General features: G+C 50.7%; 8 protein-coding genes and 2 pseudogenes across 15 annotated transcripts; 6 read left to right on the plus strand and 4 right to left on the minus strand.

Moving 5' to 3' along the window:
• Positions 1-5269: 5269 nt before the first annotated feature.
• CADM4 (cell adhesion molecule 4) lies at positions 5270-22248 on the plus strand. Its single transcript, XM_064381218.1, has 9 exons — positions 5270-5396; positions 16686-16832; positions 17119-17271; positions 17514-17648; positions 18155-18319; positions 18441-18531; positions 19190-19362; positions 20235-20363; positions 21175-22248. Exons 1-9 carry the CDS (start codon positions 5333-5335, stop codon positions 21282-21284), a joined length of 1167 nt encoding a protein of 388 aa, XP_064237288.1. The 5' UTR covers positions 5270-5332; the 3' UTR covers positions 21285-22248.
• Positions 22249-24745: 2497 nt separating this feature from the next.
• Positions 24746-36724, plus strand: ZNF428 (zinc finger protein 428). Of its 2 annotated transcripts, none has more exons than XM_064381219.1 (3): positions 24746-24823; positions 29033-29237; positions 35836-36724. In XM_064381219.1, exons 2-3 carry the CDS (start codon positions 29162-29164, stop codon positions 36333-36335), a joined length of 576 nt encoding a protein of 191 aa, XP_064237289.1. In that variant the 5' UTR covers positions 24746-24823; positions 29033-29161; the 3' UTR covers positions 36336-36724. The 2 variants fall into 2 exon arrangements, with proteins under 2 accessions (XP_064237289.1, XP_064237290.1); XM_064381220.1 differs by lacking the exon at positions 24746-24823 and adding an exon at positions 24926-25271.
• On the minus strand, positions 28772-31640 carry SRRM5 (serine/arginine repetitive matrix 5). Its single transcript, XM_064381223.1, is given in 2 exon segments — positions 28772-29564; positions 29768-31640. Coding segments are annotated over 2 exon segments (2241 nt in total). The 3' UTR covers positions 28772-29196.
• Positions 36725-36827: 103 nt separating the features above from the next.
• On the plus strand, positions 36828-52367 carry IRGQ (immunity related GTPase Q). The gene is given in 7 exon segments (XM_012437976.3): positions 36828-37679; positions 37857-45132; positions 45526-47174; positions 47681-47741; positions 48585-49116; positions 51025-51352; positions 51354-52367. Coding segments are annotated over 5 exon segments (2025 nt in total). The 5' UTR covers positions 36828-37679; positions 37857-45132; positions 45526-47084.
• ZNF576 (zinc finger protein 576) lies at positions 42704-47480 on the minus strand. Of its 4 annotated transcripts, none has more exons than XM_012437981.3 (3): positions 47311-47480; positions 46748-46847; positions 42704-44881 (listed from the first exon to the last, which is right to left on the minus strand). In XM_012437981.3, exons 2-3 carry the CDS (start codon positions 46830-46832, stop codon positions 44454-44456), a joined length of 513 nt encoding a protein of 170 aa, XP_012293404.1. In that variant the 5' UTR covers positions 46833-46847; positions 47311-47480; the 3' UTR covers positions 42704-44453. The 4 variants fall into 4 exon arrangements, with proteins under 4 accessions (XP_012293404.1, XP_012293402.1, XP_012293401.1 ...); XM_012437979.3 differs by having other exon boundaries at positions 46748-46844; positions 47189-47336; XM_012437978.2 differs by having other exon boundaries at positions 47189-47336.
• A 43-nt stretch (positions 52368-52410) lies between the features above and the next one.
• Positions 52411-59394, plus strand: LOC135276741 (large ribosomal subunit protein eL37-like; annotated as a pseudogene).
• Positions 59395-59774: 380 nt separating this feature from the next.
• LOC105707152 (phosducin-like protein 3) lies at positions 59775-61316 on the plus strand (annotated as a pseudogene).
• Positions 61317-65403: 4087 nt separating this feature from the next.
• On the minus strand, positions 65404-70896 carry PINLYP (phospholipase A2 inhibitor and LY6/PLAUR domain containing). Of its 4 annotated transcripts, XM_064381226.1 has the most exons (6): positions 70847-70896; positions 70356-70502; positions 68870-68986; positions 66167-66319; positions 65817-65957; positions 65404-65652 (listed from the first exon to the last, which is right to left on the minus strand). In XM_064381226.1, exons 2-6 carry the CDS (start codon positions 70423-70425, stop codon positions 65495-65497), a joined length of 639 nt encoding a protein of 212 aa, XP_064237296.1. In that variant the 5' UTR covers positions 70426-70502; positions 70847-70896; the 3' UTR covers positions 65404-65494. The 4 variants fall into 4 exon arrangements, with proteins under 4 accessions (XP_064237296.1, XP_012293396.1, XP_012293397.1 ...); XM_012437973.2 differs by lacking the exons at positions 68870-68986; positions 70356-70502; positions 70847-70896 and adding an exon at positions 67496-67618; XM_012437974.3 differs by lacking the exons at positions 68870-68986; positions 70356-70502; positions 70847-70896 and adding an exon at positions 67235-67272.
• Positions 70897-72029: 1133 nt separating this feature from the next.
• XRCC1 (X-ray repair cross complementing 1) lies at positions 72030-105590 on the plus strand. Its single transcript, XM_012437966.3, has 17 exons — positions 72030-72168; positions 72578-72670; positions 87052-87162; positions 93733-93891; positions 94850-94924; positions 95021-95132; positions 95437-95546; positions 95619-95730; positions 95994-96252; positions 96591-96707; positions 101479-101572; positions 101729-101861; positions 102491-102545; positions 102640-102779; positions 104619-104709; positions 105166-105241; positions 105346-105590. The coding sequence occupies exons 1-17, from the start codon at positions 72118-72120 to the stop codon at positions 105457-105459; spliced, it is 1902 nt and encodes a 633-aa protein (XP_012293389.1). The 5' UTR covers positions 72030-72117; the 3' UTR covers positions 105460-105590.
• LOC105713243 (high mobility group protein B3-like) lies at positions 89900-91344 on the minus strand. The gene has a single exon (XM_064381225.1). It carries the CDS (start codon positions 91232-91234, stop codon positions 90638-90640), a length of 597 nt encoding a protein of 198 aa, XP_064237295.1. The 5' UTR covers positions 91235-91344; the 3' UTR covers positions 89900-90637.
• Positions 105591-110425: the final 4835 nt, after the last annotated feature.

The raw sequence follows: 110425 nt of genomic DNA on the forward strand, positions 1-110425 counted from the left end.
CTACTAAAAATGCAAAAATTAGCCGGGCATGGTGGCAGGTGCCTGTAATCTCAGCTACTTGAGAGGCTGAGGCAGGAGAATTGCTGGAACCTGGCAGTCGGAGGTTGCAGTGAGCCGAGATCACACCATTGCACTCCAGCCTGGGCCAACAGTGAGAGTCTCAAAAAAAAAAAAAAAAAAGTCAAGAGAAGAACCCTTCTTTCCCCTTCCTTTGCTTCTGAGGGCTGCTGGCAATCTTTGCCATTCCTTGGCTTGTAGCTGCCTCACTCGAATCCCTACCTCTGTCTTCTCATGCCCATCTTCCCTGGGACTGTGGCTATGTCTCCAAATCTCTCTCCTTATAACCCCATATCAATCACTGGATTGAGAGCCCACCCTAACTCAGCATGGACACATTTAGTCATTAATTTAACTACATCTGCAAAGACTTTCTTTCTGGCTGGGCGCAAAGGCTCACGCCTACAATTCCAGCACTTTGGGAGGCTGAGGCAGACGGACTGCTTGAGGGTGGCAGTTGAAGACCTCCTCGGCAACATGGCAAAACTCCATCTCTACAAAAACTGCAAAAGTTAGCCAGGTATGGTGGCACTTGCCTGTAGTCCCAGTGACTCGGGAGACTGAGGTAGGAGTATTGCTTGAGCCTAGGAGGCAGAGGTTTCAGTGAGCTGAGATTGTGCCACTGCACTCCAGCCTGAGTGACAGAGTACGACCCTGTCTCAAAAAAAAAAAAAAAAAAAAGACTTTATTTCCAAATAAAGTCACATGCAAAGATACCAGGGGTTAGAAGTTAATCAGATTTGGGTAAGGTGAGGTGGCTCACTCCTGTAATCCCAGCACTTTGGGAGGCTGAGGTGGGCAGATCACTTGAGATGAGGAGTTTGAGACCAGCCTGGCCAACATGGTGAAACTCCGTCTCTACTGAAAATACAAAAGTTAGCCAGGCATGGAGGTAGGCACCTGTAATCCCAGCTATTTGGGAGGCTGAGGCAGGAGAATCTTCTTGAACCAGAAGGTGAAGGGTGCGGTGAGCAGAGATCGTGCCTCTGCACTCCAGCCTGGGTGACAGAGCAAGACTGTCTCAAACAAACAAGAAAGCTAATTATATCTGCAAAGACTTTATTTCCAAATAAGGTCACATGTACAGATACCAGGGGTTAGAACTTCAACATATATTTCAGTTGGGGGATACCATTCAAAACCCACAACACCAACCACCAGCCTCAGATATATGGGCCTTGGTGCCCCTCGCCTCCACCTCCAGCTGTTCCAGCTAGTTCATTTTTGGCCTCAGTTCATCATGAAGCAGATACACACCAATCCTGCTCCAATTCCTGACTCACGGAATCATAAAATTAAAAGGTCGTGGTTTCACACCACTACATTCTGGGGTGTTTTGTTATTCATTGATGGTTAAACGGAACAGTAATTTTTGTTTGTTTTTAGCTAACTTTTCCCATTATAATTGTCGTGGAGGGCAAGGCCTTTTATTTACTTGATACTGTATTCCTAGTGCCTGGAATATGATAGGTGATGAAGAGAGAAAGGAGAGAAGGGACTGGGTGCAATGGCTCATGCCTGTAATCCCAGCACTTTGGGATGCCAAGACAGGAAAATTGGCTGGGCCCAGAAGTTCAAGACCAGCCTGAGGAACATAGCGAGAGACTCTGTATCTACATTAAAAAAAAAAAAAAAAAAAAAAAAAAGGCCAAGTGTGGTGGCTCACACCTGTAATCCCAGCACTTTGGGAGGCCGAGGTGGGTGGATCATGAGGTCAAGAGATGGAGATCATCCTGGCTGACACGGTGAAATGCCATCTGTACTAAAAAAAAATACAAAAATTAGCCAGGCATGCTGGCAGGTGCCTGTAGTCCCAGCTACTCAGGAGGCTGAGGCAGGAGAATCGCTTGCACCTGGAAGCAGAGGTTGCAGTAAGCTGAGATCGTGCCATTGCACTCCAGCCTGGCAACAGAGCAAGACTCTGTTTTAAAAAATAAATACGTAAATAATAATTTAAAGAAAAAGAAAAGAAAAAAGGGAAGGAAGGAAAGACTGCATCTTTTATGATGACTTACAACAAAAGTTGGGCTGGAAGTATATCTCCCATGATGCCCTACAGCAGAGATGAGGCTAAACTGACATTTTCTGAAATGCTCTGTATTATAATTGAGGATAACTTCACCTTTCCCATGATTCCCTACAACATATTGAGGCTAGGACCGCATTGCCTATGAAACCCTATGGCAGAGATTGAAAGTTGGGGTTATATATCCCATGGAGCCCTACAGTGGGGATCAGAGGATAGAAATACTTATTCCATGATGCCCTCCAGCAGATATTGAGGCTAGGGACAAATTTCTCATGTCCTATAGCATAGCTTGTGACCAGGACCTCATTATTAATAGCTCTGAAGTTTTTGTTCAGGAATCTTTGGTTGCAAGAAATAAAATCTGTTTGTGCTGACTTAAGCAAAAACGATGTTATTGAAAGTTTAGAAACCAGGCAAGAGCTAGGTCTCCGAGTCTCACCAGGGACAGGAAACAATTGAAAATCTGTGTGAAATAAAGGTTGTCTCTCTCTTGCAGAATCTTAATCACCCCAAATGTGAATCTGGCCCCAGGGGTATCTGCCAGCCATCTTGCTACAGGAAGGGAGCTGTGCATCCTTAGGACAGAGACTGGCAGACTTTGCCAAAGCCAGCCATACAGGGACCTTTTGTTATGTGTGAACCAGTTCTCTTTCTCTCAAACTAGTTGGGTTGGACTTGCTGTCACTTGCACTAAATCCCTAATGAACAGTGTACCCTGGAGTAGGATAAGGACAGGACCACTATTCTATTTATTATTATTATGTTTTAGACTGAGTCTTTCTCTGTCACTCAGGCTGGAGTCAGTGGCATGATCTCAGCTCACTGCAACCTCTGCCTCTCAGGTTCAAGGGATTCTCGTGCCTCAGCCTTCCGAGTAGCTGGGATTACAGGCACGTGTCACCACACCTGACTAACTTTTTTTTTTTTTTTTTTTAGTAGAGACGGAGTTTCACCGTGTTGGCCAGGCCGGTCTCGAACTCCTGACCTCAAGTGATCGGCCCGCCTGGGCCTCCCAAAGTGCTGGGATTACAGGTGTGAGCCAACGCACCAGTCAGGACAACTACTCTCATGATCTCGTGCATCTCTTAAACCTGGGAGGCAGAGGTTGCAGTGAGTCGAGACCGTGCTACTGCACTCCAGCCTGGGCAACAGAGCGAGGCTCAATCTCAGGGAAAAAAAAAAAAAAAGATGGAATGGTGGGACTTAAGGATGACAAGTGAGAACCAAACCATTATCTCCCAAGGTTCCCCTTCAGCTGGAGCTGGAGACATCTGTCAGAGCCCCAAGCAAGGGGGCCTATTGGCTCCTGTGGGAAAAGACAACTACCCCTTGAACCAGTTAACCCTTGAACCAGTATCCCAAATGCAGGTCAAACACTCCTCTCTCATCTAGCAAAAGTCACAGAATGTGAGCCCTGGAAGGGAGATTAGAGATTATCCTTTCCCCAGTCTACAGAAGCTGGGAAGCTGAGAACTGAAAAAGAAAGAAATTGCTCAGGGCTATGGTCCTGGAGACACAGGGGCAGTTAGAAGCTTGGGCTCTGGGGACAGAGAGGACACTAGGAGCCATGGTCCTGAGGACACAGAATTTGATGGGAACTTTGGTCCTAAGGACTGAAAGAATACTGGGACCTGGGTACTGGGGACAGAAAGGGTGTGTAGAGCTGAAGTCCCTTGTGGGCCTGGATGTAGAATTTTTTAGTAGGAATAAAAAACAAGGATTTTCGGCCAGGCGTGGTGGCTCATGCCTGTAATCCCAGCACTTTGGGAGACCCAGGAAGGTGGATCACCTGAGTTCAGGAGTTCAAGACCAGCTTGGCCAGCATGGCAAAACCTCACCTCTACTAAGTATAAAAATTAGCCAGGCGTGGTGGTGGGCACCTGTAATCCCAGCTACTCGGGAGGCTGAGGCAGGAGAATCGCTTGAATCCGGGAGGCAGAGGTTGCAGTGAGTCGATACTGTGCCACTGCATTCCAGCTTGGGCAAAAAAGCGAGGCTCAGTCTCAGGAAAAAGAAGAAGAAGAAGAAAAAGGAGGAGGAGGAGGAGAAGGATTTTTCATAATCGGCACTTCTGGACCTCAGTTTACCTGACTGTCAAATGGGCATGAGAGAGGTCGAGGTCTTCTTTTCATGGTTTCGAACTCTTCCTGGGTCCCATAGGTAATGACCCCGCACCAGGTCTACAGGGTGTCATAGAAGTGGGCTCAGGGAAACCCACTCCCAGGAGGGAAAAGCATTCTAAATCTGGAGGGCTGAGTCAGCCTCAAAGATGGGGAGAGAGGAAGGGCAGAGGCAAATACACACAGAGAGAGGGAGAGAGGCTGGGGCAGGAAGACAGCAGGGAGGAGAGGGGATGCCAGGGCCTGGAAGGCGATCACAGGAGCCTCTCCCTCCTGGGACCCAGGATTCAGGCTTCCTTCCTGTTCACTTTCAGGGGGCCCCTCCCGGGGAACGACGCGGAAACTCGGGGTTTTCAGGTCAGGACAGGAGAGAGGGAGGGAGGGAACTTACCCCACCCCACGGGAACTTACCCCACCCCACTCCCGAGCCCCAGCCTCGCCCTGCCCTGGGAGATCCTTGGCTTGCCCCGACCTCCGGACCCTCCGGATCTCCCGCTGCAGCCTCCCCTGTCCCGGCGACTCAGCTCACAGCCTCTCGCTAGACTCCAGACACCCACCTGCCCGCAGCACGCCTCTCACACTCACCTTTCCCACGTCGCGCACCCTCCCTTGCGCTCCCCGCTCACGCAGGCCACGCTCTCCCTTCGCACACACCGAACCCCGCGACGCCCACACCCGCACCCTCGCACAGCCTCCAGCGACACCCAGGCACCCTCCCCTCCGCGCAGCACGCACCCTGAACGCCAGCAACTCTGCACCCTCGCGCGCAGCACCTGGGCCTGCACGCAGCACCCTCACCCAACACCCCCCGCTTCCCGCGCTCACGCAGATCCCCCACCGGCTCCCACGACGCCGCCGCCCTCCCGCGCACCCCTTCCCGCCCTCCTCTCCCGTCTCCTCTCCGGCGCTCGCACCCCGCACCGTCCCCCCACCGGACCCTCCCCCCGATTGTCTCCGGGCCCCTCCTCGGTCTCCCCCTCCCCTCCCCGTCCCCGGCCCCGCCCCGGCCTCGGCGCCCCGCCCCCGGGCGGGCAGGGGGCGGGGCGCGGGGGGCGGGGCGGGCGGCGCGGGCGGTGCAGGTGCCGGGCCGGGAGCGAGCGGCGGCGGCGGCGGCGGCGGCGGCACCATGGGCCGGGCCCGGCGCTTCCAGTGGCCGCTGCTGCTGCTGTGGGCGGCCGCGGCGGGGCCAGGTAGGGTCGGGGGCCGGGGTCGGCCGGCCGGGCTGGGGAGGGGGGCGCGCAGCGGTGACAGCCCGGCCGCCTCGGGGCCGCAGAGGCCGAACAATGCGCGCGGGGCCCGGCCGGGCCCCCTCCCCGGGACAAAGCGCAGCGCGGGCCGGGAGCCGGGAGCGACGAGCGGGGGAGGGGGCGCGGGCCCCGGCCGCCGTGCCGCAGCACCCCCCCACCCGCGCAGGCCGGATCCCGGCGGGGACAAAGGGCCCGAGACCCCCCCACACACACAAGTCCGTCTTCCCCAGGCCGGTCCCGCTGTCCTTCTGTCCGGTCTCCGCGTCACTCTGTCCGCCTATCTCTGAATCCCCTGTCTGGCTCCTCGTCCCCCTACCCTTGTCCTCTGTCCCTCAGTCTCAAAGTCCTGTCCCTCCTTCTGTCTGTCTCCCTCTCTCCTTGCCTCCGTGTTCCTCATCTCTTCTGTCTTTGTCCCCTACCTCTGTCCCCTGGTCTCTGTCCCCTTTTCCTGGGTCACTCTGTCCCCTCCATCATCTTCTCTATTCTCTTTCCCCCGGATTTCTGTCCTCCCTCTCTGCCCCTATTCTAGGTCCCTGTCTCTGTCTTGCTGTCACCCTTGTTTTTCTGTCCCTTTTTCTGTGTCCCCTATCTGCCCCATCCCCTTGTCTTTCCCCTTTCTGTCACTCGTTTCTCTAGGCTTTCTGTCACCTGTCTCTTCCCCCCCACCACCCCCACCCCCCGTCTCTGTCCCACTGTCTCCATCCCTACCTCTCTGCTTTGCCTCCTCTCTACCCTTACAGCCTCCATCCCGGGATCTCCTATTTCCATCCTTCCATCCTCCCTCTCTCTGTCCCTCTGTGCCCCTGGAGGAATTCAGTCGGGCAGGGCGTCCTAAAGAGCCCTGGGGGGCAACATCTGTGTGCATGTGTGCAGGGAAGTGAGAATGGGGACCTTGACGTATAGGCACACACGTGGATTCAGCGAATGCCTCTCCAAACCCTCCTCACCCATTCACACACCCAGGCTTGACTCACAGAGAAGCCCCTGTCCGGGACATCCAGGGAGCCATCCACATACCCTCATCACACACTGTGAGAAGCTGGAGACCCCCAAGCTCAGGTGACCCTGGGACTGGGGACAAGGTCAGGAAATGTCACCCACACACTACTCTCACACTGTGTGAGTCTCGAACCTGCCATAGGTCACCCCTCCCTGGTGGATAAAGCCACTCTTGGAAGGAACAGAGGAATGGAAGGTGGCTGGGCAGAAGCAGGAGGGCTGGGTATTCTGCAGAGACTGGGGAGAGGAGTTGTACCCAGGTGGCACGGGGCTGGCGGCCTGGGTTTAAATCTTGGCTCTTGCCATTTGCCATCTCAGCCAATGGTAAACACCTTCCTCTCTCCAGGCTTCTGTTTCTCTTTCTGTAAAGTGAGGATGTTGAACTCAGTGACCTGAAAGGGAACGCCAACTCAGACCTTGAAGGGGTTTCTGGCGAGTTGAGTGCGGTTACACCTTCCCCACTCCTGAGTTTGAGGCAGAGCCTCCCTCACCTCAGCCAGGGCGAGGGGCAAAGCTGTCCTCTCACTGTCTGCCTTTCTTTCTTCTCTAGTCTTCTGTGACTGCTTTAGAACTGCATCATCACCTTTCTTTGCACCAGGCACACCACATTTCCCAGATGAGAACTTTGGTGCCTTAGTGTCATTTCCTTCCATTTTAATTTATCTTTATTTTTTAGGCTAAACACCAGGTTCATAGCATCCTGGAACTAATGAATCCAGTAAACAAAGAACATGAGGGTACTTTAGAATGCTGGCATCGATCGGATTCTAGAATCCAGAAGGCTTTAGAATCTTGACGCCTTTAAAGTTCTAGACTGTGATGGTGTTAGCATGCTGGCATCTTGACATCTTTAAAGTTGTGAAATCTGGATGTCTTGGACTTCCTGGATCTTGACATCTACGACATTTCGAATCTTGACAGCTTAGAATCATCAGACTTTGAATTCTCAGAATCAGAATATAGCTCAAGGTACTACCCGCCCCGTGCAAAAGCCTTTCTCTGGTGCTTCTGGGAGTTAGGTCTACAGCCCTGTCCCTTGTTTGATTTCCAAGTCACTGCTTCCTGGCACCCTAATCCTCTCAGTAAACTTTCTCTAAAGTAAATGGTATGTAGCTTTTACAAGTGGAGAGTGAGCTTGGTGTCATGGAAAGAGCTCCTGGCTGGGAGCTAAGGAACTTGCGTCTAAGCCTTACCCAGGGCCTTTTAGTATAATTTTGCATCAGTCCCTGTCCCTCTCTGGACCCTATTGTCCCCTTCTGTAAAGCATGGAGTAGGAGGCTGTAGCACGTGGTCTTGGAGGGCCCTGCCTGCTTTCCTTTTCATTGGATATTTCTGAGTGGCCAGGGTCACCACCTTTTAGGGGTATCAGTTGTTCCCACATTTCTCTCAGTCACTCTCCTTCCTCTCTCATCTTGCCCAGCCAGCAGGAATCAGGGGAGATGGGTGCATTTGTGCCATTTTAAAAACATGTTCTCTCTCTCCTGGTTCGTTCATCTTCTGAGCATACTAGAAGAAGAGGTTGAGATGCATGCCACAAGAAGAAGGATCCAGGGTGGGCAGAGGAGAGGAAGTGAGAGGAAGGGACGGGTTGCCTGCCCAGGGACGCACCCAGGCAGAAACGGGACCCGCAGCCAGAAATTGGGTAGAACAGAAAGGAGCAAAGGAAACAGATATCCAGTACAAAGAAAGAATAGAGAGGCTGTTAGGAGTTAAGGGGCCTTGTGGAGGGGGCAGTTGTTGATCCCCAAATAATGTTTCCCTCCCAGGGTGACTCACTTGTCCCTGCTAAAATTCTGACCAGCTACTCTGAGAATAGGGGGATCCTCCCCCCATTGTGAGTCACCCCAAGTAACAGGTTTTGGAGGTTTCTATCACTGACCCCCTACCCACCCACCCACTCATGAGCCAGGCGCCTGTGTCCCCAGAGGCTGGGGGTGGGGGTCAGGTTCTGCAATGGATTCCAAGACCTTAGACACAGCAGGGCTGGGGCCTAAGGGTGCGTTAATGTCGTGTGAGCCTGGCCTGTCCCCATCTTGGAGAACACAAAGGCAGCTTTCTCTCTCTGGGAGGGGTGTAGGGGGGGTGGCCTGGAGACAGTCAGACCCGCCAGCATCCAATGACCCGTGGCACCAGGACCCAAGCACCCACTGGTTTCCGCCTGTGCCGACCCCAGGCCTGTAGGGAGCAGGCACTCAGGCTCCTCTGTGGGCACCCAGTGGGGCAAGGGGCAGGCGCTGAGCCTGGGCTCTGCTGGGAAGGGGTGAATAGAGGGCACTGAGGGTGGAGGTTCAGACAGTGGGAGCTCAGTGCAGGCCTGCACCCTTCCCGGAGCTGGAATTCCTCCTGTACCCCACACCCAGGGAGGACCTCTGGAAGACTCCCCACCCCCTGGCTGGGCCTGAGGCCTGGAATCCAGGGAGTCCCGAATATCCCAGGAATGTGGGGGCCACAGGGGGGACTTTGTGTGTGAGGCTGCTGACTCACCCCTACGCCCCCACCTGATGCCTAGGTCCCCAGTTGGGAGGGGGACAGAGGGCTGAGGAAAGGCAGGGCTGTGGACTTAGACTCAAAAGTTTTCAGGAGAGGAGGGGCTGGATCTGATGCAGGAGGGGCTGGGGGCCTGGACTTCTAGATCTGATGGAGGAGGGAGCTGGGGTCTTAGACTCCTGGGACTGAGGGACAAGGGGGTTGGGGTCTTAGGGAGGAGGGGGCTGGGGTCTTAGAGTCCTGGGTCTGAGGGAGGAGGGGGCTGGGGTCTTAGAGTCCTGGGTCTGAGAGAGGAGGGGGCTTGAGTCTTAGAGTCCTGGATCTGAGGAAGGAGGGGGCTTGGGTCTTAGAGTCCTGGGTCTGATGGAGGAGGGGGCTGGGGTCTTAGAGTCCTGGGTCTGAGGGAGGAGGGGGCTTGGGTCTTAGAGTCCTGTTTCTCAGGGAGGAGGGGGCGGGAGTCTTAAACTCCGGATCTGAGGGAGGAGGGGGCTGGGGTCTTAGAGTCCTGGGTCTGAGGGAGGAGGGGGTTTAAGGGAGGAGAAGGCTGAGCGCTGGAACTCCTGTGTCCGGAAGGAAAAGGGGACTGGAGTCCACACTCCTAGGTCTTGAGGGAGGAAGGGATGGGGATACAGACTCCTGGGTCCTGAGGGAGGAATGGGCTGGGGGGGTCCACTCCAGGTTTCTGGGGGAGGAGGGGCTGGGACCCTGATGCCTAGGTCCTGCGAATACAGGCGCCTTCACAAGGCTGAGCTGGGGAAGAATTGACGCTTTGTGCGAGGATGTTCGGACTCCGCCATTGATGGGGGGCTGAGGGGGGTTCAGTCAGGACACAGGGATGTACCACCTCCCTAGGGGAGGGAGGGGGAAGAAGGCAGGATGCCAGGAGCCCCCTGGGGAGCGGATACAGAAGGGGTGTCGGTGACCTTCCCGGAACTGTGACCTTGAGACTCCCTTGGGTATTCGCTGACTCAGGACCCAGGAAGCGCTCCCCCCACCCTGCTTAGTCTCCGTGGAAACATCCACCAGCTGTGTACTCTGGACCCCTGGCTCCTGGGTCCTGAAGGAGGAGGGGGCTCGAGGCCCAGACTCCTGTGTCTAAGCTGGTAGAGGGCTGGGGGCTCTGACTCATAGGTTTGAAGGAAGGGGCTGCTGGCACCCAGACTCCTGGGTCCTGATAGAGAAAAAGGCTAGGGGTCTGGATTTCTGGAACCTGGGAGAGGAGATGGTTGGGAGCTGAATTCCTGGGTGTAAGGGGGAAAGAAGCCGGGGTCCCAGACTCCTGGAACCTGATGGAGGAGGGGCTGGGAGCCTAGACTCCTAGGTCCTGGGAGAGGAGGTATCTGGGGGCTGGATTCCTGGGTCTTACGCATTACCTGCTCCGCCACTCTTTCTTAAACCCTCCCCTGTCCCTTTTTCCAAGCACCATCCCCATGACGACTCCTGGCTGTCAACACAGTTTAAAGGGCCAGTGCCCCAGTCCCCAAAGCTCAGCCCCTCTCTGACCAGAAAGTCCCGCCCCCACCACCCCCAACCCCCCAAACAAAAGCTGCTGAGACATTAATATTCCAGGCACAGACACTGTTGGTTACTGACTCCTCGGGAGGGGGAGGGAGTAAGACAAAAGCCCCCCACCCTTACCCCATGTGCACCCTCAAGCAGAGAGCAGGGGATAGATTTGGTAGGGGCAGATCCAGAGGAACCAGATGGCTCCCAGGAGATGGTGAGTTTTGCCACTGACTTGTCTGGGACCTGCTAAGCCTCATTCTCCACATCTGTAAAATGGGGGGCTAGTACGGAAGCAGCCTTGAGGTCCAGGATCTATGGATGGGCTTCGAGATGTTTTTAAAAGCACCAGAATGTGCATGCCAGTTTTCACATGCATGGGCATGTTTCCCAAGGTTGTCCTAAAATAGCCTTGCAGAGAGGGCTCCCTGAGCCTCAGGCACGGGGCTCATCCTTACCGGGCAGGCACTGGTGTTGGAAACGGGTTTATCGTCGGGAAAAATCCACACAGAGACAAGGGATTACTCAGCAAGGCTGGTTTTACTTCCTGCAGGAAGGGTGCACCTCACCTTCCATGAGAGCACACCTGAACAGGGGAGACAGGGACATTTGTAACTTTCATACCCTGATGCAGTCGCCCTACTGCTGTGTCCAGTTTCCATTGGCCAGAACGGGACCTCACATTCTATGCTTGACCCGATTGGCTAAAAACTGGGAAATTTTCTAAAGAGGTAAAGGCAGAGGTGAACAAAGAAAAAGAGGAAGTAACTTGAGGAATGCTTAGAGAAGCGATAACATTTCCAAATAAGAAAGGGGAATAAGCGTTGACCTAAGAGTTGCCTGGGCTTGTCCAGCCGTGTCAGGGCAAATATCTGGGTTAAGGTGTGAGAACTAAGAACACGGGATGCACTTATTTCTTTATTATGACTAACAGCTACTTTAAGATTATTAGCAAAAGCTTTAAAGTAAATTAACCTTTGAAGAAACTGTTATTTATTCGTAATGAACTAAGGAAAGCTTTGAAGAGGAACCTTTTATTTATTCTCATTTCCTACAACTGGCATCATTCCCGTTTGGAGATGGGGCAACTGAGGCTCAGAAAGGCAAGGTCACTTGCCCCCCACACAGATGGCAAGTGGTTGAGCTGGTATCAACCGAGGTGTTTAAGATGAGGAGATTGACGTCACAAAGTGGTTGCGAGGCTGAAATGAGTTTCTGTCTGGGCTGGGTGCAGTTGCTCATGCCTATAATTCTAGCACTTTGGGAGGCCAAGGCAGGAGGATTGCTTAAGCCCAGGAGTTCAAGACCAATCTAGGCAAGGTATTGTATCTCTACAAAAAAAAAAAAATGTTTTTTAATTATCTGGACATGGTAGCGCACCCCTGTAGTCTCAGCTATTTGGGAGCCTGAAGTGGAAGGATCATTTAACCCCAAGTGTTCAAGGTTGCAGTGAGCTATAATTGTGGCACTGCACTCTAGCCTGGGTGACAGAGTGAGACCCTATCTCGAAAAAAGAAAAGGAAGGAAGAAGAAGAAAGAAAGGCAGGCAGGCTGGGCACAGTGGCTCACGCCTGTAATCCCAGCACTTTGGGAGGCCAAGGCAGGTGGATCACAAGGTCAGGAGTTCAAGACCAGCCTGGCCAATATGGTGAAACCCTGTCTCTATTAAAAATACAAAAATTAGCCAGGCGTGGTGGTGGGCGCCTGTAGTCCCAGCTATTCGGGAGGCTGAGGCAGGAGAGTCATTTGAATCTGGAAGGTGGAGGTTGCAGTGAGCCGAGACTGAGCCAGTATACTCCATCCTGAGTGAAAGAGCGAAATTCCATCTCAAAAATAAAAATAAAAAAGAAAGATAAACAGATATCCCATCTGACGCATGTAATTCATGCAGCAAGTTCCCTAGACATTTATCGGGTACCAAGCACTCTTCTAGGTACTAGGGGTGCAGCAATAAACACAAAGGATTATATCCCTGCCTTCCTAGAGTATATATTCCAGTCATGGGCAAACAGACAGTAAACAAATAAGCAAATTAATCTGATAATTCCAGTGAAATCTTTGTAGAAGAAGTAAAACAATAGTGAGGAAATAGAACATGTTCTGGGCCAGGCGCAGTGGCTCACGCCTGTAATCCCAGCACTTTAGGAAACTGAGGCAGGAGGATCCCTTGAGCCCAGGAGTTGGAGACCAGCTTGGGCAACATGGAGAATCTCTGTCTTGACAAAAACCACAAAAATTAGCCAGGTGTGGTGGGAGGAGTCTATAATCTCAGTTACTTGGGAGGCTGAGGTGGGAGGATGGCTTGAGCCCAGGAGTTCAAGGCTGCAGTTAGCCATGATCGTGCCACTGCACTTCAGCCTGAGCAACAGAGCAATACTCTCTCTCCCCCGCCCTGTTTTTTTTTTTGAGACAGAGTCTCACTGTCACCCAGGATGGAGTGCAGTGGCTAAATCTCAGCTCACTGCAACTTCCGCCTCCCAGGTTCAAGCAATTCTCCTGCCTCAGCCTCCCAAGAAGCCAGGGCTACAGGCACGCACCACCACACCTGGCTAATTTTTGTATTTTTAGTAGATACAGTGTTTCACCACGTTGGCCAGGCTGGTCTCGAATTCCTGACTCCAGGTGATCTGCCTGCCTTGACCTCCCAAAGTGCTGGATTACAGGTATGAACCACCACACCAGGCTGACTTTGTCTCTTAAAAGACAAGAAAGTGATCTAAAAGAGAAGGATGAGCAGTGAGGGAAGGCCTCTCTGAGAAGGTACTGATATGATTTGAGACCCAAATGGGAACAGGAGTCAGCCCTGGGAAGATGGGGGTCGGGAGGTTGGGAGAAGAACATTCCAAGTAGAAGGAAGAAAAGGGTGAAGTCTCAGAGGTGTGAACCAGTTCAGCATGTTTGAGGGACAGCAGGGCTAGTGAGCCCAGAGTGAAGTGAGGTCAGAGAGGGGCTAGGCCACGTAGCACCTTGAAGTCCCTGGGAAGGGGTCTCTATTTTATTCTGCGTGTTATGGGCAGCCCTCAGAGGGTTTTAAGGAGAGAGGTGAATTGATCTGATTTACCTCTTTGAAAAATCCATCCGGCCATTGGGTGGAGAACAGCCCTGGAGGGGGCAGACAGGGATGCAGGGAGACCCACGAGTAGGCTCTTGCAGAGTCCGGGTGAGGGATGATGCTGGATGAAGGTGAGGGTAGGAGGGGCAGACAAAGGTGATGAGGTCTGGGATCTGTCTTGGAGGTAGGATGGACAGATACTGCTAATGGAATGGATACTGCGATGAGGGGAAGGGAGATAACTTGAATGATTTCTAGGTTTTTGACCTGAGCAACCAGGTGATGGTGGTGACATTTAGTGAGATTGAGAGAATTTGGGGAGGAAAATATCTGGGGCAAGGATTGGACACATTAAGCTTGATATTCCAGGAGGTGCTAGATAAACCTCAAATAGTGGCTTAAATACTCAAAGTGCTGTAGTTTGAGCTACTCAGGAAGCTGAGGTAGGAGGACTTCTTGAGCCTAGGAGTTTGAGTCCAGCCTAGGCAACATAGTGAGACCTCATCTCTAAAATACATTTTAAAAATAAACACCCAAAGTGTTATACTCAAACATAAAAGAAGTCCAGAGGTAGAAGTCCAGGGCTGTTACAGCAGCTCCACATCGTCGCCAGAGACTCAGGCACCTTCCAGCTCTTGGTTCCACCATCCCCACTGCCCTTGTCCTCATGGTTCAATATGGCTACCTAAATTCCATGCATCATACTTCTAGTTCTGGGCAGCACAGAGGTGACTGGGTAGAAAAAGGGTTTGTCCTCCTGTTTTAGGAAGTCCTCCCAAAATTGTCATGCAACATTTTGGCTTATATACCACTGGACAACATTTTATCAGATGGCTTTACCTTGCTGCAAAGGAGACAGAAATGTCTCTTTCTGCTGCACATAGTGCAACCATAAAATGCAGTCAGTGTCCTTTCCTATTACTGAGGAGAAAGGGGAAAATGAGTGTCCGAAGAGGAAGCCAGAAGTCTCTGTCTCCATCCCCCAGAAATAATCTTTTCTACCCCTCAACCCTCTTACAGAGAACATCACACTGTTGATTACAGTGATTGGTTTCTACCTTCCCATAAATCTTAAAGGGCCGGGACCTCATCTAACTCATCTCTGAGAACTCAGCCCCGGAAAACCTGTGCGATACTTGGGAAATACTCATGAATGAATGCAACCTTGCACCTGAATGGAAAAGACATGGATAGTTATCCACCACTGAAAGACAAATAGCCAGATCTAATCATGGCATTTTCCTGCTTCGACAGCTTCACTGGCCTTTAGGATAAAGGCCAATCTCCTAGGTTGGCATTTGAGGCCCATCACAAGCCTATCTCACAACCCCCTGCCAATGATGGACACTTATTCCAGGCAGCCAGGAGTGTATATATGGGTGCAGGATACAGAATCAGAGATTTGGATGCAGAGCTTGGCACTGCCACTCTTGGCTGTGACCTTGGGCAAGTCATTTCATCTCTGTGGGCTAATTTCCTCACCTATAAAATGGGGATGGGGAAAAAATGGGGATTACTAATAGGGCAGGCTGCCAGGTGCAGTGGCTCGTGCCTGTAAACCCAGCATTTTGGGAGGTTAACGCAGGCAGTTTACTTGAGTTCACGAGTTCGAGACCAGCCTGGGCAACATGGTGAAATTCCGTCTCTAAAAAAATACAAAAATTAGCCAGGTGTGGTGGTGCGCACCTGTAGTTCCAGCTACAGGGATTGTGAAGATTAAATGTACGTTATACGGGTAAATATCCTTAGCACAGGGACTAGCACTGCAAATGCCTAATAAATGGTAGCTATGGGGTTATTGTTATCTTGAAGAAAACACATGATGATAGTGATGCTGATGATTGGTCTTGGCTTTCACCTTTTCTAAGCTCTTTCCTCTGCTGGTGCTAGAAACACCCCCTTTCTAATTCCCCACCTTGTTTTTCTGATGGATTAATCAGGGTAGGTTATCTGCTGCAACAGACACCCCTGAAATCAATGGCTTAACAAAAAAAGTATATTTCTTGCTCATGTCACAGTTCTGTACAGGCAGGTCATGGAGGACAGTTAGTTAGAGACCCGGGTTCCTTCCGGCTTGGGATCCTGCCCTCCTCTAGGCTCCTTGGAGTCCTCTCTATTCAGCCAGTGTGAAGGATTATGAGGGAGATGTGTCAGGCTGCAAGAGGTGCCTCTCCTCTGCCTACATCTCATTGGCCAGAATTGGTCACATGGCCCCCACCTAACCACAAAGGATGCTGGAAAGTATAGCCTAGTTATGTATTATATCAGTTAACTTTAGCAGTAGAACAGATCACCTACAACTTAGGGGCTTAAAACAACCATACTTTATTTGTTCATGATTCTGGGGTTCAGCAATTTGGACTGGACCGGGTGAGCAGATCTTATCTTGGTCTCAGCTGGGATCACTTGTGTAGCTGCAGTCATCTGGTGGGGCAGCTGGGGCTGGATGATCCAGGATGGCCTCACTCACACAGCTGGTGGTTGGTGCTGGCTGCTGGCTGGGCTTCTCTTTCACTGTGATCTCTCATCTGCAAAGACACTAGTCTGGGCATTGTCATGCAACAGTCTTAAGGCAGGAGTGGAAGCTGCAAGGCCTCTTCAGGCCTAGGCTCAATATCACTTATAGCAAATTCTGTTGATCAAAGCAACTCACAAGGCTTACCTAGACTAGTCGGGGACAGAGTGCTTTCTCAACAGTAGGAAAGGCAAAATTAACTTGCAAAGGGCATGTCCAGGAACAGGAAGAAAATTACAGCCATCTTTGCAAACAGGCTACAATATGTGCCCAGGTGTGAAAGATGAGGCTTGGTGAACACACAGCAGTCTCCCACACCTTGTGAACTCCTGCTTACTCTTTAAGATCTAGATCCAAGGGAGCTTTATTGCAGAGCCCTCTCTGGCTACCTGTCTCTCTAGGCAGTTGTATAATAGTCTCCCCTTGCTCTGGGCTCCTAGAGTGCCCTGTGCTGCCCTCATTAGAGCATATTCTACTAAATCTTGACTGCAGCTCTTTTAGAGCAGGGAGTGGGTTTCCTCCCTGTCCTGGACTCTGGCCTGCAGGAAATGTTCGGTGTAATGAAATGAATGAGGGGAAAGAGAGGGATTGGAGGTTTGGATGGGGGAGAGGGAGACAGAAGAGATTGAATTGCAGCTCTCAATGAGTCTTCTATCCCATCTCTCTAATGGTCCAGGGGCAGGACAGGAAGTACAGACGGAGAATGTGACAGTGGCTGAGGGTGGGGTGGCTGAGATCACCTGCCGTCTGCACCAGTATGATGGGTCCATAGTTGTCATCCAGAACCCAGCCCGGCAGACCCTCTTCTTCAATGGCACCCGTGGTGAGTGCTGGGGCCCAGACTTCCTATCCTGAAAGAGGACACACCTGAGAGTTGGTCTCCTGGGTCTCGGGGAAGAAAAGGCTGGGGGCTCTGGACTCCTGGTTCTGCAGGCAGGAGGACTTGAATAGCGCTGGGTCCTCAAGGGAGTAAATAGTTGGACACCTCAAACTCATAGGTATGGCTGCAGAAAAGAGGCAAAGGGCTGAACTCTAAGCTCCTGTTGGATGGGTGGGACTTGTGAGGCCAGGACTCCCGAAATTCACACCTTCCCCCTCACTCTCCCTAGCGTTGAAGGATGAGCGTTTCCAGCTTGAGGAGTTCTCCCCACGCCGGGTGCGAATCCGGCTCTCAGATGCCCGCCTGGAGGACGAGGGGGGCTATTTCTGCCAGCTCTACACGGAAGACACCCACCACCAGATTGCCACGCTCACTGTACTAGGTAACGCCCTCCCCCTTGTTGGACGCATCCTCTCCTTCTTTCTTCTCTGTTTCTCTCTTCTCCTGAGACTTTCTGACCATGGCTATTTTTAACATCCTGGATGGGCATCTGGCTCCTGACCCCCTTTGAGCCCTGCCACCTGGGACCCTGGTTCCCTTTGGTCCCTGGGAACCGGCAGCTTGATAGTTTTGAACCCGGGTTCATGCTTCTTTAACCCCTTACTTCCCTTTTCCCTGTGGCAGTGGCCCCAGAGAATCCCGTGGTGGAGGTCCGGGAGCAGGCGGTAGAGGGCGGTGAGGTGGAGCTCAGCTGCCTGGTTCCACGGTCCCGCCCAGCTGCCACCCTGCGCTGGTACAGGGACCGCAAGGAGCTGAAAGGTAGGTACCCTGGGCCGAGTGCTGAGGCGGGTTGGGGAGGAGGTGGGACTTGAGAGGTTGTTTATATGTGGGCAGGGCTCGGAGAGGAGCCACAGGTTTTCACAGACACTGGACATTCAATAGGTAGCGGTCGATGCTAAGCATGGTGTCTCACGCCTGTAATCCTAGCACTTTGGGAGGCCGAGATGGGAGGATTGCTTGAGGTCAGAAGTTCAATCTGGCCAACATTGCAAGACCCCATCTCTAAGTATATATATAAATTTGTTTTTATATATAGAGAGAGCAATTAAATGGATTGATAGACGAGAAAGCATGATCGTGAAAGAGGGAAGAGCTTTGGGAGGAGGCACGTGGGCTTGGTTTGGGGAGGGGCATAGCTTGGAGGATAAGAGACGTGGCCTCTGTGCAAGGGGTGGAGCTTGGCAAATAGCCTGCGTAGGGGTTGGCTCGGGTGGGTGGATGGAGCCAGAATCGTAGCCTGACAGTGTCTGGGTGGGGCGTGGCAGGAGTGAGCAGCGGCCAGGAAAATGGCAAGGTCTGGAGCGTGGCAAGCACAGTGCGGTTTCGTGTGGACCGTAAGGACGACGGTGGTATCATCATCTGTGAGGCGCAGAACCAGGCGCTGCCCTCCGGACACAGCAAGCAGACGCAGTACGTGCTGGACGTGCAGTGTAAGTGCCCGGTGGGCCGGGACCCAAGGGATCCCAACGCCAGCCACCCACACCCGGCAGGGTCTCCGTTGTCCCGCGTGATGGCTCGGAAACTACTCTCCCTTCTTACTTTTGCCCACAGACTCCCCAACGGCCCGGATCCATGCCTCCCAAGCTGTGGTGAGGGAGGGAGACACGCTGGTGTTGACATGTGCTGTCACGGGGAACCCGAGGTGAGCTCTGGGGCCTGAGCCTCCTGCATCCTCAGGAGGAGAAAGCTGGGGATCTGGAAGAACAGGGACTGGGGACCTGGACTCCTGCGTCCTGAGGAGGAGACAAATGAGGACCTGGACAAACAAGGAGCTGGGACCTGGACTCCTGGGTCCTGAGGAGGAGAGAGATGGGGACGAATAGGGAGCTAGGACTTGGACTCCTGGATCCCGAGGGAGGAAGAATCTGGAGGCTTGGACTTCCCAATACTGAAGCTGTACAGCCTCGAACTCCCGGATGCTGAGGATGGAATAGTGTGGGAGGGTTAGAATTCCTTTTTCTTTTCTTTTCTTTTTTTTAAATTGTAGTGACAGGGTCTCCCTAAGTTGCCCAGGCTGGTCTGGAACTGCTGGCGTCAAGCGACCCTCCCGCCTCAGCCTCCTAAAATGCTGTGATTGCAGTCATGAGCCACCATGATCAGCCTGGGCTAGAATTCCTGAGACCGTAGTGACGGTGGAAGTGGGCCCAGGACTGTTGGTTTTCCCGAAAGGAGAGAGAGCAGGAAGCCTCTTATTTGGAGGTCCCTGCGGGGTGAGAGTTACATGTCTAGATTCCTGACAAGTCAGACTTGGGTGCTGGCACCTGAGTTCCTAACTTTCACTATACTTTATCCCCACCCAGGCCAAACCAGATCCGCTGGAACCGCGGGAATGAGTCTTTGCCGGAGAGGGCGGAGGCCGTGGGAGAGACGCTCACGCTGCCGGGCCTGGTATCCGCGGATAACGGCACCTACACTTGCGAGGCGTCCAATAAGCACGGCCATGCGAGGGCGCTCTATGTACTCGTGGTCTACGGTGAGGGCAGGCTGCGGCCGACTTGCGGGCAGGGCTCAGGGCGCCAGGCGGTGGGGGCGGGGCGCCAGGGGTGGAGCTTGGGCAAAGACGCCGCGTAACTCAGGGGGTCCGTAGCCAACAGAGTTCTTGTCGTTTTGGGACAGACTGGCCAGCGGGGCACAAATTCGGGTTGGCTGCATTCTACTGCAGATAACCGAACCTGTCTGCGCCTTAGTTTACCCGTCAGTAAAGTGGAAATAAACAATAGCATCTACGTCACAAGGCTGTTGTGAAGGTTATATGAGCTAAATATGTAAAGTGGTTGGAATGGCCTCTAGCACACAGCTGTTCTGTGTTTAGCTCTATGACGATGGGGCAGAAATTTTGGAAGTAGTTGGGCCCAGCACTTTAAATACTTGGAGCGCCTTAGACAAGGTGGGAAGGGACTTGGACCTGTTTCTTGGACTCTGTTTCTTAGTGGAGGAAGAAACTTGAGTCAAAAGAAAAGGGATGGCTGGGTGCGTCGCTCACGCCTGTAATCCTAGCATTTTGGGAGGCTTAGGTCAGAGGATCGCTTGATCCCAGGAGTTTGAGACCAGCCTGGGCCTCATAGCGAGACTTCTCCCACCCTCACCCCCAACCCGTCTCTGCAGAAGAAAACAAGAAAAAGAAAAGGAAGATGCAACATGACTCAGGGAAGGGGTCGGGCAGTGTACAAACCAACAAGCATCTGGAAAGGGAAGGGACTACAAGGTGGCAATAATTTTTGAGGGGCGTGGCACATAAAAGGGCACGGTTAGACGTGTGCAGCATGGCTTAAAAGCTTGGCAGGGATGGGGCCAGACTGGGACCGTCCTCTGATGACCTGGTCCTGCACCCTGTCCCTCTGGCAGATCCTGGTGCGGTGGTAGAGGCTCAGACGTCGGTTCCCTATGCCATTGTGGGCGGCATCCTGGCACTGCTGGTGTTTCTGATCATATGTGTGCTAGTGGGCATGGTCTGGTGCTCGGTACGGCAAAAGGGTGAGTGGGGCGGGGCCTGGACTCAGCGGTTGGTTGGTTGTGGGGATCTGATAGAGGCGGGGTGATGAGGGGGCGGAACCTAGGCTCTGGATTCCAAATCCCGCTGCACCTGCGGCCGAGATTACAAAGTGGGAGGGGCTTTCGGCACATGACTCGAAAAAGATTAGAATTTAGAAGCTGAATTCAGAGCATCGATTTGTGGCTGGACAACGCGGTGGTTCACACCTGTAATTCCAGTACTTTGGGAGGCCAAGACGGGTGGAGCACTTGAGGCCAAGAGTTCGAGACCAGCCTGGGCACCATGGCGAAACCCCTTTTCTACTAAAAGTTCAAAAAATTAGGAAAAAAAGAGCATGGATTTGAGTAAAACAATTTATCTTCCTAATTGTGAATTCGCTGGGAGCAGGGCAAGGGAATACCTCCAAGAGAAGGGATAATGGGGCTGGGCGCGGTGGCTCACGCCTGTAATCTCAGCACTTTGGGAGGCCAAGGTGGGCGGATCACCTGAGGTCAGGAGTTCAAGACCAGCCTGGCCAACATGGTGAAACTCAGTCTAAAAAAAATAAAAGAGAGAGAGAGAGAAGGGATAATCGTGGCACTTTCTGTGAGCTTTTGGAGTCCTCCTAATTCTGCTTTTACCCCTTTCTTTGCCACTGTTTACCTCTTTCTCTGCCTCTCCCTGTGTGTTCTGTTTCTCCCTCTTCTTTTGTCTGGCATCTGTCTTGTCTGTCTCCCGCTTCCCCTATATTTCTGTCCAATTCCTGGATCCACAAATATGTCCCCCCTGCCCTGGGGTCTGTCACCTCCTCAGGTTCCTATTTGACCCACGAAGCCAGTGGCTTGGATGAACAGGGAGAAGCAAGAGAAGCCTTCCTCAACGGCAGCGATGGACACAAGAGGAAAGAGGAATTCTTCATCTGACCCTATCCCCACCCCGGGCCTAGGCCTGGGCCTGGGCTGGGGTCCCCTCCACTGCCAGCTGCAAGGAACCAGCAAAGACATTTACCAGAGTCTGGGATGGTGGGCTTCTCCCCCCACCACTAACACCTCAGACACTTGGGCAGGGATGGGGGTGTTGGATGCCTGGATCTCTATAAGGGCCAGAAGTGAGAGCCCAGAGGTCTGGGTCCCCCAGGGGACAAGGGCCAAAGGTCCAGATCCCCCAAGTCCAGGGAGGGCAGTAGGGATTGGGTTGGGAAAAGATAACTGGGGGAAGGCCAGGGCCCCTAGGCTACAAAACCAGGTCTTGTGGGGAGGGGGTCAGTTTCTGGGAAGGGTGGGGTGGGCAGGGAAGGGGAACACAGATTTCTTTGGGGGTCCTAGACCCCATGCCAGCCATTGTAAGAGTTCCACAGAGCTCTGGGCACCTCTTTGCAAAGCCATGTTTGCACGGTGGGGGAATGGGTGGGGGGAGGGCATGGAAACAGGGATTCTGTGTCTTTGTGTCATAATTTTGATGGGGGCAGTGAGGGAGACAACCCCAACCCTTTTCTCCAATCCCCCTTCTCCAGGTTCCTGGAGAAGACTCCCCTTCTCTCTACCTTCTCCCCCAACGTCTGTCCCATCCATATTTGTCTCTCTGTCCACCCACTCCTGGGGGGGCCTTCCCCATCTCTCCTCCAGGCCCCCCGGGGAGGGGGAAAGGAGTTTGGGGAGGATACATGGTCTCTATGGTTTTATATATAATATATTAAAAAATCAAAAATCTGTATGAAAATATCAGATTGCACCCCCCCTCCCCATTCCTGGCTTTTGCCCCCTTTTTCTTGTTAAAAAAACAAAAACAAACAAAAAACCACACACACATTTTGTACGGGGCAGGGAGGGAAATGGGGAGGGGGTTTGGCAATCTCACTAACCACCATTAAACTGAGGAGAGAACAAGTGCTTGGGGTGGCCGTGTGTCTGTCCTGCTGTCAAGGGTCGTAGCGTTGGGAGGGGAACTAAAGGAGAGGGGAGAGGGGAGTGTGATGGTTGCTAGTGGACAGTATCGGCCAGGAGAAGGTCCTGACCTCATTGAGGGCACCTTGACCTCCCAAGAAACCTGGGTTTGGCCACTTATTCAGCTAAATAGTCAGGGAGTCTTATCTCTTTGATAGCTACTGAGCTACCCCATCCCATGGCCCAGACCCTTACCATGGCTTCCCCCTACCCCAGACATGAGGCATGGGAACTTTCAATTAAAGTCAAGCTCTCAAAACCTTCGCCTAGCTCCCCATCACCTCTAGACCAAGTCAAAGCTCTTTAGTCTGGCATCCCAGGCCTCTCATTCATTCATGTACATTTTAGATGTATTATTCTAACTTTAGATTAAAAAATAACCTCTTATAATGTTCCAAGTGCTGCTCAAAGTTCTAGGTCCATGGTGAATAAAACAGACAAATATTAGGTGTTAAAGACAGCTCTGCACTAGTCTGAAATCTGATCCTGCTCTAAGCACTGAGAACCCAAAGTGAAAAAGGGCGACTCCATTCTTACCCTCATGAAGCTTACATGAGGAAAACACTCAAAGCAAGGAAGCAAAGATAGTTCAGATTGTGATAAGAACTATTAATATAAATGCAGAGTATGGGGATATGGTGTGCCACTGTCATTGTGGAAAACTTCAAACCCACAGGAGTAGACAGGACAATAAAGTCCCATGTCTCTTTTTTTTTTTTTTTTTGAGACAGAGTCTCGATGGGTGGCCCAGGCTGGAGTGCAGTGGCTCAATCTCGGCTCACTGCAACCTCTCCCTCCAGGGTTCAAGTGATACTTGTGCGTCAGCTTCCTGAGCAGCAAGCATTGCAGGCGCCCGAAACCACCCCTGGCTAATTTTTGTACCTTTAACAGAGGTGGTGTTTCACCATATTGCCCAGGCTGGTCTCAACCTCCTGACCTCATGTGATCTGCCTGCCTCAGCCTCCCATTATCCATAACCCTAGTCAAATGTGGAAGTGCTATTACAGAGAGATCAGGAAAAGCCTCTGAGATTGACATCTGTGCCAAGATATGAACGGTGAGCACAAGAGTGGGTATTTAGAGCTCAGAGGGAAAACCATTTTCAGGCGGAGGGAGTGGCAAGAGCAAAGGCCTGAGATGGTAAAGAGAGTTTGGGGTAAAGTGGAGCAGGAGAGGAGTGGAAGGAGGAGGAAGTGGGTGGGGTCAGAAAGATTAGCTGGCCAGACCAGGTGCATAGCCCCGAGGAGATGATACAGATTTTGGATTTTTTTCTTAATGGGATCCCTTTGGGGAGTTTTAAGCTGGAATGTGACAGTCACTTCCAGGAAGACTGGAATGTCACAGTTGAACTCTAACATGTCTATAGGAGCATTTCCCCTCTCCAGCTCTGTTCTAGGCATACTAAGATGCTCTCGCTTCCTCAGTCAAACCTGCCACCACCCAGGCTGGATTGCAGTGTGCAGTGGCTCAATCTCGGCTCACTGCAACCTCTGCCTCTGGGGTTCAAGTGGTCCTCGTGCCTCAGCCTCCGAGTAGCAGGGATTACAGGCGCCTACCACCATCCCTGGCTACTTTTTGTACTTTCTTTTCTTTCTTTTTTTGGCCTCTGGGCCTTGGCTCTTGCTGTTGTTCACTCTGCCAGAACGATTGCCATTCTAGTTGGTTCCTACCGCCTGGAAGCCAGCCTTTCAAGAACCATAGGCCGGGGCAGGTGCCTCTTAGGCTCCTAAGTCCTCCGTCTTCCTCACTCCAGGTCTGACCTTCTGCGTAGTAGTTATCTAATTAGGTGTATATCTCCTTCCACTGGGGCACCTTGAATACAGGCGCAAGGTGTGTCTCCTTCACTGCAGAAACCAAAGAGCCCGACAGCACATGGCCTGACACCTAGGAGATCAATAAACATTTGTCCTGGTTGGGAGGGGTCCTGGCCCTCGTGCCCTCTCTCAGTATGCAAACTGATCCCCAACGAAGACAAGACTACCCACTTCACGTTAGTCCGCAGTCCCTGCGCGCATGCGCTTTGCTCTGTTGCCCCTGCCATATGCTAATCACTGCGCTCTGGAGTAAGGCCCCTCCGGGGAATATGCAAATCACTCCTTCCAGTGCGGGAGGCCTTTCATTGTCCCGCACTAGGATTATGCAAATAAGCAGGCCTCGGGCCCAGGATCCAGTCCGAACTAGCACCCTCCACCCCCAGCGCATCCCATATTTTATAAGGCGCGTTCCCGCCCCGCACACGCACGCGCCAACCCTTCAGCTTCTTGTTCCTTCGGGCCGCGGACTGTACCAAGTAAACCCAGGCAGTGAGGGGCAAAGCACAGCGCCCCCCGCGCGGGTCTCGTCGACGGCCCGACGCACACAGCCCCTCTTCCAACAGCGTTACAGGACTAGTCCAACTCGCCGCGCAAGCGCCCTAGGCTCTTCACGCGCTCTCCTACCCTACTTGCGGCGCAGGCGCAGGCGCAGAGGCTGGGCGTGCAGCCGCCGCCGCAGAGCCGGAGCGGGGGCCGCCGGCGCCGGTGAGTGTCCGGGGCAGGGGTGCGCGGGGCATGCCGGGAAGCGGGCGCTACGGCCCCGCTGCATGATGGGAGCGACAACTCCCGTCACCGGGGAGCCGGCGGCGGTCTGGGACCGTCGTGACCCGAGGGCAAGACCCAGGCTTCCTTTTCTCCCTTAGCGCGGCTGTGCCGTCCTGGGGCATCCTGGGAGAACCGAGCGCTCCGCCTTGAAGCTCTGTGGGAGTCGGTCCGCTAGTCGTTGTAGGCCTGGTGCATCCTGGGAAGAAGTGTCCCAGATCCTTGTGGGGAACCGGTTTCTTTTATCCCACACCTGCCGCTGACCGTCCTGGAGGCTTGGAGCGTTTCCACATGGGGAGTCTGGGAAGGTGGTCGCTATAGGCCCAAGGCATATCGGGAAGAACTGCCACAGGAATTGTGGGAACTGGCCCTTATTGTCCCGTAGTGGAAGGTTTGGCCCTGATCTCATTGCCCAGCATTGGAACGGGTGCCTATTGTTTTTACGCGGGGCATCTTGGGAATTGGCTGCTACAGGCTCAGGGCATTGTGGGGTCTCCAGCACTGTTTGCCTTTCAGTTTGGCTGCCCTAGGCGTGGTAGGAGTGGGACTTGTGAACCAAGGGATGGCCCTCCCTGACATGTGGAATAATCTGGAAGAGGTCTTGTGTGAGATGGGCTTGGAAAAGTGTAGGCTAATGGACACTGACTCCTGGTAACTTCATGGGACGACTTGATTGCCGCAGGCGTATGGTTGCCATATAAAATATACAATGCCTAGTTAAATTTGAATTTCAGATAAACAATTATATCCAAAAGATACAGCCTTTTAGAAAAGTACGTCCCAAGTATCACATGGAACATAGCTATGGCCCGATATCGGCTCGCTCACTGTAACCTCCACCTCCCGGGTTCAAGCAGTTCTCCCGCCTCAGCTTCCCAAGTAGCTGGGACTACGGGCGCGCGCCACCACACTCGGCTAATTTTTTTTTTTTTTTTTTTTTTTTTTTTTTAGTAGAGATGGGGTTTCATTATGTTGGCCAGGCTGGTCTCGATCTTCTGACCTCATGATCCACCCACCTTGGCCTCCCGAAGTGCTGGACTTGCGTGTGCCATCGCGCCCGGCCATGGAAGCCCCTTTGTTATAGAGAAGGAAACAGGCTAGAGAAGTTTAGTTATTTGCTTGGTGCTACACAGCTAGAGACACTAGCTTGCCATTTTATACAGACCTAAGGATGATAGTCACAAACCCGTGCAGCCATACCAGTTGTTTAAATATTAAAATACTTCCAGATTGGTTGGTGTATCACTGTTATACAAATACTCCCTGTCCCTAATTGCCACTTTGGAGGTTTGCTGTGGTATTATATGTATAAATATATTGGTTTTCATCCACAGTTCCTGGCTCAACTCCCATAGCTTTTGTTACAGTCTCTTGTTATAATGTTGTGTACCTTAGGCCTCAGGGGCAGGTCTCAAGAAACAGAATCTCTCTGACCTCCTCCTGCCCTCCTCTTCCTGCCCCAGGGCAGGACTCTTATCTTCCCCACCTTCCTGACTGTGGGTCCTAAGAGCTTTTCAGAGAAGGCCGTGCACAATGCTGCTGTCTTAAAGCCTCCTTAAAAATCCAAGAGGAGGGCCAGGTGCTGTGGCTCACGCCTGTAATGCTAGCACTTTGGGAGACCAAGGCAGGCGGATCATGAGGTAAACAGATGAGACCATCTGGCCAAAATGGGTAAAACCCGGTCTCTACTAAAAACACAAAAATTCACTGTGGTGGCACACGCCTGTACTCCCAGCTACTCGGGAGGCTGAGGCAAGAGAATCGCTTGAACCCAGGAAGTGGAGGTTGCAGTGAGCCGAGATCATGCCACTGCACTCCAGCCTGGCGACAGAGCGAGATGAGATTCCGTCTCAAAAAAAAAAACCAAAACCCAAGAGGACTGGGTTTGGAGAGCTTCTGCGTAGCTGACCACATGGAGGTTCCTGCAGGGTGGCACCCTAGGGACAGCGGGGAGCTCCCTGCCCCTTCTATTATACCTTGCCCTACATGTCTCTTGATCTTTGTTCTTTGTAATACTCTCTAATAAGCCAGTATATCTAAGTAAGCATTTCCTTGAGTTCTCTGAGCAGCTCCAGCAAGTTGTTTGTTTGTTTGTTTGTTTGTTTGTTTGTTTGTTTGTAAGAGGGGTCATCCAGGCTTGAATGCAGTGGTATGGTCCCAGCTCACTGCAGCCTTGGCCTCCCAGGCTCAAGTGATCCTTCCACCTCACCCTCCCAAGTAACTGGGACTATAAACACATACTACCACACCCAGTTAATTTTTTATAATTTTTTTTTTTTTTTTTTTGTAGAAACAGGGTTTGCCATGTTGCCCAGGCTGGTCTTGAACCCCTGAACTCAGGTGATCCTCCTGCCTCAGCCTCCCAAGGTGCTGGAATTACAGGCAGAAGTGACCTGGCACGAGCTAACATTTTTATTTATTTATTTATTTTAAATGCCAGGTGTGGTGGCTCACGCCTGTAATCACAGCACTTTGGAAGCTGAAGCAGGCAGATCCCTTGAGCTCTGGGCAACATGGTGAAATGTTGTCTCGACCAAAATTACAAAAATTAGCTGGGCTTGGGGACAGGTACCTGTAATCCCAGCTACTCGGGAGGCTGAGGCAGGAGGATGCAGTGAGCTGAGATCATGCCGATCACACCACTGCACTCCAGCATGGACGACAGAATGAGACTGTCTTAAAAAAAGAAAGAAAGAAAGAAAGAAAAGAAACTCATGTTGTTATTGTTGTTGTTGTTTGAGACAGGGCCTCACTCTGTCACCCAGGCTGGTGTGTAGTGGCACAGTCTCGGCTGACTGCAACCTCCACTGCCCCTCCACCCCCAGCCGGCTCACGCAGTCCTCCCACCTCAGCCTCCTGGAGTAGCTGGGACTACAGGTGCGCACTACCCGGCCCGGCTATTTCTTTGTATTGTTAGTAGAGACCATATTGCCCGGGCTGGTCTCGAACTCCTGAGCTCAAGCAATACACTTGCCTCAGCCTCCTAAAATGCTAGGATTACAGGTGTGAGCCACCAAGCCCAGCTCCAGCTAATATTTTTAAACATTTTTCATAGAGACAGGGTCTCACTTTGTTGCCCAGGCTGGTATTGAACTGGTTTCAAGCGATCCTACCTCAGGTGCTTGGATTACAGGTGTGAGCCACCACATTGGGTCTGTTCCAGCAAATTTTGAACCAAGAGGGTCATGGAACTCCAACTTGAAGCCAGTTGGTTAGATGTTCTGGAGGCCTGGACTTGTGACTGGTATCTGGGGTTGAGGGGCAGCGTTGGGGACTGAGCCCTCAATCTGTGGCATCTGACACTCCAGGATAGCATTGGAATTGAATTGGAGGGGACACCTAGCTGGTGTCTGCTGTGTAGTGTGTGGGGAAAAAGCCCCACACATTTGGTCACAGAATTCTTCTGTGTTGGTGATTATCGTGGTGGTAGTATTAGAGTAGAGGAAAAACACAGTTTGAGAGTTTTCCCAAAACACTCCCCCAAACCCAGACCTCCCCATGGCCCAGCAGCTAAAGGATTAATGCCTGTCATCTGGCCCTGCTCCACTCTCAGTTCTGATTGGTGCCCACACCAGTCCCCACTGTTGAATATTTGGTGTGTCACCTCTCCCTACCCCACTGAGTAAGAACCAGAAGGCAGCCTTGTTGCCCACATGGTAAAATTAAGACCTAAAGAGTGGAGCTGGGTGTGGTGGCTCATGGCCTGTAATCCCAGCACTTTGGAAGGCTGAGGCTTGTGGATCACTTGAGGTGAGGAGTTCAAGACCAGCCTGGCCAACATGGTGAAACCCCATCTCTACTAAAAATACAAAATTAGCCAGACGCGGGGGCACAAGCCTGTAGTTCCAGCTACTCAGGAAGCTGAGGTAGGAGAATTGCTTGAGCCTGGGAGGTAGAAGTTGCAGTGAGCTGAGATCGCGCCACTGTACTCCAGCCTGGGTGACAGAGCAGGACTCCATCTCAAAAAAAAAAAAAAAAAATACTTAGAGTGGGGCAGGGCTTGCAGTCAAGGCCCTGTAGACAGTCAGGGACAGAGCTGGGGTACTCTGTGCCCCACCCCAGCAATGAGCACACAGTTGGGCTTGGGGTGGGGATGAGTGCTATGTAAAAATTTATTGAATCATCACCGGCCTTTCCTTTCCTCCTATCCAGCATCCCTCTCTACCTGTCAACATCCTGTGTTAGAGAACTTGTGGCCAGAGGTGTGGTGTGGAGAGCTGGCTGGGGAGGGACGCTGCTCAGCTGCTGCTCTGCTCCTCTCTCCTGTCCTCTACCCCGGCCATGACAGAGACCCGTGAGCCAGCTGAGACTGGGGGCTATGCCAGCTTGGAAGAAGATGATGAAGACCTTTCCCCAGGTAAGGTGACCTTATAGGTGGTGGCGTTGGCTTGACTGTCATCCTAGCTTAGGATTTGGCCTCCACTGGGAAGTGCTGATGGGGAGTGGCAGCTTGTCTTGCTAGGGGTTCTATTCTGACTGGGACTCCTTGTCCTGCTAGGGGATCTCTTCCAGTCCAGACTTCCCGGGACTGTAGATTGACTGGGATCTCTCTCCTTGCTGGAGGTTCTAGATTGGCTATGATTTTCTTCTTTGCTAGGGGTTCTAGATCGGCTGTGAGCTTTCTCCTTGTTGTAGGCTCGTCTGTAATTACTCTTCTTATTGGGGCTTCTAGATCGGCTGCTCTCTCTCCTTGCTGGGGCTTCCAGATTGGCTGTGATCTTTCTCCTCACTGTGGCTTCTATGTCGGCAGCGATCTCTCTCCTTGCTGGGGCTTCTAGAACATCTGCGATCTCTCTCTTTGCTGGGGCTTCCAGATTGGCCGCACTCTCTCCTTGCTGGGGCTTCTAGATTGTCTGTGCTCTCTCTCCTTGCTGGGGCTTCTGGAACGTCTGTGCTCTCTCTCCTTGCTGGGGCTTCTAGAACGTCTGCGCTCTCTCTCCTTGCTGGGGCTTCTAGATTGTCTGTGCTCTCTCTCCTTGCTGGGGCTTCTAGAATGTCTGTGATCTCTCTCCTTGCTGGGGCTTCTAGATTGTCTGTGCTCTCTCTCCTTGCTGGGGCTTCTAGATTGTCTGTGCTCTCTCTCCTTGCTGGGGCTTCTAGAACATCTGTGATCTCTCTCCTTGCTGGGGCTTCTAGATCGTCTGCACTCTCTCTCCTTGCTGGGGCTTCTAGATTGTCTGTGTTCTCTCTCCTTGCTGGGGCTTCTAGAACGTCTATGATCTCTCTCTTTGCTGGGGCTTCCAGAACGTCTGTGTTCTCTCTCCTTGCTAGGGCTTCCAGATCAGCCACACTTCCTCTCCTTGCTGGGGCTTCTAGATTGTCCATGCTCTCTCTCCTTGCTGGGGCTTCTAAATTGTCTGTGCTCTCTTTCCTTGCTGGGGCTTCCATAACAGCTGAGATCTTTCTCCTTGCTGGGACTTTGAGATTGGCTGTGGTCTCTCTCCTTGTTGGGGCTTCCAGATTGACTGTGATCCTTCTTCTCTCTGGGACTTCTAGATCGGCTGCAATCTCTCTGCTTGTTGGGACTTCCAGATTGATTGCGATCTCCGTCCTTACCAGGGCTGCTAGATCCTCTGCGGTCTCTCTCTTTGCTGGAGCTTCTAGACGGGCTATGACTTCTTTCCTCGCTGAGGGTTCTAGACCAGTTGTGACTTCTTCGTCTTCTGGGGGTTCTAGACTGGTTTTGACTTTTCCCCTTGCTGTGGGTTCTAGACTGGCTATGTCCTCCCTTCTGGCTCAGAATTCCCTTCCGGGTGCGACTTCTTGCCCTGCTATGATTTCTCTTCCAACTGTGACTTCTCACCCTGCTGTAGGTCCTCTTCTGACTGCGACTTCTTGACCTTCTGGGGCTTCTAGATTGGCTGTGACTTCGGGGCCTGCAGGGGGTGCTGGCCTGGTTATCATTCTTGACCCTGCTAAACACTTTATTCAGGCTGTAACTCTTTTCCCTGCTGCGGGTGATCATCTGACTGTAGCTCTTCGCCTTCCTTGATGACGACGGACATGGGCTCTCACTCTTCTTCTTGGAGGGAATTCCAGTTGGGCTGTGACTCTTGGCTCTACTGGGAGTTACAGCCAGCTTGGAACTCTTCCCCCTACCTGAGCTTCCTGGTGGGCTGTAACTCTTCTCCTTGCTCATATTTCTAGGTTGGCTGTCACTCCTTTCCCTGTTGCTGGTTCTAGGCCAGCCGTAACTCTTCCCCTGCCTCTGTTTTTGCTGGGAAGTGGGAGTTCTCACCCTGCTAGCCATGCCTGGTCTGGCACCATGAGTTCTTCTGGCAGGAGTGCTGGCCCTGCTGGGTGATCTCCTGGAGCTGCGGCTTCCCCTTCTGCCGGGTGTCCTACCCCGGCTATGCGTGCCCCTCCGCCGATGGCATCTTACGCCGCTGGCCTTGCTGTTTTTGCTGGTCCTGGTGTCCGTGCTCACCCTGCTGGGTGTTCTTGCCTTGCTGCGGACTCGGGACCTGCTGCTGGACCAGTTAGAAAGGACTCTTTTTGTACTGGTTGATTTGGTGGACTGGGAACTGCTTGGGCTCATGACCGATGTCACTGGCTTGGTGGGCACTGAGGATCTGTTGGGCGTTGCTGATTTGGTGGTCTTCAGGGAGGCAGGAGGCGTGGGATCTGCAGTGGGTATGGAGGATCCAGTGCGTGCCAGGGGCATGTTGGGCTTTGAAGATCTCTTAGGTGAAGACATGGTGGACATGAAAGGGCTTGTGGTCCTGGAAGTCACGGTAGGCATGAAACACCTGGTAGCCATGGACGATGACCTGATTGCCCGTCACAGGCCAACTGTGTGATGTCACAGTGGGCATTGAAGACCCTGGAGGGTGAGTGGTATGAAGTCAGAGGTGGGAGGAGAGAGGACGGGGTCCCAGCCTGAGGCTAGAGATGCTTCCTCTGGTTTGCAGCCATTCAGCAAATGTCTTTTGAGGCTGACTCACGCTCAGCATTGCTGGGGACACAGAGATGGGACAGACCTAGGTCCTGCCTTCAAGGAGCCCACAGTCAACAGGTGGGGACAGGGTTGCTGCCCAGGTGGTCAGGGTGTGATAGAGAGCAATGCAGTGGCCAGTGAGCCCATACGAGAGAGATATCGATGGCCTGGGGAGTCAGCGAGGCCTTCACAGAGGAAGTGACATGAGCTGGGTTTGAAAAGTTGCAGGAGTTTTGCCAGTAGAGAAGGAAAGGGTTAGCCCGAGCATGGTGGTTCACACCTGTAATCCCAGCACTTTGGGAGGCGGACGCAGGCAGATCACCTGAGGTCAGGAGTTCAAGACCAACCTGGCCAACATGGTAAAACCCTATCTCTATCAAAACTATAAAAATTAGCCAGATGTGGTGGTGCATGCCTGTAATCCCAGCTACTTGGGAGGCTGAGGTGGGAGGATCACTCGAATCCTGGAGGTGGAGGTTGCAGTGAGCCAAGATCATACCACTGCACGCCAAGCCTGGGTGACAGCAAGACTCTGTCTCAAAAAAAAATGAAAGGGTCACCTAGGCAGGTGAGGAGCAGAGGCTAAGGCCTTGGGGAGGGAGATCAGGGTCTTAGGGCCACTGTCATCCACTGACCCGCATGTCCTCTGCTGGGGACCCCAAGATCATACCTGCCCTTGAGGAGTTCCCAGTCTGATAAGGGAGACACCTTGGGGCCCAGCTGACTACAGTTAGCTTCTAGGACAGTGACAGGGGAAAGTAGAGGGAGACCTGGCTGGAGGCTGAGGCATCAGGGTGGTGGCTTCCTAGAGGACGGAGTTTGTGCTAGGTCTTGAAGGATGAGTAGGGGGTCACCACGTGGACAGTGGGGAACAGTCCACGCCAAGGCCTCAGGAAACGATTCTTAAATGGCAGGAACTAGTAGGGGAGAACTGCAGGGATGACTGTTCAGAAGGAGACAGTTATAACGCGTTCCGGGCTGGTGACGCTCGGGACCCAGCAGGAGGGTGGTAGAAAAAGTGACTAGCTGCCTGGAATGAGGAGGCCTGGGACAGCCTCACCAAAGAGGAAGGCCTCCCACTGGGTTCTAAAGGATGGTGGGAAAAACTAGGTCAGGACATTCCCACCAGAGGGAACAGTGTGTGTGAGGCCTCCAAAGAGGTTTGTCAAATTCCACCCAGAGATACCCATGCCACAAATAGGTCCTAAGTACTTTCTTTGCACAAAGCAAGTGTTCTAGATGCTGGGGCCACAGCAGTGAACCAAACCAAGTCCCTGCTTTCTGGAACAGGCAGTAAACAGACACACAAGTAAATGTTGTATGCAGTGAGTCAGAAGATGGAGAAAAATTGGCCGGGTGCGGTGGCTCACACCTGTAATCCCAGCAGTTTGAAAGGCTGAGATGGGTGGATCACATGAGGTCAGGAGTTTGAGACCGGCCTGACCAACGTGGTGAAACCCCGTCTTTACTAGAAATACAAAAATTAGAGGCCGGGCGTGGAGGCTCACACCTGTAACCCCAGCACTTTGGGAGGCTGAGACGAGCGGATCACGAGGTGAAGAGATCGAGACCATCCTGGCCACCATGGTGAAACCCCGTCTCAACTAAAAATAGAAGAATTGGCTGGGTGTGGTGGTGCGTGCGTGTAATCCCAGCTACTTGGGAGGCTGAGGCAGGAGAATCGCTTGAACCCAGGAGGTGGAGGTTGCAGTGAGCTGAGATTGCATCACTGCACTCTAGCCTGGGTGACAGAGCAAGACTCTGTCTCAAAAAATAAAAAAAAGAAAAGAAAGAAAGAAATACAAATATTTCCTGGGCATGGTGGTGCACGCCTATAATCCCAGCTACTTGGGAGGCTAAGGCAAAACTGCCTGAACCCAGGAGGCAGAGTTTTCAGTGAGCTGAGATCATGCCACTGCACTCCAGCCTGGGTGACTGAGCGAGACTCCGTCTCAAAAGATGGAAAACAATCAAGCACAGTAAGGGGCATAGGGAGTGCTGGGGAGTGGTTTCTGTGGCCAGGGTGTCACTGAGAAGGTGACACTTGAGCAGAGACATGGACCGGAGAGTGACATCAGCAGAAAGGGCGGCAAAGGCCCTGAGGCAGGTGCGGGTCTGGGGTGTCAGGGAAGGTGAGAAGCCTTGTGGCCACTGTGATGACAGGAGCAAGGGCGGAGCACAGACTGCAATAGCAGGATCCTCTGGGCTCTGGGAGAAACTGAGGAATGGGGCTGGGATGGATACAAGGCAAGGCTTTTGGCAGGCTCCTGCCACAGAGGCCGAAGAATCTGGTACTTCCCACACTGGTCACAGGACCCCGTCCCCAACCATTACTCTGTGTGTGGGCCCCTATAACGGCAGCTGATGTCGCCCTCTTCTGTACATCAACTTTAAATTTTTCCCCTTTGCTTTTTTTTGGAGACAGTCTTGCTCTGTCACCAGGCTGGAATGCAGTGGCTCGATACTGGCTCACTGCAACCTCTGCCACCTGGGTTCAAGCAATTCTCCTGTCTCAGCCTCCCGAGTAGCTGAGACTACAGGCACCTGCCACCACACCTGGCTAATTTTTGTGTTTTTAGTAAAGATGGGGTTTCACCACATTGCCCAGGGTGGTCATGACTCCTGAGCTCAGGCGATCCGCCCGCCTCAGCCTCCTAAAGTGCTGGGATTACAGGCCCTTTTCTTTAAACCTAAACTTGTCCTAGGCATGTCCTTGGTAACTGTGAAACATAACAGTTACCTATAAATAAATATTTTAACTCACCTAACTCTCTCTCTCTATATATATATATCTCCATGGCCACATATATAAAAGTACATCTGGGTGTGCGTGTGTTTTAATTTGCAGAAATACCTTTTCAAATGTTTGTCTCCCTAAAATGATCTAGCAGTGTCTGCCATGGCCCAGGTTCAGCTTTTCCTGCCAGAGCTGTAACCGCAGGCGAGTCAGCTAGCCTCCCTGTGCCTCAGTTTCCACATTCATCAATTGGGGACAGTAACAGTACCACCCCCAGAGGGTTGTTGAGGGTTTAGCGAGTTAATGTTTAAGAATCGGGCGCCTACAACAGCAAGGATGCTTTTGTTACTGCCGGTTTTTCACTCCTCCTGCTTTGTCCTTCCTAAATGCCCCCATCCCACTTCCTTATGGAGGTTTTTATCTCTTTTTCAAACAATACAAAAATTTTTTTTTCTTTTTTATACCCCCTGCCCCAAGACGGAGTCTTGCTTTGTCACCCAGACTGGAATGCAGTGGTGCGATCTTGGCTCACTGCAACCCCCACCTCCTGGGTTAAAGCAATTCTCCTGCCTCAGCCTCCCGAGTAGCTGGCGTTACAGATGCCCACCACCACACCTGGCTAATTTTTGTATTTTTATTAGAGACAAGGTTTCACCATGTTGGCCAGGCTGGTGTCGAACTCTTGACCTCGTGATCTGCCTTACCTCGGCCTCCCAAAGTGCTGGGATTACAGGCATGAGCCACCGTACCCGGCCAAAAAAATTCTTTTTTAAGAGGTGAGGTCTCACTATGTCATCCAGGCTGGAGTGCACTGGCGCAATCATGGCTCAATGCAACCTCGAACTCCTGGGCTAAAGTGATTGTCCCGCCTCAGCCTCCCAAGAAGCTGGTACTACAGGAAGTGTGTCACCAGGCCTGGCTGATTTTTAAATTTTTGTAGAGACGGAGTCTTGCTGTATTGCCCAGGCTGGTCTCAAACTCCTGGCCTCAAGCAATCTTCCCAACTTGGCCACCCAAAAGTGCTGGGATTACAGGCGTGAGCCACTGCGCCCAGTCCCGTCCCATGCAGTTCTTACAAGACATTCATTTGCTTGACACAAAGATAAGGGAATCTACTGGGTGCCAGCCTTGTTCTATGCCATCTGTGGGGAAGGGAAAGGTAGTGCCCAAGCTACCCTTGCCATACTGTGGCAAGTCTGAATATGGGAGTTCAGGGAGGAGACAGCTGGGTCTAGCCCTCTTTCCTCTGATGCCCTGTTTCTCCCTATCTGTCCCCTCCAGGCCCTGAGCATTCCTCTGATTCAGAATATACTCTCTCAGAGCCGGACTCTGAAGAGGAAGAAGATGAGGAGGAGGAGGAAGAGGAGACCACTGACGATCCCGAATATGATCCTGGCTACAAGGTGAAGCAGCGCCTTGGCGGGGGCCGTGGTGGCCCATCCCGCCGGGCCCCCCGTGCAGCCCAGCCCCCGGGCCCCCCGGCCCAGCCCTGCCAGCTCTGTGGCCGCTCACCCCTTGGGGAGGCCCCACCGGGAACCCCACCTTGCCGGCTCTGCTGCCCTGCTACAGCCCCCCAGGAGGCACCAGCCCCTGAAGGCAGGGCCCTCGGGGAGGAAGAGGAGGAACCACCTCGGGCTGGGGAGGGCCGACCAGCTGGGCGGGAGGAGGAGGAGGAAGAGGAGGAGGAGGGAACCTACCACTGTACGGAATGCGAGGATTCCTTCGATAACCTGGGGGAGCTGCACGGGCACTTCATGCTGCATGCCCGGGGTGAGGTGTAGGCAGAGCCCCCACGCAGGGAGCTTGGCAGAAGGGGTGGGGTGGGAGGAGGGGGCTGAGGAAATTGGGGTTGTGACAGTGGTCCTGGGAGATGGGGTACTGCTGGTCTGTGTTGTCTTAGAAGTAGATGTGTGATGGCCAGAATAAAAGCCAAAATTCTGTGTGTGTTGGTTCAGTATGTGTGTGTTGGTTCGAGGGATGTGTGTGTGTGTGTGTGTGTGTGTGTGTGTGTGTGTGTTCATGTTCCCCCTGGGCTCCTTCTCAGGGAACCTCAGGGTCTTTTGGGAAAGATAACATTTACTACGTGCTTATATTCAATGAGGTTTCCATGTATTTACTCACAGACCCCATAATGTAAAGGCTGTAACAATAGAATTTTGTTTCTCACTCATGTAATAGTGCTGGGTGAGTCATTTGGGGACCCAGGCCATCCCTTAAGCCTGTTGTCTCCCCCATGGTCCAGACTGGGTGGCCATGTCCTGGGTCCTGCTGGCAGAAAAGGACAGGGAGCCTGGTGAGGTGCACGTGTTGTCTTACGAGCCCTGGCCTGCCAGGGGCACACACTGCTTCCATTGATACGCCTTTGCTGAGAAATTAGATACGTGGCCACAGCTAACTGCAAAAAAAAAAACCTGGGAGAAGCAGTGTAGCCAAGCGCCCAGAAAGCAGAAAACGGTTCATGGAGGACAGCGAGGGCTTTCTGCCACATCGCCTAGGAACTTCCACAAAGAGGACTTTAATTATAATCACAGCTACGCTTCCTCAGCGCTTCCTGGGTGTCTGGTGCCAGTCCAAGGGCTTTATATATATTGACTCATAGAAATGGTGCATCTAGGAACTTATAAAAATAGAACCTTAATGATAATTACAGCTGCCATTTTCCCAGCACTTATAGAGTGCTGCACTTAATTTGCATGAGATTATCAGCTTCTCAGAATAACCCTGTGAGATAGGGATTGTGATCCATTAATTCATTTAACAAATATTTTTGAGTACCTGCTGTGTGCTAAGCATTGGGAATGCACCAGTGAATAAAGCAAAAATCCTTGTCCTCATGGAGCTTACAGGGGAGTGGGGAGAGGCTGCTGGTAAAGACAGACATAAACAAGTAGATACAGCATATGCTGGGTGCTGATAAATGCTGTGAGAACAGTAAAGAACTGAAAGGAGGCCTGGCGTGGCGGCTCACTCCTGAAATCCTAGCACTGAGGTGGGCGGATCGCTCGAGCCCAGGAGTTCCAGACCAGCCTGGGCAGCATGCCAAAACTCCATCTCTACAAAATACAAAAAATTAGCTGGGCTTATGATGGTGCATGGCTGTAGTCCCAGCTACTAGGGAGGCTTAGGTGGGAGGACTGCTTGAGCCTGAGAAGTTAAGGCTGCAGTGGGCCATGATCCTGCCACTGCACTCCAGCCTGGGCAACCGTGAGACCCTGTCTCAAAAAAAAAAAAAAAAAAAAGGACTGAAGGGAGGCCAGGCACAGTGGCTCATGCCTGTAATTCCAGCACTTGGGGAGGCTGAGGTGGGAAGATTCTTGAGGCCAGGAGTTGAAGACCAGCCTGGGCAACATGGTGAGACCCCATCTATAAAAAAAAATTAAATTAGCTGGGTGTGGTGGTGCATGTCTGTGGTCCCAGCTATTCCGGAAGCTGAGGGAGGAGGATTGCTTGAGCCTTGGAGGCTGAGGCTGCAGTGAGCTGTGATTGTGCCACTGTACTCAATGCAGTCCAGCCTGGATGATGGCAAGAATTTGTCCCAACAAAAAATTTTTTAAAAGCACTGAAGGGAGATCTGTTCTGGAAGGTGGTTGCAATTTTAGAGTGTAGGTCCTTCCTGGAAAGGTGACAGATCTGAAGTGGGTGGAGAGCCACGTACATCAATGGGGAAGAGCACTCCAGGCTGGAGGAGGCAGGAGCCTGTCAAGGAGGCCAGAGCTGTGGGGATGAGGTCAAAGGGTAGCAGAGGACCAGCTCCTTACAGCCTTGCCAAAACTTGGGCTTGGGCTTGGGCTGTGAGATGGGAAGTACTAATTCATAATTCACAGAAGCTTGGCACCAACGCTGCTTGGAAAATAGAAGCCTAATTATAATAATAGCTATCATTTACTGAGCATTTACTGGGCAACCAGCACTGTTCTAAGGCGCTTTACATGTGTTAACTCATAGAAGCTTGGAAACTAAGAACCTTCAAGAACAGAACCTGAATGACCGTAATGGCCATCATTAAGTCAGTGCTCATGGTGGACCAGGCCCTGGGCTCAGTGCTTTATGTGGACAGTCACATCAGATCCTTACAAGTTAGGGACTGTTTTTGACTCATTCTCCCAACAGTGATTTATTGAGCACCTATGAGATGGCAGGCACTGCTCTGGGAGCTGGGAATACAGCAGTGAACGCGATGAACAAAAACTCCCTGCCTTCGTGGAGGTTATAATGGGGAAGACAGTAATCATGTATTTAATATACAAAATATATGGAATGTAAGATAGTCATAAGTGCTATGGAGAAAAAGGAACAGGGTAGGAAGCTTGTGTGTGTTTGAAGGTTGCAATTTTAAGTAGGGTGTTCAGGGAAGGCTTCACTGAAGTGACATAGAGAAGAGACCTAGAGAGGGGCAGGAGTGAGCCTTGTGGCTGTCTGTGGGGACAGTAAGTGCAATGGCCTGAGGTGGGAGTCCACTTGGGGTGTTTCGGAAGAGGACACGGGGCCACTAGGCTGGAACTGAGAAAGGCAGGGGAAGACAGGTAGAAGATGAGGTCAGAGAGCACCAGAGAACCAGCCCATAGGGGCCATATACTGACTTTGGCATTCTCTCCAAGTCTGAGTCCTCTTAATAATTGGAGTGCTCATAATAATCCTTAGAGGCTACTTTTATGACTCTTTTATAACTGCTATGACAGGCCAGGCACAGTAACTCAATGCCTGTAATCCCAGCACTTTGGGAGGCCAAGGCACGGGGATTGCCTGAGGTCAGGAGTTCAAGACCAGCCTGGCCAACATGGCAAAACCCCATCTCTACCAAAAATACAAAAATTTAGCCAGGTGTGGTGGCGTGTACCTGTTGTCCCAGCTACTTGGGAGGTGAATCACTCGTACCTGGGAGGCAGATTTTTGCAGTGAGCCAAGATCACACCACTGTACTCCATCCTGGGCGGTACAGCGAGACTCTGTCCCAAAAAAAAACCCAGCTACAACAGAGGCACAGAGAGGTTGACTTACCTGCTAGAGGCCACACAGCCAGTAAGCAGCAGAGCCCTGGTTTTTACCCAGACAAATGGATGCAGGCCCATCCACTCTTAGCTGCTAAGTCACACATTAGAAATAACAGTCTGGCACCCACAGCCACCATTACATTACATTACAGAGTGTATCTGGTCTCTACAAAGCTATTGAGTTTTTTAAACACTGGTTACCGTTGTTGAAAAATGGGTAATTTCACATTTAAAAAATGGAAGTTTCTGGACTTTTGAAAATTGTGAGATCTGTTTCGCTGAACCCCCATCCCATTGGGGCAGTAGTTTGTTGGAGCTGAGTAGGAGTCACTTTCTGTAGGGGAGGCATTCACTCTCATGTGCCCAGCTGCCACTGTCTCACATCTGTACACCCCACACCCTGCCTGCTTGGCCCAGAAAAGCATTTGCTTTTTTTTTTTTTTTTTAATGTTGTTTGTTTTTAGATGCAGTCTCGCTCTGTTGCCCAGACTTTAGTGCAGTGGTGTGATCTCGGCTCACTGCAGCCTCTGCCTCCCGAGTTGAAACAATTCTTGTGCCTCAGCCTCCTGAGTAGCTGAGACCGTGGTGCGTGCCACCACCCCTGCTAAATTTTGTGTTTTTTGGTAGAGATGGCTTTCACTATGTTGGCCAGGCTGGTCTTGAACTCCTGATGTCAAATGATCCTCCTGCCTCAGCCTCCCAAAGGGCTGGTATTACAGGTGTGAACCACCGTGCTTGGCCAGCATTTGCATCTTTGGCACCCATTACAGGATTTCAGACCAAAGCATTTTTCAAAACCCACACTTCTCATCCCAGAATCTCCAAACCTGACATTGATCCACTCTGAACTGAGACTTTCCTAACCACTATAGCTTCATGTCATAGAACCTCAGAATCATCAGCAGAAATTCCGGGCTCATTAAAACAACACAGTGCATTTGTGCAGCTGTAACAAAATACCTGAGACTGGATAATTCATAAAGAACAAAGGTTTAATTCTCATGGTACTGGAGACTGGGAAGTCCCAGGTCAGGGAACCAGCAGATTTGGTGTCTGATCTAATTTGGCCTGGAGTTTGAGATCACTGGAGGCCCAGAGTTTGTTTGAGATCAGCTTCTGCTTCCAAGTTGGTGCCTTCTTGCTGCGGCCTTACATAGTGGAAGGTGACAAAAAGGGATGAACGCTGTGTCCTCAGATGGTAGGAGAGATGGAAGGGGAGAAGGCCTACCTACTTCCCTCGGGTCCTTTTGTAAGGGCACTTATCTTGTTCATGAGGGCAGAGCGCTCATGACTTAACCGTCTCCTAGGTTCCCAACATATGAATATTGGGGGGACACATACATTCAACCACAGCACAAAGATAAGCATGATCATGGGTTTTATTTCCTGGAGCAGCACCCCATCCCATCTTCTGCCATAAGACAGGATTTCTAAGGACAGGTATAGAGAATTTCCATCCATTGGCAAATATTCCTAAGGATCACGAGAGACACTAGGAATCAGGAGTTGGGTCATTCAGCCAGCACCCTTCAGGATTTGGAACCAGGCCAGGCATTCCCCAAAGAGGATTTAATACAGGCAGTAGTTACACAGGTGTTAGGAGGCTGAAAGTCAGCCGGGCACGGTGGCTCACACCTGTAATCCCAGCACTTTGGGAGACCAAGGTGGGCAGATTGTTTGAGCCCAGGAGTTCAAGACCAGCCTGGACATGGCAAAACCCCATCTCTACAAAAAAATTAGCCAGGCATGGTGGTGCACACCTGCAGTCACAGCTACAGGGCGGGAAGCAGAGGTGGGAGGATCATCTGAGCCTGAGGAGGTCAAGGCTGCAGAGAGCCTTGATCTTGCCACTGCACTCCATGCTGGGTGACACAGTGAGACCCTGTCTCAAAAAAAAAAAAAAAAAGGGAGGCCAGGTGCGGTACAAACCCAGCACTTTGGGAGACCCAGGGTGGATCCCTGGAGTCCTGGAGTTTGAGACCAGCCTGAGCAACATAGTGAAACCCTGTCTCTACTAAAAATATAAAAATTAGCTGGTTATAGTGGCGCACACCTGTAATTCCAGCTACTCAGGAGGCTGGGGTTGCAGAATTGCTTGAGCCCAGGAGATGGAGGCTTCATTGAGCCAAGATCAAGCCACTGCACTCCAGCCTGGGAGACAGAGCGAGACTCAAAGAAAAAAGTTTAAAAGTAAGAGCGCACAGTTTACTGACATGATGGCATAGGTGGTGCAGGTCGGGCTGCAGGAGTCATGCTGACCCACTTTGAGATCTCCATTTGTTATTCAAGTGGTTATATCTTATGTCTGGGGTTTAGTCTGCAGATAAAGATGTGGAAGTCATCAGTGATGCTATTTAGAGAATCTGTGATGTCTGGAGAGAACAGGAAGCCCGGGTGTACTTGGGCAGGTTGCTATCTCGGGAGAGCATGTGGGATTAGATCCTTAGCTTTGGGTTTAGGGGAACCACTGTGGGGGTAGTGTGAAACTTCTGAGCATTCACCAGGAGCCAGAGGAAGTATCTGGCTTTTCATGAAGTTGGTATTTTGAAAAAAAGTGATGGTCTACTAACTCCAACCAGTCTCCCCATAAATGACCGCAGCAAAGAGATCCAGGGTAGCCCTGCCCCAAAACGCACACACACCCTCTACCTACCTACCTACCTACCTAGTAAGGTGGTGTTTCCCAGGATGGAAATTCCTGCTTTTCCAGACTCAGAGTAGGTTGAATGTCTTATTACTTAGACCGGGGTAGGCAAACTTCTGTAAAGGGCTAGATGGTAACTATTTTAAGTTTTGTAGGCCATAAGGATCTCTGTTGCAACTACTCATATCTGCTGTTCTTGGCAAAAGCAGTCATCAACAATACATAAGTAGTGAGTATAAAACTGTGTTCCAATGAATTTTTTTTGAGACTGAGTCTCACTTGTCGCCCAGGCTGGTGTGCAGTGGCATGACCTCGGCTCACTGCAACCTCTGATTCCCGGGTTCAAGCAATTCTCCTGCCTCAGCCTCCCGAGTAGCTGGGACCACAGGCATGCGCCACCATGCCTGGCTACAATAAAATTTTATTTGCAAAACCAGGCAGCAGGCTAGAGTTGGCAATAGTTTGCAGACCCCCTGTCTTGTTGCATGTGACAGAGAACCAAAATAATGGTGGCTTAAATAAGATAGAAGTTTATTTCTTAGATAGCAATATGAAAGTGGGCTGGTATGGTAGTTTTCCATGAAATTGACCAGAGACCCAGGCTCCTGCTATCTTGTTGCTCTGCCATCCCACATGTTGCTCTTGTCCTTATGTTCCGAGATGGCTGGATACCATGTCTGTATTAGTTAGGAAGGTGGAAAAAAGGTATGTTCCTTTCTTTTTTCTTTTTTAAATGGAGTCTTGCTGTGTCACCCAGGCTGAAGTTCAGTGACACAATCTTGGGTCACTGCAACCTCTGTCTCCCATGTTCAAGCAATTCTCCTGCCTCAGCCTCCCAAGTAGCTGGGATTACAGACCTGTGCCACCACGACTGGCTAATTTTTGTAGTTTAGTAAAGACGGGGTTCGGACTCTTGACCTCAGGTGATCCACCCGCCTTGGCCTCCAAAAGTGTTAGGATTACAGGCATAAGCCACCGCACCTGGCCACCCTTCTTAAGCTTGAGCATTCTACCCAGGAATTTAGCAAGAACTCAGTCACATGGCCACATCTAGCTGCAAAGGAATCTGGGAAATGTAGTCTTTCAGCTACCGTGTGCCTAGCTAAAAACTGATAGTGATCAGTCTACCACATCCACCTCACCTGTGGGCTTTAAAAACATCCCTTCACATAAACAGAGTCACGAGTGTTATATTCAGGGCATTGACCATTGTCTGCAGGTGCAGGGCAGGTAACTAAAGGGGTAATACTGGCCTGGTGGGACTCATCTCCAGTTGAGGGTGACACCCACTGCTTGCTCCAGCCTATTGTAGCTTCTGCCCTGCCCCTGCTGACAATGTCAGCCTGGGTTGGGCCTTTCAAGAGAGCTGAAAATAGGATCTTAATGAGAAATCTCCCAGTGTTGGCCAAATAAAACCTGAAACAGAAGGCATCTCTGTTTGATTCCAAATCAGTTTCCCCACAAGGCGAGGCCAACTCTGCCCTGAGTTCTCCCACCTGCCCACACCCTTATGTTCTCTGGAAATTCCCACTCAAAAGCCAGAACTCCCGGTTTAGACATTTTAATATGGATGTTTTGTTTTTAGATACTATTCCCGTTAGCTTATTCATACCATTTCACCTACACATATGAAAAAATATTTCATGACTAGAATGATATCCAAAATTATTTAAACAAGGCATAAATTATCGGGGGACCAGTGCCATCCAGTGCCATGGCCCCTCTGAATGAGGAGGGCTGGCAGGGGGTGGGAAGAGACTCAAGGACTCAAATTTCCACCCCCACTCAACTGGGGTCCAGCTCCCAACTTTGCTGCCCCCTCACCAAAGGCCCAAGTTGCCCCACATCTAGAACTCATCCAGTGGCACTACAGGCCAGCAACACCTTACCTTCCCTGCCCTCATTCAGGCAAAGGTCCAGGGCAGTTTGCTCCCACAGCCCATGGTATCCATCTGGGAAGAATGAAGGGTGATGGCACAATCACAGCTAAGCGTTTAACTGGGAGTTAGGGAGACGCAAATCATTTCTCTCCCGTACTCTCTTCCTGTTATTGTCTGATTTCACCGTCTCCTGAAGGCCCTGTGTCCTCCAAAGACTGAAGCTCTAAATGAGAATCTTCTGAGTCCTCTTTATTAAGAGCAATCTGCCCTCCCAGGGGAGGGAAGCAAATCCCTTAGGGCCCCCAGAGTTCCTGCACCCCATATCATGGGTGGGTGTCATGGGCCACAACGCCACCTGTCACCATGGAGAGGCTTAAGCTGCACTCAGAGCTCCCCCCGGGCATGCCGAATGTAGTGTTGATGCAGCCCTGCTTCCTGAGCAAAGTCCTGACCACACTCTGTGCAGGCGAAGGTGCCAGGAGGGGCTCGGGCCTCATGCATCTGGCGGTGCCGCCTCAGAGAAGCAGCCTGCCCAAAGGTCTTGCCACAGTCAGGACAAGGGAAGGTGGGTTGGGCAGTAATGGTTGCAACCGGTTGGGTGGGCTTGGCGGCTGGACCGTGGCTGCGCTGGTGGGTGATCAGGGCTTTGGAAGAGGGGAAGGAGCGGGCGCAGGTGAAACAGATGAAGAGGACCCCCTGCAGCTTCTGGGCCACGAAATCCGCTGGGTGTTCCCGCTTCATGTGACGCTCCTGGAACTTGGAATCTGCGAAGGTGATGAGGCAGCGGGTGCACTTCGGGGCCCCCAGGTGGCCTGAGGGATGTGGGAAGAGGTCAGGGGAGGCCAGCGGGAGTCTCCAGGACCTCTCCTGAGCCCCAGAATCACACCAGCAATTAACATTGAGTGTGTTATGTGCTAGGTTCTGTGCTAATGCTGGACAACACACAGGAGAACTGTTCTTGGACCCATTTTATGGATGAACAAACTGAGATTCAAAGAGATTAGGAGGCTGATGTGGGTGGATTACCTGAGCTCAGGAGTTCAAGACCAGCCTCGGCAACAGGGTAAAACCCTGTCTCTACTAAAATACAAAAAATTAGCTGGGCATGGCGGTGTTCACCTGTAGTCTCAGCTACTCAGGAGGCTGAGGCAGGAGAATTGCTTGAACTTAGGAGGCAGATGCTGCAGTCAGCTGACATCATGCCACTGCACTCCAGCCTAAGCGACAGAGTGAGACTCAATCTCCCCTCTGCCTCCCAAAAAAAGAGGTTAGGCAAGCTGCCCATAGTCATGAGGCTAGGAAAGAAAATGGTGGAGCCCAGAGTCAGCCGGCCCAATAGAGGGATATGGTGATTACAGCCCAACATTTGGAGCCAGACTGCTCCACCACTTCCTAGACACAATTATACCAGTTTCCTTATCTGGAAAATGCGCTAATAACAGTATCTACTCCATAGGACCACTGGAAGGAATAACTGAATTGCTATATAGTCGTTTGCAGTGGTGACTAATGATACAGACAAATGCAGCTCGACATCCAGGATCGGCCGTGGTACTCACAGCTAGACTTTGGTGTTCTGTTGAACATAAATAATTTCACAGAACATCAAGGACAGCCAAGGCCACGCTGTGACAAGAATGAATCAAGACAAGACTACATCATCATAACATCTGAACACAGACAAAATATGAATGCTGTCCAAGCAGACAAATGACCAAACTTCCTCCTATCTGGACTAATGAGAATGTCTGCTGCTGCTTTATCAGTCAGAACTTGAGGCTCACCTTCTTCCTTCCTCCTTATGCATAAGATTTATTAAAATAGCCAATCATAGAATTGTCCCTGCTTCCTGGTGGCATCCAATCCAGAGCCAAACAACACTTTTGCTGGAACCTTTTCCAAAACCACCACCCACAAGCCCAAATCCTATGTCGTTTTTAACACTTATGAGTCACCCCATAGTTCTCCCATGGTGTGTGTTCTTCATTGCACTGAGCAATAAACCCAACGTGTTCAACTGCTGGTGTGTTCCTGGTAGTCTCTGGCTCAAGGACATTGAGACTACAGCTCTTGTTAGAAATACCTTTCTCTGCCTCAGTTCCTGGTTTAAAGGGCCTATTAGAAGGACTGAATGAGATAATGAATGTTAAAATCATTCATAAGAATAAATGCACGTAGCACATAATAAAACATTGAGCAGGAGGTATTGCTATTACATATCAAACTGGCTACCATCATTAACACCCAGGTGTCCCCTTTGCTGCAGTTAATCCCATAACCACCCTGTGAGGTGGGTAGTGCCAGCCTCTTTTGACAGACAGGGAAACCAAGGCCCAAGTTACACTGAAAGTCTAGGGCAGAGTCAGAACTAGGATCTTGGGGCTTCTCTCCCAGTAAAACTATTCTTAGCCACATCTCTAACTCAAGCCTCTCCAGGAAGCCACCTTATCCCTCTGAATGCATAAGCATCGCAATCTTGCTTATGCGGCCAGAGGAGGGTAAGTACTCTGGCCACAAAAGCAGGTTTGAGGAGAGGCACTTCCTTCTAGAGCAGCTTAGGGGCCATTACAGCACCTTCTCGACAGGCGAAACTCTGGCGCCTTGGACACAAGTGCCAGAGATCTTAGCGTCAGCTCCTGCACCCACCCTCCTCTAGCCAGCCAGCCATGTGTACTCACAGATGTTGCCTCCTGGGCTCTGGGGACTTCTGTCCTTGGGTGAATCCTGCTGCTCCATGTTCTCTGCAGGGTTCGGGTCCTCCATGGTGCTGGGACCCTTCTAGTCAAGAGAGGAGTGTGCATGAGTGAAGCTGTTCATCTGTTACCAGCAGAGGGCACCCTAAGTCTATGACCTTTGACATCGCCAGAGGCTCTCCTTGCTTGCCTTTGACCCTCACGACATACTCTCTCCTTGAACTAATTGGTGGAGTTCTTGTTAAGAGAAGCTTCAAATCTCCCAAAAGACTGGACTTCCTGGGTTTGGGACTCCCCGAGAGTCTTCTCACTGGTGTGACCTATGACCTGCTGCATCAAACTCACTGAACTCAGCGTGGGAGCCTTTATCTTTGACACCAGCGTCATCCCGGTCTCAAGTGTCTTGGGGCAGGTAGTGATACCCACCCTTTATCCCAGTTCTTCCCGGGAAACATCCTCTGACATCCTGTGATTTTTGTTCCGCCCAGAGCCCCCGCCTCCCACGCGCGCTTGCAGCTACTATCCCGCTACCCTCAAGCGCTGCCTACAGGTTCCTGCTCCCAGGCCTGTTTTCCTCCGTACAGCAGAGGGCTGCCTTTCGCTGCGCCTGTCAGTCTCTCGCCACAGCGCCGCCACCCAGAGAGAAGTGGGATAGGGCCCACTCAGTCTCAGGGTCCTCCGTGGTTTCCGCACCCTTTCGCCACGTGAGTCTCTCGGAGCCGAGAGCCCGGATTTGCCATCCGGCAGTAGTACAGTCGCCCCAGCCCGGTGCTGAACATAACGGAAGGGGTCCTTCTCTGCACTAGGGCGCGTTATGATGACGTTACAGCCCCCTGTGCCGTATATACCTAAGCTTTTTGCGCCTGAATGAGTATGCGCTCGTGGCGCGCAGGCGCGTTGACTCCCTCATTGTTCTAGGTCCTGAGGCCGCGGAAGAGGGGCGTGCGCACTTTGGCCGTTCTGCGCAGGCGCTGCGAAGGTCTGGTTCTCTGCATTCTCGCTTCCAAGACACACCCCCTTTGTTGAGGGAGTGACGTCAGGTTAAAGCCACTGGGACGCGTCCCGGCATCTCTAAATCACGGCGTTCTGGCCTCTTCGGCCTCCGTCCGCCGCGGCCCAGGGACGAGCTTCTCAGCGACTGACCCACCTCCACCGACTGCACTCTCCCGTGGGTCGGCTCTGCTCGGTTGGTGATTTGGAAGGCGGAGGGGGGAGGATAAAACCAACAGGGTGTCCGAGGGAGGAGGGACTGGAAGCCAGATTTCTGAGGTTTTATTTATTTATTTTTGAGAGAGGGCCTTGCTTTGTCGCCCGGGCTGGAGTGCGGTGGTGCGATCATGGCCCACTGCAACCTCCAAGTCCTGAGCTCAAGCGAACCCCCCACCGTAGCCTTCCAAGTAGCTGGGACTACAGGCGCGCGCCACCACTCCCGGCTAAATTTTATTTTTTACAGGGACAGGGACTCTACCAGCGAGTCCCACATGTTACTCAGGCTGGTCTCGAATTCCTGGCCTCAAGCGATCCTCCCGCCTCGGCCTCCCAAAGCACTGGGATTACAGGCATGAGCCACCGCGCCTGATTTTTGAGTTTTTGAAGCAGAAAGGGAAACGTTTCCATCTAGAAAGAGGGTGGACAGACAGGACACCTGGGATCCCGGGGGAATAGCATCTGGGCTCTGGATTTTTTAGGTCCTGGAGAGTGACGCTCAAGAATCGAAGGGGACAGAGTGGAGGATTGAGTCCAGGGTTCCAGGTGGAGCGGCTAGGAAAGAAAAAGGCCAGGTGTTCCCTGACCCGGGTCTTCTCCACCCGTTGCTTTCCAGCCATGCCTCCGCCGCAGGGTGACGTGACCGCCTTATTCCTCGGGCCTCCGGGCTTGGGAAAGTCTGCGCTGATCGCAGCGCTGTGCGACAAGGATGTGGAGACACTCGAGGCCCCCGAGGGACGGACGGACTCCGGGGTCCCCAGCCTGAAAGCTGCGGGCCCAGGCCTTTTTCTGGGTGAGCTGAGCTGCCCACCCGCAGCGCCGGGGCCCTGGGCGGCGGAAGCCAACGTGCTGGTACTGGTGCTGCCCGGACCCGAGGGGAACGGCGAACCCTTGGCCCCAGCCCTGGGAGAGGCAGCGCGGGCCGCCCTGGCCGGAGGGACGCCGCTACTGGCTGTGCGGAACCTCCGTCCTGGGGATTCACAGAATGCCACCCAGGCCCGTGATCAGACTGCAGCTCTGCTGAACAGCGCTGGGTTAGGAGCTGCGGATCTGTTCGTGCTACCGGCGAACTGCGGCAGCTCTAACGGCTGTGAGGAGCTAGAGCGCCTCCGGGTGGCACTGCAGAGCCAGGCAGAAGCGCTGAGGAGGTGAGTGTCGGCTTTCTGGCTGGGTCCCTTAGTTGAGACCCTATGCACCTAGGCCCTTTTTGAGGTCCGTGAGATCCCTCCCCCAGTGAGTTTGAGGCAAAGCTTAACTCTATTATTGTTCTTTTTTTTTCAGAGACAGGATCTCGCTATGTTGGCTAGGTTGAATTTGAACTCCTGGCCTTAAGCGATACTCCCGCCTTAGCCTCCCAAAGTGCTAGGATTACAGTCGCGAGCCACCATACCCAGCCTTTTTTTGAGACAGGCTGGAGTGCAGTGGCACAATCCTAGCTCACTGAGGGCCTCCACCTCCTGGGCTCAAATGACTCTTCTGCCTCAGCCTCCTGAGTAGCCAGTACTACAGGCTGCAAAATAAGATCTCACTGCTTCCCCAGGCTGGTCTTGAACTCCTGGCCTCAAGCCATGCTCCCACCCAGGCTTCCCAAAGCCCTAGGATTAGAAGGGAAGGGCTTAACACTTTATCTGTTGGGGCTCTGAGGCGCATTTTTCCAGGCCCTGGCCCAACCAAGGTGATCTGCCCGCCTTGACCTCCCAAAGTGCTGGAGTTACAGGTATGAGACACTGTGCCCAGCCCCCTGGAAGATTTTACCTGAAAACTCTAATCTTTGAGCCGTCTCCACCATCAGCTTGGTTTTCAAGCGACCTCGGTTGCCCTAAAGCCATACCTGCAATGAGTGTTATTATTAAATATTTTATTTATTTATTTATTTATTTGAGATAGAATCTTACACTGTTTCCCGGGCTGGAGTGCAAAGATGCGATCTCAGCTCATTGCAACCTCTGCCTCTCGGGTTCCAGCGATTCTTCTGCCTCAGCCTCTCATGTAGCTAGGATTGCAGGCGCCGTCACCACGCCCGGTTATTTTTATTTTCTCCTTTTTTTTTTGGATATTTTTAGTAGAGACAGGGTTTCACTATGTTGGCCAGCCTGGTCTCAAACTCCTGACCTCACGATCCGCCCGTCTTGGCCTCCCAAAGTGCTGGGATTACAGGCGTGAGCCACGGCGCCTGGCCATTGAACATTATTATTTGGGGGCATCCTCATCCACCTCCTTTCTCCAGCTTCCTCTCGTTTCTGTGCCCACTTGCTGGCTACCTCCTGAATTGGCTCTCCCACCTGCCAGCCTCCTCATTTTCAGACTTTAAAATGAGATTCAGGCTGGGCGTGGTGGCTCATGACTGTAATCCAAGCTCTTTGGAGGCCAAGGCGGGCGGATCACCTGAGGTCAGGAGTTCAAGACCAGCCTGACCAACATGGTGAAACCCCGTCTTAAAATAAATAAATAAATAAATAAAATAAAATGAGATTCAGAGAGAGGCAGTTCCTTGTTCCAGTACACACTCATCTTTTTTCCTTAGCCTCACCTGCTTGGGTGACTACCTTAGCCACTCCCCCCCTTAGTAAGAACTAGTAGATAAGATTTCACCCTTCATTTACCCTCCTTAGGCCCAACCTCTGAAAAGAGTGCCTTTGGGGACTTTGTATCAAATAGTGCTGAGACAGACACATTTGCGATTCTTTGTTCCAGGCCCCACCCTCTTTGAGCTTTGTCCCGCCCAGCACAGCTGACCCTTGGAAAAGCCCCACCCCCAAATACTGTATTCCATAGAAGTCTTAGCCCAATCCCCATTTTAGGCTAGGGTGGGAAATCTGACCTTAAGCCCACCCATCCGATCATCAAGACTCCATTATTGCTTTAAGCCCCTCCCATATCATCATGGCCCCTCCCCATCTGGTTTCTATTTGCTGTGCAATCAGTTAGGCCCCTCCCTTTCCCACCGCTACCCCACTCTCAGATTATTCGGAAAGCTCTGCCATTGTCATCATAGCCCAGTCCTTGTCACCCAGCCTCTCTTCTACCGTTGACCCTGTCCCTTCTTGTCTCCGCAGGCTCCTGCCACCGGCCCAGGATGGTTTCGAGGTGCTAGGTGCAGCAGAGCTGGAGGCTGTGCGCGAGGCCTTTGAGACCGGTGGCCTGGAGGCTGCTCTGTCGTGGGTACGCTCAGGCCTGGAGCGCCTGGGCAGTGCACGGCTAGACCTGGCCGTGGTCGGCAAGGCTGACGTGGGCCTTGTGCTGGACACGCTGCTTGGATTGGATCCTGGCGACCCAGGTGCTGCTCCTGCTTCGGTGCCTATGGGACCCACTCCCTTCCCGGCCCCAGAGCGCCCGAATGTGGTGCTCTGGACTGTGCCTCTGGACCCCACGGGCACTGCCACCCCCCCCCGCTGACACCTCCCACCTTTCGCACTACGACGCCCTCATCCTCGTCACCCCTGGGGCCCCCACTGAGAAGGACTGGGCCCAGGTCCAGGCCTTGGTGCTACCAGATGCGCCTCTCGTCTGCGTGCGCACAGACGGCGAGGGTGAGGATCCGGAGTGTGTGGGAGAAGGCAAGATGGAGAAACCCAGCAGCGAGAGCTTAAAGAACGCAGGCGGAGGGGGATTGGAGAATGCACTCAGTAAGGGAAGGGAGAAATATAGCGCTGGATTGCAGAAAGCAGGCAGTGGGGAAGGTTCTGGGAAAGCTGGCAGCGAGGGTTTGCAGCAGGTTGTCGGCATGAAGAAATCGGGCGGTGGGGACTCAGAGCGGGCCGCCGCGTTAAGCCCAGAGGACGAGACTTGGGAGGTGCTGGAGGAGGCACCGCCGCCAGTGTTCCCCCTACGGCCTGGCGGACTGCCAGGGCTGTGCGAATGGCTGCGGCGAGCGCTTCCCCCAGCCCAGGCAGGGGCGCTGCTGCTGGCGCTGCCACCAGCGTCTCCCAGCGCCGCCCGAACCAAAGCTGCGGCACTACGGGCCGGGGCGTGGAGGCCAGCTCTGCTGGCTAGCCTGGCGGCGGCGGCAGCACCACTCCCAGGACTGGGCTGGGCATGCGACGTAGCGCTTTTGCGGGGTCAGCTGGCCGAATGGCGACGGGGCCTGGGTCTGGAACCCGCGGCGCTGGCTCGACGGGAGCGCGCCCTGGGCCTGGCTCCTGGGGAGCTGGCAGCACGTGCTCATTTCCCAGGCCCGGTGACGCGCGCTGAGGTGGAAGCAAGGCTGGGCGCGTGGGCAGGTGAGGGCACTGCTGGGGGCGCAGCACTGGGCGCGCTCTCCTTCCTGTGGCCTGCTGGTGGCGCAGCGGCGACAGGTGGCCTGGGCTACCGCGCGGCTCATGGCGTCCTGCTGCAGGCGCTCGATGAGATGCGGGCTGATGCCGAGGCCGTGCTGGCACGCCCTGAGTCTGCACAGTGAGGGGTGGGATGGGGGCCGGGCTCCCCCAAGTTTCACCTCAAGGGGAGGGGGCTTGGGAATCCAGATTCTGGCAGGGGATATTTGGGCTTAATTCTGGGTGCTTGAGGGGGATGTGGACTCTGACTTCTAGCTGGGATATGTGACTTCTCGTCACCTGGATTCAGAGAGTCTGGGGGACAGGAATCCTGATTTCTTTGGGAACCATGAAGCATGACATCCAGACCCTTCAGTCCTGAAGGGAGTTGGTGGCCGGAACTCTGGAAGGGACTATGCCTTTGTCTCCTAGGGAGTAGAAACTGGAGTTATTGGGTGTTTAGTCCTCCGGTGGAGGAGGGTAGAAGTCCTGTTTCGTAATTGGTGGAGAGGTGTCCATGCCTGGGACCTGAACTCCAGTATAGGGGTGGGAGACCTGAGCGCCCCAGGGAGCTGGAACTCATGGGCTTCAGAGCCTCAGGGAAATAGGGTCTACATTTCTCTTGGAGAAAAAGCCTGCACGCAGGTCCCCAAGGAGCAGTGGGTTTTGAATCTTTATGGGGTTGAGGAGGCCTCTGAGGTCTCGGCCTCCTGGGTTCCAAGATGGCTGGGGACCTTGGTTCCTAATTCTTGGGTCGGGGGAGGTCTGCATCTGGAGGAGGGATTGAGGGCTTCTGGGAGAAAGCTGGAGACCTCTTGATCACTCCTGGGGAGTCGATGGGCTTCCACTAACTGCCCTCCAAAAGTGTTTGTAGATGGTGGGCCCACAAAAATGAGGTGAGGTGGGTAAGAGGTCTGGGCATGGTGGGCTCTGAGAGTAGCTGGGGACCAGGAATGAGGCCTTCTGGGTGTAGAAGGGCAGGAAAGCATACCTCAGAGATAGAGCGCCTGCAAACCTTGTGTTGGGATCCCGGCAACTGCCTCTGTGAGTATGACTGGGAAGGGATATAACTGCCTTCACTTTCTAGGTGCTGAGCGATTCAGGTGATCTCTGGGGAGTCTGTTCCTCTGTCTCTTTTCTTTAGGGGTTTCTATCTGTTTTCGGCCTCAGTTTCTCCTGTCATTTAGCCATAACCCTTTCTGGCCTTGGTGTTTTGTGCACCTTCTTTTTTGGAAAAGCAGCTGTACTGCTGCACTGGTCCAGACACTTCTGTGTGGCTACCTCGGGTATCTCCAGGAGGCTCTGCTTTATGGTGTACATAGAGGGTGCTGCATTGAGCCAGGGGCCCACCAAATGGGTGGGCAGGCATTCGAGACCATGGGAATATGCCAGGAGTGAGTGAAGCAAAGGCAGAAACCACAGTGCCTGGAATGTTCTAGGCTGCTAGCTACATGTAGGGGGAAAGCTGCAGGTTACAGAATTCTTCAGAGTCAGAAACAGAAAAGGAGGATCTGAAAATCCAAACGAAGTCCAGAGAGGGCAGGCTTGAGGCCCAACAGCACACAGTGAGGCCCTGCAGGTCTGGCCCTTGCCTGTTCTCATTACCTGACCCTTCTCACTCCCATCCAGCCTGATAGGCTGTCCTTTTTTTTTTTTTTTGAGATGGAGTTTTGCTCTGTTGCCCAGGCTGAAGTGCAGGGACATCATCTCCGCTCACTTCAAGCTCAGTCTCCTGAGTAGCTGAGATGACAGGCATGGCCCCCACACCTGGGTAATTTTGTTGTTGTTGTTGTTGTTGTTTGAGACGGAGTTTCGCTTTTGTTACCCAGGCTGGAATGCAATGGCGCGATCTCGGCTCACCGCAACCTCCGTCTCCTGGGTTCAAGCAATTCTCCTGCCTCAGCCTCCCGAGTAGCTGGGACTACAGGCGTGCGCCACCATGCCCAGCTAATTTTTGCATTTTTTAGTAGAGACGGGGTTTCACCTTGTTGACCCGGATGGTCTCGATCTCTTGACATGATCCACCCGTCTCGGCCTCCCAAAGTGCTGGGATTATAGGCGTGGGCCACCGCGCCCGGACAATTTTTGTTTTTTTAGTAGAGATGGGGTTTCACCATGTTGGCCAGGCTGGTCTTGAACTCTTGACCTCAGGTGATCCACCTGCCTTGGACTCCCAAAGTGCTGGGATTACAGGCATGTGCCATCATGCCCACCTGATTTTCTTTGTGATGCCTGAGTGGCCACCTTGAGTCCTGCCTGGGAACCCTTGCCCCTGCTGTTCTCTTTCACAACTTCCTGTTCTACTCTCAAACCTACCTTCCTGTGACTGGCTCAGTCAGATCTCAGCTCAAATATTCCCTCAAAGAGAACTTCCCCTCCCTGAACACCCTATCTGAAGTAGCTCACATCCCCCATTATTCATTCCGGCCAGTTGAATTTCCTTGTAGCAATTATTACTGTGAAAAATGATCTTATTTATTTACCTGTTTATTGGCGTTTGACCCATTGCCTGTCCTGTTCTCTGTTGTTCCCCCAGCATCTAGAATAGCTGCCTGACACAATAGGTGCTTGGTAACTATTTATTATTATTATTATGTTAGAGACAGGGTCTTGCTCTGTTGTCCAGGCTGGAATACAGTGGCATGACCGAGATTCACTGCTACCTCCAACTCCTGGGCTCAAATGATCCTCACACCTCTGCCTACGGAGTAGCTGGGACTATAGGTACACTCCACCAAACGTTTTGTAGAGACAGGTTTTTGTTTGTAGCCCACGCTAGTGTTGAACTCCTGGCCTCAAGCGATCCTTGCACCTTGATGGGATTACAGGTATGAGCCACCACACACCCAGCCTAAATGTTTATCTCATTGATCAGTGGCAGAACTAGGATTGGAATTTAGATTGTTGATCTCTTGCCACAAGATAGGAAAATGAGCAAGATGGGGAGAAACAAGCATTTAATAGGAGAGAACGCGCTTGTCCAAGGTCAGGGGACCTAGGAAGCAAGCATGGCTTTGCCGCTGTCACTGTGTGTGACTCGGACAGTGCCTTCTTTTCCCATCTGTGAAATGAAAGAGCTAGAGAAGAACCTTAAATAGTTTTGAGATCCTGTCTCCCTTAAAAGCTGAAGACAAGGGTAACTGATCCTAGGGCAGATACCTGAGGGATGGTACCACCGTCTCCAGCTTGGACTCCCACCACTGACACTGCCCATCAAAGTTGAGCTATCCACCATGGGGAAGAGCGCTTGGTTCTATACTGAATGGCCCCAGGCATTTTCATGAAAGCTCTTTCGGCTTTAGGGGAAGAATATTCATCCATATCTGTAATATCTAGTACACTCCTTTATAGCCCTCATATCAGGGTCTAAGCCCTGGCAATCAGGCATGTCACCCATGTGATGGAATGGGAGGGCTGCAGGGCAGCACTGTCCAGCAGAAACAAAATTCAAGCCTCATATGTCATTTTAAGGTTTTTTTGTGTGTGACAGTCTTGCTCTGTCACCCAGGCTGGAGTGCCGTGGCATGATCTCAGCTCACTGCGATCTCCTGGGTTCAAGCGATCCTGCCTAAGCTTCCTGAGTAGCTGGGACTACAGGCATGCACCATCACACCTGGCTAATTTGTGTATTTTTAGTAGAGATGGGGTTTCACCATGTTAGCCAAGCTGGTCCCAAACTCCTGATCTCAAGTTGTCCACCCACCTCAGCCTCCCAAAGTGCTAAAATTACAGGCAAGTTTTCTAATAGCCACATTAGAAAATTAAAAGGAAACAGGTTAGGCCGGGCGTGGTGGCTCACGCCTGTAATCCCAGCACTTTGGGAGGCCGAGGCGGGTGGATCACGAGGTCAAGAGATCAAGACCATCCTGGTCAACATGGTGAAACCCCGTCTCTGCTAAAAATACAAAAAATTAGCTGGGCATGGTGGCGCGTGCCTGTAATCCCAGCTACTCAGGAGGCTGAGGTAGGAGAATTGCCTGAACCCAGGAGGCAGAGGTTGCGGTGAGCCAAGATCATGCCATTGCACTCCAGCCTGGGTAACAAGAGCGAAACTCCGTCTCAAAAAAAAAAAAAAAAAAAGGAAACAGGTTAAATTTATTTTAATATGTTTTACTTAACCCAATATATCCAAAATAGCATTTTAGCATGTCATCGATATTTTTTAAATGAGTTATTTTACATTGTTTTATGCTGTCTTCAAAACCTGGTGTATATTTTAGACTTACACTACATCTCAATTACCATGATACATTTTCATCTGAAATGCTTGACCTGTGTTTCGAATTCTTAAAATTCATATTTGGAGAAGTAGATTTACATATCCCAGTTCCGATTATATAATAGTTTTCCAAAAACTGAAGTGGGTGTCAATTTTTTTAAAGTAGAGATGGGGTCTCATTAAGTTGACCAAGATGGTTTTGGTTTTGGTTTTGTTTTTTCAGGCAGAGTCTCACTTTGTCACCCAGGCTGGAGTGCAGTGGCATGACCTTGGCTCACTGCAATCTCCACCTCCCAGGTTCAAGTCATTCTCTTGCATCAACCTCCTGAGTTGCTGGGACTACAGGTGTGTGCCACCACGCCCGGCTAATTTTTGTTTATTTTTAGTAGAGACAGGGTTTCACCATGTTGGCCAGGCTGGTCTCGAACTCCTGACCTCAGGTGATCCACCCACCTCGGCCTCCCAAAGTGCTAGGGTTACACGTATGAGCCATCACGCTGCCACCAAGTTGGTTTTGAACCCTTGGCCTCAAGTGATCCTCCCACCTCAGCCTTCCAAAGTGTTAGGATTACAGGCATGGTCCACCGTACCTGGCCTCAGCTGTTCAATTAAAAGTAAATAAAACTTAAGATTCTGTGTCTCATTGGCAATAGAACAACATTTCAAATACTAGTAGCCATGTGTGATCAGTGGCTACAGTATTGGACAGTGCAGATACAACTTCCATCAGCTGGAAATGCTATCAGCCTAGTTCTCGGGGCAGGTAGTCCTTCAACTGACTTGAGCATGTCACTCCACAAAGGGCCTCTACCTCGTGTGGTTATGGTGAGAATCAAGCGTATGTATGTACATACATGCAGACCACATGTGCACACACTCATAACATAGTGCACCCTTTCCTGAGAAGCCTGACACACTGGGAGCTCAAACTTGAGTGCCACCCAGCCCTGGGCATCACCAAGATGACTCTAGTCTGGGCGCCTTTTGTCTCATCCCATGCCTTTGCTCAGAATGTGCCCTTCCTTTTTCTGCCACTTTGACACCGTCTCTGATTTGGTCCTGTCTGACATCACTGCTATATGCTTTGCTGCTCTAAATTTCCTCTGCCCTCATGCCAGCAGGAGTCATGCCAGAGATCATATCTGAGAAAGCAAGACAATTTTGTGTGTGTGTGTGTGTGTGTGTGTGTGTGTCTGTGCCCATAGAGGAGTGCTGGTTGTGTTGATACAGTTAGTTGTATATTGATTGCGTTTATATAGTTGTATATATTGACACCCTTGAGTGTTAGGGCTCTTTGTGAGGGTGTTCGCCTTTTAAATCATGACTTTCAATGGGATTGAATTTTAGTCTTTGTGAAGACATAAGGTTGTTGATAGGCATCTGTCTCTGGGAGCATCCAAGCAGAAAAGACTAAGACTCTCGTGTAGACAGATCACTGGCTGCCGTCAAAGTGTGTCTGTATGGCACCACAGGCTGGTCAAAGGCAGAAATTCAAGGAAATTGATGAATTTTGGAATTGCCCTCAGAAGCAGAACAGGCACGGAAAACCTGGGTGAGTGGGCGAGACAGCCTCATCACCACAGCAGAGTTCCATACATTCCTGGATAATGGTGGAGGGGTTTGTGTCCACTGCAGTGGGGAACCATGAAGGGCACATCAAAGATACGGTTGGCCTGTGGTGCCCTTTGGAGGAATGAATAAAAATGAATGGAAATCCTATTGTGTGTCTGTTCTTCTGGAGTTTGAGGGAAAAAAAAGATCCTTGAGATTTTGACTGGGCTGGAAACCTAGACTCTGGGTCTGGGGATTGGAGGGATGGTGGGGAATCTGCCGGGAAAGACTGGGCTGTGATCAAGAGACTTCATCAGTATCTGAGTTTTGCCACCCTGGAAGGAGCGCAGGCAGACTTCCTGTTTAAACATTGGGAGCTTGTGATGGTAAAGCACCTTAGCTCTGGAGCCAGCTGGACCCATTAATGTCCCCAGTTGGTCCAGCCTTTCTGTAGCCATGCACTTGAATTGTTGCTCTCCTTCTAACTCTAGACTTGACTGTGATTTGCTTTGACCACTAGAACAACAGCAAACGTGATGCAAGCAGCGGCTTGAAAAGTGCTTTGCACACTGGACTTCCTCTCTTGCTGCCCTTGGGGCCCCTCCCACCACTGCCACATCCAAACCCCAGGCTGGCCCAGCACAGTGGCTTATGCCCATAATCCCAGCACTTAGGGAGGCAAAGGTAGAAGGATTACATGAGCCCAGGAGATCGAGACCAGCCTGGGCAGCATGGCAAGACCCCATCTCTACAAAATATCAACAACAGCTTTTCTGGTCCCGGTCGCAGAAGCAGGATGACGAAGGGAACGTCATCGTTTGGGAAGCGTCGCAATAAGACGCACAAGTTGTGCCGCCACTGTGGCTCTAAGGCCTACCACCTTCAGAAGTCGACCTGCGGCAAATGTGGCTACCCCGCCAAGCGCAAGAGAAAGTATAACTGGAGTGCCAAGGCTAAAAGACGAAATGCCACCGGGACTGGTTGAATGAGGCAGCTAAAAATTGTATACCGCAGATTCAGGCATGGATTCCGTGAAGGAACAACACCTAAACCCAAGAGGGCAGCTGTTGCAGCATCCAGTTCATCTTAAGAATTTCAGCGATTAGTCACACAATAAATGTTCTGGTTTAAAAAAAAAAAATCAACAACAAAATTAGCCAGATTGGTGGTGTGCACCCGTGGTCCCAGCTACATGGGGGAGGCTGAGGCAAGAGGATTGAGTCCAGGAAGTCAAGGCTAAAGTGAACTCTGATGGCTCCACTGCACTCACACTCCAGCCTGGGAGACAGAGTAAGACAATGTCCTGGCCGGGCATGGTGGCTCATGCCTGTAATCCAAGCACTTTGGAGGCGAAGGTGGGCAGATCACCTGAGGTCAGGACTTCAAGACCAGCCTGACCAACATGGTGAAACCCCGTCTTAAAAAAAAAAAAAAAAAGCCAGTCCCGGTGGCTTATATCTGTAATCCCGGCACTTTGGGAGGCCAAGGTGGGTGGATCACCTGAGGTTGGGAGTTCGAGACCAGCCTGACCAACATGGAGAAACCCTGTCTTTATTCTAAAAAAAAGAAAGAGGGCCGGGCGCAGTGGTTCACGCCTGTAATCCCAGCACTTTGGGAGGCTGAGGCGGGTAGATCACGAGGTCAAGAGATTGAGACCATCCTGGTCAACAAGGTGAAACCCCGTCTCTACTAAAAATACAAAAAATTAGCTGGGCATGGTGGTGCGTGCCTGTAATCCCAGCTACTCAGGAGGCTGAGGCAGGAGAATTGCCTGAACACAGGAGGCGGAGGTTGCGGTGAGCCAAGATTGCGCCATTGCACTTCAGCCTGGGTAACAAGAGCGAAACTCTGTCTCAAAAAAAAAGAGGATGGAAGAGGGGGGACAGAAGGAAGGGACGAAGGGAAGGAGGAAGGGAGGGAGGGAAGGAAGGAAGGAAGGAAGGACCGACCTGAGCTAAAGAGACACATGGCCCAGTCATCCTTGATCCCCGAAATAGGCAGCTGAGACTAAAAGAATTGCCCAGCTGATCCCAGATGAAATTGCAACCCAGAGAAACATGAACTAAACAGGTGATTGTTCTAAACCACTAAATTTTGTAGTGGTTTTTTATGTAGCAAAAGCAACTAATTTATTCTCTCGGTATGTGATGTGGTCTCTCTCTCCCCAGCAACATAACCTAATGATTAAAATCTTAAACTCGGTGGCACAACTGGCTCGAGCGACTGGAAACAAGATGCAGGACCCCAACACAGACGCTGAGTGGAATGACATCTTACACAAAAAGGGCATCTTGCCCCCCAAGGAAAGTCTGAAAGGATTAGAAGAGGAGCAGCACATCGTCCAGCAGTCAGTGGTGACAACATATGAAGACATGACTTTGGAAGAGCTGAAGGATCATGAAGACAAGTTTAATGAGGAGGATGAACGTGCTGTTGAAATGTACAGATGGCGGAGACTGGCTGAGTGGAAAGCAACTAAACTGAATAATAAATTTGGAGAAGTTCTGGAGATCTCAGGGAAGGATTATGTTCAAGAAGTAACCAAAGCCGGTGAGGGCTTGTGGGTCATGTTGCACCTTTACAAACAAGGAATTACCCTCTGTGCCCTGATAAATCAGCACCTCAGTGGACTTGCCAGCAAGTTTCCTGATGTCAAGTTTATCAAAGCCATTTCAACAACCTGCATACCCAATTATCCTGATAGGAATCTGCCCACGATATTTGTTTACCTGGAAGGTGATATCAAGGCTCAGTTTATCGGTCCTCTGGTGTTTGGTGGCATGAACCTGACGAGATGAGTTGGAGTGGAAACTGTCTGAATCTGGAGCAATTAAGACGGACTTGGAGGAAAACCCTAAGAAGCAGATTGAAGATGTGTTGCTGTCTTCAGTGCGGCGCTCTGTCCCCATGTGGAGGGACAGCGATTCCAACGGGGACTGAGGCTGCAGCTGCTATCACATACCGAACTTTCTGTGACAAATTGTCTGAATTTTTTTAAAAAGGAAAAAGCAAGAATGAATCCTTCTGATTTTTAGTTTTGTATAAATTATGTTTTAAATCTTTACATTTTGGAAATAATCATTGCTGGAAATTCTGTTAAACATTTTACAACTTTTTAAATTATAGTATTTCCTCTAAAAAAAATTAAAACTAGCTCTTGGTATGGTTAAAAAAAAAATCTTAAACTCTGCTACTTTTTAGCTGTGTGACCTCCAGTGAGACAGCCCTCGGAGCCTCCAATGTCTCCTGAAAACAGGGATGCATATAATAGTGCCTATTACATAGAGTTGTGAAAATAAAATGCAAAACAGCTTCTAAGGGGTCATGGAGGTCATTTGTGCTATTAATGAAACGTCCAGCTCTCTGTCTTCTGACCTTGGTGCAGGATCTCACTTCCTGGTCCCCATGTGGTTGGGTGGGCCACATGACTAGCTCCATCCAGTGACTTGTATTAAAAGTCACTTCTGGGTCACAGCATATGATTATCCAGGGTAGACTTCCTGTGGCACAGAAATTGGCCAAGTTCAAGTTGGTGGATTCTTTCTCTTTCTTTTTTCTTTCTTTCCTTTCTTTTCCTTCCTTCCTTCCTTCCTTTTTCTTTCTTTCTTTCTCTCTCTCTCTTTCTTTCTTTCTTCTTTCAACAGGGTCTCACTCTGTCATAAAACAGGGTCTTATTCTGTCACCCAGGCTGGAGTGCACTGGCAAGATCTCAGCTCACTGTAACCTCTGCCTCCTGGACTCAAGTGATCCTCCTGCCTCCGCCTCCCAAACAGCTGGAACTACAGGCCTGCATCACCACACCAGGCTAATTTGTTTGTATTTTTATAGAGACAGGGTTTCTCCATGTTGCCCAGACTGTTCTTAAACTCCTGGGCTGAGATGATCCTTCTGCCTCGGCCTCCCAAAGTCCTGGGATGACAGGCGTGAGCCATCGTACTCTGCCAGTGGCTACTTTATGATTGTGATGAGCTGAACACCCTCTAGATAGTGCTAGGGTGAAGGAAAATTTAACCTTTTGTGAATGGGCAGTCATTCAGCAAATATCCACTCTTCTCCCTGCCACTGGAGGGGGAGTATATTTCCCTGCTCCATTGATGGGTTTGACCATATGATTTACTTAATGGAATTTTAGCAGGCCTAACCTTAACAAGAGCCTTAAATGCACTTGGCTTTTGTGCTCCCGTGATGTGCCTGCCATGAGAGCATTTGCCAGGGAGCTGCTGATCCCAGAAAATTGTGGAATCCCACGGAAGAGAGATCCGAATCCTCCCAAACGAGAGCCAAAGCAGCCATCCCACAAACCCTTAGAAGAATGCTTGTTGGTATAAATCTCAGTTTTCAGGCTGAGGTGGGTGGATTGCTTGAGCCCAGGAGTTTGAGACCAGCCTGGGCAACATGGGGAAACCCTGTCTCTAAAAAAGAAATTAATACAAAAATAGCTGATTGGTCTCTGTTGTTCTACGTCCTTTTCCGTGGGAGTCCCCGATGACTTTGTCACAGCCTCCATTGCCTTGTGACCTTCAGGTCCTGGGAGACACACAGCTAAGATGCCAGGACATCCTGGAAGCTGGGAAATGGTGGGTTGGTTACTCTCAGACCAAGATTCAGCAGACATGTGAGGCTGTGACTGCACTGAAAGGCACCTACTGCAGACCAAATCGTGGCGCTCTTTTTTTTTTTTTTTTTGATACAAAGTCTCACTCTGTTGCCCAAGCTGGAGTGCAGTGGCTCGATCTCAGTTCACTGCAACCTCCACATCCTGGGGTCAAGTGATTCTCCTGCCTCAGCCTCCCCAGTAGCTGGTACTACAGGCACCATGCCCGGCTAATTTTTTTGTATTTTTTAGTAGAGATGGGATTTCACTATAGTTGGCCAGGCTGGTCTTGAACTCCTGACCTCATGATCCACCCGCCTCGGCCTCCCAAAGTGCTGGGATTACAGCATGAGCCACCATGCCCGGCCCAAAATTGTGGCTGTCTTGCAAAAATTCTGTCAAGCATGAGATTGTGACTCACGTACTTAGACCCAACATACAGGAGAGGTTGACGCTCATACCTGAAACTTGGACATGTATGGAATTTCTAATCTCATTCCTGAACTTTCCTGCAGGTGTGATTGTGACATACGCCTATGTCCAGCACCTGAGTGATGTCAGTTTCCTGCCTGGTCCCAGCCCAAAGGTGATGTGACTCATCTTCAGCCTGCGCCCCGCCAAAAAAGGATTGTGATGTATCACTGGACCCAGCACCTAGATGATGTAACTCTCACCTTTTGCTGGACCTTGCATATTTTGGGTGGATTGGCGAGTCTCAGGTCAAGATTCAGCACACCTGTGAGGCTGTGATTTTACTGAGGAGACACGGTCTGCAGGAGATTGAGGCTGTTATGCATGGATTCATCTACATTGAGATTGTGACTTGTGTCCTTAGACCCAACATCCAAATGATATTGATTCTCATACCTAGAATGAAGACATGTGAAGAAAAAAAAATAGCCAGGCATGGTGGCACACGCCTGTAGTCCCACCTGTAGTCCCAGCTACTAGGAAGGCTGAGCAGGGAGGATTGATTGAGTCCATGAGGTTGAGGCTGCAGTGAACTGTGATGGTGCCACTGCATTCTAGGTTGGGAGACAGAGTAAGACTCTGTCTCAAACAAACAAACAAAAAAAAGGGGCCAGGCACGGTGGCTCATGCCTGTAATCCCAGCACTTTGGGAGGCTGAGGCAGGCAGATCACGAGGTCAGGAGATCAAGACCATCCTGGCTAACAAAGTGAAAACCCATCTCTATTAAAAAGACAAAAAATTAGCCTGGCATGGTGGTATACACCTGTAATCCCAGCTACTTGGGAGGCTGAGGTAGGAGAATCACTTGAACCCAGGAGGCGGAGATTGCAGTGAGCTGAGATTGTGCCACTGCACTCCAGCCTGGGTGACAGAGTGAGACTCCCTCTCAAAAAAAAAAAGTCTTAGTTTTAGGATGATTTGTTACACAGCATTATTACAGTGTTATTATTATTTTTTTTTAAAGATGGGGTTTCACCATGATGGCCAGGCTGGTCTTGAACTCCTGACCTCAGGTGATCCACCCACCTCAGCCTCCCAAAGTGCTAGGATTACAGGCGTGAGCCACTGTACCCGGCCAGTGTTTGTTGTTTTAAACCACTGAGATGACCATGGACTTGTTTTGTTACTGTAACATCATCTAGTTTGTCTTAGTTGATGCCAGTGTTTAGCACCTGTCAACTAATGGCCACTCAGTAAGTGGCAGCTATTATGATGATTACTGTTTACTCGGGCACACATTGTCTTTAGAATCCACATGGTCTTAAAGGTGCTAGGCACTGCACTAAGTGCTTTTTTTTTTTTTTTTTGAGATGAAGTTTCCTTCTTGTTGCCCAGACTGGAGTGCAATGGCGCGATCTCGGCTCACCGCAACCTCTGCTTCCTGGTTTCAAGCGATTCTCCTGCCTCAGCCTCCCGAGTAGCTGGGATTACAGGCATGTTCCACCACATCCGGCTGATTTTATATTTTTAGTAGAGATGGGCTTTCTCCATGTTGGTCAGGCTGGTCTCAAACTTCCAACCTCAGGTGATGTGCCTGCCTTGGCCTCCCAAAGTGCTGGGATTACAGGCATGAGCCACCACGCCCGGCCTGCACTAAGTGCTTTTTAAGTTGGCTTTCATTTGACTCTTTCAACAACCTTAGGAGTTTATAACTATTAATCTCTATGTTTTGCAGACATGAACACTGAGGCAAAAAAGGAAGAGGTTAATTGAAAGAGATGATCATGGACTCTGAAGTATATCAGACTTGTGTTCAAATCAAGGTTCTGACCCTCTCTAGTTGTTTGACCCAAGGCAAGTGACACCCACAATCTATGCCTCAGTTTGTTCATCTGTAGAGTGGGGGTAATACTATCAACCTCATAGAGTTGTTTTGATCATGAAATGAGGTATAGGATGGAAAACACAGCATAGGGAATTGGCAAGGATTAATCCCTTCATAAAAGGCAGGACTGCCAAGCACGGTGGCTCACACCTGTCATCCCAGCACTTTGGGAGGCCAAGGATGGCACATTGCCCAACGTGGGCAATATGGTGAAACCCTGTTGCTATAAAGAATTAGCCAGGTGTGGTAGTGTATGCCTGTAGTCCCAACTACTAGAGAGGGTGAGGTGGGAGAATCACCTGAGCCTGGGAGGTCGAGGCTGCAGTGAGCCATGGTTGTGCCACTGCACTCCAGGCTGGGCGACAGAGTAAGACCCTGCCTCAAAAAAAAAAAAAAAAAAGAAAAGAAAAGGCAGGGCCTTCTTTCTCTTCCTCAAAAGAAGGGGGTTTGAAAAGAGTACTGAGACCCCCTACTTCCTCATTCTGTCTCCTCAACAGATACCACATCACAAGGACTCAGGCTTGGTCTATGAACTTCTTTAATTTATAGACACATAGGGAGCTACAGGTTCAGGACAAATGGGGACTTCACGCCACTTATATCTTCCTCGGTTCAGTGAGCTCTCCAGCCCTCTGGCATGGGGGCCCGACTGCACTCTGTTCGGCTGAGGATGAGGATGTGGGAGGCTGTGGGCACTTCAGCACCTGGATTGGCGTAGCACATACTCTGTGTAGCACAACCCCGCATGGCAAATCTGGGTTTGAAGATACCTGAAAGGGAGATTTCAGATTGGAATCGGGGACCTCAGCCTCTTCTTCCTCATAATCCCTGAACACATCCTCACCCACTTCTCTGGAACCCTTTCCTCCCATGGAACCTAAAAGTTGGGGCCTCTAGTTCTGTTTCCTCCTCCAGAGATCCAGGCACCCCTCACCAGCCTGCACGTGTCCAGATAAGGAGGCGCAGTAGTTTTCCTTGCCAGCACAGCGGGTCATGGGTCCCATGCATTTGTCCTTGAAGACCGAAGTGCAGGCGGGGCACATCAGGCCATTCTCAGTACGATTGGTCAAAGGAACTGAGGATGAGGATGAGGCGTCAGGTGAACAGGATGTTTAAGCCCTTCCCCCAACCTCCCAGCAACCCCAGGGTTGCTAATGGACTCTGCATTTTACAGGTTAGGGAACAGGCTCAGAGCCAACAAGTGGCTACAGCAAGGGTTAGCGGAGAGCCAGAGCACACCCCACACGCCACGGGCTCCTGGGGCAGGGCTGGGCTGGCGCTTACCCGACAAAAAGCCACTGTTGCAGTTGTCGCTCTGGCAGCAGAAGGAGTTGGTTGCCAAGTAGTCCTGGGGGCCCATGGTGGTGGATACGATGCCGGAGTAGCAGTCCTGGGACCTGGTGCAACCCTTGTAGGTGTGCACCCACTCCTTGCCCTCTGCAGGATGGGGGACAGGTGGGGAGGGAGCTGGTTGACCACTCCCTGGTCTCACTGCCTCAAGGTCCCACCTAACCCTAGGCTTCTCCAACCCCGCAACTTCCTGGGGAGGTCTCTTTTTTTTCTTTGTTTCTTTTTTTGAGACGGAGTCTAACTCTGTTGCCCAGGCTGGAATGCAGTGGCGCGATCTTAGCTCACTGCAACCTCCGCCTCCCGGATTCAAGCGATTATTCTGCCTCAGCCTCCAGAGTAGCTGGGATCACAGGTGCCCGCCACCACACCCGGCTAATTTTTATGTGTTTTTAGTAGAGACAGGGTTTCACCATGTTGGCCAAACTGGTCTCGAACTCCTGACCTCAGGCGATCGGCGCCCACTCGACCTCCCAAAGTGTTGGGATTACAGGCGTGAGCCACCGCTACCGCCCAGCCAGTGGTCTCTTTCAAGCCAGCTAGAGGCAATCTGTCTGGTGCATGGCCTGGGGTGGTTTCTTAGATCGTCCTTCCTCCCGCTGCCATAGCCCCTGGTCGGCGTTTGGTGGTCTCTTCCAGCTCTCCATTGCCAACCTCAGCCTTTCTGACATGGTGCCTTCCACCCCACCCCACCCACGGCCATCCCTCTCTCCCTGTCCTGCCAGGATTGCTCTATTTCAGGCCGCCTATGGCCACCCCCATGCCTGCGTGAAATGGTCTCTTCCAGCCTGCACAACTCCCCGCCCACCCCGGAGGTCTCTTCCAACGAACCCCAGTCCCGGCGACACTCAGCCTTCTCTCTCAGATCCTGCCATGGTCACTCCTCAGACCTCCCATCGAGGGTCTCTTGCAGTCCCTCTTGGCTATTTTCAGGTCTTGTTTAAGGTGGGTTCTTCCTGTCTCCCCGGCCTTCCCCCTCTCCACCATGTGGTGGTCTCTTCCTACCCAATTCACAGGTTCCCCCTTGACCCCATCGAGGGGTCCCCCAGCTCTCTCTCTTCCCTTCCCCAGGGTGCGTTTCCTCTTCTGTGTCGGGGTAGGGGGGCCTCTTCAAGCCTTTCAGGTCCTTGCCTAACCCATCAACGCTGGCTGGGGGATCTTTTATTCTGCTTTCCTTTCTAACCCACTTTCTCAGCCCCTCCCGACCAGTGGTTTCTTCCTGCACCCAAAGTCGCCCTTCATCTGCCACAGCCTTCATTCCCTCACCAGGTCCCATCATCTCTCCTCCTGTGACTAAAGGTCTTTTTCAGCTTTGCATAAACATCCCTGTCCCCCAGTAGTCTCGTCCACTGCTCCCTTTCTCCTCCATCCTTTTTCAGGTCTGGGGTGGTCTCTTTCATTTAACTCATGTCCATCTTCTCTCTTCCATTTTATTTTCTGAGACAGGATTTCCCTCTGTCGCCCAGGCTGGAATGCAGTGACGTGCACTTAGCTTACTGCAGCCTCTATCTCCAAGCTCAAGTGATCCTCCTGCCTCAGCCTCCCAAGTGTCTGGGACTACAAGCATGTGCCACCATGTCCGACTAATTTTTTTTTTTTTTCTGTAGAGATGGGGTCTCTTTTTGTTGTTCAGGCTGATCTTAAACTCCTGGGTTCAAGCGATCCTCCCACCTCAGCCTCCCACAGTGCTGGGATTACAGGTGTGAACCACTGCACCCAGCCTCCCTTTCATTTTACTCATCCACATCTCCCCTTCCCTGTCTGCTTCTCCTCTTTAAAATGATTTGCTTAGCAGAGCGCGGTGGCTCATGCCTGTAATCCCAGCACTTTAGGAGGCCGAGGTGGGAGGATCACTTGAGGTCAGGAGTTTGAGACCAGCCTGGCCAACATGGCGAAACTCCGTCTCTACTAAAAAATACAAAAATCAGCCAGGCATGGTGGCACACACCTATAATTCCAGCTACTCCAGAGGCTGAGGCAGGAGAACCGCTTGAACCCGGGAGGCGGAGGTTGCAATGAGCAGAGATCGTGCCACTGCACTCCATCCTGGGTGACAGAGTGAGACTCAGTCTCAACAAATAATAATAATAAAAAAAGATGATTTTCTCCATACTTCTGGGTTATTGTTCCTCTCCTGTTTGGATGGTCCCTTTTCTGTCTCTCTCACTGCTCCAACAGTCCAGCATCGTCTCTCCTTCCTCGGTCAGGAATGATCTATTCTCCATTACACTTACATTCTCCCACCCCAGCCCAGCCTTTTCCTTCTCTACCCACTCCCCACCATTTCCACCTCCTGCCTTTTAGATTCTTCCCTTCTCAATATTTCTCTGTTCCTTCCCATGTCTTTCCTTACCCCTCTTCTGCCTAAGAAAGTCTGTGAACTCTCAACCCTCCCCCATTTTCCTTCTCTTTAGAACAGTCTCATTTTCAGAATCCCGTGACAATAATGATTTCTATCACACCATTTATTTCTCTTCTCTCCATCTCATGATGGTCTTTCCCTCTTTCCTGCTCTCCACTGATTTCTTCCCATGCTCCCCCATCCTGAGAACCATGATAATCCCCCCTCTGTGTGGTAGTATCTTCCACCCTGAAGGTACACTCCACCTCCCCACCACGTCCCAGGTCCTGGCCTCTTACTTGAAGTAGCCTTCCCCACCAGGATCATGCATGAGTTCTGGTCTCTCCTGCAGGTCTTTATTTTGCCGTGGCAGCTGCTCCCGGTTGCCTTACAGACTTCACAGCGTAGTGGGTACCCTGCAGTGTAGACAGAGGGCGAGGCTGTAGTCATGGGTGGTGTGGTCTTCAGACCATGACTTTAACTTTGGACTTTTGTGTCCTGAGAATGGAGGGACCAGCGGCTCCCTGGTCTTTCTTGGGCGGGGTGTTGACCGCTGCCCCAGGAACTGTCCAGTGTCTAACGAGGAAGCAGTGGTGATGCCAGCAAAGCTACTTCCAGGGGTGGGAAGCAGCTCCACCATGAAGTCTGTCTGCCTAATTACATGGCTGGGGATTTTGGATGCCAGGGTCCTCTGAGAAAGTTCAGGGGCAGGAGGGGTCATGGCGGAGGTTTCCATGGACTTCTGTGAAACTTCAGGTCCAGCTGATTCTTGAATGTGGGATTCTCCTCCTTGAAGGTACCACGTAGGTCTCGTAGACAGTGGGAGCTCAGGCAGGGGGCCCTGAGGCGGGGGTCTGCATCCTATGTCAAGGAGGGAGAGTGAGGACCAGGAGGATAGAGGACATGAACTCCTTGGTCCTGAGAGAGGGGACAACTCGGGGCCCAGATACCTGGGTCCTGGGGAAAGTGAGGCTTATCTGGACTCCCATGTGGAGGGGAGGAGAGGGCTGGGGCCTGAACTCCTTAGTCTAAGGAGAAAGAAAATCTCTCTCCTTCTGTTTAAAAAAATTCTATTCTTTCTGATCCAGTCTAGTGCCAAAAAAAAAAAAAAAAAAAGGAAATTCTATTCCATTCTATTCTATCCTATTCACTTATTTATTTATTTATTTTTTTGAGATGGAGTTTTGCTCTGTCGCCCAGGCTGGAGTGTGCAGTGGTGTGATCTCAGCTCACTGCAACCTTCGCCTCCCAGGTTCAAGCAATCCTCCCACATCAGCCTCCCGAGTAGCTAGGATTACAGGCACCCGCCACCACCCTCGGCTAACTTTTTTTGTATTTTTAGTAAAGACGAGGTTTCATCATGTTGGCCAGGCTGGTCTCAAACTCCTGACCTCAAGTGATCCTCCTGCCTCGGCCTCTTAAAGTGCTGGGGTTACAGGCATGAATCACCACACCTGACCTTCTCCCTCTTTTTTAAAAATTATATTTTAATGATTTCCCTTTCCAGCCATGCTCTCATCTGATTTCCTAGAATTGAGAGGTCTTATCTGGGACTCTTCCTGGAGGGTGGATTCAGAGCCCACCAAGCCCCTCTCTCAGGGAGCCAATCACAGGAGCCTTTCTTCTCTGGCACCCCCAGGCTTTCTCTTCCTTTACCTTTGGCCTCTTCCATGAATCTGAATTTCCAAAATTCCTCCCCGTTCACCTAGAGGACTTGCTGAAGGCTCTCTCGTAGTCTTCTCTTTCCTGAGGTCCCAGAAAGAGTCTAGGTCCCTTGTCACTTACCAAGACCCAGGAGGGTGCAGAGCAGCACGAAGGCCAGCAGAAAGGTTCCTGGTCTCCTGGAGGGCCTCATGGTGTGTGTACCAGCAGTACTCAGTCCCTAGCTTTTATAGGAAGCTGAGGAGGGGCGGGTCCAGACCCACATTCACCCTGCGGGGAGAAATAGTTGAGGTCAGAACCCAGGGCAGTCCTCTGTGGCCTCCGGATTGGGAAGGTGGAACCAGAATCCAAAAGTGACCTGGGCATCTTGTGCCCAGCCCCCACCTCCATGGAGACCCCACGAGTCTGGGCTTCCAGCTCCCTCTTCCATTAGAACCCAGAATGTCACTTCCCTGTTTTCCACCTTCCCACCGCCCATTTTTGTTTGTTTGCTTGCTTGAAGACCAAGACGGAGTTGGGCCACTTGATTCCCAGCGGCTGCAAGAACTGGGATTCCCTCTTCTCTCTCTTCCCCTCTCCTCCCAAGGAAGCACCCAGTGTGGGTAGGGCCCTACCTTGGGGCATGCAGCATGTCCAGGCTGGTCCTTCGGGTGCCAGGTGCTTTGTCTCCCTTCCCTTCTCTGCATGTGCTTGGCTCACGCTCCCTGTATGTTTAGGCTGTCTCCAGCTGCGACCTCACCCAAGTCTGCACCCTTGGGTCTCCAAGGGACCGAACGAACAGAGGGATGCCTGTCAGCAGCCATAGGCGGGCATAGTGAAAGACAAATGCTCACAGGCCACATATTGGGAAACTGAGGCTTTTGTGGAAGCATTCTAGGGTAGGAGTGCGCGCACGCGTGTGTGTGTGTATGTATGTGGTTTGGGCATATGCTTTGTGTTATATTTAGGACTCTGAATCCTTCTTTTTGGCCTCAGGCATAAGGCTGAGAGAGATCTGAGAATTTTTTCGTGTGTGTGTGCGTGTGTGTGGCAGGGGGACAGAGAGAAGAGTGCAGCCGCCTGAGCTGTTGGAGAAGATCCTGTTGCGTAGGATTCAGGTTCCCTACGAAACTACGAAAATTCACTCAGATTTGCTGTCCTAGCCTAGCGCGGTGGCTCACGCCTGTAGTTCCAGCACTTGGGGAGGCCAAGGCAGGCGGATCGCTTGAGCTCAGGAGTTCGAGACCAGTCTGGGCATCATGGTAAGACCCGCCGCCCCCTCACCCCTCCCCCGTCTCCACAGAATGTGGTGGTGCGTGCCTGTAATCCCAGTTTAGGAGGCTGAAGTGGGAGGATCTCTTGAGCCCAGGAGACAGAGGTTGCAGGGACCCGAGATCCTGCTACTGCACTCCATCCTGGGTGAGAGATCAAGACCCTGTCTCAACACAAAATAAAAAATAAAAATAATAATAATAATAATAATACAGCAAAAAGATTTGCTTTCTAGGCTCCAGTATGAGCGGTGACTGCATCGTCCAATGAGAATCGCGAATTTCTTCTAGACACCAATCCCAGAGGTCGCTTCTGTTGCTAGGCGCCCAGAAAGCAGGGTGTGGACGTCATCGGGAGGCGGGGCTAGAGCGGGGGTGTGTGGCAGAGGGAGGCGGGGCTGCAGGAAACGCTCGTTGCTAAGGAACGCAGTGCACTTCCCGCTCCGGAGAGGCGCGACTGAGCTTGCGCACTGTCGACGCCAGCGCCGGCGCGCCGGGGTTTGAAAGGCCCGAGTCTCGCGCGCTTGCGCACTTCAGCCCGCGCAGGGTGCACCCCACCACCTCCCACTTTCCTTGCTCTTCGGACCCCGGACCGTACGTCATCCCTCTGGCCAAGTGAAGCCCACGAAGTTGACATGCCGGAGATCCGCCTCCGCCATGTCGTGTCCTGCAGCAGCCAGGACTCGGTGAGGGACCGGCGTGGGGGGAGGTTGGGAGACGTGAGGGAATTAATGAGGATAACTCCTTAAAGAACTTTTGGGGTCCTTCTTGGAAGTCTAAGGAGAGTCAGTGGGGGGATTTCCAGGAGGCTAAAAGTGTGTTGTGGAGAGATGTTGAATCAGGGACATTCTGGCCTCTAGGGAACTTCCGGAGAGAAAAGGAGGAATAGGGAAGCTTTCTTGGAGAGCCCGTAGGTGAACTTCCACGGGAAAGTGTTGTAGGGGAAACTCCAGGCAGAGTGTGGGGGGATTAACGGGGAAGCTTAAATCCGGAGGATCCTAGAGGCCTCGGGAGGACTCAAAGGAATCATCTGAGAGCTGGAGGCCTAGCTGTCATCTCTGTGCCCTAATTCTCCTCTCCCATTCTTGTTTCCAGACCCACTGTGCAGAAAATCTTCTCAAGGCAGACACTTACCGAAAATGGCGGGCAGCCAAGGCAGGCGAGAAGACCATCTCTGTGGTCCTACAGGTGATCCTGCCACCCCACCTCCTCCTCACTAGGAATCTGGAGTCCGGGGGGATCCAGATTCTGCTCCTGAGCCAACTGGCAATGGGTTGAGTCACTTTCTTTGCTGAGCCTCAGCCTCCTTACCTGGAAAATACGCAGCATAATCCCTGTGCCCCTCAGCAGAGAGGAAATGAGACCCAAGGATTAGGTCCAGGATGACCACAGGAATCAGTGTGTGGTCTGGGCAGGTGGCTTCTACTTTCTGGGTCCCAGTTTCCTTAGCTGGAACAAAATGAATTATTGCAACGTACCCTGCCTCCTGCAGCCAGTGGGTTCAGGACTGGAAGGTGTCCAGGAAGGTCATCTAAGCCAATCAACTACACTTCAAAGAAGGGGAAACTAGCCAGGTATGGTGGCTCATGCCTGTAATCCCAGCACTTCTGGAGGCTGAGGTGAGAGGATTACTTGAGCTCAGGAGTTCCAGACCACCCTGGGCAACATATCACGACCCTGTCTCTACTTTTATTAAAATAAATAATTGTTTTTTTAAAGAATAATAGGCCAGGTGTGGTGGGTGGTTCACACCTGTAATCCCAGCACTTTGGGAGGCTGAAGCTGGAGGATCTCATGAGCCCAGGAGTTTGAGACCAGCATGAGCAATATATTGAGATGTTGTCTCTACAAAAATTTTATAAATTAGCCAAGCATGAGGATGTACACCTGTAATCCAAGCTACTGGGGAGTCTGAGGTGAGAGGATTGCTTGAGCCCAAGAGATGGAGGCTACAGTGAGCTGAGATTGCACCACTGCACTCTAGCCTGGGCAATGGAGGGAGACCCCAAAAAATAAAAAATAAAAGAATAATGATGAGAGCTAACATTATTCAACATTACCTGCCAGTCACTGCTCTACACACCTCACTTCTGGATTAGCTCACTGAATCCTCATAAAAAAACCCCATGAGACAGGGTCTGTTATTATCCCCAGTTTAACAGATGAGGAAACTGAGGCCCAAAGAAGTTATACAACTTGTCTGACAGTCAATCTTTTATTTGTTTATTGAGACATAGTCTCACGCTGTCGCGCAGCTATAGTGCAGTGGCAGAATCTTGGCTTGGCTCACTGTAACCTCCACCTCCTGGGCTCAAGCGATTCTCTTGCCTCAGCCTCTTGAGTAGCTGGGACTACAGGTGTATACCCATGCCTCGGTAGTCTTTTTATATTTTTTTTAGAGATGGCGTTTCCACCGTGTTTCCAGGCTGGTCTCAAACTCCTGGGCTCAAGCGATCCTCCTGCTTCAGCCTCCCAAAGTGCTGGGATGATGTATTTGCCATCGTTCCTGGCTCAGTGGGTGCTTTATGACTATGAGGAGCAGAACACTCTGTGGATAGTGCTAGCGTGAAGGAGGAAAAATTAACCTTTTGTGAATGGGCAGTCATTCAGCATATATCCACTCCTCTCCCTCCCACTGGTCAGGGAGTATATTTCCCTGCTCCATTGATGGGTTTGACCATACGATTTACTTAATGGAATTTGAGCACACCTAACTTCAGCAAGGGCCTTAAATGCACTTGGCTTTTGTGCTCCCATGATCTGCCATGAAAACATTTGCCAGGTTGTTGCTGATCCCAGAAAACTGTGGAGTACCATGAAAGAGACCTGAATCCTCCCAAACTGCAGCCAAAGCAGCCATCCCACAAACCCTTAGAAGAATTCTTGTTGGTATAAGTTTCAGTTTTCATGTTGGGAGACCAAGGTGGGTGGATCACTTGAACCCAGGAGTTTGAGACCAGCCTAGGTAACATGGGGAAACCCTGTCTCTACAAAAACATACAAAAAATAGCTGGGTGTGGTGGCACATGCCTGTAGTCCCAGCTACTAGGGAGGCTGAGTGGGGAGGATCGATTGAGCCCATGACGTCTATGCTGCATTGAGCTGTGGTGGTTTCACTTCACTGCAGCCTGGGAGACAGAGTAAGACTGTCTCAAAAACAAAAACAAAAAACCCCAAAAAGCAAACAAACAAACAAAAAAGGTCTCAGTTTTAGGATAATGTTCTACACAGCATTATTACAGTGTTAGTTAATACGACTTTGTTGTTTTAAACCACTGAGATTAGGGACTTCTTTGTTACTGTAACATCATCTAATCCGTCCCAATTGATGTCAGTGTTAACACCTGTCAACTAGTGGCCTTCACTTCCCAGGTTCAAGTGATTCTCCTGGCTTAGCCTTCTGAGTAGCTGGAATTTACAGGCATGTGCCACCATGCCTGGCTAATTTTTGTATTTTTAGTAGAGACCGGGTTTTGTCATGTTGGCCAGGCTGGTCTCAAACTCCTGACCTCAAGTAGATCCACCCTCCTTGGCCTCCCAGAATGTTAAGATTATACAGGCATGAGCTGCTGCACCCAACCTGTCTTTTAAACTGTGATAGATACAAGTTGCTGACAGTTTTAGTCTTGGGACCTAGATTCAAGCCTCCAGCTCTCCCTCTTTTTACTCGGTGACCTCAAGCAAATTGTTTCGTTTCTCTAAACGTGTTTTCTCATGTGTCCATTGGGAATAATGACATCCAATCCTGGAGTTGTGAAAATGTGGTGACATAATGTCTGCACAAGTGCTCTGTCAACATGTGGGTGTTTGTGTAGAGGGAGGGATTCATGTTTTTATTACTTACTGGTTGATGATTCTGCTGGGCTCTCTTAGGATCAGGTGAGTCTAGGGAAATCACACTTCATTCTGTTACCGCAGTTGCTGTGGGAGCAGAGTGACTGGAGGCAGAAGAGACAGAACCTGGCAGGTGATGGAGCCAGAGGGGTGAGAAACAGAATTCCCTGGCCTAGGAGAGATCAAGGGAGTATTGCAGCTGTCACCAACATGGTAGACCCTAGAGGGGGCAGCTTGGGAAGGTGATGTGTTTCAGTTGGGATGTCTAGGTTTTATGTGACTTTGGGACATTCAGCGGGTGGCATCCAGGAGGCAATTAGTGATCAGATGTGGAGCTGGAGACAGAATGTGTGGAAGTTGTCTGTGCAGGGAAAAAACCTATAGACTCGGGAGTAGATGATGGATTTATTTGTTCATTCATTCATTTATTTAGTCAATTATTTATTAAGTGCTTTCTGTAGGCCAAGCTCTGTTTTAATACTGCAGTACACAGCAGAAGACAAAAAATACTCAGTCTCAGTGGAGCGCAGTAGCTCATGCCTATAATCCCAGCACTTTGGGAGGTCAAGGTGAAAGATCATTGAGCCTGTAGTTCGAGACCAGCCTAGGCAACGCAGCAAAACCTCATCTCTACTAAAAATACAAAAATTTGCCAAGTGTGGTGGCCCATGCCTGTGGTCCCAGCTACTCCGGAGGCTGAGGCAGGAGGAGCACTTGAGCCTGGAAGATCGAGGCTATAGTGAGCTATGATCACACAACTGCACTCCAGCCTGGGCAATAGAGTGAGAAGCTGTCTCTCTTTTTTTTTTTTTTTTTTTTTTGAGATAGAGTCTTGCTCTGCTGCCCAGGCTAGAGTGAAGTGGCATGATCTCGGCTCACTGCAACCTCCACCTCCTGGGTTCAAGCAATTATCCTGCCTCAGCCTCCCAAGTAGCTGGGACTATAGGTGCGTGCCACCATGCCTGGCTGATTTTTTTCTTTTTTTGTATTTTTAGTAGAAACGGGGTTTCACTGTGTTAGCCAGAATGGTCTTGATGTCTTGACCTCATGATCTGCCGCCTCGGCCTCCCAAAGTGCTGGGATTATAGGCGTGAGCCACTGCACCTGGCCAATGCTCTCTTAAAAAAGAACAAAAAAACAAATCCAGTCTTGTGGAGCTTTCATGTTAGTAGGGAAAGACTGATAAATTAGTCAGTAAAACATGTCAGATGATGCGTGCTATGGAGGAACTTAATGAAGGGGAATGAGAGTGTCCCAGCTGGAGCTGGAGCAGTGGCAAGGATTTTTATTTTAAATAGTAGGGTTGGGGAAGGCCTCCCTGAAAAGGTGACATTTGAGCAACATGAGCTATGTATGTATCTGGGAAAAGACTGAAGTCGGCTTGTGACAGCAGGGAGACCATTGTGGCTGGGGTGGAGTCAGCCAGGAGGACAGAGGTGGGAGATGAGGTGAAGGGTGGGAATGGCAGCCCCTAAAAAAACACTTAAGACCTGGGAAGCCATTGTTAAGGACTTGAGCTTTTACTCCAGGTGAGACAGGAGCCACCGGAGGGCTCCGAGCAGAGGAGGGACAGGATCTGCCTTAGGTCTTCACAGGATGCTGCTGGCTCCATGTTGACAATAAACTGCAGGGGCCACAAACAGGAGCGGAAGACCAGCATTGCAGCAGTTGTTTTGTTAACTTATTCCACGTCAGAGACCCTTGGAACATCTGATTGCATCTGGCAATGACTAATATGCGGGGTTACTCCGAATTCACCAAATGCTAATTTTGGTTCTTTTGACGTAACTGATAAGGCAGAAATTTCTGGCCACCAAGCCAGCAGGCTTATCTTTGGGTTGTTTCGTTTTGTTTTGAGACAGGGTCTCACTCTTGCCCAGGCTGGAGTGCAGTTGTGAAGTCATGGCTCACTGCAGCCTCAACCTCCTGGGCTCAGGTAATCCTCTCACCTCACCCTCCCAAATAGCTGGGACTACAGGCATGTGCCACCAGGCCCAGCTAATTTTTAATTTTTTTTTATAGAGATGGGATCTCACTATGTAGCCCAGGCTGGTCTTGAACTCCTGGACTCAAGCAGTCCACCCACCTTGAGCTCCCAAAGTGCTGGCATTAAAGACATGAGCCACTGCACCTGGCCACATCTGTTCTTCTTCTACCCTGCATTTTCTTCTCTAATCATTGTTACGCAACAGCTGGATATTACCACATGGGGCTCAGCCATCGGCTCGTGACAGCCCCACACACCTGATTGTTTGCAGTAGCCACAGAAGGCTCTTTTGCCAGCTCATCACCTGCTCCCAGTGGGAAATGCCAACCTCTTTGTTAACTACTCCTGGGCTGGAGGGGATGGCTTGGACCAGATCCAGATATAACTCCTGTGTGTCACTGGAGGTGTGTCATTTTTAGAAGAAATGTTCAACAGCAGTAGGGCCTATGATCATTTTTGATTTTCATGGGTTTTCTAATCACTCAGTTTGCCACTGTGGTGTTTTAAGTGTGTTTTTACTGTTTTTTGATGTGTCACATACATAGAGTGAAGGTGTAAGTAAGTGTACAGTTCAGTGACTGTTCACAAACTGCAGCTGCCCTCTGCACTCCACACCCAGATGAAGCACAGAAGATGCCTAGTCCCAGAAGTTCCCTCAAGTTGCTTCCTGTCAGTGCCCCTGCAAGGGTGACCCGTCCTGATTGTTAACAGCATGGGTTCATTTTGCCTGATTTTGAATTGCATATAAAATGGATTCGTGTGGTATAAACTTTTTTGTCTGGCTTCTCTTGTTATATTTGTTCATTTGTTCATTTCATCTATGTCATTGAGTGTAGCTGTAGATGGTTTATTGCCTTTTTTTTTTTTTTTCCGAGATGGAGTTTCACTCTTGTTGCCCAGGCTGGCGTGCAGTGTGCAATCTCGGCTCACTGCCACTTCCACTTCCTAGGTTAAGGCGATTCTCCTGCCTCAACCTCCCAAGTAGCGGTGAACAGGTGCCCACCACTACACCTGGCTAATTTTTTGTATTTAGTAGAGACTGGTATTCATCATGTTGGTTAGGCTGGTCTTGAACTCTTGACCTCAGGTGATCCACCTACCTTGGCCTCCCAAAGTGCTGGGATTACGGGCATGAGCCACTGTGCCCGACTCCTGTTGTCATTTTTTTTTTTTTTAGGCAGAGTCTCTGTTACCCAGGCTGGAGTGCAATGGCATGATCTCAGCTCACTGCAGACTCAACCTACTGGGCTCGTGATCCTCCTGCCTCAGCTCCCTGAGTAGCTGGGACTGCAGGCATGTGCCACTTCACCAGGCTAAATTTTGTATTTTTTTTGCAGGGATGGGTCTCACTGTGTTGTCTAGGCTGCTCTTGAACTCCTGGGCTCAAGCAATCCTCCCGCTTGAGCTTCTTAAATCGCTGGGATTACAGACAAATCACTGTACCTGGCCTATTGTCTTTTCTGTATAGTATTCTGTTGTGTTGAGAAAACTATTGCAGTTTTAGTGATTTATATTTGATTTTTTTTAAGAGATGGAGTCTCACTATCTTGCCAAGGCTGGTCCTTTTTTTTTTTTTTTTTTCTTTGAGTTGGAGTCTTGCTCTGTCTCCAGGCTGGAATGCAGTGGTGTGATCTCGGCTCACTGCAACCTCCAACTCCCAGGTTCAAATGATTCTCCTGCCTCAGGCTTCCGAATAGCTGGGACTACAGGCACGCACCAGCTAATTTTTGTATTTTTAGTAGAGACAGGGTTTTGCCATGTTAGCCAGGATGGTCTCAATCTCCTGACCTCGTGATCCGCCCATCTCGGCCTCCCAAAGTACTGGGATTACAGGCGTGAGCCACCGCACCCAGCCGGCTGGTCTTGAACTCTTGATCTCAAGTGATCCCCCAACTTGGCTTCATGAGTAGCTAGGCCTGTAGGTGCACACTACCACGCCCAACTAATTTTTTTTTAAGCTTTTTAGGGACAGCTTCCTGAGTGGCTGGGATTACATGGATTACAGACAGAGCCAGTAGACTTGGGCATTTGTGGTTTTATTATCTTTGCTTTTCGAGTGGGTATTATACGCATATAGTGCGAAATTCAAAAGGTAAAAAAGGGTATACACCAAACAGAAAATCTCCCCTCACACTTTCCATCCCTCCCTGCTTCCTCCCCAACTCCTGCTCCCTCATTCTTCTCTCCTGATGCAACTGCCATTAGCAGTTTTTATGGGTGGTCTTCCTGGGTCATTCTGTAGACATACAAGCATATATACCTACCCCCTTCATGCCTTTTAAAAAAATTCATAGTATATACACTGTTCTCTTGTGGGTTTTTTTTTTTCCCCAAATAATTGTATTTTGGAGATCCACACTGCATAAAGTTCTACCTTTATTCATTCATTCATTCATTCATTCGAGATGGAGTCTCGCTCTGTCACCAGCTGGAGTGCAGTGGCACGATCTTGGCTCATTGCAACCTCCAGCTTCCTGGCTGAAGTGCTGCTCTGTCTCAGCCTCTTGAGTAGCTGGGATTACAGGCATGTGCCACCACGCCCAGCTAGTTTTTATATTTTTAGTATAGACGGGGTTTCACCATGTTGGCCAGGATGGTCTTGATTTCCTGACCTCGTGATCCGCCTGCCTCGGCCTCCCAAAGTGCTGGGATTACAGGCATAAGCCACCAAGCCTGGCCTATTTACTTAGTTTTTTAAGACAGAATCTTGCTCTGTTGCCCAAGCTGGAGTGTAGTGGTGCGATCTCTGCTCGCTGCAACCTCCACCTCCTGGCTTCAAGTGATTCTCCTGCCTCAGCCTCCCTAGTAGCTGGGATTACATGCACATGCCACCAGACTTGGCTAATTTTTGTGTTTTTAGTAGAGATGAGTTTCACTATGTTAGCCAGGCTGGTCTTGAACTCCTAACCTCAAGTGATCCTCCTGCCTCAGCCTCCCAAAGTGTTGGGATTACAGGCATGAGCCACCGTGCGTGGCCTACCTTATTCTTTTAAATGATGCATACAATTTCATTTCATGGATATGGAACAATTTTTTAACAACATATCTCTCAGGAACTTAGCCCTCCTGTGCCCTGTTTGTTTCAAGAACAGTTCATACAATGAACTATGTCTCCCTGAGAAAGGTGCATGCCCACGAACCCAGGCCACAGATGATAGTCATCTTGTGCCCTTATTCTCACAGCTGATACATACTGAGCACTCATCTCTTGTTTTGAGATAAAATTTACTGTTTTAGCCATTTAAAGTGCATATTTCAGCTAGGTGTGGTGTCTCATGCCTGTAATCTCAGCACTTTGGGAGGCCGAGGCAGGTGGGTTGCTTGAGGTCAGGGGTTTGAGACTAGCCTGGCCAACACAGTGAAACCCCATCTCTACGAAAAATACAAAAATCAGCAGGATGTGGTGATGCGTGCCTGTAGTCCCAGCTATTCGGAGGCTGAGGCAAGAGAATTGCTTGAACCAGAAGGCAGAGGTTGCAGTGAGCTGAGATTGCACTGTTGCACTTCAGCCTGGACAACACAGTGAGACTCCATCTAAAAAAATAATAATAAACAAATAAAGTGCACATTTCAGTGTTTTTTTTTCATATTGACAGTGTTCTTCAACCATCTCCATTCTCTAATTCCGAATATTTTTTTGTTTTCTTTTTTTTTTTGAGACGGAGTTTCGCTCTTGCTACCCAGGCTGGAGTGCAGTGGCGCGATCTCGGCTCACCGCAACCTCCGCCTCCTGGGTTCAGGCAATTCTCCTGCCTCAGCCTCCTGAGTAGCTGGGATTACAGGCACGCTCCACCATGCCCAGCTAATTTTTTATATTAGTAGAGACGGGGTTTCACCATGTTGACCAGGATGGTCTCGATCTCTTGACCTCGTGATCCACCTGCCTCGGCCTCCCAAAGTGCTGGGATTACAGGCTTGAGCCACCGCGCCTGGCCTTCAGAATATTTTTATCACTTAATTAAGAAACCACGTAACTATTAAGCAGTCACTTCTTATTTTCTCCCCAAAGTTGCCCTTGGCAACCGCTGATCTACTTTCTGCTTCTCTGGATTTGCTTATTCTGAACTTATAAATGTATGTGGTCTTTTACACTTAACCCTGTTACACTTTGCATAATGTTTTTGAGGTTCATCTATGTTGTAGCATATATCACAACTTCATTTTTTTAATAGCTGAATGATATTCCATAAATACACTGTACAATGTTTATCCATTCATCAATTGATGGACATTTATTGGGTTGGGTTGTTTCCATGTATATATAAACTTTTTTTTTTTTTTTGAGACTGAGTTTTCTCTGTTGCTCAGGCTGGAGTGCAGTGGTGCAATCTCAGCTCACAGCAACCTCTGCCTCTCAGGTTTAAGTGATTCTCGTGCGTCAGCCTCCCGAGTAGCTGAGATTATAGGCACGTGCCACCATGCCCGGCTAATTTTTGTGTTTTTAGTAGAGATGGGGTTTTGCCATGTTGCCTAGGTTAGTCTCGAACTCCTGGGCTCAAGGAATTCACCTGATTTGGCCTCCCAAAGTGTTGGAATTACAGGCGTAAGCCACCACCCGCAGCCTCCATGTATAAGCATTTTTATCAGAATTTTTTTTAGTTTCCTTTTTTTTTTTTTTTTTGAGATGGAGTCTTGCTCTGTCACCCAGGCTGGAGTACAATGGTGCGATCTCCGCTTGCTGCAACCTCTGCCTCCCGAGTTTTAGTGATTCTTCTGCCTCAGCCTCCTGAGTAGCTGGGATTATAGGTGCACGCCACCACGCCTGGCTAATTTTTGTATTTTTCCTAGAGACAGGGTTTCACCATATTGGCCAGGCTGGTCTGGAACTCCTGGCCTCAAGTGATCTACCTGCCTTGGCCTCCCAAAGTGCTGAGATTACAGGTATGAACCACCGTGCTGGGCCTGTTGTTTTTTTCTTGAGACAGAATCTTGCTCTGTTGCCTAGGCTGGTGTGCAGTGGCTGATTTTATCTCACGTCACCCTCTGCCTCCCAGGTTCAAGTCATTCTTATGCCTCAGCATCTTGAGTAGCTGGAACTATAGAGGCACGTGCCACCACATCCAGCTAATTTTTTGTGTTTTGGGTAGAGTCAGGGTTTTGCTATGTTAACCAGGCTGGTCTCAAACTCCTGGCCTCAAGTGATTCACCCACCTCTGCTGCCTCCCACAGTGCTGGGATTGCAGGCAGGAGCCACTGCTGGCCAGGATCCCCCCCTGCCCCAACAGAGTGTTGCTCTGTCACCCAGGCTGGAGTGCAGTGGTGCAATCTTGACTCACTGCAACCTCCATCTCCTGGGTTCAAGCAATTCTCCTGCCTCAGCCTCCCGAATAGCTAGGATTACAGGCACCTGCCACCACACCCAGCTAATTTTTGTGTTTTTAGTAGAGATGGGGTTTCATCACATTGGCCAGGCTAGTCTTGAACTCTTGACCTCGTGATCCACCCACCTTGGCTCCCAAAGTGCTGAGATTACAGGCATGAGCCACTGTGCCCAGCGGATTAAAAAAAAATATGTGAATAAGAAATGTCAGGGAGTGCCTGTGTGTGTTTAAAGTAGAAATAGTTATATATGCAGTAGGAATCGTTCATTTAAAATACAAGCATCTCCATCCTACCAGATTTAGGAACCATGCTTGATATTGTGGGAGAGGTAAAGATGTTGTGTTTGACTCAGGGATGGAAGGAGAGGAATTGAAAACAGTGTTGGAATTGGACAGTGCTTTGCGGTCAGGCAGTTGGGTCTGAAGTACTCTGCTAGTTATTAGCTTGTGTGCCACGTAAGCTGTTGATTTAACCTGTCTGAGCCTCAGTTTCCCCATCTGTGAAACTAAAGTAGTAACAGAACCTTCCATTTAAAGTGGTTTTAAGGCTTCAGTGATGCCTGGCCCATGCTTAGCTAAGTGTGGTGGACAGAACAGTGGCCCTCAAAAGATGTTCACGTCCTCATCCCCACAACCTAGACATAACTCACTTTAATGGCCAAAGGAGCTTTGTGGGTTTGATTAAATTAAGGATCTTGAGATGAGGAGAGTTCCCTGAATTACCTGGTGGGCCTCATGTAACCCCCGGAGAGCTTAGAAGGGAAAGAGGGAGGTAAGAGAGCTGGAACCAGAGCTGTGAAGATGCAAGCAGAGCCTGGAGTGATGCCAGCACTTTCAGCAGCTTTGAAGACGAGGAAGGGGCTGTGAGCCAAAGAAGGCAGGTGGCCTCGAGAAGCTGAAGAGGCAAGGAGACACATTCTCCTCTAGTGCTCCTGGAAGGAGGGAAGACAGCCCTGCCGCACCTAGATTTTAGCCCTGTAAGAACCAGTTTCAGACTTTTGACCTCCAGGTCTGTAAGATAATAAATTTGCGTTGTTTTTAGCCACAAAGTTTATGCTAATTTGTGCAACAGTAACAGGAAACTCATACCCAAGCACCTGGCACATGGTGAGAATCTGAAAATGTTCGCCATGATGATCCCCTTGTGACAGATGGGACACCCAGGCAAGCAGCAGAGAAGGGCCTCAACAGAGCCACTTGGTAAGGGAGGCCAGAGCCAGAGTTACTGCTTAGTAACTCTGAGTAGTAACTTCTGCAAATGGTCGTTGTCTTCTGCATCTGTCTGTCCATCCATCAGGAATGCACTAGAGGCCTGTGGTGTTAATGATATTCGCAGCTGACATTTATATAGTGTTTGCTCTGTGCCAGGCAGTATTCCAGGTGCTTGATATGTTATTTCTCATTCTTGGTATGGATTTGAACGTTCTCAACAACTTTATGAGATAGATATTGTTACTGTCCCCATTTCACAGGTTCGGATACTGAGGCACAAGGGGTGAAATGAAACCATTTGCTCCAGGATCACACAGCAGGAAATCAGCAGAGTTGGGAAGGACCAGACACTGTTCTTGGCCTTGGGGATGCAGTAGGCAACAACTAAGACACTGTCCTTTCTCTCGTGGAGCCTAAAAGTCTAGTGGGAGAGACAGGTGCTAGACAAATAAAAACAAAAAAGATGTAACTGTGTAATGCCCGGCGGTAACCATGAAGGAAAGTAAAGCCAGGGTAGGAGACAGAGAGTGGCGCCGACTCCGGGTGAGGGAGGCTGCTTATGGTCTCAGGTGACATCTGAGTGGGCACCTGAATCACAGACGGCAAACTTTGACCCAGCTATGGGTATGTTGGAGGGAAAAGTGATCCAGGCAGAGGGACTGGCAGGTACGGAGGCTATGAGGTGGGAAGGAGCAGACTGTTCTTGGCACAGAAGGGAGGCCGGTGTGAATGGTGGAGAGTGACCAAGCCTGACCAGAGGCTACGCAGTCAGACTGGGACTTCTTTTTTTTTGAGACAGAGTCTCGCTCTCTTGCCCAGGTTGGAATGCAGTGGCATGATCTCGGCTCACTGCAACCTCCGCTTCCTGGGTTCAAGTGATTCTGCCTCAGCCTCCCCAGTAGCTAGGATTACAGGCACTCACCACCATACCTGGCTAATTTTAATTTTTGTATTTTAGTAGAGATGGGTTTTCACCATGTTGGCCAGGCAAGTGATCCAACTCCTGACCTCAAGTGATCCACCTGTCTCAGCCTCCCAAAGTGCTGGGATTACAGGTATGAGCCATCACGCCCAGCCCAGACTGGGACTTCTCATGAGCCCAGGCAGCACCGTACACTGCCCAGGGCCCAGGGCTGAGAGTGGCAGTGGAGGCAGGGGAGTCTGCTGCCAGCCTTAGGCAGGCCCTTCCTCCCGCACCACCTTCCTCCTCCAGCACGTCAGTGGCGTGATGGGGGAGCACGCGTGGACTGTTGCCAGCCTGCCTGGGTTCCGGTCCGGCTTTGCCACCCACCAGCTGTGAAGTTACATAACCGCTTCCTGCCTCCGTTTGCTCATGTGTAAGATGGAGATAATTATAGCAGCTGCCTGGCAGAGCCGTTGCAGGAGAGTAGATACATGTATTATTAGCAGGAGTCTGGCGTACCAGGAGCACTGAGCGCACTCAGATGTTGGCCGCAATTGTGGTTGTAGTTGTTAATTCTGTGTCATCTCAACTTCCTCCAGAGGGAGGGTGTTTTTTTTTTGGAGACAAGGTCTCATCACTGTCGCCCAGAGTGCAGTGATGCGAACACGACTCACTATAGCCTTGACCTCCCCAGGCTCAAGTGATCCTCCCGCCTCAGCCTCCTGAGTAGCTGGGACCACAGGTTTATGCCACCATGCCTAGCTAATTTTTGTATTTTTTGTAGAGACAAGTTTTGGCTATGTTGCCCAGGCTGGTCTTGAACTCCCGGCCTCAAGCAATCCTCCACCTCAGCCTCCCAAAGGGCTGGGAATACAGACGTGAGCCACTGCGCCTGGCCAAGGAAGGAAACCACCTTCCCTTTTTGCCTGTGGGGAAACTGCCTCACAGAGATGTTGACTACGTCACCCAGGGTTGTGGAGTTTGGAAATGGCATTGCTGTATTTGAGCCCAGGCCCACCTTACCCCAAGTCCAGGCTCCGTCATCCCATGCAGTGGTGTTCCTGTTGAGAGCAGTGTGCAGGCGATGTCTAGATGAGCTGACAGGGAGGCAGCAGAGAAGATTGGAGCATCTGTCATCACCAGGGGTGGGAGAGGGCACTGTAGGGTGGTGGAAGGTACTTTGTTGTTTTTTTTTTTTTTTGAGACAGAGTCTTGCTCTGTCACCCAGACTGAAGTGCAGTGGCACGATGTCTGCTCACTGCAACCTCTGCCTCCCAGGTTCGAGAGATTCTCGTGCCTCAGCCTCCTGAATTGCTGGGACTACAGGCATGTGTCACCATGCCCAGCTAATTTTTATATTTTTAGAAGAGAAGGGGTTTCACCATGTTGGCCAGGCTGGCCTCAAGCGATCCACCGCCTCGGCCTCCCAGAGTGCTGGGATTACAGGCATGAGCCACTACACCTGGCCTAGGTACCTCTGAGAGTTGTAATAATGCATCATCCTAGCATCCTAATAAAGGAGTCCCAAATCGGAAGGCAGGACACTTGCCTCAACCATTCCTAACTACCTCCCACCCCCGCACAGCTTTCTGTACCGTCATCTGTCAGACGGGAATGGCACATCCTTGGAGATCTACAGATAGCTCTTTTCTTTCAACAAATAGTTGTCAAGCACTGACTAATAATACCTCCTGACTGACAGCAGTTAATTGCCTACTCCTCGCCATGCCCTGTGGCCATTATTTATGTGCATGATCCTAGATGTGGTGATCATTCCCATTTTATAGATGAGAAAACTGAAACTCCAGAAGGTTAGCTGGCATGGTCATACAGCTAGTGTGCAGCAGAGCTGGGATTCAAACCCAGGAACCAGTAGTGAGCAAGACTGGACAAAGTCCCTGCCCTCAGGGAGCTTTCATGGAGTCCTGTGCGATTGTGGGTAGGGGGTGACATGTGCTGTTTGTCTGCATTATGATTTGAATAAAGTTACAACTCTGGCAAGTGCTTACCAAGAAGAGCTCCATGGTGGCATGTGATAGGCTGACCTGGTGGAGTCTGGAGAGGTCGGGGAAGCAAGTATTTATGGGGTGGGGGTGTATGCATTCATTCAGTGACTATTTTGTGAGTTCTTGCTCCATGCCATACTCTGTGCTGCGTCGAGGGGACACATGGCACCACTCAGCCCTGGTGTTCCCCATCACAGAGTTGACATTACAGAGACACGGGGATCCAGAGGAGATTCATCTGGAGGTCCCACAGTGAGCCCAGGGGCAAAGCAGGCACTGACAGTGGCCTTTCTCTCTGTCCACAGTTGGAGAAGGAGGAGCAGATACACAGTGTGGACATCGGGAATGATGGCTCGGCTTTCGTGGAGGTGCTGGTGGGCAGCTCGGCTGGAGGTGCTGGGGAGCAAGACTATGAGGTAAGTCAGCAGGGCTGTGAGATGGATCCTGTACCGACCTCTGCCCCTCATCCCTGCATCGCCCTTTCCCCCAGGGCCTGGGGCTGGGAAGACATGGGGCAGATGGGAGTCATACCTGATTGCTGCCCTCTGGAGGATCACTCAATGTGCAGAGGAGACAGAAGGCAGACACGGGGTGGTAAACTGCACATCAGGGAAGAGAGCAAGTTTGCATCCTGGTTTAAAATGACACAAATGTATTATCTGACTGTTCTGGAGATTGGAAGTCTAAAATCACTCTCACTGGGCTAAAATCTAGGTGTAGACAGAACTGTGTTCCTTCTGGAGCTCTAAGGGAGAATCCATTTTCTTGCCTATTTGAGCTTCTGGAGTCCACCTGCCCTCCTCAACTTGTGACCCTTTCTTCATCAAAGCCAGCGCCCCTGTCACTCTAACGTCTGCTTCCATTTCCATCATCACTTCTCCAACTATCTCTTGCCTTCTTCTTGTTTTCTATTTCTTTTGTTTTTTTTTTTTTTTTTTTGAGACAACGTTTCATTTCTGTTGCCCAGGCTAGTGCAATGGCATGATCTCAGCTCACTGCAACTTCCACCTCCGAGGTTCAAGGGCTACTCCTACCTCAGCCTCCCAGGTAGCCAGGGCTACAGGCATGCACCACCAGTCCTGGCTAATTTTTATGGTTTTTGTACAGACAGGGTTTCATCGTGTTGTCCAGGCTGATCTTAAACTTTTTGTGAAACAGGGGATAAGGTTCATCTTTTCTGTATCTTTTTTTATGTTTGTTGACAATGCTTATTTATTTACTTATTTTGAGACAGGGTCTCACTCTGTTGCCCAGGCTGGAGTGCAGTGGCATGATCTTGGCTCACTGCAACCTGCGCTTTCTGGACTCAAGGGATTCTCCAGCCTCAGTCTCCTGAGCAGCTGGGACTATAGGCATAAGCCACCATGCCTGGCTAAGTTTTTTAAAAAAATTTTATAGAAATGGGGTTTTACCACGTTGCCTGGCTGGTCTTGAACTCCTGCGCTTAAAGTGATCCTCCTATCTTGGCCTTCCAAAGTACTGGAATTATAGGCCTGAGCCACTGTGCCTGGCTAAAAATACTTTTAAAAAAAGACTTCCCTTTTCTCATTGAATCATTTTGACTCTTTGTTGAGAATTAATTGACCATATGTATGGGTTTATTTCTGTACTCTCTTCTCTGTTCCATTGATATGTGTATTTTTCTTTATGCCAATACCAAACTGTCTTTTTTAATCATATATTTTATTTTATTTTATTTTTTGAGATGGGGATCTCACTCTGTTGCCCAGGTTGGAGTACAGTGGCGTGATCTTGGCTCACTGCAACCTCTGCCTCCTGGGTTCAAGTGATCCTCCTGCCTCAGCCCCCGAAGTAGCTGGTGTGAGCCACCATGCCTGGCTAATTTTTAAATATTTTTTGTAGAAACAGGGTTTCACTATGTTGCCTAGACTGGTCTTGAACTCTTGAGGTCAAGCGATCCACCTGCCTCGGCCTCCCGAAGTGGTAGGATTACACGTGTGAGCCACTGCGTGCACCTGGCCTACTCTTTTTTTTCTTTTTTTTGAAACAAGGTCTCACTTTGTCACCTGGGTTAGAGTGCAGTGGCATGATCTCTCAGCTTACGGCAGCCTTGACCTCGGGGTTCAAGCAATCCTCCTGCCTCACCCCACCCCTCAAGTAGCTGAGACTACAGGCTTGCACCATCATGCCCAGCTGATTTTTGTATTTTTGTAGAGATGGGGTTTTGCCATGTGGCCCAGGCTGGTCTCAAACTCCTGAGCTCAAGCAATCCACCTGCCTCGACTTCCATATACTCTTCATTCATATTCCCCAAAGTTAACAAATATGTACATAGTTTTTTTTTCTGAACTGAGAGTAAATTGTGTGCATGATGCCCCTTTATCCCTGAATACTCTGGTATTTCCTAAAAGCAGAGACATTTCTTACTTGACTGCAGTGCAATTACAAAATTAGGAAATTAACATTGATACAATGCTATATCATCCAATCTCAGACTTTCTTCACATTTCTTTCATTGTTCCAATAATGTTATTTACAGCAAAAGAAAATTCAGGATCATGCATTGCATTGATTTGTCACATCTCCTTGGTTTCCTTTTATTAAAGAGTTCCTGTGATGGTCAGGCATGGTGGCTCACACCTATAATCCCAGAACTTTGGGAAGCCGCGGTGGGAGGATCACTTGAGCCCAAGAGTTAGAGACCAGCCTAGGCAACATACTGAGACCATGTCTCTACTAAAAAATAAAAAGAAGGTCTGGCGTGGTGGCTCATGCCTGTAACCCTAGCACTTTGGGAGGCCAAGGCGGGTGGATCACTTGACCTCGGGAGTTTGAGACCAGTCTGGGCAACAATGGCAAAACCTTGTCACAGAAAGAAAGAAAGAAAAAAGGGAAATTAAAAAAAAAAGAAAAAAGAAAAGAGAAATACAACAAAACCACAGCTCATATGAAGAAAAAAAAAGGTTCATGTGACTTTGGGTTTTGTGCCTTTGATGTTTTTGAAGAGTAGAGGTCAGTGATTTTGTCAGATGTCACTTATTGTACAAAATATCTGATGTTTCTTTGTGATTAATTTTCGTTGCACACTTTGGGCAGAATACCCGAGAAGTGATGTGCAATATACAATTGATTTTGTATATTTTCTTATCTTTTGACCTTCACTTACTAAACCTTGTAGTTTGTCTGGATCTCTTGGGATTTTATGCATAGATAATCACATCATCTGTGAAGAAAGATAGTTTTCTTTTTTCTTTTCCTCACCTTGTCACGCTGACTGGTACAGTGTTGAACAGAAGTGGTGAAAGTGGACATCCTTGCCTTGGTCCTGATCTTAGGGGGAAGCTGTTGAGTTTTTCACCATTAAATATGACGTTAGCTGTAGGTTGCTTGTTTTTTATAGATGTCCTTTTTCAGGTTGAGAAAGTTCTTTTCTATTTCTGGTTTGCTGAGAGCTTTGCTTTTTTTTTTTTTTTTTCATGAATGTGTGTTGAATCTTATCAAGTGCTTTTTCTGCTCTACAAGGTACATTTTAACAAATGAAGTTTCTGACCTGGTGCTGTGGCTCATGCCTGTAATCCCAGTGCTTTGGGAGGCCAAAGTGGGAGGATCACTTGAAGCCAGTAGTTTGAGACCAGTCTGGGCATCAAGGCAAGACCCTGTCTGTACAAAAAATACAAAAATTAGCCGGGCATGGTGGTGCATACTAGTAATCCCAGCTACTCAGAAAGCTGAGGTAGGAGGGTCCCTTGACCCCTGGAGGTGGAGGCTGCAGTGAGCTATGATCATGCCACTGCACTTCAGCCTGATGACAAACTGAGACTGTCTCAAAAAAAAAAAAAAAAAGTTATGTGTTCTTTTTGGCAAATGGATTTAGATCAAAATTCTACTTTATTATTTATTTATTTATTTTTTGACAGATAAACAGTTTTTTTATTCATCCTCCTCCTCCTCCTCCTCCTCTTCCTCCTCATCTTCTTCATCTTCCTCTTCCACTTTTTTCCGGGCAACTTTAGCGGGACCCTTTGCACCATCAAACTTTCCTTTCGACTTATAGTCAGCAACATCCTTCTCATACTTCTCCTCCAGCTTCGCCGCCTTAGTGATGTAAGGCTGCTTTTCGCTGTCATTTAGGTTATTCCACATCTCACCCAGCTTTTTTGCCACATGTCCAATAGAGATGCCAGGGTTTGTGGATTTGATCTTGGGGCGGAATTCTGAGCAGAACAGGAAGAAGCCAGACGGTGGCCTTTTGGGGGCATTAGGATCCTTCTTCTTGCCTCCCTTAGCTGGTCCATAATCCTTCATTTCCCAATCATAGCGCACTTTATCCGCCTTTGCCATTTCATCAAATTTAGATTTATCTTTCCCGGACATTGTCTTCCACCTCTCAGAGCATTTCTTGGAAAATTCTGCAAAATTGACAGGGACCTCTGGATTTTTCTTCTTATGTTCTTCTCTGCACGTCTGCACAAAGAAGGCATAAGCAGACATCTTGCCCTTTGGTTTCTTAGGGTCACCTTTAGCCATCCTGATTGTATTGTTCGCTAGTCTGGGCAGCGCAGGGCACGACGCGCTGCTCAGCGCTCCCCAGCCTCGCGCTAGCTGCCTCCACGAGAGCCGCCTCTATTTATTTATTTTTTAAGGCAGGGTCTCACTCTGTCACCCAGGCTAGAGTACAGTGGCATGATCATGGCTCACTGCAGCCTCAACCTCCCCAGGCTCAGGTTATCCTCCCACCTCAGCCTCCTTACTAGTTGGGACTACAGGCGCCTGCCACCATACCTGGCTTATTTTTGTATTTTTAGTGGAGATGGGGTTTCGCCATGTTGCCCAGGCTGGTCTCAAACTCCCAGGCTCAAGGAATCTGCCTGCCTTGGCTTCCCAAAGTGCTGGGGATTACAGACGTGAACAACCGCACCCAGCCAGAATTCTACTTTGTAATGATAAAGACGGAATAAGTACTTTTTTTTTTTTTTTTTGAGATGGAGTCTTACTCTGTCTCCAGACTGGAGTACAGTGGTGTGATCTCGGCTCACTGCAATTTCCACCTCCCAAGTTCAAGTGATTCCCCTGCCTTAGCCTCCTGAGTAGTGGGACTACAGGTGCCCACCACCACGCCTGGCTAATTTTTTGTGTTTTAGTAGAGACGGGGTTTCACCATGTTAACCACGAAGGTCTCGATCTCCTGACCTTGTGGTCCACCCACCTCAGCCTCCCAAAGTGCTGGGATTACAGGTATGAACCACTGGGCTCAGCTCTAGAATAAGTACATTTTTAGCTAAAATTTTATTGTATCTGGTATGTGAATGTTTATTTACCTTTGCTCTTTTCTAGCAAGGTGGAATGGCTAGTTGTATTAGTCAAGGTTCTCCAGAGAGACAGAACCAATAGTTATAGATACAGTATAGATACAGAAAGAAGAGATTAGGAGAGTTGGGTCACATGATTATGGAGGCTGCAAAGTCCCATGATAGACTGTCTGCAAGCTGGAGAACGAGGGAAGCTGGTTAAGCCCAAGTGTAAGGCCCTAAAATCAAGGAAGCCAGCAGTCTAACCCTCAGAGGAAATCTCGGTTCATGTGGATAGCAGCTATCAACCACAGCTTGCCTTACCCCTTTCAGTCACCATGATAAATGCAGCTTCCCTGTCAGCTCCAAATCAGGCCTTTTATAACCAAGTAGAGTCAAGGTCAGAGAGAAAGCTTCCCTTCTGTATAATTGTCTTTCCTGTTTCCTTTGCACAATCAGCCGGGCACCAAGAGACCTATAGTTATGTTCTGTTTTTCTCAGCAAAAGGCTTTATTGTCCAATTTTATAAATTTCACAGCATGTTAGTTAGAAAAAAGACTAAGTGACTAAGTTTGTAACAGAATGTACCCAACCAAAAGTGGCTGTATTCATCTTTTTTTTGGCAGAGTCTTGCTCTGTCACCCAGGCTGGAGTGCAGTGGCGCAATCTTGGCTCACCATCACCTCCCCCTCCTCCTCCCGTGTTCAAGAGATTCTCGTGCCTCAGCCTCCCAAGTAGCTGGGATTACAGGTGTCTGCCACTACGCCTGGCTGAATTTTGTATTTTTAGTAGAGATGGGGTTTCATCATGTTGGCCAGGCTGGTCTCAAACTCCTGGCCTCTTGTCACCCAGGCTGGAGTGCAATGGTGCAGTCTCATCTCATTGCAACCTCTGCCTTCTGGGTTCAAGCGATTCTCCTGCCTCAGCCTCATGAATAGCTGGGATTACGGGTGCCTACCTCCATGCCTGGTTAACTTTTGTATTTTTAGTAGAGACGGGGTTTCACCATGTTGGCCAGGCTGGTCTTGAACTCCTGACTTCAAGTTATCCACCTGCCTTGACCTCCCAAAGGGCTGGGATTACAGCCGTGAGCCACTATGCCTGGCTTCAGCTAGGGTTTTTCAATGCAGGTTGCCAACATGAATTTTTACTCTAAATCCTTGAGAGAACAGACTTGTGAGGAGTTCTGTTCTCACAAGTTAGATAAGGGTCACTCAAATCTGGAGGTTTAGAAGATCCCAGCTGGGCGCAGTGGCTCACGCCTGTAATCACAGCACTTTGGGAGGCTGAGGCAGGTGGATCACAAAGTCAGGAGTTCTAGACCAGCCTGTCCAATATGGTGAAATGCTGTCTCTACTAAAATACAAAAATTAGCCAGGTGAGGTGGCACGCGCTTGTAGTCCTAGCTACTTGGGAGGCTGAGACAGAAGAATTGCTTGAACCTGGGAGGTGAAGGTTGCAGTGAGCCGAGATCACACCACTGCACTCCAGCCTGGGCAACAGAGGATAACTCCATCTCAAAAAAAAAAAAAAAAAAATCTCCCTGCAGCCTGTGTCAGGCAGGACTGACTCAAGGACCAGAAACAAAGGCAGGGTCTGGAGACATCTAGGCCCAAGCTACAATCTGGAGGCTCCCAGTCCCCTACATGGGCCCTCTGCCCTCTTCCCAAGCCCCGAGAAGCTCTCATCTAAGCCACCTTGCCCTGGTTCTCATTCACTGTGGCTTCTCCCACCCAGGTCCTTCTGGTCACCTCGTCTTTCATGTCCCCTTCTGAGAGCCGCAGTGGTTCGAACCCCAACCGTGTTCGCATGTTTGGGCCTGACAAGCTGGTCCGGGCAGCAGCCGAGAAGCGCTGGGACCGGGTCAAAATTGTTTGCAGCCAGCCCTACAGCAAGGTACCTAGGGTGGGAGCCAGGGGTGCAGAGTCCTTGATCCTGGGCAAGGAGGGAAATAAGGGCCAATATCGAGTCCCATAGGGCTGGAGGAGTAGACAGCTGGTGTCCCCATGGGGTTATGGGGAGGCCAGGTCCCTGTGTTCCCCGAAATGGGTTTGGGATCTTCCCTGTAATGAGAAGTCTCATCTCCTGGAGGGAATCTAGGAAGGGTGAACTGTAGAATCTCAGAGGGGAATTGGAGGAGGGGAACTGGTTTGTTAAAGAGGTGGCCTAGTAGAGTCGACCTAGTAGTTAACGTGAGATCTAGAGTCTGACTACTGAGTTCACATCCTGGCTATACCCCTTTTTAGCTGTGTGATCTTGGGCAAGTGACTTACCCTCTCTGGGCCTCAATTTCCTGATTCTTGCAGGGTTGCTATAGGTTAAGGGGTGCTAAAAGCTCTGGTAACAGTGAGACTGGAGTATGTGATGATGCCACACAATAGAGGTGTGCTTCTTGCCCAGGTAACTGTCCTGGGGAGTGTTTAGCCTGTCAGCTGGCTGCTCCTTACAAGGTCATCCAGGGACCCAGGCCTCTCCTGTTTTCTGGGTCTGCTTCTTGCTGGCAGAGGAGAGAGCCTGGAACATTTCTGTATTCTGGAAGTGGGACGCAGCACTCCCTCCCATTCCACAGGAGGAGTTTGTCCATAGGGCAGTGGATTCACCGGGACACCCAGTAGACTGCCAGTTGCTCGGAGAGCTAATGTGTGAAAAGGGCTTGGAGCCGGACTCAGAGTTTGGGCTCAGTCATTAACAGCTTAATCCTATAATCATCATCACCACCGTCAGGGCCCCTCCTTCAACATTTGTGTTCATGAGAAGGAAAGAGCCAGGAAGGGGTTTCCCTGAGTGAAAGGGTCTTGGGGCCTGGCCTCTGTCCTTGGGCCAGACTCCCTGACCCCCACCCCTCCTTTCCCAGGACTCCCCCTTTGGCCTGAGTTTTGTACGGTTTCATAGCCCCCCAGACAAAGATGAGGCAGAGGCCCCGTCCCAGGTAAGCTGTACCCGTCACTCCCTATAGCCTTCTCCCTGCCTCTCCGCCCCCACCTGCCAGCAGCCCACATACAGCACTGACCTTGCGGGACCTTAGAAGGTGACAGTGACCAAGCTCGGCCAGTTCCGTGTGAAAGAGGAGGATGAGAGCGCTAACTCTCTGAGGCCGGGGGCTCTCTTCTTCAGCCGGGTCAAAAAGACATCCCCAGGTGAGCGCAGACAACCTGGGTCCTGAGTGAGCGGGGTTGAGACGTAGACTTGTGGGTATGAGGGTAGAGGGGCTGGTGCTCAGATTCTTGGTAAGGGAGAAGGGTGGTGGAGTCCTGGACTCCTGGGTCTCAGGGTGGAGGAAGGTGGGTCTGGCCTCTTGCGTCCTGAGGGATGAGAGGTCTGGGGGCTGGGACTCCTGGATCATCGCTGGGTTTTGGAAACAATACTCTGTGTCCCATAGATAGGAGTAGAAGGGTCTTGAGGCCACCCCTTTCATCCTAGATCCACTTTCTCCCTTCATAGCCACAGCCAGCGACCTGGCAGGACCCAGCTATGCAGCTGCCACCCTCCAGGCCTCCAGTGCTGCCTCCTCAGCCTCTCCAGTCTCCAGGACCTTAGGCAGCACCTCCAAGGTGAAATCATCAGACTTTGGTGGGGTGGAGGAGGAGAGAAGCTGAAGGCCTCAACCTATCCCCATCCCTCAGCCCCAGGAGTCTCCCAAAGGGAAGAGGAAGTTGGATTTGAACCAAGAAGAAAAGAAGACCCCCAGCAAACCACCACCCCAGCTGTCGCCACCTGTTTCCAAGAGACCTAAATGTAAGCTAACTAGATCCGTGTTCCCATAGGGGCATGTGCTCCTGTGTCCTAGGGGAATAGGAGCTGGGGGCCTGGACCCCTGGGTCTGAGGGAGGAGGAACTGGGGGCCTGGACCCCTGGGTCTGAGGGAGGAGGAGCTGGGGGCCTGGACCCCTGGGTCTGAGGGAGGAAGGGCTGGGTCCTGGACTCCTGGGTCTGAGGGAGGGGGGGCTGGGAGTTTAGCCTCAGTGGTGCTAACTGAATCTATTCTTCATCTTCCCCAGTGCCAGCTCCCACCCGTACCCCAGCCACAGCCCCAGTCCCTGCCCCAGCACAGGGGGTAGTGACAGGCCAGCCCCGAGGAGAAGGCACTGAGCCCAGACGATCCCGAGCTGGCCCAGAGGAGCTGGGGAAGATCCTTCAGGGTGTGGTAGTGGTGCTGAGTGGCTTCCAGAACCCCTTCCGCTCCGAACTGCGAGATAAGGCCCTAGAGCTGGGGGCCAAGTATCGGCCAGACTGGACCCCGGACAGCACACACCTCATGTAGGCCTGTGCCCCTCCTCCCTGCGCCGCTGCAGTCTCTCCCCCAGTTCCCTGTGTCTCCGTCACCTTGTGCCTTCTCTCTGTGTCCACTATGTTGCATGCTTTCTCTCTCTCTCTCTCTCTCTGGCTCACTCACTTTGTTTCTCGCTTGCACTCTGTACCTTTGTCTTTTGCTCTCTGATTTTTGTATCTCTCCCTCGATATCCAACCTCTTTCTGTTTCTCCCACCTCAATCTCATGATTTCTCTTTCTCTCTCTCTCTATCTCCCTGTCTCTCTCTTTCCCCTTTGCCCTTCAGATCACACCTAACTGACATCCTCACTTCTGTCCCCCACCAGCTGTGCCTTTGCCAACACCCCCAAGTACAGCCAGGTCCTAGGCCTCGGAGGCCGCATCGTGCGTAAGGAGTGGGTGCTGGATTGTCACCGCATGCGTCGGCGGCTGCCCTCCCGGAGGTGAGGCCACACACACACTAACCCTGCTTTTTATCCTGTGCTGGGCAATGCCGGGGATCTGGAGAGGAGTCAGACTGGGGCCTGCCAGCAGAGAACACAGGTGGTCCCAGCCCAGAGTCAGCAGACTCCTGAGAGGAGTGTGGTAGGGGCTGGGGGACTCCAGATGAGGGAAGGAGGACCTGCCTGGGAGGGCACAGAGGGCTCTGTGACACCTGCTTATCAGAAAAGCCTGGAGGAGTAGTTTGTGAAAAGACTCTGGGGTCCACATTCATTCATTCAAAGTGAGTCCTAGCACAGTGGCTCACACCTGTAATCCCAGCACTCTGGGAGGCTGAGGTGGGCAGATCACTTGAGGTCAGGAGTTTAAGACCAGCCTGGCCAAGAGGGTGAAGCCCTGTCTTTACTAAACATACAAAAATTAGCCAGGTGTGGTGGCACATGGCTGTAACTCCAGCTGCTCAGAAGGCTGAGGCAGGAGAATTGCTTGAACCCGGGAGCCAAAATCACGCCATTGCACTCCAGCCTGGGCAATGGAGTGAGACTCTGTCTCAACCAAAAAAACCAAAGGAGTCCTGGAAGACTTTGCTTGGTGCCAGGCTGGACTGTGCAGGGCTGAGGATCCAATCATTGAACCCTGCCCTTGAAGGCTTCTCACTTTGATGAGGGATCAGAATTTTAACAGTGCAATGGAAGCCCCAAGGGGTGGCCCGCAGAGAGCAAGGCGTCTTCAAGGTCCAGAAGAAGTTTTTCAGGCTGAACAGAGGCAGCGAACATGCTGGGCAGAGGAGACAAGGTTAGGGCAGCCTGTCGTCTATCTGGAGGAGTTGCAGGTGGGGCTGAGCTTACTGGGGGCAAGAAGTGGCAGGAAAAATGGAACCAGGGGCAGTAGGAACCACAGAGGGCTTTGGACTGAGCAAAGGCAGTCTGGTGGATTGGAAGGGAGACTGGATTGTCCTTCATGGCCTGAGTGTGTTCAGAAGTTAACTGTGCCTGGTGTATTTGAAAAATGATCTGCCTTGGGAGTTAATGAGGCTGTGAGGTGGGTGGGCTCGGGTCAGAAGGGCTTCTGGAGCCCAGCCTACACACTGGGCTCCATGCAGCTTCATAGAACCCTCATCTGCTGTTCAGGCATCCAAACATCTCTAGAAGCTGAAAGTTCTTTTCTAGGTTCAGCACAAACTCATTTTGCTGCAGTCATCCTGAATTAATGTGAGGCTATTTGTAGTTATTTTTTTTTATCCCCTTAAGTGTGTCATGGTCTTAACTACAGAAATATTAGTGGGTTTGATCATGGGGTGCTCCCCCAGGCCCTACTGGGAGTTTATGTAACAATCAGTACACCAGCCATTTGCCTCTCTAAAATCTGAAAGATTCAGCATTCTGAAGCCCATCCAGCTCCAGGGGCCTCCTCTCTGAGTAGAGGGGAGTCATGGAAGGTTTGACGGGGGCAGGGGCAGGCTCTGTTGGGAGGGATGGAGTATCAGGGGAGGCTGCAGGTGGGGACCCCTGAGTAGGCTGGGGCCTCAGGAACAGAAGAGGGGAGGGGCTGGGGCTATATCTGTGTCAGAAGGAACCGGATTTGGGTTATTATCTGCCTGGCAGAACTTAAGGGAGGGCATGGAATAAAAGGGAAAAAAATGAACAGTGTTGGATTTGCAACTGGTCTTAACAAAAAGAATTCACAAAGCATTTTATATTTTTAAAAATTCTGGCTTGTACTCATTTGTAAAACAAAAACAATTAACTATACAACCTAGGCAATGTAGTGAGACCCCATCTCTACAAAACATGAAAAAAATTATCCAGGTGACACATACCTGTAGTCTTAGCTACTTGGGAGGCTGAGGAGGTAGGATCACTTGAGCCCATAAGGTCAAGGCTGGAGTGAGCCATGATTGCACCACTGCACTCCAGCCTAGGCAACAAATTGAAACCTTATCTCAAAAATAAAAGTTTGGCCAAGCGCAGTGGCTCACACCTGTAATACCAGCACCTTGGGAGGCCAAGGCGGGTGGATAACTTGAGGTCAGGAGTTGGAGAGCAGCCTGGCCAACATGGTGAAACCCCATCTCTACTCAAAAATACAAAAATTAGCTGGGAATAGCAGCGCACACCTGTAGCCCCAGCTACTCTGGAGGCTGAGGTGGGATTCCCTTGAACCTGGGAGGTGGAGGTTGAAGTGAATTGAGATCATGCCACTGCACTCCAGCCTGGGTGACAGAGTGAGACTACGTCTCAAAAAATAGAAATAAAATAAAAATTCAACTGTAGAAGGAAGACCCCAAGGGGATGTCTCTCCATACCTAATAAGCACAAATTTAGTTTATTTTTTAAAAGAAATCTTTGAATACAGAGCACTTTGAAGAAAAACTTAAGTAAACCTACTATTGACTGTTAATGAACTACTGTATTTTAAATCCTCTGAATCTCCTGTGAGCCACTGTTTTATGAGAGTGACTTACCTAAACAGCATTTCACCAGCTTTAACACAACCAAATTAAATGCAGAAGGGTCTCAACATGGATGTCTCAGAAGAATGAACTATTACATTCATTTGCTTCTGCTTACCTTCCCCATGGCTTAGGGCAAATTAATCTCTCTGTGCCGTGGTTTCCTCACCTATAAAATGGGGCTGAAACTAGCACCTACCTCAGGATTCAGTGACTCAGTATTTGTCACGTGCTTAGAATAGTACTTGGCATGTAGGAAGTCCCATGTAAGTGTCAACCTGCTGCTGTTTTTATTTTTTATTTTTTTGAGATGGAGTTTTGCTCTTGTTGCCCAGGCTGGAGTATGCTCGAGTGGTCTCAGCAAACTGCAACCTCCCAGGTCTCCCCGGTTCAAGCGATTCTCCTGCCTCAGCCTCCCAAGCAGCTAGGATTACAGGTGCCTGACGCCACGTCTGGCTAATTTTTGTGTTTTTAGTTTAGACAGGGCCAGGTGCAGTGGCTCATTCATGTAATCCCAGCACTTTGGGAGGCTGTGACAGGCAGATCACCTGAGGTCAGGAGTTCAAGACCATCCTGGTCAGCATGGTGAAGCCCCGTCTCTACTAAAAATACACACACACACAAAAATTAGCTGAGCATGGTGGCGTGCACCTGTAGTCCTAGCTACTTGGGAGGCTGAGGCAGGAGAATCACTTGAACATGGGAGGCAGAGGTTGCAGCAAGCCGAGATTGTGCCACTGCACTCCAGCCTGGGTGGCAGAGCGAGAGTCTGTCTCAAAAAAATAAACAACACGTAGAGACAGGGTTTCACCATGTTGGCCAGGCTGGTCTCGAACTCCTGACCTCAAAGGATCCACCCACCTCAGCCTCCCAAAGTGCTGGGATTACAGGTGTGAGCCACTGAACCCAGCTACTTGCTGCTATTGTTAGAGCTAGGAAAATTCTTTTCCTGGAGTGTTAGTGGCTTAAGGAACCATGATTATAGTGTTGGGGTCTCTAATATGTATTTGCTTTGAGACTTTTCTCTTAAATGGTGGGTATTTTCCTAATGAGAAATTGACTCTGATTCTTAAAGGGCCAAATTCTGATTTTTCATTCCTTTCTGAATTGAGACATTTCTTCCCCAAGAGGGAGGGGAATGCCGCCCAGGCAGTGGCTCACACCTGTAATCTCAGCACTTTGGGAGGCTGAGGTGGGCAGATAACTTTAAGTCAGGAGTTTGACACCAGCCTGGCTAACATCGTGAAACCCCGTCTGTACCTAAAAAACAAACAAAAAATAAAATTAGCCAGGCATGGTGGTACACGCCTATAATCCCAGTTACTGGGGAGACTGAGGCAGAAGAATCGCTTGACCCCAGGAAGTGGAGGTTGCAGTGAGCCAAGATCACGTCACTGCACTCTAGCCTGGGTGACAGAGTGAGATCCTGTCTCAAAAAAAAAACAAAGACAAGAATGTCATGTGATCGGCCGGGCGCGGTGGCTCATGCCTGTAATCCCAGCACTTTGGGAGGCCGAGGTGGGCGGATCATGAGGTCAAGAGATCGCGACCATCCTGGCCAACTTGGTGAAACCCCATCTCTACTAAAAATACAAAAAAAATTAGCTGGGCGTGGTGGCACGCGCCTACGCGCCTGTGGTCCCAGCTACTCGGGAGGCTGAGGCGGAAGAATCTCTTGAACCCAGGAGGCAGAGGTTGCAGTGAGCCGAGCTTGCGCCACTGCACTCCAGCCTGGCGACAGAGCAAGACTCCATCTCAAAAAAAAAAAAAAAGAAAGAAAAGAATGTCATGCGATATAGGTGCAACTCAATCCTCGTTAATAAAAATCAATGTAGGTATAGGCATGTTACCCTTTGAAATAGCTGTGTCCCAACCTGTTGCCATTGATTTTTTGGAAATGGCTTTAGAAATTTCCAGGTTGTCCTTGAATTGTCTAACTGTGGACATAAATGGCTGTCTCCCTTCTACTGTGTAGAATACTTTGACTTAATTTTCTTCCGGATACAGGGGGATACCTGCCTATTTTTCAAAGTGTTACTATTTGATTCGAATGTATTAAATTTAAAAAAAAACCTGATTTCTACAAAAAAAAAAAAAAGATTGAGTGGGGAAGAAAGGGGGTGCCCAGGTCTGTAGGGCAAGTGGCCAGGCTGAGTGGGTTCACTGGGCCTTCCTGAGCTGGGAAGGGGCGGGCTGGGAGCGAGACCGTGAAGCCCATCAGAGTGAGTATTTAGTAAACGCCAGTGGCTGTTGCTTCCTGAATGCCCGCCCCCCTCCACTTCCCTTGGGCCTGTTTATCTGAGGCCCGTTTCCTCCCCTAGGTACCTCATGGCAGGGCCAGACTCGAGAAGTGAGGACGATGAGGCCTCTCACAGCGGCAGCAGTGGTGACGAAGCCCCCAAGCTTCCTCGAAAGGTTTGATGCCCCCTCTCCAGTGGGGGAGGGTGTAGTGGGAGGATGACATGGGTCTGCTGTGGCACCCGAAACTTCGTATTCCTGCCTCTTGCAGGTACCGCCCCATCACACCCACACTGTTCCTGCCCTCCTCACCCACCCACTCTTCCTCCTCAGCGTCCCCAGACCAAAACCAAGCCCACTCAGGCAGCTGGACCCAGCTCACCCCAGAAGCCCCCAACCCCAGAAGAGACCAAAGCAGCCTCACCAGTGCCCCAGGAAGATACAGACATTGAGGGGGAACAGTCAGGTCAGACTCTGAGGGAGGAGGGGCTGGGGGTCTGGACTCCTGGGTCTGAGGGAGGAAGGGCTGGGGGCCTGAACTCCTGGGTCTGAGGGAGGAGAAGCTGGGGCCTGGGCTCCTGAGTCTGAGGGAGGAGGAGCTGGGGCCTGGGCTCTTGTGTCTGAGGGAGGAGGGGCTGGGGCCTGGGCTCCTGTGTCTGAGGGAGGAGGGGTTGGGCCTGGACTCCTGGGTCTGAGGGAGGAGGGGTTGAGGTCCTGGACTACTGGGTCTGAGGGAGGAGGGTCTGGGGACCTGGATTCCTGGGTCTAAGGGAGGAGGGGCTGGGGACATAGACCCTGGGGTCTGAGGGAGGAGGGGCTGGGGTCTGAACTCCTGGATCTGAAGGAGGAGGGGGTGGGGCCTGGACTCCTGGGTCTGAGGGAGGAGGGGGTGGGGCCTGGACTCTTGGGTTGAGGGAGGAGTGTCTGGGGTCTGGACTTCTAAGTCTGAGGGAGGAGGGGCTGGGGCCTGGATGACTGGATCTGGAGGGCAGTTGCAGCTGGGGGCATGAGATGCCCGGGTCTGCCATACTGGGAGGGCTGCTGGTCTTCCCAGGAGACAAGGCAGCCTTGCATTGATTGAGCTTCTACTTGCAGAAGGACAGGACAACGGGGCGGAAGATTCTGGGGACACAGAAGATGAGCTGAGGAGGTAGGGCTAGGGCTGGGGTTTGGGGTGGCCCTGGCCTTGGGTGTAGGAGAGGCTTCCCTGCATGCTCACTGTCTACCCCTCTTGGCACCCCCAGGGTGGCTGAGCAGAAGGAACACAGACCACCCCCTGGCCAGGAGGAGAACGGGGAAGACCCATATGCAGGCTCCACAGATGAGAACACGGATGATGAGGAACACCAGGAGACTCCTGATCTGCCAGTCCCCGAGCTCCCAGGTGGGAAATCTCCCATCCCTCCCAAAGTGGCATTTTCCCTTCTCAGTTCGCAGCTGCAACTTGCCCTGGCCAGCCCTGGGGTCACTGCTGCCCCATGTCTTGTCTCCCCTCTCCTTCTCCAACCCACTCCCTACCTCAGCACCTCCAGGTTCTGCCTGGCTCCCTTCCCTTCAGCATCCTCTCCATGACTTCCCTTTTTCTTCCCTCCAGATTTCTTGTTCTGACTACTCACCTTGCAGCCATGTACCAGGTGTGACCCCCTTTTTTTCACTTCACCCTCCCACTAGTGCTTCACTTGCCTAGGTGCAGTTCTGTTGGTCCAGAGTGAGGCCGGGCACACCAGGTGACAGGGGCACTGCCCTCTGTCAGGCCCTGGGTGGATGCACCCTGTACATGGCTGCTGTTATGTGTGTTTGCATTTCCAGTGTAAAAGAATAAGAACAAAAGGAACTGGGGAAATTCTGCAGGGAGTTGTGGGATGGGGGCAGGGAGGCAGAGCTTCTTTGAGAATGAAGGGAGCGAGGAAAGGCAGTGAGGGGCTGTGCAGCGGTGCAGTTCAGGGGCTACCAGAAAAGCCATTTCCACACAGTTCCTCGTGAGTGATGGGCAGGAAGATGCTTTGATTCTCCAAAGCCCCTAAAATGGCATCAGCAAATTGATGGCCTAGAATGTCACCTTCAAATGGAAAGAAGAAGGAGCCACCCCAAAGGTCAGAGCAAAAAAGGTGCTGGTTGGAAAGGAGAGCAAAGGTGAAGAAGTGGCAGATACTGACATTTCCAATCTGGGTTAAGCTCATTAAGTGGCTCCAGCCAGGCCAGGTGCAGTGGCTCACCTAGTACTTTGAGAGGCCAAGGTGGGAGGATTGCTTGAATCCAAGAGTTCAACACCAGCCTGGGCAACATAGCGAGAGCCCCTGGCTTTTCTTTCTTTCTTTTTTTTTTTTTTGAGACAGAGTTTTGTTCTTGTTACCCAGGCTGGAGTGCAATGGCACGATCTCGGCTCACCACAACCTCTGCCTCCAGGGTTCAAGTGATTCTCCTGCCTCAGTCTCCCAAGTAGCTGGGTTACAGGCATGCGCCACCATGTCTGGCTAATTTTGTATTTTTAGTAGATATAGAGTTTCTCCATATTGGTCAGGCTGGTCTTGAACTCCCGACCTCAGGTGATCTGCCTGCCTTGGCCTCCCAAAGTTCTGGGATTACAGGAGTGAGCCGCTGCACCCCACCTTGACCTCCCGTCTTTATGAACAATTTTAAAAATTAGTAGAGCATGGTGGTGTGTGCCTGTAGTCCTGGCTACTCAGGAGGCTGAGGTGGGAGGATTGCTTGGGCCCAAGAGTTTGAGACCAGCCTGAGCAACATGTCAGTACCCCGTCTCTCTACAAAAAGTTTAAATATTAGCCAGGTGTAGTTGGCACGAGCCTGTAGTCCCAGCTACTGGGGAGGCTGAGATGGGAGAATCACTTGAGCCCAGGAGGCAGAGGTTGCAGTGAGCCATGATTGCTCCACTGCACTCCAGCCTGGGCGACAGAGTAAGCCCTTGTCTTAAAAAAAAAAAAAAGAGAGAGAAATAAGTAGCTCCAGCCTGTCTGTCAGAAACAAATCACAGTAATAGTAATTGTATCTTGTACTGTTAAAGCAAGCAAACCAACCAACCAACCAACCTACCTCCCTGGAAGGCTCTGATGGGCCGCTGGGCAGGAGTCCACTGCCTGCCATCAGTCCCCACCCACATGTGGACAGCCCTTTCCTCAGCAGCTGGGTCAGCCTCATCACTCCTGTCCGGTGCCTGGGAACTACTGGGGCCTCACGCTTACCTTAGCCCCTTTCTCTCCTGCAGATTTCTTCCAGGGCAAGCACTTCTTCCTTTACGGAGAGTTCCCTGGGGATGAGCGGCGGAAACTCATCCGATATGTCACAGCCTTCAACGGGTAAGTCTCCAGGGGCTGGGGTGGGGAAGGGGTGATGGGTCCAGGGCAGGACTCAGGGACCTGCTGGGAGGAGTGGGGGTGTGGGAAAGACTATCAGGAGGATGGAGAAGGGCCATGCCCAGTAGGCGGGCACAGGCCATGGAGTCTGAATGCCAGCTTGCCCACCACTGGCAGCCCAGGATGCATTGCTCACCTCGGTTTCCTCTTCTTTATGGCGAGGATCCCTAGCCCTACCCCTGCTTCTGAAAGGGCCAGCCTGAGGATTAGCCACTGTGGGAGCTCTGGTCATTCTGGCTGTGGCAAGATGGATACATGGAGGAATGGAGGCACCAAAGGCAGCCTAGAGGGGACATAGGTGGTGACAGTGCGAGGACAGCCATTGAGAGTGGTTGGGGCATAGGATGTCAATGTTGATTCCCTGATGTTCCTTCTACCTCTTTTCTCCTTTCCCACCAGGGAGCTGGAGGACTATATGAGCGACCGGGTTCAGTTTGTAATCACCGCACAGGAATGGGATCCCAGCTTTGAGGAGGTGAGTCCCAAAGAGGCAGAGAAGGGAGACCCTCGCACACCCTTGCATCTCCTCTGTGCTCCCTCGATGATACATTCTCCTGTGGACTCCACCCTGCCCTGCAGGCCCTGATGGACAACCCCTCCCTGGCATTCGTTCGTCCCCGATGGATCTATAGTTGCAACGAGAAGCAGAAGTTACTTCCTCACCAGCTCTATGGGGTGGTGCCGCAGGCCTGAAGTATGTGCTGCACACACACATACACACATGTACGCACACACACCTGAAGTATGTGCTACACAGAGAGAGAGAGAGAGAGAGAGAGAGAGAGAAAGAGAAGATGCATTTAATAAAGATGACTTGGTTTGGAGCAGCTGCCTGTTCTCATTCAGGAGTTGCCCAAAACTCTAAGAGGCTCCTGGGACCTGGGGAAGAATGCTGGGCCCCTCCATCAGAGATCTGGTAGAGAAAGAACTCTTTGTCTCTTCTGTTTGGCCCCTTATCCCTGTGCTGGCAAGAGGCAGGGAACTGGGAATCTGACCCTCAGCACTGCCCCTCAACTTGTTCTGGCCCTCTGAGCCACACCTGTGTCGTAGCTGGAGGCCTGGGAACCCATGAAGCCTGTCTCTCTCCTGAAGTCTCTGTGTCCCCAGGCCATGGATAGTGCCTTTCCTCCAGGGTTTTCAGAAGTAGCTGTGTAATGAATGTCTGTCACCACTTTATGTCACCTAATTTAGGAGACAGAATGGGAGGAAGGGACATTTTAAGCAATCCACCCAAACCCTGGACCCCCCCTCAAGGCTCCACCACATCAAAGTGGGAACTGAGTGGAGTGTGAGGGAATTGGGGCAGAAGATGCGATGGTGCTCTAGGCAGAGACCACAGCATGGGCCAGGAGGTGGGAAGCAGCCGGAGGCAGGCAGAAGAGCATGGCTGCCTTTGGTGAAGAGGCTTTGGGGGCAGATTTAGAAAGCTGGGCACTCTCCTTGCAGCTCTGCTGTCCAGTGTGATCACGTCTGGGTACAGGTGACTATTGAAATTCATTAAAATGAAATGTAGGCTGGGCGCGGTGGCTCACACCTGTAAACCCAGCACTTTGGGAGGCCGAGGCGGGTTGATCATGAGGTCAAGAGATCAAGACCATCCTGGTCAACATGGTAAAACCCTGTCTCTACTAAAAAAATACAAAAAATTAGCTGGGCACAGTGGCGCGTGCCTGTAATCCCAGCTACTCAGGAGGCTGAGGCAGGAGAATTGCCTGAACCCAGGAGGCGGAGGTTGCAGTGAGCCGAGATCGCGCCATTGCACTCCAGCCTGGGTAACGAGAGCGAAACTCCGTCTCAAAAAAAAAAAAAAAAAAAAAAAGAAATGTAAACTTCACTTCTGCAGTCACACTAGCCATGCATTTCAGTTGCTCAGTGGCTACTGTATTGGACAGCACAGATAACATTCGCATCACTCTAGAAAGGTCTTTTGGACAGGGCTGGCCTGAAGGTCTGCAAACTCCAGGCTGAGAAGCTTGGACTTCAGTCTGAGGGTGCAGAGGTCGGGAGGGAGTCTGAGCAGGGCAGAGGCCAGGGTCAGAGGTAGGTTTGAGATCTGGCCTTTGGGTAAACCTATTCATGGACATTCCAAGCCCTTTCTCAAATTTTGCCTCATCAACCGAGGGCTACCAGTCTCCTGTCTCTTTATTGACTTTTGTTTTTACATCTTTAAGATGAGGGTTGCTTTATATTATTATTATTATTATTATTATTATTATTATTATTATTATTATTATTGGAGAAAGGGTCTTGCTCTGTTGCCCAGGCTGGAGTGCTGTGGTGCAATCACTGCTCACTTCAGCCTCGATGTCCTCGACCTCGACCTGCTGGAATTACAGGCCTGAGCTACTGCGCCCTGCGGGGATGTGAACATCTTTGGGAGGCCATTACTCTGCCTGCTACAGCCACCATGTGGGAGACACTGGGAAGACAGTATGAAAAAAACAGACAGTAGTCCCTGATCTCATTGGCCTGACATCGTAAAGGGGGAGAGAGATGGTGCATGTGCAATGCAGCCTTGGACAGTGGGAAATGCTGTGAAAGAGCATTGTGAGTGACAGAGCAATGGCAGGGTAGTTTAGATAGGGTGATTGGGGATGGCCTCTCAGAGGACTTGCCCCTCTGCAGGGACCTGGGAGAAGTAAGGAGTATCTGAGAGAGTTCTTCCAGGAGAGGAAAAGCAAGTGCAAAGGCCTTGAGGCAGGAAAGAGCATTATATGTTCAAGGAACAGCTGGGTGGGTGTCTGACTATCAAGAGACCCCGGATCCACCTAGACTCAGCACTGCCCTGTTGTTTGGTTGCCGATAAATCTCATCTTTCCTGGCCTCATTTCCCCCATCTATAAAAGTAAGGTTGGACCAGATCAATGCCCTCTCAAATGAGTTTGTGTCCTTGAAACTTTGCTGCTGGTGTGGCTGCTTTGGAGAGACTCTTCCAGGACAGCTCTCTGTATAAACATGGATAGAAGCAGCACTGCCAGGTTTGGAGGACAGAGTAGAACCCTTACCCCTTGCAGAACCTTCCCCTAAAGGCCTTACTGAGTAGAGGGCAGTACAGCAGCCTTTTGACTTCCATTTGCCTGCTCAGTCCTAGCCCTTAGGCTGGACACTTTCTTTCTTTTCTCCTACTTTTATTTTAAGTTCAGGGGTACATGTGCAGGATGTAGTTTTGTTTCATGGGTAAATGTATGCCATGGTGGTCTGCTGTACAGATCATCCCATCACCTGGGCATTATGCCCAGCATCCATTGGCTATTTTTCCTGATGCTTTTCCTAGCCTCCCACCTCCACCCTGACAGGCCCTGGTGTGTGTTGTTCCCACCATGTGTTTTTTTTTTTGGAGATAGAGTCTCACTTTGTTGCCTAGGCTGGAGTGCAGTGGCACAATCTTGGCTCACTGCAACCTCTGCCTCCTGGGTTCAAGCGACTCTCATGCCTCAGCCTCCTGACTAACTGGGATTACAAGCACCTGCCACCTGTTAGTAGAAGTTTCACCATGTTGGCCAGGCTGGTTTTGAACTCCTGTCCTCAGGTGATCCACCTGCCTCAGCCTCCCAAAGTGCTAGAATTACAGGCATGAGCTACCATGCCCAGCTGTGTCCATGTGTTATCATCATTCAGCTCCCACTTATAAGTGAGAACATGCAGTGTTTGGTTTTCTGTTCCTGTGTTGTTACTTTGCTGAGGATAATGGCTTCCAGCTCCTGTGTTGTTACTTTGCTGAGGATAATGGCTTCCAGCTCCATCCATGTCCCTGCAAAGGATGTGATCTCCTTCCATTTTATGGCTGCATAGTATTCCCTAGTGTATATGATACTTCATTTTCTTTATCTAGTCTATGGACACTTTCTACTCTCTCACTCCTTCCTCCACAACTTTCAGATCTCAGCTCAAACATTACCTCCTCAACAAGGCCTTTCCTAACCTCCACTATATACTAGGATATGCCAGGTATATACCCTTAAAATACTACAGCTTCTCCATCCTAGTCATAACTTTACATTTGTTTATGGTCATGTTTACCCATCTTTTCATCTATGATTTACACTCTTGTCTCTTAAGGATACTGTCTCTACTTCTGGAGTTACTAAGATAATTATCCTTATTTCTATGTAAATATTTTTGAGTTTTTCTCTTCAAATTTAGATCTTAAACCCCCAGAAGCTGATTTTTGTGTATGACGTGAGGTAGGGATCTGCAGTAGTTTCCCATTGTTGCTGTAAATTAGTGGCTTTAAACTATACAAGTTAATTTTATTATAATTCTGGAGGTCAGTAGTCCAAAATCAGCCTAATTGGGCTAAAATCAAGTGTCAGCAGGGCTGCATTCCTTCTGGAGGCTCTAAGGAGGAAATTATTTCCTTGCCTTTTCTGGGCAAAATTCCTTGGGGCCTTTTATCACTTGAATATTTGATTTCGTGATCACCTCTCTTTCTCTGTCTCCTGCTTCCCTCTTTCCCATATAAGGACCCTTGTGATTATATCGGGCCTATCTGAATAATCAGGATAACTTCCCCATCTTAGTCACATCTGCAATGTCCCTTTTGCTACATGTAAGCTAATATACAGGTTCTGGGGATTCAAATATGGATATCTTTGGGGGATCATTCTTCTGCACACCAGGGGATTCAACTTAATTTTTCCCCATGTTTCTCAGCCTTATTTACTGGTTAGTCTGTCTGTCCTCCACTCATCCATGTCAAGGCTCGACAAACTACAGCCCATAGGCAAAATCCAGCCTACCTAGAGTTTTGGTAAATGCTGGCATACAGCCATGCTCATTCATTTATGTATTGTAATGTGTGTGGCTGCTTTTCTGCTATAGTGGCAGAGTGGAATAGTTGTGGTAGACACTGTATGGCCTGCAAAACTTAAAAATATAATAGATACAGATGGAGCCGGGTGAGGTTGCTCATGCCTGGAATCCCAGAATGTTGGGAGGCCAAGGCAGGAGGATCTCTTGAGGCTAGGAGATTGAGACCAGCCTGGGCAACATAGTAAGACCCCATGTCTACAAAAAAATTTTTTTTAAAAATTAGCTGTGGGCTGGGTTGGGTGGTTTATGTCTGTAATCCCAGCACTTTGGGGGACCAAGGCAGGCAAATCACTTGAGGTCAGGAGTTTGAGACCAGCCTGGCCAACATGGCAAAACCCCATCTCTACTAAAAATACAAAAATTAGCTGGGCATGGTGGTGCACACATGTAATCCCAGCTACTTGGGAGGCTGAGGTAGGAGAATCCTTGAGCCCAGGAGGCAGAGGTTGCAGTGAGCGGAGATCATGCCACTGCACTCCAACCTGGGTGATAGAGCAAGACTCCGTCTCAAAAATAAAAATAAATAAATTAGCTAGGTGTGGTGGTGCATGCCTGTAGTCCCAGCTACTTGGGAGGCTGAGGTAGGAGGATCCCTTGAGCCCAGGCGTTCAGGGCATGCCACTGCACTCCAGCCTGTGCAACAGAGCAAGACCTTGTCTTTAAAAAAAAAAAAAAAAAAAGAAAGATGCTCCTTGACTTACAATGGTGCTACATCCAGATGAACTCATCATAAAGTTGGAATGTCCTTAAACCGTTATAAATCAGGGACCGTCTGTATTCTTTGGCCTTTTACAGAAAAAGGTTGCCACTCCCAGATCTATATGTCCAGTTTGTCATATGTCAGCAT

The sequence above is a fragment of the Aotus nancymaae genome, unplaced genomic scaffold, assembly GCF_030222135.1.
Source record: "Aotus nancymaae isolate 86718 unplaced genomic scaffold, 86718_ANA_hifiasm-v0.15.2.pri h1tg000028l, whole genome shotgun sequence".
NCBI classification, from domain to species: Eukaryota; Metazoa; Chordata; class Mammalia; order Primates; family Aotidae; genus Aotus; species Aotus nancymaae.

Bases quoted from the DNA above. Each gene is read 5' to 3' on its own strand.
- PINLYP (XM_064381226.1), bottom strand. From the start codon at position 70,425: ATGAGGCCCTCCAGGAGACCAGGAACCTTTCTGCTGGCCTTCGTGCTG. The intron at 66,320-68,869 runs GTAAGAGGCCAG...CCCATCCTGCAG, and splicing joins GGTGGGGAAGGCTACTTCAA to AGGGCAAGGAGTGGGTGCAC. The intron at 65,653-65,816 runs GTGAGGGGTGCC...TCTCCCTTTCAG, and splicing joins ATCTGGACACGTGCAGGCTG to GTATCTTCAAACCCAGATTT.
- LOC105713243 (XM_064381225.1), bottom strand. From the start codon at position 91,234: ATGGCTAAAGGTGACCCTAAGAAACCAAAGGGCAAGATGTCTGCTTAT.
- CADM4 (XM_064381218.1), top strand. From the start codon at position 5,333: ATGGGCCGGGCCCGGCGCTTCCAGTGGCCGCTGCTGCTGCTGTGGGCG. The intron at 16,833-17,118 runs GTGAGTGCTGGG...CACTCTCCCTAG, and splicing joins CTTCTTCAATGGCACCCGTG to CGTTGAAGGATGAGCGTTTC. The intron at 18,532-19,189 runs GTGAGCTCTGGG...ATCCCCACCCAG, and splicing joins GCTGTCACGGGGAACCCGAG to GCCAAACCAGATCCGCTGGA.
- XRCC1 (XM_012437966.3), top strand. From the start codon at position 72,118: ATGCCGGAGATCCGCCTCCGCCATGTCGTGTCCTGCAGCAGCCAGGAC. The intron at 102,780-104,618 runs GTGGGAAATCTC...TCTCTCCTGCAG, and splicing joins GCCAGTCCCCGAGCTCCCAG to ATTTCTTCCAGGGCAAGCAC. The intron at 105,242-105,345 runs GTGAGTCCCAAA...CCTGCCCTGCAG, and splicing joins GGGATCCCAGCTTTGAGGAG to GCCCTGATGGACAACCCCTC.
- ZNF428 (XM_064381219.1), top strand. From the start codon at position 29,162: ATGACAGAGACCCGTGAGCCAGCTGAGACTGGGGGCTATGCCAGCTTG. The intron at 29,238-35,835 runs GTAAGGTGACCT...TGTCCCCTCCAG, and splicing joins TGATGAAGACCTTTCCCCAG to GCCCTGAGCATTCCTCTGAT.
- ZNF576 (XM_012437981.3), bottom strand. From the start codon at position 46,832: ATGGAGGACCCGAACCCTGCAGAGAACATGGAGCAGCAGGATTCACCC. The intron at 44,882-46,747 runs GTGAGTACACAT...CACATCCCTCAG, and splicing joins GAGCCCAGGAGGCAACATCT to GCCACCTGGGGGCCCCGAAG.